This window comes from Phodopus roborovskii, unplaced genomic scaffold (assembly GCF_943737965.1).
Source record: "Phodopus roborovskii unplaced genomic scaffold, PHOROB, whole genome shotgun sequence".
NCBI classification, from domain to species: Eukaryota; Metazoa; Chordata; class Mammalia; order Rodentia; family Cricetidae; genus Phodopus; species Phodopus roborovskii.
Genome location: NW_026126639.1, coordinates 4,020,844 through 4,127,727, shown reverse-complemented (window position 1 = coordinate 4,127,727; position 106,884 = coordinate 4,020,844). Strand labels below are relative to the sequence as shown.

General features: G+C 48.8%; 2 protein-coding genes across 4 annotated transcripts; one reads left to right on the top strand and one right to left on the bottom strand.

Moving 5' to 3' along the window:
* The first annotated feature begins 10,222 nt into the window (after window positions 1-10,222).
* On the top strand, window positions 10,223-45,850 carry Dnai7 (dynein axonemal intermediate chain 7). The gene is made up of 14 exons (XM_051173339.1): window positions 10,223-10,300; window positions 11,286-11,377; window positions 13,601-13,702; window positions 21,686-21,823; window positions 23,915-24,061; window positions 26,522-26,625; window positions 27,841-28,180; window positions 34,387-34,468; window positions 36,530-36,690; window positions 39,145-39,301; window positions 41,507-41,721; window positions 43,381-43,548; window positions 44,555-44,668; window positions 45,402-45,850. Exons 4-14 carry the CDS (start codon window positions 21,740-21,742, stop codon window positions 45,672-45,674), a joined length of 1,845 nt encoding a protein of 614 aa, XP_051029296.1. The 5' UTR covers window positions 10,223-10,300; window positions 11,286-11,377; window positions 13,601-13,702; window positions 21,686-21,739; the 3' UTR covers window positions 45,675-45,850.
* On the bottom strand, window positions 45,790-88,990 carry Irag2 (inositol 1,4,5-triphosphate receptor associated 2). 3 transcript variants are annotated; one of them, XM_051173336.1, is made up of 22 exons: window positions 88,713-88,990; window positions 79,031-79,108; window positions 78,173-78,238; window positions 77,481-77,576; window positions 76,543-76,687; window positions 75,921-76,027; window positions 65,747-65,793; window positions 65,586-65,650; window positions 65,332-65,430; window positions 64,301-64,395; window positions 56,956-57,013; window positions 55,200-55,263; window positions 55,089-55,116; window positions 54,811-54,951; window positions 52,287-52,421; window positions 52,002-52,149; window positions 50,233-50,276; window positions 48,618-48,680; window positions 48,471-48,520; window positions 48,121-48,222; window positions 46,655-46,762; window positions 45,790-46,235 (listed from the first exon to the last, which is right to left on the bottom strand). In XM_051173336.1, the coding sequence occupies exons 6-22, from the start codon at window positions 75,948-75,950 to the stop codon at window positions 45,995-45,997; spliced, it is 1,518 nt and encodes a 505-aa protein (XP_051029293.1). In that variant the 5' UTR covers window positions 75,951-76,027; window positions 76,543-76,687; window positions 77,481-77,576; window positions 78,173-78,238; window positions 79,031-79,108; window positions 88,713-88,990; the 3' UTR covers window positions 45,790-45,994. The 3 variants fall into 3 exon arrangements, with proteins under 3 accessions (XP_051029293.1, XP_051029295.1, XP_051029294.1); XM_051173338.1 differs by having other exon boundaries at window positions 64,325-64,395; XM_051173337.1 differs by having other exon boundaries at window positions 77,506-77,576.
* Window positions 88,991-106,884: the final 17,894 nt, after the last annotated feature.

Sequence of the window (106,884 nt, the reverse complement as noted above, 5' to 3'; positions counted from 1 at the left end):
TAGGCTTCATTACTTGGGAGACACTAAGAGTACAAATCTGGAAAGGTGTTCTCAGAGGCAAGTTAAAAACTAAAAGAAACTGGTTTGGGAGATCAAAAGGGTTGGCATTTAACAAGAATGGATAGAGGGTAAACAAAGCATTTGGAAAGGGTTCCACAGGGAGCAGGTGCAGCATCTATGATGTGGGCCATGCTTCTTATGCTTAGGTGGCTCGAGCTGCCAAGGAGAGGAGCTTGGCAAAGGCCTCATTAGACCAAGCGTAAATATATTCCCATTTCTAACCCTTTACATTGCATCTTTATCAGCCAGGCACAATTCCATTGTGTTTGTTATGGCTGAGTAAGGTGCTTGCCAGTATTCTCCACTGCAAAATAATTTCTTCCAGGAACCTAGTTCATGTAGTGGCAAATGGACTTAGAAACCACCACATGGATGGGATAGTTTAGGAAGCAAATGAACTAACTACAGCAGTGGTTCTCAACCTTCCTAACGTTGTGACCCTTTAATACAGCTCCTCATGCCGTGGCGACCCCAACCATAAAATTGTTTTTGTTGCTACTTCACAACTAATTTTGACCCTCTTAGGAATTGTAATGTAGATTTCTGATAAGCAGATGGTTTTAGGCAACCCCTGTGAAAGGGTTGTTTGACTCCTGTTGCTGGAGTTTTCTATCCAGCCTGGTCCTGCTGCTGCTTTAGCCCCCCCTGATGGGAGATGTCATTCTGTATATGTTTCTCATACTGGTTAATGAATAAAGCACTGCTGGCCAATAGGAAAGCAAGTTAGGAGGGACTAGGAGACAAGGAGGAGAGAGGAAGTAGAGGAGGGGTCAAGATGGAGTGTCTGGAGAGAAAAGAACCGCCATTCCTCTGCTCTCGGTAAGACCACGTGGAAATACATAGAAATGGGTTAATAATTAAGATATAGCTAGCCGATAAGAAACTAGTATCAGGCCATCAGGATTATATCAAATACAGAGTCTCTGTGTGTTATTTGGGGCTGGCGCGGCGGCGGGATAAGACCAGCGGCAGCAGGCGGAAAAACCAAACTCCTTACACCCCCAATAACCACACAGACGCTGTATTAATTATAAAGCTTTTGGGTGATGTCTAGGGCTTCTTCCTGCCTAGCTCTGTCTTAATGATTAACCAGTAACTATTAATCTATGTATTTCTACTTGGGCTTATCTTAACAGAGAAAGCCTGGCACATCCTATCTTCCCAGTCTGTACATGACGTCACTACAATGGGGACTCTGTTTGGGCCTCTTATGTCCTGAGTAAGGGCGTGCACTTGTGCGATATGCGTGTGTATGGTTTTTATATTGATGTTTATATAACCTGGTAACATTTAATCCCCACAGTACAGGATTTACTTTCATTTTAGCTTACTGTCACTAATTCCAACACTTGCATCCAACAGTGAACAAGCTGGCCCCCATTATCCTCCTACTGTAACCAAATTCTCGCCGCTGTCACCGTCTGGCACACTCTTCCTGCCCCCTCCCTGGCCCTGGAAGCTCACTGTATCACCGTGTCCTGCCTCTGTCTGGGCTGTGTCCTCTACTGCTACTCTGCTCTTGTGCACAAGCCACTCTTCCCCGAGGCCTGCTCCCCTCCTTTTGAATTCTTAAGGGACCCCACTTAAGCATTAGTGTTCTGGTCCGGCAGCCCCAAATGAACACACGGATGCTATATTAATTATGAAACTGTTGGCCAGTGACTAGAGCTTCTTATTGGCTAGCTCTGTCATAGTTATTAACCCATTTCTATTCATCTAAGTATTTGTAGGTGGTCTTATCTTACCGGAGAACACCTGACCCCCATCCTCTCTTGGCTCACATGGCGACTCCACCTCTGCCTTCTCCTTGTCTCCTAGCCCTGCCTATCTTCCTGCCTGGCCAATCAGGGTTTTATTCATTAACCAGTAAGAGAAGCATATATACAGAAGGAACATCCCCATCAATTCCTTTTTTATGTCTAAATAAGGTTTTAACTTTAATATAGTCAAATTATATATAACAAAACAATTAAGCAAGAACTATAGTTACAATATTTAGTCCATTAATGTTTAGCAAGACTTAGGAAATATTCTATCATCTATCTTTGTGAGTCTAAAGTCGTATATGTAAATTATCTTTTATCATAAGTAATGAAACCATAACTGTCCTCAACTCCATCAAAGACCACAGAAGGATAACATGTAAACTCTAGAATTGACAGAGACATCTCACTGCCTGATCAGTCACCCAAAAGTTTCTTTGTAACGCTAGAGCATCCATCTTTGGCCCATAGGCCATAGTGTGTCTGGCAGACTTCTCATCAAAGCAGGAATTTTAAGCTATCTGCCTGTAGTGGCAGTTTGTGATTGTTTTGTGTGTCTTGCAGAATGTCAGGCAGACTTTTCCATGAAGCAGGAACCCATCGTGTTTTGGCAAATTCGGCAGTCACCTTGTTCTGGGTCCTGCACATCCAGTTTAGACAGCATACAAACAATCCAGGCAAGAGCATTTCATGTCAAAGGCAAACCCCATAACAAGTTCCTTCAATGTCCATCTTCCTCTCTGAAGTAATTGGTGTTGCCAGGAGCAGTTGTGTCTCACTGTCATGAAAAACCCTAAATCATTTTAAATGACATATTCTGTAGGTCTTTGAAAGGTCTGAAGAATATTTACCCATTTGAAATATATCTCTGCATATCTAGAAAACCTAACTAACCTAACTATAAGTTTTGACTCTTATAGGTGACTAGATATAATCTGTATTTAATTATACATTCATTTTTAAAAGAGCCAGTCATTTTGTCCTTTTTTTGGCTGCTGACTGCTTAGTGCCACCTAACAACCTTTGGACTGGATTATTCAGGAAAAATGAAAGAAAAAAAAAAAACAATTCAAAGTAGATTTTTTTTTTTTAAAGATTAATTAAGGACTCTTTTACAACTACCTTGCAGAAAATGGGAGATTCTTGAAATCAGAAGCATCATATTCAACCAAAATTGTGCTGAGCTGGGTGGAGGTAGAGGCAGGGAAAGACTCCAAGGAGAGCTATGAAGTTACGTGGGACACCCTGACTTAAAGAAATACAAATACCGTGCTGAATTGTTTAGTTTGGGTTTAGTGTTAAGGTGGGCAGACCCTAATTAATTCTACTTAGGTTTTCTAGGGTGCTAAACCATGCTCTCCAGCTTCTAAAGCCTGACTGCTATCATCATCTCCCCTTTTTTAAATTTATTTTTTCCTGAAGATTTAGTGGAATTCTGGAAGGCAATGAAACCAGTGTTTAACCCACAATATTAACAACTGGAGTGTTTGAAATTTTTTTGCAGGGGACGGGGTCATGGCCATTGATTTCTTGTTGAAGAATGACTATTAAAACTATGTGGTTTAAAATCAAATGTACATAGATATAATTTGACAGCAAATTATAGTTTGTTTAACACCATCATTCTCAAGGGAGGACAGTGGATGGTGAGTTTTTAATCTCATTACCAAGGTTCAGAGGGCAGTAAGGTCATACATAACAGTTCCTCAACCAGTAACTTTAACTTAGAAAACTAGCTGCCAGTACGACTTCTGAACAGAACTTTTAGTGAACGTGTAAGGAAGGGAGAGACATTAAATTGGAATTTAGGCTCGGGAAATTACTTCATCTTGTGTTTAACAGGTTAGACGGGTCTTAAGCTGGGGTTGGGATAAAGAACTGACTAGGCTGCCTCTACCTTCCTGTTGGTGCAAAATGCCACTTCTCCTCATGGAGAGGGGCTCAAAATCTGAAGACTGCTACAATAAATAGTACAACGGAATCGTTGACCTTGGGACAATAAGTGCTGGCTGGACCTTGGCCGACTCCGCTGGAACAGTTTGCCTGGGAGTTAATTCAAGTCACTTTCAACTCTCGTGTGGGCAGCCCTTTGGGAAAGGGGCGAATTTCTGCATGGAAACGGAACCACCACGATCAGTGAAGAGTCTGCACTCCTTCTAACCTCTAGGTAACGAGCCTCCTCTAGGAGCCCATCTGCCTGGCCTAAATGGCCAAGTGACCTCCTGGCGACCGCCCGGAGCCTAGGGCTTCACCCAGGCGCGGGCTCGCCGGGCGGGCGCGCAGAGGCGAGGGAGCAGCCCAGCTCTCGGGAGGAGGAGGATGCCCACGAGTTCCAGGGATCCGGCGTGACAACAAAGCGCTCCCCGCCCACAGCCCGCTCCTGAAGCATACTTCACCACCCGCGGCCCCGGATCCGGGACACGAACCGCTCAGGCCGCCGCGCTCAGCGCTCCGCCGCACCGCAGCCATAAATGCTGGCTGCAGCCTGGGAGGGGCGGGGCGCCAGGCGGAAGTGGGCGGGGCAGGGAGCCCTGCGGGGCTGAGGGCGGGGCGCCAGGCGGAAGTGGGCGGCCCTGCCCGTGACGAGGGGCGGGGCTTGCTGCGGAAGTGGTCTGGGGCTCGGACCACCAGTCCAGGACAAGGCCAGGACTCCCACCGGAAGGCTGCAGTGCGACTGCGCGGGCGCACCTTGCAGAGCGCTGGGGTTGGCGAGTGGGCGTGGCCTGTCGCCGTGACAACCGCGAGCGTCCAGGCGCCGCTGAGTTCAGACTTCTTCCCTCCCTGCGCGTAGGTCCTCGTCGTCTCATGGTAAGCCGGGCAGGCGAGGGAGACGGGAAGGAAGGAGGGCCGGCGCGGATTCCGCCGCACGCTTCCGCTGCAGGCGCCGGCTGACGGGGGGAGCAACTTCCCGGGCCCACGTCCTACCCTTAGGCTGGCTGCAACCCGTCAGAAATGGTCCCAACCCCGTGTGCACCAAGGACACGGACCACGCGGGACTGACGACGCCTATTGCTTCCCATTCTCCAGCAAGGGCCGTCTGTTATCTCGCTCCCTGGACTTGGAGAATGCAAAAACGAATTTTGTAACGGAAATTCAGAGTACATTCTTTATGGCGGCTGGCTGGATGTAAAAGACAATGCGTATGCCCGCCCTCCCGCTACAGGCAAATTAAACAGTAACTGCCCCGGCTTTACCATGGTAACAGCTGGTGTGCCTGAAGCAGTGGTACTTTTCAACATCTTTTAAAGTATAAATATGGAGTTTTCTGTAACTGGTGGGAAGAAATGGTAGTGGAGAACTCCCCTGGCAAGACCCCAATGGGTCTTAAGCCTCGTTTGTATTTTTTTTCCCAGGTTTTACTTCCAAGCCATGTGGGTGATTTGCTTAAAATGTAGTTTCCAGAAAGCCATGACTTCAAATCTACTGTCTCACGGGGTTCCCAGGGAACACGGTGCCATAAACACAGTGGCTTAAACAGAAGAAACTGTCTGCCTCACCGTTCAGGAGACTGAACATCTGAGGTTGGAGCGTCAGGCTGGAAGGGTTTATCCAGATCTTTCTACTTCTAACAGTTCCTTGGGGTGTAGCAATGTAACCTCATTTTTTTTTCATGTGATGATTGCTCTCTTTATGAGGGTCTGAATTCAAGATTTCTCCTTGTACATGGGTACCAGCCATATTGATCCAGAGGCCCACCCAATTCCAATATGGGGTCATCTTAATTGATCATCACTGACCCTTTTTCTACGTGGGTCAAATGCTGGCACACAAGAAGTTAAGATTTTTTAGTATGTGAATTTGAAAAGACATAATTCGACCCTGTTGTGGGATGCTTTACTCTTTGGACTTTTTAAGGGGCCCACTACCCGGGGTTCCCAAATAAATCACGCACAGAGGCTTATTCTCAGTTAATGCCCGGCCTTGGCTTGGCTTGTCGGGGCAGCTTTTCTTAAATTAACCCATCAGCCTTTTCTCCCTGGGCTTTATCGTTGTTACTTCTGTATACTCTTTGGCTGGCTGGGTGGCTGCCCCTGATGTCCGCCTCCCTTGTCCTCCTAGTTTCTGCTTCTATTTATCCTCTCTGCCCGCCAGCCCCGCCTATCCTTCCTCCCGCCTTGCTAATGACCATTCATCTCTTCATTAGGACCATCAGGTGTTTTAGACAGGCCAAGAATCACAGTTTTACTGAGTCAAACAAATGCAGCATAAACAAAAGTCACACACCTTAAAATAATATTCCACAACACAACTCCTTGATATAAGGAATTATAATACAGGAAGGAGAGCAACTACATCCACTGTAAGTCCAGGAGTACCGATTTCTCAAAAAAAAAAAAAAAAAAAAAAAAAAAAAAAAACCTCATCCTTCAAAAGGCAGTGGCAGCCTTCACTGCTCAAGTTTTGAGAACAGTTTTGCTACTTGATTGCTTTTGTGTCCACGTGAAGGACAAGGGCGGGAGTTTTCTCAAACCCGCTTCGTGTTAGAAGCACTAATGAAAGCTGAAAATGTGCCCAGCCCCTTTAAGAGTGGCTACTTGAGAGTAGCGCAGGGATGTTAATACAGTCTGCCGTAGGGTGTTTGTTTCTAATGGAAGCGTGTTAACCACTGTGATAGGAAATAGTATAACCAGGGGGGGGGTTGGAAAAATCACGAGAGCATAGCCTCCATTGCTCCTCTCTCTCGCTCTAGCTAGACTTTACTGTGCCTGGCCTGTAGATCACCCGGAAGTATGTACGGAGCTAATTCCTGAAGGGCGCGCACCTTTCGGGAAGATGTCGTTGAGTGTGTGCTGATTGCAGCATTTGCGTATCATAACGATGCTCTTCTGGCTGAACCAGTGCTACCTATACCTCTTCAGATGCGCAAAATGGGTAACCCAGACTCACACAGTCCCTTACAAATTCTTCACCAGGAGGCCGATGGACACACAGGACTGCTCAGGAGTTTACAAAAAGTATTACCGAGAAATACTTGCAATTGTAAATCAGTATTGAAATACTGTGCTTTTCACAATGAGCAGATGGACTTAAAACATGGCTGGACAGTCTTCATTTTACCATTTATTGGCAGGCTTTAAAAAAAAAAAAAAAAAAAAAACAAAACTGCTGGCCTCCCCAGAAAAGCCGTCAATCTTTTTACAGCATCTCTTTAGTTTAAAGTAACTGAAGAGTCACAGGAAACTTGCAAAGAAGGTACAAAGAGCCTTCCCTTGGGTCCTTGCCAGCTTCTCCTAATTTATGTTTTATGTGGTGCTTGTTGAAAGTATCTGAATTATTTTTAAAACTTGTCAATGTTTTTGTTTTCCAACTCTTTAGGGTCCCAAACCGAAAAAGGTACGTAGAAATCATGTTTTCAAAACAGTTTTATGGATGTGTTGTACAAATAAACTTCCTATGGAGTTTTTAAGTAATTGTCTAGTTATAGTTTATAGAATTTAGTAAGCTCACCTTTCAGATAATAGTGTTATTTAAATCATGGGATAATTCTCCACAATTACAGATGTGTCTCACATTTGATGATATTTCTAGTTTGAAAAGGACACACTTTAGTTTCTACCTGCACCTGGATCTGTGACTTCAGTTTGTACTTCCACTGTAGACTATGTTGGGTTAGACCTTCCTTTTATTTATTTCAGATAAAACTAGAATGTAGTTACAGACCTGCAAGGCAGCACAATGCTTGTGGTTTTCTGCTTTTGTTTGTACAGGGTAGAAATTGAAGTTGCCTAAGGGACACACTACGCCTATGTCTGGAATATTGAGGTTGGCTAAGGGACACGATACCTCCTATGTCTGGATGCCTTTTCCCTCTTTACTTTGTAGATCAATAGTTTAAAGCAGAAATTTTTATCTTTAGTTACAGGCCAGATTTAGCCTACCAGTAGACTTGGGTTTACTTGAAATTTTTTTTTCATTTTTTTAAAAATCACTTCTCAAGTGTGTCATGTTGTCTCACCCTGTAATCCCAGCTGCAGTGAAGGTTGAAACAGGAAGATCATGGGTTTGAGCACAGCCTAGGCCAAAAACAACCCCCTCAAAACAAACAAACAACAACAAAAAACCCTCTCCCCCCAAACAAAACAACCCTCCCTTTCAAAACAACCCTCCCCCCCAAAAAAAGACACACAAAAAAAAGCCCAAAGAACTATGTATAGTCAGACATTGTCCCCTGAAATAAGGTGTAATAAAACAATTAAGAAGCAGTTGCATTTGACCCAGTCATGAAATACTCAATCTGGCCACTCCTTCCTGAGGTCCTATAAAGCAGCAGTTTGTGGAACTCAGCAGTGGCCACCTCTGGTCATTGTCCTATCTGTGGTCAGAGCCCTCACTTTGTTTATCTCCCTGAACACAACAGGAGGCAGGGTTAATCGCCTGCCGTAAAGTCCGTCTCAATGCTCTGTTGTCCATAAAATTTCCTGCCATTCTCTCTTGAAAACTCAGTTACATCCGACCCTCCTGATCTGTGGGTTCTGCACTTGTGATTAAGAATCTTCCTCAGAAGTGTGACCAGAAGGTTGGGCGTGGTGGTGCTCTCTCCTGATCCCAGTGCCCAGAGGGCCGCAAGTTCTAATCCAGCCTCGGCTATGCAATGAGACCTTGTCTAAAAAAGGTGGGGGCTAATGGGGTTACAGAGAGGAGCACTGGCTGCTCTTGCACAGGACCTGAGTTTGGTCCCCCCATCCATATGGTGGCCCTCAATCATGTAGCTCTAGTTCTGGTCTAGAGCCCTCTTCTGGTCTCTGAGCACCAGGAATGCACATGGTACACAAACACACATGCAGGCAAACACTCATACACACGTGATCTTTTAATTAAATGTGGTAGTGGATAGCATACACCATGTGGCTCAGAAAACTAGAAGAAACCATTTGGAATGTTTTACTGATGAATAAATATTTCGGAAGTCCCATCTGCAGAGTCTTCCATGGACTTATTCCTGAACAGTACACACAGCAGCTGCCTAGACTAGGAGTGGTAGCATGTAGGAGGAGTGTAGGAGGAGGTACACGTGATTTGCATGCAAACACTGTCACTTTACATGTGACCTGTACAAATACTCAGCATATATTCACATACGCATTCCTTCTGAGTGTTTGTAGATTCAGTGGGCTTCCATGTGTTTATCCAACAGCTCAGATGTAGAGCATCTGTACACAGGGCCCCAGGAGACATACTCCTGGTCACAGACGGCTCACAGGCTGAAAGTAAACAAGGGGCCAGCAAGACGGGCTGGGAGGCGAAGGCACTTGCTGCCAGGCCTGTTGATCCTTTTGTGTCCAGTCTCTGGGATCCCCATGGTAGAGGATAGAGCACCCCCCTGTGAGTTGTCCTCTGACTACCACATGCCTGTCTTGACACCTCTGCATGCACTCAAACACACACACACACACACACACACACACACACACACACACGATCCAAGACTACAACTAAGGTACATTCTACCGCAGGTGTTGGGAACCCAGAGGATAGACGTCATTCCTCAGTGTTAGTTACAGGACTCCATGGAAGCCGAAGTTCACATACTCAGGTCACAACCCCGTGCCCCTCAGCTCTGTGTGTCTGTGTAACAGTTCCCGGGATGCACGGCCATGGCCCTCTGTAGCTCAGCTGGCTCTCCAGCCTTCTGACACTCAACTCCTCCTGAGCCCTCTGCGGAGTCTTGCAGAGCCTGCTGAGTTTGCTGGGGCCCCAGCTTCCTTCCTGGTGGCTGCATTGTCCTTTGGTCCTGTCACCTTCCCCAGAGCAGAAAGGTTCTTTGAGCACAGCAGAAGCACCACTCGCTTTGTAGACGGTTACTTGATCTGTGAGACTGAAAATGATCTCCCCCCCCCCACTCCAAACTAAAAGCCCGCTAGTTGTAGAAGTACCTTTGATGTTTACAGATGTGCAGTTTCAGATTCCATCATGGGTGTTTTACTTACACCTAGGAAGCTCGACAATTATTCCAATCACATATTCTTACCAGTGTTTTCCCTGCTGTGGAATGCTTTACACGATTATTTTTCTTTTTTCTTTTCAGAATAATCTCTGCAGTGCCCACAGTCTATGCTGGGCACTTATTGGCTCTCTTGCCTATTGAATTAATGTGCATGAAAATTGGTTTCCTAAAATCAGTAATTATTTTCATGATTGCTACTTTTAAGATTTGCTTTTTAAATGTATGTGTAAGTGTGTGGGCCTGTGTGATTTTGTGTGCACTGTAGGTGCCTAAGCGAGCATTAGGTCCCTGGGGCTGGAGTTACAGGGGCTTGAACTGCGTGACCTGGGTGCTGAGATGAGCAGTAAGTCCCTTGTCTGCTGAGCCATCACTCCAGCAGCCACACTTACTGTTTGAAGGGACATGTTCTTGCGTGACGTGTGTTGACTTTAATGTCGTGCTCTTCATTAGTCTGCCGGCAAGAAAAAGGTCACCAAAGCTGAGCGACTGCGGCTGCTGCAGGAGGAGGAGGAGAGACGCCTGAAGGAGGAAGGTACTGAGTGCCCTGCCGGGTCACGGGGTCACAGGGCACAGAGCACCAGCCAGAGGTAGCACTGGGCACTTCAGCAGGCTCTAATTTTAGAATGGACTCCCATGTAGCAAGCACTCAGAAAGACCAGTGAGTGCACACTCAGTGCACACGGTCAGGCCCGAGTGTGCACCCAAGTCACACTGCCAGACAGAGCTCAGGACTCAGGGAGGCCCTGGTGCTCGCTCTCTCTCTCTCTCTGTGTGTGTGTGTATGTGTGTGTGTATGTGTGTGTGTGTGTGTGAGGGGGGTCCACTGTGCCTTTGGAGGATCGCTCTCTCTCTCTCTCTCTCTGTGTGTGTGTGTGTGTGTGTGAGGGGGTCCACTGTGCCTTTGGAGGATAGGGGACACTTGCAGGGTTCTGGTGTCTCCTTCCGCGATGTGGGCTTCACGTACTGAGCTCGGGTTGGCTCAGCTGCAAGAACCTTCACCCAGCGAGCCACCTCACCACTTACATTTTGTATTTATTTATGTGTTTGAGTGTTTTGCTTGCACATACGTCCCTGCACCATGTGTGTGATGTGCCCTTGGAGGCAAGAGGAGGGATGCCCTGGAACTGGGGTGACCGTTGCGGGCCTCCTTGCTGTGAGGAACTGAACCATGGCCTCCTTTCTGCGTTGGTGGATATTCATTGTCCATAACGCTGGTTTCCAAAAGGCGTTTCCATGCACGGATATAACGTGTTTGACTCGGGCATGCCTTGGTGGCTGGGAAGTGAGCCCTTCTTGCATTTCCACCACAGAGCAGAGGCTGTGGCCACCGTATAAACATTCTGGGTTGGGAATTCTCAGAGGAGCCTTCAGTCCCAGAACTCAGGAGGCAGAGCCAGGTGGATCTCTGTGAGTTCAGGGCCAGCCTGGTCTACAAAACTACACAGAGAAACCCTGTCTTCTGAACATTGTGTTTGAATATCTGCAGTTAATTCTTGTTTCCTTTTTTGGCTCTTCAGAGGAGGCTCGACTGAAATTTGAAAAAGAAGAACAGGAAAGGCTAGAAATACAGAGGCTCGAGAAAGAGAAATGGCATCTACTGGAAAAGAAAGTAAGTATGCGTGGCGGTTCCTGCCATGCTGACACCCACCCCTGTATCTGTAGCTGCAGCCCTGGCTCTTCTGGAATTCTCTGTGTAGAGCAATCTAGCCTCCTGCAGAGATCTGTTTGCCTTTGCCTCTCAGGTGCTGGGGTTAAAGGCACATGCCCCTGCGCCTGGCTGCATTGTTCATGTTTTAAACATCTATGTAGCATCTAGCTCAACAGAAGATACCTGGGTTCTCATGACAATGTCAGCGTTTCATTAGATGTTTCAGTGGAAGTATATGAAGAAAACCTCACCTTGCACGGATAGATTACAGAATTGGGGGAGAGGATGCAACAGGGCTGGAGATGTCTCCTGTGGGAAAGTGCCTTCCTTGAACCCATCAAGTCTGAGCTGGACGTGACTGTCAGGGTACTGGCCGCCTGCAGCTCGCTGCCAGCTAGCCTAGCCAAGCTGAGCTTCAGTTCTAGTGAGGGACCCTGCCTCACAACATAAAGGTGGAGAGTAGCCAGGGAAGAGCACTGAGCGTCAGTGTCTGTCTGCACAGGCACGCACGCACGCACGCACACGCGCACACGCGCACGCACGCACGCACGCACAGGGAAAACACCCTCCTAACCTTTCAGATTTTGTGGCATTCTTGAACACTGCACCTCAACTAAACACATGGTGGATGCTGCTGCTTTCCCCTCTTTGTGACAGAGCTGTGCTGTGCTGCTGAAGCTAAAATCAAACTTCAATCTCAAGGGATCCTCCTGCTTCAGCTTCCCGAGTAGCTGTGACCACAGGCACATGCCACCTTCCCAGCTTTACAAGCGAGCTTCTTGGTGTGGGGTCTGAAGCTACACTAGCCGGCACACACCCCACCCCGTTAGCGGGCACACCCCACCCCGTTAGCGGGCACACCCCACCCCGTTAGCGGGCACACCCCACCCCGTTAGCGGGCACACCCCACCCCGTTAGCGGGCACACCCCACCCCGTTAGCGGGCACACCCCACCCCCGTAGCGGGCACACCCCACCCCGTTAGCGGGCACACACCCCACCCCGTTAGCGGGCACACCCCACCCCGTTAGCGGGCACACCCCACCCCGTTAGCGGGCACACCCCCACCCCGTTAGCGGGCACACCCCACCCCCGTTAGCGGGCACACCCCACCCCCGTAGCGGGCACACCCCACCCCGTTAGCGGGCACACCCCACCCCGTTAGCGGGCACCCCACCCCGTTAGCGGGCACACCCCACCCCGTTAGCGGGCACACACCCCACCCCGTTAGCGGGCACACACCCCACCCCGTTAGCGGGCACACACCCCCTTAACGGGCACATGTGCCGGTTCCTTAGACTGTGTTGTGTCAGTGAGCTAACTACTTCCAAGTGTTGACGTGTCTTATTCTGCATCACCAAACTATCACGTATGTATGGGGTGTGCTGTCACATGCCTTAACCCAGCACTTGGTAGCCTAGTTTCCACAGCAAGTTCCAGGCCAGCGAAGGCTACATAGTGAGACCCTGTGTCAAAGAAAAAAAGTCACCTATGTTAGTGTGACTGCCAGTCAAATCAGAACTTTTTCAAGATTTGCTGTTCACCAGGTGCAGCTTCTTAATCTAAATTTTTGCTTGAATGCTGAGCCTTGTTGGTTCTAAGCAAATGCTTAACTTATACCCTTGACCTGTTATGTGCAGTGCATATGTTTTTGAGAGCATATCCACGAAAACACTGGATTATAGGTTCTTTCTCAGGCCACGGCTGCCTTTGGTGTGTACAGGAGTGCTTAATTCCTTCTCTCCATCCCGTCACACAAACTGGAAAAGTTTTGAGTCTTAGGGTTAGGGTGTAGTAGAATTAATTACTGCCCCCTCCATCAGGTTAGTCCTGTGTGCAGCCTCCATTTCTCAGTCTCAGCCCCCTAGCTAGAGCAGTTTGAGACCATCGCCTTGATGCGGGCCAAGACACCCGAGAGAGACTCACTCTGCAGTGTCGGAATTGTACTGTGCACGGTGGGGACAATGGGTATTCTTGTAGACCGATTCGCAGATCCCAAAGCACCGTCTAACATCCAAAGATTCCACTGTGCAACTACTGTCCCAGACTGTCTCAGGACTAGCAGTTTTATTCAGGCTAACTTAACTGTTTATTTTGGAACTATATACTCAGCCATGTAGATTTTAAATGCTCCTTGTGAAAGCTCACAGGACAGGGTAGTCAATGTAGCCTCCTTCTGTGGCAGGACCTAGAGAGGAGAAACGAAGAACTTGAAGAACTTTCTTTGCTAGAGGGCTGTTTTCCTGAAGCAGAGAAGCTAAAACGGGAAACCAGAGCGCTGGCCCAGGTGAGGACCACGAGGGAACCGCAGTCCGGTACTAGTTTTTATCTTGGGAAGGGTTATTAAGAAGGACATCTGGGATGGTGGAATGACTCAGTGGTCAAACGCCTGAGTTGGGTTCCCAGCATCCTTTATCCTGTTGCTCCAGCTCCTGGGGATCAGATGGGGATCTTCTGCACTCTGCAGGCACGACACACACAGAAATGCATACATACAAACAAATCTTCTAAAAACCTCTCCCATTGTCCAGGCAAAAGAAGTTGATGCGGTTGTGGGGAGCTATTTGTCAATAAGGGGACACTAGGAACGTTTGCACTCCCTCACTTCTTGGGAATCTATCTGAGCTCATTTTATTGTGCATCAGTGTAGCCCGCTTCAGAGTTGCTTTGTCTGTCTTCAAGGTGCAAGGTGTCTTTCAGCACTGTTTCCGGAGGAGGTGCTTATGTCACGTCTGAATACATTGTTGCAATCATCAAACTATCTCAGCTGTTCATGGTTACATCTGGGTGCCCTGCCCTCAGCAGCCATGCTGGATATTTCTGCTGCCACTGTTTAGGATGCCCTCACCTGAGTCTCTGGCAGGTGGCACGCTTCAGTGATAGGGATTTGTGCGCTCGGCCCCACGGCCTGTCATCTCTGTCCCCTGTCCTCCCAGCCTCCCTATTCTCTGAGACACACAGGAACTGAAATCACCCTGGTGACCACCCCATAATGCCCTCCAAACACCCCAGTGACAGCACGGCCCTGCTTACAGTCACAGGTGGAGTGATTGAGCCTGGAGAGAAGGCCAGCTCTAAAGCTGGAATAGCTGAATGCTGGCCTTTCACCACACCGAAACGGCAGAGGAGGTTTCTGGAAGGAATTAAAGCTGCTCCAGTGATGTCAGGCATGATGTGGAGGCGAACAGGCCCTTATTACTGACATGGAAAAAAGACAAGGCTAGCTCACCACTCCTAAACCATGGCCTAACCCGGGCCAGGCCAGGCCAGCCCACCACCCTGCACCAAGGCCTACCCCAGAGTAAAGCCAGACTCTTCACTAGTGTGAAGGCCCGAGAGCAGGAATCCACAAGATGAAAGTTTGAAGCTGGCTCATTAAATTCTTGTAGTCACAAGATGCCTTGCATTAAAAATAAAAGTTGTGGGATGTAGTAGAATATTATTTTAAGGTGTGCAACTTTTGTTTATGCTGCGTTTGTTTAACTCGGTGAAGCTGTGATTCTTTGCCTGTCTAAAACACCTGGTGGTCCTAATGAAGAGCTGAATGGTCAATAGCAAGGCGGGAGAAGGGATAGGCGGGGCTGGAGGGCAGAGAGGATAAAGGAGAAGCGAGGGGGAGAGGGCGGGGAGGGAACAACAGAGAACAAGGGAGGAGAATGTCAGGGGCAGCCACCCCACCACCCAGCCACCCCGCCACCCAGACACCCCGCCACCCAGACACCCCGCCACCCAGACACCCCGCCACCCAGACACCCCGCCACCCAGACACCCCGCCACCCAGACACCCCGCCACCCAGACACCCCGCCACCCAGACACCCCGCCACCCAGACACCCCGCGGCACAGCCACACAGCCCCACAGACACCCAGTCACCCAACCACGACACCCAGACACCCAGTCATCCAGTCACCCAGCCACGACACCCCACCCAGCCCCACAGACACCCAGCCCCACAGCCACAAAACAGTCCATGGAGTAAGAGTAAGATTCACAGAAGTAAGAAAACCGGAAAAGCCAAGAGGCAAAAGGTAGGTGGGATAATTTGAGTTCAGAAAAGCTGGCTAGAAACATAGCCAAGCTAAGGCTCTGCTCCCTGTGTGATTTATTTGGGAGCTGAGTGGCGGCCCCTCAAAAAGCCAAAAGAATAAAACACATTTCTCACTACAGTGGGAGGCTGAGACCTGTGTCCATTTGCTGAGCAGAACAGACTGGAGGTTAACCCCAAGAGCAGCTGGGATCGGTCCCTGAGGCCAACAGCCAGTTAGCTGGTGAAGGCTGGGACCCTCTGCCTGGCGGTTTAAAGTTGTCCCCTGTGCTTCATGCCCATGGCCTGATAAATGGTGTCTAGTGATGTCACTGGCTTCGTTCTCTCTACTTGCGGGCTCTGGGACCATGCAGTTTGGTGAATCGTGGTTTGATATGTGTGACCTTACTAACCCAAGAGCTGTCTGCGTCCCCTGGTTCTGCTTGGGGGCAGTTTGCCAGGCCAGTGTCAGAGCTCCAGAGAGTATCCAGGCATAGGCTACCCCCAAGTCCATGTTCTTTCCTGTGTGCCTGCCCCGTCTGGGCATTGTGGGTAATTCCCTCTGGGTTAGGAGTCTGAGTTTCACTGTAGGTGCATTGGAAGTAATGGTTTGGTCCAGAAGGACAGCAGGGAGGTCTCCCATGTCTGAAGGCACCAGGCAGCAATGAAACTGGCTTCAGTGAGGACAAGGGTTCTCCTGTACAGATGTCACCAGCACCTGGGTGGCAGTCGTGGGGCCCTGTGCGCTCTCCAAGTCCGTCTCTCTGTCACGTCTCTTCTAGGGTTGTTCATGTTGATGGCACGACCTCAGGGTCTGGCCCCAGCTCTACGGAAGGTTCTAATGCTGGAAGGGTCTGGAGTCTGTGCTGGCTGCCTGAACTAGACAGAACTTGGGATGCGTCAACACGGTCCAAAACTCCATTCGAAACTCTAGCTAGTCACATGTGTCATATTTCCAGTAACATGCATTCATGGCTAAGGAAATGGGGGAGCCTTAGTGCGTAAAATAAATTGAGATTAGGGCAGCCACCCTGAGGTGAAGATGGGGAGACAAAGCGGATTTTGAATGCCATGGGAATGCTGGGATGCACTGTAAATCCGCATGCAGGCTTTGAAAGCCATCGAGTTTCTGGAGAGGTTGAGCCCTTGGGTCAGTGGTGCTGGCGTCACCTTGTGCCTCGGCTGAACTCAAACAGCAGTGTGTAGCTGTTGCTGTCTGTGGGTCCTGCCCTTATGTCAGCCTCCATTTAAAAGAACAGCTTTTGTTGTTGTTGTTGAGAAACTGCTTGTTCTGTTTTTTGAAAGCCAACTAGAGACGGTAATTTACAGCCTTGGAGAAAGCCTCGCTCCATGTGAATGCTTTTCTCTCTGCACCAGGAGGGAGACATAAGCCATTGGGGTTTAAACAAGGGAGAAGGCATACGTAATACGCCTCAGCTTTGACCATTTGGCCTTAGCCGGGCTTTGTGCTGAGATTCTCTTCCCTGGTAGATGATGGTAATCAGACATGGGATTGAATACAGGGGCAGCAGGGCTAACACCTGGGGCAGCCGTCTGGGCGCTCAGTCAAGAAAGGTGCAAGGTGGGTGGGTGACGGACGGACAGATGAGGGGTAGGGTACAGAGGAGAGAGTTTGGAGGGACGAGTTTGGGCACTTAAACAAAAGATGATTTGTAGCAAGGTAGTTATGGTATGTGTGTGCCCGTGCGTGTGCGCGTGTGCGCGTGTGCGTACCTGCATGCACGTGTGTGCCTGTCTGTCTCACTCAGACTCTGTTCCAAATTGTGATGTGTGATGTCTCTGCCCCCCCCCCCCCCGCCTCCCAGGCTCTGGTGTTTCACCGGCTCCGTTCAGTCTTTGTAGGAGCTCATTTGCAGAGGGTGCTGGCAGCTGAGCGCCTCTGTCTTCAGACAAAGAATCGGAAGCCTTGCCTGGATGCACTGCAGTGTTTGGTGTCTTTCTGAACTCCCTTTGTGACAGGCTGTGTTTAAAGAACAATTGTAGCCTAATGTTAATACACTAAATGATCATAGAACCGATGTGAAACCTGCCACTGTGTCTTCAGCCATCTCTTCGGGGGTGTGATGTATAGTGAAGTGAGTAGTGGAGATTCATGGGCATCCTGCTCCTGACCCTGACCTTGTGCATTGGCCCCAAGCCGGCTGACAGGGAAGGTGCAGGAAGTCGTTCTGAAGAGAGGAGCGTGGTCTCTGTTTGCATTGGTGAGTGAGTGTTTCGCCCTGGTTACAGTACTCTGAGAAGCAGCGACCAGCACCTGGGGTTGGTAACAGGTAGGCACTACCCCACCTCTGTGTAGAATGTTCCAGTATATTCAGGGGCACAGAACAATGTCCCGAGAGCCATGAAGGGACAAACCAGGCCCATGGTGGCCTGAGCAGAAAGGACAGAACACCCTGCCAGGTGCTGGGGACAGAGCCATGGCTCAGTTTGAGGAAGGCTGAGTGGGCTGCCTCAAAGCAGCTGTGTTCACAGAGTTCAGTAATTACAGTTGAGCCAGGCTCAAGGGTTGCTGGGTAATCGGTACTGCTGCTGAGCGCTTTGGCTCTGTGTGGGCAGGAAAGACAGCCACTGCGTCTGTGTATTGCTAGACACGGGAGGGACCACACAGTGCTGAGGAAATGTTTCCAAAGATCCTAAGGCTGCTCATGCACACAGTGATGGAAGAAAGCTGGCATGTTGCCGTTTCATGCATTTTATTAGAAAGTAAGGCTACAGCTGGGTGGTGGTGGCGCATGCCTTTAATCCCAGCAGAGGCAGAGGAGGATGGATGTCTGAGTTCCAGGTCACCCTAGTCTACAGAGTGAGTTCCAGGACAGCCAAGGTTACACATGTCTCAAAAAATACAAAAAAGAAAAAGAAAGAAAAGAGAAAGAGAGAGAGAGAGAGAGAGAGAGAGAGAGAGAGAGAGAGAAATTATGGTCACAGAATTAACCCTAATATAAGGTGATAAAGTTAGAAATGGTAATTCCTTGTACAAGGAAAGTGTATTTTGGGTGTATGAAGCTAGAGAGAAAGAAAGATTATTTTAAAGGAAAGGAATTGTTTCCTTGGTCCAAAGTTGAATAGTTCCAACTAAAAAAGTAAACGTATAGGATAGAAAACTAAAAGTTCCAGAGTCTGGCTCTGTGTTAACTGGCACACTCAGGATAGAAGACTAAAAGTTCCAGAGTCTGGCTCTGTGTTAACTGGGACACTTGGGATAGAAGACTAAAAGTTCCAGAGTCTGTCTCTGTGTTAACTGGCACACTCAGGATAGAAGACTAAAAGTTCCAGAGTCTGGCTCTGTGTTAACTGGCACACTCCAGAGAGAGTGCCTCAAGTCGGGCACTGAGGGTCTTGTGTTTCTGTTGTCCTGGCACAGGGGCTGACACAAGAGGACCTTGAGTTCCGGGCTACATGCTGAGGCTTTGTCTCAAAACAAACAACACAAACAAATCAGAAGAGCCAACCCCAACATCTAGGAATGGCATTCTAAGCTTAATGTGTTTTTTGTTATATTAAATTACATAGGAAGTATTGCCACATAAGTAAATACAAATCTTTGGGTTGTATGTTTATCATTCATATGTTCCAAAAATTACATGAAATTAGCTTAAATCTGAGCCCTGTGGAAATGCTATTAATACTACTCAATTCTAGTTCTCTTCATAGTGTACAGTGTAAAAGTAACTAAATTTTATCTACAGATAACTTGTAAGTCAAGCATTTGCCTAGCATGTATGAGCCCCAGGTTCTAACACCACAGAAAGGGGGGAGGGAAAGGGAGAGAATAAATATAAACGCAGCTTTCATGCAAGTGGGGGGATTGTTGTAAAGAATCCCCACCAGATCTTTAATGGGTTGGGTTGTGTTATCTCCGCAAACAGTTAATAACTATTCTAGATTGACATGCTCCATCTTGAAGCCTCAAAGGGCCCCGACCAGTGCAAAACCATCTGTAACTTGACACCACCATGTGTGTTGGTAGCAATTCCTGGGCCCAGTCATGGAGAATCTGGTGCTCGTGAGAAGGTTGGTCCAACATCAGGCAGAACAGGAATTGGCAGTGACCTAGGGATGCTGATTTGTTTTCACGGCAGATGGGCCAAGTGCAGAGGCTGCTGGATGTGTGGTTTGATGAACTTGGGATTGATCCCAACCACATTTCCTGTGCTGTCCTGTTAATGAGATGGAGAATCAAAACTACCCGAAAGAAAGTCATACAGTGTCCTGCGGCCTCGTGTGTGACGTGACCAGCGGCCCCATCTTAGGTCATACAGTGTCCTGCGGCCCCTGTAGGGCAGGAGCAGCTGTAGCCATCATTTTGGAGCCACTAATTCTGAAGTCTTCTGTTATTGAGAACTGTGTGTTGTGATCATCACGACTTAGATGAGGTGACACGGATTCTTGAAAGAAAAAAAAAAAAAAGATGTGGGGACAGCCCTAGGTTGCCGTGAGTTATGGCCAGTCTTTGGCTTGTCAGGTCCTCACCCTGAGGGGACAGTACTGCAGGGTTTCTTTGTTGCTGCCTTTGATGGGACGAGAGTCCCCTTGAGTGTTGTTCTCGTGCCGTTCCCATGCAGAGAGGCTGATGCTGTAGCGGTAATGAGAATGCTCTTCTGAAGTGTCTGCTTGGTGGGAGCATCCCTGGAGACACTCCTACTGGCGAGGGGTGTGTTTTACTGATGTGTGTATAATGAAAACAGTTGAAGGTGTTAGACACTGTGGCCTCCTCTGTCACCCTCAGTCTCCGGACAAAGATGAAGGACAGACAGGATTGTCAGTTGATTGCCTCGCCAAAGATGCTATCGGGGTTGAAAAGGGCTCACTTCAACTTTGAAAGTAGCTTGGCTGTGGATGGAATGCTCCCACAGAAGAACCATGCAGCCAGCAGGAGCCGTCAGTGTGGCAAAGATGGTTCTTTAAGATGGTGTGTGTGGTGTGTGTGTGTGGTGTGTGTGTGTGTGGTGTGTGTGTGGTGTGTGTGTGGTGTGTGTGTGGTGTGTGTGTGGTGTGTGGTGTGTGTGTGGTGTGTGTGTGTGGTGTGTGTGTGGTGTGTGTGTGTGGTGTGTGTGTGGTGTGTGTGTGTGGTGTGTGTGTGGTGTGTGTGTGGTGTGTGTGTGGTGTGTGTGTGTGGTGTGTGTGGTGTGTGTGTGTGGTGTGTGTGTGTGGTGTGTGTGTGTGGTGTGTATGGTGTGTGTGTGGTGTGTGTGGTGTGTGTGTGTGGTGTGTGTGGGTGTGTGGTGTGTGTGGTGTGTGGTGTGGTGTGTGTGGGTGTGTGTGTGTGTGTGGTGTGGGTGTGGTGTGGTGTGTGTGGTGTGTGGGGTGTGTGTGTGTGGGGGGGGTGTGTGTGTGTGTGGTGTGTGTGGTGTGTGTGGTGTGTGTGTGTGTGGTGTGAGTGTGGTGTGGACAAACATGCTTGCCACCGAGCCTGATGGCCTGGGTTCAGTCCCTAGGGCCCACATGGGGGAAGGAGTGACCTGGTCCCTGAAGGCCGTCCTCTGACCTTCTCACGCCCACGGTGGTGTATGACTTTCACACGCTCACCATGGTGGTGTATGACCTTCGTACGCTCAGGGTGGTGTATGACCTTCACACGCTCACCATGGTGGTGTATGACCTTCGTACGCTCAGGGTGGTGTATGACCTTCACACGCCCACGGTGGTGGTGTATGACCTTCACACGCTCACGGTGGTGTATGACCTTTGCACGCTCAGGGTGGTGTATGACCTTCACATGCTCACCACGGTGGTGTATGACCTTCACACGCTCATGGTGGTGGTGTATGACCTTCACACGCTCACCATGGTGGTGTATGACCTTCACATGCTCAGGGTGGTGTATGACCTTTACATGCTCACCATGGTGGTGTATGACCTTCACACGCTCACGGTGGTGGTGTATGACCTTCACACGCTCACAGTGGTGGTGTATGACCTTCACACGCTCACGGTGGTGTATGACCTTTGCACGCTCAGGGTGGTATATGACCTTTGCACGTTCATGGTGGTTTATATGTGCCCCCCTCCCCATAAAAACCAGGTTTGTTTGTTTTTCTGAGACAGGGTTTCTCTGTGTAGCCCTGGCTGTCCTGGAACTCGCTCTGTAGACCAGGCTGGCCTGGAACTCAGAGATCTGCCTGTGAGTGCTGGGGTTAAAGGCGTGTGCCTGCCCCACTCGCCCACACCACAGTTTTCAGAAGTTGGTTTCCTCATGAGAGTGACGTCACACGTTTGTATCCCCAGTGGAAACACTACATCCAGTGTGACGGAAGCCCCGACCCTTCGATTCCTCAGGAAATGAACACTTTCCTTAGCTTGTGGGAAGAGGAGACGAATGAGACCTTCGAGCAAGTGATTGAGAAGAGTAAGCTGGTGCTGACTGTAAGTGCTCTAGACCCCGTTAGCGCGGCTGCTGCCCGCCGAGCCCAGCACCCCCCACTGTCAGAACCCACCTCACAAAGCCACACGCAAACACTGAGCACTCACCACTCCGTCTCATGGAGGCCGGCCATGAGCTTGTTTTATTTATGTGGAGGGAGTGGGGACTTTTATTGCCACTGGACATCGGGTGCTGTGGTTTGGGTTGGAAGTTCTCCCCGGTAAATGCTGGTGCTCCCCGGTAGATGCTGGCACTGTCTCTGGTGAATGCCGGTGATCTCTCTCTCTCTCTCTCTGGTGAATGCTGGTGCTCTCTGTTAAGCTGCTAGGATTTTTAAGAGTGGTTTCTGTGGAAGGAAATGAGTGTGTTCTCGAAGGGATGTGGGGACCCTCCCAGGCTTGGCACTGCCTTCCTGGCCCCCCTCACCGACCATTACTTTGTTAATGTATGGCTAATGGCTCTCCTGTGATAATTTTATCCATGTCATTGTGCCTTGCTCAGATTTGCCTTCTTAATGAAGGCAAAAAAGGTAACAGTACCCTAACTTCTGTGACTGCAAATAAGATGCATAGACTTTTCCCAGAAAAACACTGAGAAAAATGAACAACTTTAACTATATTTTTCATAAATAAGTTAGATCCTTTAGGCCATAGGGAAACTCCGGAGCCACTGGAATCCCAGATGGATGTGATGCTGTTCATCTGTGAATCCCTAGTGCCTAGTGCCATAGCAGCCTAAAGCCGCGGTGAGAACGAAATGTGCCCGTGTGGCTGGGAACTCAGACTATGGATGACGGGAGCAAGTACTCCCCAGAAGGTCAGAAAATAGTCTTGGATCATTCTTGGCTTGCATATATACCTTGAGACTTCTTAATCACAAACAGATGGGAAATTACATGGAAAGTCTCACATACCGACCATGACAAAGGAGTCTGGTCTGGAATCTGGACAGGACACATCAGAAACAGTACAGAGTTAGGGTGACACGATGTTTAAAGAAGCAAGGTTGAGAGGATCACCCAGAACTGAAAGACAGGAACCCTCTAATCCACAGAGTCTAGTAAATTCCAAGAAGAGATACAGACTTAGAACACTTCTGGCAATCCACACACCTCTGTGTTTGAAAACCCCCTCACACATGGAACACACACACACACGCACACACACGTGCACACGCGCAAGCGCACACACACGTGCACACGCGCAAGCGCACACACACACGTACGCGCACACACACGCACACATGCATGCACACACGCATGCACGCACACACATGCACACGCACAACCTGCACACGCACACCTGCACACGCACACCTGCACATGCACGCACATGCACGCACACACACACACACACACACACACGCGCACACTGATTTTTCTATCTCTCAGCACTAACTGGGTGCCTGCGGTTTAATTCTGACCCTAAATACACAGAGTCAGTAGCATTGTCCCTGAGTGTTAAGGGTTTGATCCACTAGCTACTCATATCTTCTAACCATCCCCAAGGCTACATCTGCCTCTGAACAACCAACTCTAAATAGGGCTCCCCTAACTGTGTTGGATGAGATAACCTAACAGTTCCCTAAAGGTAGAAAACTGGCACCTCCACCCGGTATAAACAGCTAGATGAAAAACGCATAGGGCACAATGCGTGGGGAGGGTTGAAACGGTTTCCTGAGGTCCATGGGTGCTCTGTATGCTTAGCAGCAACTAGAAGGTTCTCTGGACCCCGGCACTGAGGGCATTTCAGGAAGCATGGTGCTGGCAGGACACCATCATCTCTCAAGGCTGGGCGGTACGGTGCACACCCCACCTTCCATCACCTGTGCACTCAGGGGCCCTCCTGTCCTCCAGAGTCACCACACTGGCATAAACGCAAACGCAGCTGAAGCTGGGTCACTATGAACGACAAACCCAGTCTCTGGTACCCCAGCCCTGGGGACTCTTCGGAAGGAATGTTTTCTTTCTCTGTGATCTTAAATGGCAGAAGGCAGGAAAGGGTTTCTCTTGATCTGAAAGTGATGTGCCATCCCCTTCCCACACCCCTTTGGCCATGTTCTAGGTGAGTGACACAATAATCTTTATGTTGCAGTTGATCGAGAAGCTGAAGCTAATTTTACTGGAAACTCCATCGTGTGACCTGGAAGCCAGAACTGTGGCACAGCACCAAGAGTCGATCCTGCGCCTGCAGGAGCTCCTCAGCCTCAAGGTGGACATGGCCACGGAACTGCTTCTCCGAGTACGGGTCACATTTCTCAGACAGCGCTAACTTTAAGGCTGTAGCATCTCAACTGTGTGCCATAGTCTGCTGATGTTCCTAAAGATCCTAAGATCTTCCAGGGCAGATCCGCGACATGAAGGACCTGTACTTATGTGATTTAACGTCCGTTAATAACTTATTTTCTAAAGAGACAAAACATTATCAGCCATAAGCTCACTTTCCTTATACTTGCCAAAGTTTACTGAATTCACTAAAGAACTTCACAAAATTACAAGATATATGCTATAGGCAAACCAGCTGATATAGATAGCAATTATGGATATCCCAATTTTTGTTTTGAAAGTACTCTATAAACATAAAAAGAGAACACTACCATGAGTCTCCTCATGTGCTGTTAACTATGAATTTTCAGTTCTATTTACCTAATTTATACAGAAAAAGCAAAACATTAAATGTTTGATAATATTTTCTTTGTGTCCCCTTTACCCCAGCGCCATTCAGAAGTTTGTGTATTTATTCACCAAATATCTCAGCAATAATTATAAGACCCAAATAAATGTAAGCTAGTATACTTCATAAAACTCATCATTTTATCATTCTACTATCTGGCTTATAGTCCAGATTTCCCATGGATGTCTTATAAGTTCTAATTCTGTTGCATTTTTGAAGAATCAGAGGAACACAGTCTATAGGCACAAATTGTTGAATCATAGAACAGTTTATAGGTATACGCAAAGCATGCATTGCTGAACAGACTACAGGCACACAGAGGACATACATTGCTTTCAGTCATTTTGTCTTAGTTCTCTTGGTTTAAAAGAGTCCTTGGACAGCCTTGCTGGGATGTGTCTAAGTTTAAACAGTCCTGCAGAGAGAGCTATGTAGCACAAAAAATAAAAGACCCAGAGACTGATGATTAGGGTTCAAGCTTCAAGCCACAAATCAGAAAAGCAAAGCAGCCGGCCACTAGCTCTCATCACTAGCTCAAGCTGAAAGGGCTGATCCTGTCTCCATGAACCTCAGGCTATTACATGTCCTCAGTGTGCCTGGAGAATGTATGCCTTCCTGTCCTCTATGTGGCTGTAGAATGAATGTCATTTCTGAGACCCTCTTCCTGTTAAATACCCCTTATGAGTCCTGGGATTGAAGACATGAGCTCTGTTTCTCTTTTAGATTGATTCAATCTCGTGTAGCCCTGAGTGGCCTTGAACTCAGAGTCCATCTGCCATTGTCTCCTAGGTCCTAGGAGTAAAGGTGTGTGCCACCACTGCCTAGCTTTTGTAGCTAACTAGTGTGGCTGCTCTGCTGTTTCGATCCTCCAGTGACTTTAATACACCATAAACAGCATATCGCCACAGAACTGAGCCTACCCTCGCTGGCTGTAGAATTCTCGTCATATTCCTGCATGCACTGTGTGTGTTGTGGGACAAATGGAGTAAGGGGTTGTGTAGGGTTATTAGTGGCTGAGATGTTTACTGTAAGGGAAAGCAGACTTGGTATCTTTTTCTCTTGTTTTATACACGTTAACCTTACATTTGGAAGAGAGATATTAGTACAAGCCAGATCTTGGTGCATCAGCGGGGCCCAGGGAAGCTGGTGATGCACTGCGGTGGTTGGAGCACTTGCTAGCAAGCTCAGCACCACGCAGGAATGAAATACAAGGACACAGAGGAGATGCGTGAGGACAGGGGAGATGCCCTGCTGCAGTCTGGCTGGGTTACCCTTTTGCACCGGCCTGTGTGCACGTGTGCGCTTGCTACATGCATGCCTGTACACATGGAGCCCCAAGGTGGGCATCGGGGTCCGCCTTGTGTGGTGAGGCAGGGTGTCTCAGCTGAACCCAGACCTTGCAATAGAACTGGCCTAGTTAGGAATTCCCGTCTCTGCCCTCCCTCCCAGGCTGAAGCCACCACACGTCAGCAGAGGTCCTGGGGACCTAAACTTTGGTTCACACATTGGCAGTTGCTGTAACCACGTAGCCATCCCCTTGGCTTCTGAAGTTTTTTTTTTTTTTTTTTCAGAAAAATTCTTGGCCATTTTGATTTAAACTTACTTTTATCCAGATTATTCTTGTAATAATAACAAGGAAACCAATATGTGATGTGCAATAATTCTCGTGTTCACTGTAGAGAGTTGTCTCTCCTACTGGTTTAATGTAGCCAGGCAGAGCGTATAGTCAGGGTTACCAGACGAGGAGAATTCCAGTCAGACAGATGAGAACGCTTTACTGAGAAAAGGCACCAAGGCACGTGGCTAAACATAGATGAGAATTTATGGTTGAATTTAAGTTGTAAGAGCTAGTTAGTAATAAGCCTGAACAGTAGGTCAAACAGTTTATAATTAATATTAGCCTCTGAGTGTTTATTTGGGACTGAATGGCTGCAGGATACAAACTTCCATCCACAGATATGCCAGTGACCATGTGATTTTCCTAAGCTGTGCGACTGTGAGAAGCTCTGATGCGTTTTTCTCTTACAGGAAGCTAGTACCTTAGCAGATTTGGACAGTGGGAACATGGAAAAAATCATCCAAGATGAGAATGTGTCCCTGTATGTGTGGGCAAACCTAAAGAAGAATCCCAGGTATCCCCACCACTTCCCCACAGACAGTGCTGTGCAGTAGGTTGGCTTAAAGTGTAAACATCAGATTCTGTAGAAGTGTATCCCAGTTTCTAGTGGGATATGCTACAGAGAATACCATGCCTCCATGCTGGTCACATGAGTGGTGTACATGTAGAAAAAACACTCGTGCGCATAAAAACAAACCATTTTTTTTAGAAGTTAGGAGCCCTCTCCCCACCCTCATCCTCTGCCAAAGCCAGCCTTGAACTGGTAAACCTCCTGCCTCAGCCTCCCCTGTGCTGGGATCATAGGTGTGTGACATCAGGCTGGGCTCCAAATTTCATTTTTATGTTCCATAAAGGAAGGGAACAAAATATTCCCCAAGTTGTATTTTGTATAAAATGCTGAGGTTCCTATCAACTTCAAGACAACATGTTAGCTTTTTTTTTTTTTTTTTTTTTTTTTTGCTGTTGAATACCACACACAGAATCGTGAAGGAAATTCATCTCTAGAAGAGGGGAAGATGGCATGCTCTCCTGCATGAGACTCATGCTTTCCTACAGTGAGGAGTAGTGGGAGCTATAAGGTTTGGTTTTTATTCTGATGATGATAGGAGAGGATTGCAAGGATTAATCCAGTGCAAGACTGGCGGAGTACCCAGATAGCAAAGTGTGGCAGACACTGAGAGAAGTCTGGATGGAATATATTTGCAGAGTCACTGGTGAAAAACCAGTGTTTTCAGTGCCACAGATTTTTCTGAGCAAGAAATATGTTCACACACATGCAAAGGTCAGCTGGAGCTTCTTAGCGTTCATTCAGGGGTCCTCTTCCTCCTCCTCACAGTGACACCCCTGGTAAGGTGAGCAGTAACTGAAACCATAGGTGATCAGGTTTAGAGAGGGTGCGGTGGAGCACCGAGAGATCCCGGGGAAGGAGGAGCACCGAGAGACGGGGTGGAGCACCGAGAGGCGGGGTGGAGCACCGAGAGGCGGGGTGGAGCACCGAGAGGGTCCAGGGAGGGAGGGTCACTGAGGCTCCCGGGAGACGGAAGCTGCTTGGGAAGAAGGTGCGTGGCTTGGAATCCGAGAGTGTTGTGAGATGATCTGGGCCCCAGTGCTGCAGGTAAAGGGCACAGGACACAAAAGGAGGAGAATTGAAACAGACCCCTGCACAGTGCGGTGTGGGACCCCGACCTTCCCCACGCTCATCCTCTCCCTGTCTATCAATTACTGACAGGTATCGAAGTGTGAAATTCTCTGAAACACAAATTGGATTTGAAATCCCGAGGGTACTGGCTACAAGTGACGTCGCCCTTCGGCTCCTACACACGCGCTATGACCATGTCACCCCCCTGTACCCCATGGCTGCCCCTGGAGAGGAGCCGGTCCCCATGGTAACGGAACAGGCCAAGAAGGAGGAGCCTGTAGAAAAGGCCGCCACTGAAGAAAAGGCCCTCCCCGAGGAAAAGCCGGCCATCCAAGAAGATGAGGCAGAGCCCACGCAAGAGAGAGAGTTTAGCTTGGCCCAAGAGGAGGAGACCAACGTGGAGGCCCTGGAGGACTTGGAAGTAGAAAGGGTAGGACACTGTCTGTCTGTCTGTCTGTCTGTCTGTCTGTCTGTCTGTGATGGTATCGCATAACACATTCCAGGCCAGGGAGCAATCCCCCTGCCTCAGCCTCTCAAGTGCTGAGATGCTGGCCCGAGACACTTAACTTGGGCTGGCATGCTCTAAACGTCTTGTGGACCGTTTATTCTGTGCAGTAGCATTTGCAAGTCCCCAGGGGTATTCTCCAGACCTTCCTGAGCAAACGGACTCTGGTCAGAAGCCCCTCTCTCGCCCATGCCTTGGGTCCCAGTGCCCCCCCCCGCCCCCCCTTCAGCAGGGTGTGTAGGAGCTTCGGCCCTCCCGGTCCTGCACTCCCACGCCTCACCCCATGGGCTGCTGCACAGCCCTCCGTGGGGTCAGAGCTCGGGGTGCTTGTACGTGACCTCTCCTCCTCCTCCTCCTCGGCAGTGTGCCTTGAGTAGAAACTTGCAGCAGATAAACGCCTGTACGCCCTGGAGGAGGCCCCGTCTCCTGCCATTCCCCAGCGTCTGGGTTTCTAAGACTTGGTGTTTTGGAAACATGGTCTCGCTGTGCAGCCATGGCTATCTTGGAGCTCACTCTGTAGACCCGCCTGTCTCTGCCCCCCTCCCCCCCCCAGGGCTGGCGTGAGGTGTGAGTTGCCAGGCATGGCCGATCACTACCTTGAGATGCAGCATGTAGAGAGGCTCTGTGTATTGTCTGAACAATTGAAGAGCCACAGGCTGGAGACTGGGGAAGGCTCAGCAGGGAAGGTATCCGCTATGTAAATACGGTGACCCGGACTCATATCACAGCACCCATGGAGACATAGAGCAGGGCCACAGCTGCACGTGTAACCCCAGCACTGTGGGAGAACAGAGCTGGGATCCACGGCCACTGAGACCCCGGCTCCAGGCAATGAGGCTGAGGTTGGTAAATCAGGACAGCCAGTGCCCCTCTCTGCCCTGAGTACCCGTGTGCACACGGACACACACGTGCACACGGACACACACGTGCACACACTGTTAAACACAACCCCACTCCTGCTGGTGACTTTGCTCACTTCCAGCTGCCAGGACTTTCGCAGCACACCTGTGTTAGAGCAGCTTTGCACTTGAACAATTCTTTCTCCACCCAAGGCCAATTTTGTCACCAGAGCCCACTCGTACCTTGATTTGAAAGGTTGTTTTCTTGAAGTATGGGAAGAGTTAAGGAGTAGACGGTGGGTGGATTTGAGGTAATAAACAGGTGTGTTCCTGAATGGCTCAGTGGATAAAGGAGCCTGTGGACATAAGTCCATCCGTGAGCTGTTCATGGTGGAAGGAGAGGTCAGACCCCTGAAAGCTGACCTCTGACCTCCACACGTGTGCCATGGAACAACACCTACACACACACACACACACACACGTGTCCATACTATCCATTCACAAATAAATGTAAAAGTTGTAAAACTCTGGATTATTTGATATTCTAAGAACATGCTGAAAACCCTGTTTGAAATTCAGCAGTTGCATCAAGCGGTTTGGAGACTCTAGAATCTAAAGCAACAGAGAAACTAGGAGGGAGCTGTAATTGTGTTCTGTGTGTGATTGTAACAGGAGCATTAAAAAGAACCAGAAAATGGAACAGGGCTGCTGTGGAAATGAGAAATGACCCATTTCCCCCATCTTTGGGAATCTGTCAGTTCTCAGGAGGCAGAGGCGGGCGGGCGGATGGTTGTGGGCTCACAGCCAGTCTCTGTCTAAAAATCAAACTGATAAGAGCATTTCTTTAAGAAATTATTTTGTTTTGTTTCATTTTAGCTCTTGGGTGGTAGCTTTCTTGGGGTTCAGCACTTCTGGTCATTTTTCCTTCCCAGGGTGAGGAAAGATTTTACCCCACTCCCCTTCAGGCCAGGTATAACAGCCTGATTTGCTTTAGCTGTAAGACATAAAGCAGTATGTTGTATGTTGTGTGTGTGTCGGGGGAATCATCTCTGAACCCAACATCATTTCAAAGAAAATGAAAATTTAAAATTAAAAGAAAGGAGGTTAACTTGCAGGGTGTTAACTGCAGTCGTGAAGTCATGAAAATAAGAGAATGAGAGACCTTTGAGTCTCTGGAGCAGGGGTTCTCAGCCTTCCTAAGGCTGCGGCCCTCTAACACAGTCCTCAGGTCGTGGTGACCCCAACCTTAAAGTTACTAGCATTGCTACTTTGTAGCTGTAATTTTGCTACTGCTATGAACCACACTGTAAATATGGAATATGCAGCCCCTTTGAAAGGGTGTTCCATCCCCAAAGGGATTGTGACCCATGGATTGAGAGGCACTGTTCAAGAAGCTTCCTGGACTGCCAGAGTTAGGCAATTTTCCACTGTGTCCAGTGGCTTGACCATAGTTACCACCTGATGTGACTCTACCAGTATCTTATGTAAGACTTACATTAACTTAGAAACTGCAAAACAATAATTAGAAACTACATGAGTCGAACCATGGCTTGAATTTGCACAACTAAAGCATCTGTCTTCTGTCCATGACTCAATTATGGTGGCCTCATGGGGTCATGCTTTGTCATTCTGTAAATTTAGGTAATTTAGGAAATACTTTTTCTAGAAGGATTTAGTTCTTGTTTTAGTTATATGTGTACATTTGTGTTCGTGCACTTGAGTGCAGTGCCAGGGGACGCCAGAGGAATATGTCACAATCCCCTGGGGCCGAAGTGATGTGAGCTGATCCATTCTGGCCCCTGGAAACAACTCAGGGCCCCTGGAGGAACAGCAAGTGCTTTTACTTACCCTGACCATCCCAAACCCTGGATGACTTTATATTACAAGCCTAAGCCTGTGCATTCATAAGAATACGGACAGGTCCTGTGTGTGTTAGGATCTCACTCCTGCTCCATAGCTGGCTGTTTCCTCTCTGAACTTAGCTTAGCTTCCTTAGTCTGCGTGGCTGCAGAGAAGCCTGTCTGCTCTTTGTTACTGTTTAATGCTGCCCTGGGCAGTGCGGTGTGAACACTGAAGAGACATGAAGATACCAGTGGCATCCCGTGACGTACTCTAGCCGACAGAACCTTGAAGCAAGCATTCCCACAGAGCCCTGGCACCCACGCCTGTGATGCGAGCTGTGAGTGGGGAGGGGTACGTTCTCATCTCCGTGAGATGAGAATAGCCCTGGTGAGAGGCACGTTCCCAGGAGGCATGTGTGCTGCCATCCCTCCAGCCCCTGACATTGTAAGGATGAAGTGTGTAGGATGTCCATAGGCCCAGGCAGGAAGGCAGTTGGAGCCTCGGTGGGTGGGGTCCTATTCCCCGGGTCCACTCCCTCTTGTCGCGGTGAAGGGGACCAGGTTTCCGTGAATGGCTCTAAGAGCTTTAGCAACAAGAGGGGCTCTGTGCCCTCCTCAGCGGCACCTTTAGACTTCTTCTCTGGCCTCACTGGCATTTTCCAAAGCCCTCTGCTCCCTCACTGAATCTACGTACCGAGCAATGGTCGCAGCGTGGATGTGGCTGTCCGCAAATGTCTTCCGTCGGACAGCTTAGTTCAGTGCTTCAGGTCAGCCTCTCTCTCTTTCTCAGGAAACGGGCAGTGTGAAGCCAGATGCTCTACCTGCATGTGACATAATCACCTGTCCCAAAGCTGTGGTGAGTCCACCTGGTTAAACCCTGCCCGCTGGGGAAGGTGGGGGAGGGGAGGCCCGGGTGAAACCCAGGTCCCGTGAAAATCCTACGATATCGCGGTTAAATAAGGATTCAACCCGATCCTCTCCTGTCCCAGTCCCGCCAGCAAGAGAGCTTCTCCCTTCTCTCCCTCCCACTTCCTTCCACAGGTCACTTCCGCCCATGGCTCCACCCCCAATGGGCGTGGTCAGTGCCACAGAAGGACTATCTCACTACAATCACCTTGCAGCCCAGTTCCCAGTGGGGTCTCCTCCCCTCTGGGGGAGCATATGGATACGCATACACTGTCTGAGAAGCTATGCGTGCTTCTCTGTTTTCTCAGTGTTCTGGTCAAGTTGATAGTGAAGATTAATGTAAATTTAAAATTAATTCTCTTACATTAAACAACAGTGTTTCTTTTTGATGAGCTTCTTAAGAAGTTGGCCACTAGAGGGCTCTTAATACCATCTCTTAATTGATTTAAATGGCTTTTATACATACTGTAGGTGTATCCTAAATTCGTATATAGCACAAAATATTTAGAAGGGCCTAATTTGACTATGGCATAATTATGAGAATTTTTCAAATAGTAATTAGTTTCAGAGATATTTTATTACTCTGAGGAACAAAAGTTACAAAGAGTCTCTTTAAGACACTCAGCTGGTCTCAACACCCAGGCCTCCAAAAAGGAAAACTGAGCAAGCGTGTATGGTGTCTGTGTCTGTGTGTGTGGTGTCTGTGTGTGTGTCTGGGTGTGTGTGTCTGGGTGTGTGTGGTGTCTCTGTGTGTGTTTGTGTGTGTCTGTGTGTGTTTGTGTGTGTCTGTGTGTGTTTGTGTGTGTCTGTGTGTGTGTGGTGTCTGTGTGTGTGTGTCTGTGTGTGTTTGTGTGTGTCTGTGTGTGTGTGGTGTCTGTGTGTGTGTGTCTGTGTGTGTGTCTGTGGGTGTCTGTGTGTGTGTGTGTATCTGGGTGTGTGTGTGTGTGTGTGGGTGTCTGTGGGTGTCTGTGTGTCTGGGTGTGTGTGTGTCTGGGCGTGTTGTTCTTTTGCTGCAGCTAATGCCTATAAAACACAAACAGGAGACTCAGTGCCCACGTGGAATGTATTGAGGGAGGGGAGAGAAAGGGGGTAGCTGGTGGCCAACCGAAAGCAGGAGACAGAGACAGGGAGAGAGAGAAGAGAGAGAGAGAGAGCACAAGGGGGCAGAGAGAGAGGCCGGAGAGAGAGAGAGTGAGGTGCGCTTGCTTTAAAAGGGGGCTTGTGCATGTGTAACTGAGTCCTCTGGCAGCCAGGTAAAAGCGATGACATGGCCATGAGCCGGACGCCCATCGTTGGGGGCGGGGTCAGCAGGCTGTTAGTTCCTAACAGTGTGTGTCTGTGTGTCTCTGTGTGTGTCTGTCTGTCTGTGTCTGTCTGGTACTGGTGACTGAACCTAAGGCTTCGTGAACGTTAGCTTATACTCTTCCACTGAATGATCTTAGGAGCTTTGCTTGTTTGTTTTGTTGTTGTAGTTTGTTTGGATTCAGTGGTTTTGAGACAGTATATCTGTTGTGAAATTTAAGTCCTTGTCCCTTACAGCTCTCTTCCTCCCCACCCAGCTGTAGAACTCCCGTGCTCTCAAGGTTGATCAGACAAGGTTGTTCTCAGAACTTTCCAGTGTGCAGTGCCCATGCCTTGACCCCAGGTGTGGGTGGTGCATGATTTCCTCCTATGCTTAGCTCATCCCCTGGCTTGGGTATATAAGCCCATTACTCTCTGTAATAAATGGAAGCTTCCTCTTCACTTCTCATGGTGGTCTGTTAAATGTTTCAATCCTGACACCCTCCACCAGCTTGGTACCGGGTCTCAAAGTCGCAACATAGGTCATGTAGCCGGGTCTGGCCTCAAATGGCTATATGGCTGAGGAAGACCTGGCACTTCTGAATCTCTGGCCTTCGACACTCAATGCTGGGATCACAGAAATAAGCCATCACCAGTGTTGCATGTGCTCCTGGGGGTCGAGCCCCCGTGCCCCTGCATACTGGGCAAGCACGCGACTGAGCTAGCCACCTCCCACTCCCAACCCCCTTACCCAGTCTAACTCTTTTCAGTGAGCTGTCTTGTGGAGGGGTGATGGCTAACTTTATGGATATATACTGGTATGTGTATTGAAGAGATTGCATTGAGGATTAAGAGACAAAATAAATAGCAAATCAAAACATGTAGAAATTTTCCCTGAAATGACAACATTTAGGCTAAGTGCTAGAAAGTGCTGGTGAAGACTAGTTTTGCTGTTGGTTTGGTTTTTTCGAAAGGGTCTTACTCTGGTCTAGCCCTAACTGCCCTGGAACCCTGTGGACCAGGCTGGCCTGGAACTCAGAGCTCCACCAGTCCCTGGCTCCCGAGTGCTGGGACTAAAGGCATGCGCCACCATGCCCAACTCTGATGCTAGAGTTTTAATGGTTAACTTCATAGGTTTCATGTTTACCAGATGTAATGCACAACATGCCCAGATCGCAGGCTGCTTTATGAACCAACATCTTCCTTTTCCACTCAGTAATTTCCATGGATGCTGACACTCACAGCTGCTTTTTCTTGGTTGCAGACTCCCGACCATGAGGATGAAAACTTGGAAGTCACCAAATGCGAACTGGAGATGCAGCTGCTAAGTGAAGCTGTCTCAGCAGGTATTCTCACCACCCCCCTTGGTGCAGTGCGCAGTGGGGGCACTCCCTTCAGAAAAGGACGCAAGGACCTCGTAGAAAGAATGTTCAAAGCAGAGCTCCTTGGCAGTCTCCCTCAGTCTTTGTCCATTGTCTCTCTACACAGCCCTCTAATTTTAATGAAACTGTAGGATCAAATCAGGTAAGACACTCTATGATGACCATCTACTCAATATCAAGTTACGTACTTAGGAAAACTATATGTCCTGGACAAATGATATTCAGCACTGATCCCAGGATACATTGGGAGCCTGCCTCATTTACTGAAGTGGCTGCACAATTCAACCCACACAAGGGGGCTTTGTGTAAATCCCTGCTGCTAGTGAAATGATGCCTGAGTTCTCCTCTGTACTAACAATGCACTCTCACACACCTGAGCCCTTCACCGTAGCTGTGTTGGACAGATGCACTTGGGAAGGTGAAGGGGATCCCACGCCTGGCTTCTGTCTGACGCCTGCCCTCTTAACTCACTGCTTTTTTTCTCAATGACGCCAAAGAGACCTGTGCTGTATCCTTCTGAGCATATTTGTCATAAGAACCTCTGTCTGCTTTCCTGCATTTCCAATCACACTTAAACCTCTGTGTTTTATTCAGTTATTTAATATTCTGAGGCAGGGTCTCATGTAGCCCAGGCTGGTTTAAAAACCCTATGTAGCTTAGTTTGTCCCTGAACTTCTGACCCACCTGCTTCCACCTTCCAAAGGCAGAGCTCTCGAGCCAAGGTTTGTGTGGTGCGGAGGTTAGAGCCCAAGGAAGGCCTGGTGCATTCTAGGCAAGCATACTGCCCGTTGACTTTTGACGAACCACAATTCCATGATGACCCCCAGCCAGAGATGTCATCACTTAAGCATAGAAGTATTTCTGGCTTCTTTTTATGCCAATAAATTATAAATTGAATACATTTGAAAGCTAGCTGGTTGGTGGCACACGCCTTCAACCCTAGTATTTGGGAGGCAGAGGCAGGCAGATGTCTGAGTTCAAGGCCAGCCTGGTCCACAGAGTCCATTCCAGGACAGCCAGGACTACACAGAAAAAAAAAAAACAAAAAAAAAAAAAAAACTCTTGTCTTAAAAAAAAGAAAAGAAAAAAAGTTAAGGAGTGAAGTTTGTTAACATTCATGAAAAATGCCAGTTGGACCCTGCTGTGGCTTTTTTACGGGAGCCATGCCACCACAGTCCCTGCGAGCTCTACAGGCACCTGCTCACTCTCCTGCCAGATTCGGTGACCCAGTACTACACCATGGATTTTATGGTTGAACAGACTCAGACTGGATACATCAGCTAGCTTTGCGGGGAGGGGCAGGGCCACGTCGGCCAGCCCTGGCTAGCTAGCCCAGCCCTCCCCATGTGGACCTGCCTGCCTGCACCTCCTGAGAGCTGGGGCTAGAGGTGCAAACCACCATGCCTGTGTCTGCTAAGGGTGATGTTTGCCAGTGGCTGTCTGTCTAGGGGTGAGAGGTGAGAATGTCCCGTGTCCTAGCGGCGGCAGGTGTCACATCTCACTGCTCACTCAGACTGCTAGGTCACAGGCTCCTAGTTCCCTGCATTTTCTATGAGCTGGGGGCCTATTGTTGTTAAAATGGCCGTTTTTTTCCATTTGATACATGGGCCAAAATGTACTTTTCCACAACGAACTTCCCACCCAGGTTGGCAGTTTTCGTCAGGTGGTATCCGATTTTAAGGACTTAGTTTAGTGTAATTATCAAGTTTTGATCACACTGCTTCTGTGTTTATGAAATCTGTTTGACCGGTAGCACCTGTTTATTCACCTGTTTATTATTTGTAGCCTCCTATAATGCTAGCGTGCACTGCTAACTGCCCTTCCTACCCCCACCGCTCAAGCGTGTGCAAACACATGCTCCCTTCGAGGCTGGCTACTGAGACTCTTTAAGAACCTTGTGTGACGTGTAGTGCTGGAAGACAAACCACCTGAGCTGAGAAGTACTGGGAATTTGTCATTTCCCTCCTGACAGGCAGAGCTCCAGCCTGTTTTGAAACTGCGCTCGCTAACTGTGGCCCTTTTTAGCACAGCTACACCTGGTGGAGAACTCTTTGGAGATCCCAGAAACCACTCAAGAGTACGAGGTGGACTTGTGCCATTTCTCCACGCTGGGCGGAGTGTACCACCTGGATACCCTAGAGCTGCCCCCCCAGTGCAAACCAGTGAAGGGCTGGATACTCGTAGAGGTAGGGAGATGCTTCGTTTCCCGTGATTTTGGTGTTTACTGTATGTTAATCCTAGTTTTTGGAGAAAGTCTTACCTGTTAACTTAATTGTAAACCTACAATACTAATGCCCCAAAGTGCTAGTTGATCCTTAATACTGCTAGTGTAACATCCCGGAGCTTGGCAAATGTTTTTTTCCCGTTAAATGGCCAGGTGGTAACCATTTTCACCTCGGTAGGTAGGCTGCCCTGACTCTGAGAACCCCACAGCCCTCCTCATCGGCACCAAGGCGGCTGTAGGAAAGGTTGGGCACACCTGTGTTCTAGTTCAGACGTGCTTAAGAGCAGCAGTGGTAGAGGATGTCCCAGAGGATGTCTAGGCAGCCTACGCTGCCCTAGCTTTACGCTTACAGAAGCTTCAGTGGCCTCTGTGACCACTGGAGAATGTTCTAGAAAGGCAAGTGCATAAGTCCCTTATGATACCCACTAAATCAGAAACTCCTAGGCCAGGGGCCCATCTCAGTGGAAGAGTATACTCCTGGCATGGATGGCACTTTGAGGCTGACCCTCAGAACCGATGAGAACCCAGCAGGAGGTTTTCACAGTGCACACCCTGACGGCCGGGCAGCACCCGTGTGACTGTGTAGAGAATGTCCATGAACGATTTTGTGGCGTAGCAGCCCCTGGGGTGTCTGCAAGTGTCATCGTGGTTGGTGGTCTCAGATTCACTGAGTCAGCATTCAGCAACACCCTCACTTTTGTATGAAACCCAGGACCCAGTGGCAGCTGGGTCTGCCAGCACCCGGGGACACTGGGTACACCACCGGGGCAGGGGTCTCCGCTGCCATGGAGTCACCCTGTGCTGGCTCTATCGGAGCTGCCCCATCTCGCACAGCCCCTCCTCGAAGGACCTGTGTTCCCCACGGAGAGCCTGGTGGCTTTGCTTTTGAGACGAGGTCTCACTATGACGCCCAGGCTGCCCTGTCCTATAGCCAGGGCTTTGTGGTGATCCCCCTGCCTCAGCCTCCCGAGTGCTGACTACAAGTGTGCATTGTTGTAATTTATTTATTGTGTGCACGTGCTAACTAACTCCGCCTATGGCCCCCTGAGCATAGATTGCCCTAAGCCGAGTAAATAGCTCCAAATAAAAAGTGTTTCTTATATCTAGGAAACAAAACTTAAACCAAAAATCGATACTGTTGTTTGTTTGCTTGCTTGCTTGTTTAATCCCACATTCCCATTGTCACTGGAGAAGGAAGACGCGTCCTTACACATGATTGGTCAGCTGATCACTTGTGCAGCCCTTCCCAGAACATTGCTTCAAAAAAATTATGCCAAAATCTCAATTCAAAGGCTTGGGTTTGAGCAAGATCCTGTATTAACTCCAGCCGCACAAAACAAGTCACCTTCCACTTGCCAGACAGAGAGAACTTCCAGGCCTGTACAGACACTTTTTTTTTTCTGCTCTCTCCCAGCAAGATTTTAACAGCACAGGTGTGCACGCACCCACCCGCTAAGGTGCTGGATGGACACGGGTTTTATCCGCAGGACTTTTTGCCCAGCTGATTTTAATCAGGCCTCTCCCATGCCCTCTTGTCCCATGAAACGAGAGCAGATCTAAGGGAGACAATGTGGCCTGCACATGCTTCAAAGAATCCAGACGGGAGCACACGAGAGAGGGCATTGCGGTGGCCGAAGAAGACATCGTCCCTTTGGGGCTGGTGATGTAGCTCGGTGGCAGAGTGCGCGCCTAGAAGAAGCCATCCCTCAATGAAGGCGTTAACTCTTTATCCACAGGAAGGCTCAGCCTGAGATGGGCTTTTCAAGAATTCACCCAAAACTCTGTTGTAGTTGAATTGTGTCCATGCCCTGCTGCACCTCTTGGTACCCAGTGTTGGGGTACACAGAGCTCTCCCGCCCACCTAGCTGTGGCTCCTGAGAGGACCGCGTGTGCTCACTTGACTGCCAGGTTCTTTTCATTTCTACCCATGCTGTGAGAGCATTCATCCCATGTTCTGACCCTTCCTCTTCCCCTGGCGCCCTCTGCCGCCTCCGGCCGCCCTTGATTCCAATGGCTCACAGCCCCTCCTTGCCTCAGGAATCTGCTGTCATTGGGAAGTCACCCAACGCTGCTCCGTGGTCACCCACACTTCGGTTCCGAGTGCTTGAGTGTTGGTATGAGCTTGTCTTCCACAGGTCTCCTGATTTCTCTTGTGCCTTGGTAATCGGTTCTATGGATGCGGGCTGGTCATGGGGCTTGAGGTGCTGATAGTGACAATACATCCTGGAGCCTGGCCTACAGGAAGCTCTGTGGTTATGGCTAAGTTTGGCAATGATTTCCCCTCAAACATTTACCTGAGCTTTGTCCCAATGTCTCCTACCCCTTCTGTAGATGCGCGTGACAGCGAGCTGAGCTGGTTAGTGCCTGGCTGTGGCCATCACCTTCTAATTTTCACTGTTCTGGTCACTTTCAAAAGATACGCCAAGAAGGATTACAGAGGTTTACATATCCTCCAGAAACCACAGAAGAACCTGATCCAGAAAATGCCTTTCCGCCCATAGAGGTCACCCTGGAGGTCAATGAGAACGTGATCTTCTTTGAGGACCCCAAGGTCATAAGGTGGGACGCTGAAGGTATGGCCATGCAGCAGGAAGGGCAATGCGCAGGTGGCGGTCACAGCAGGCGGCCCCTCCCCCTCCCCTCCCCCACCCCTTCCCTTCCCCTTCCCTCCCCCACCCCTTCCCTTCCCCTTCCCTTTTCCTCCCTCCCCTCCCCCACCTCTTCCCTTTCCCTTCCTCCCTCTCCCCTCCCCTCCCCTTTACCTTCCTCCTTCCCCTTCCTCCCTCCCTCTCTTTTTTCCTCCCTCCCCCTCCTCTCTCCCATGGTTTTGAGACAGGTCTAAAGCCTAACTGGTCTCCAACTCAAGGTATAGTCAAGGATGGCCCCAGACTTCTTACCTTCCTGCTTCTCCCCGCCAAGGACTGGGATGGAGCCCCTATCCCAAAGCTGGGAGGTGCCACGCCCTCTGAAATCCCAGCCCAGGACTTCTGCAGTTTGCACTAGTTACTGGCTTCTTGTGGTGGAGGGGGTGTTCATGCCACAACATTCATGGACATTACATCACAACTTAGAGGGTCAGTTCTCCCCTTCTGCTCCAGGGAGCCCAGAGATCCAAACTCACATTGCAAGGCTCCATCATGCCTGCCCAGGACAGTCCCTTTAGGAGTGACTAATTGTTTATGTCATCTAGGATTATCCACACCAGACTGGAGGGAAGGCTCAGTGGGCAATAGCATTGGCCACACTGGTGTGGGGACACGTGTCTGGGTCTCCAGAACCCGTGAAAGAGAGAGCCAGGCACTGTAGCAGGCTTCTCTAGCCCCTGGGCTGCTCCAGTGAGTTAGGAGAGATGAAGGCTCATCAGCCTGGCCTGCACAGCTGACACTGAGGGTCTCTGCCTCAAGTAAAGTGACAGCTGCAGCCAAGTGGCGAGTGACTATGGCCTCCAGAGGGCGTTACCTATTCCTCCACATGGCTGTGCTGTCTTCAAGTTCTGTTCCAGCCACACCCCCTTGCTGACACTTGTCACCTGTCTAGTGTGTGTGACGTGATCCTGAACAATGGCCAATTTATTAATGGCCAGTGCTGACCATCTTTTCACTGTTAGACTTGTGCCCACCCTGTTTGGTAAAATGTAAAATCATTTTTTCTATGTTTGTTGAGGCCCAGACTGGCCGAGCTAAGTGCATAGCCCAGGCTGAGGGCCAACTGAGCTGAGGGCCTCCCATCTCCACCTTCTAAGCGAGGGGGCGGTGGCGCTCCCGCCCGGTGCTAGCCCGTCTTCTAAGCTGGGTCTTCATTATTGACTTGTCAGAGCAAAGCATGCCACCTCCTGTGTGAGAGCATTTCTGTGGCATTCTTAGAGGCAAATCTGGAAGTGAGCATTAAAGGGGGTGCACATAAGGGGGTCTTGTTGGGAGGGCTTTAAAAACCTCATTGTACCAGGGACATGGCTGCACAGCTGCATAAGATTGTGCACAGCTGCATAAGATTGTGCGCTTACAAACAGGAGACTTTTACAGCTGCTTTAAAACAGAAGAGAAAGGGCTGGAGAGCTGGCTCAGTGGTTAAGAGCACTTGCTGCTCTGGCAGAGGACCTGGGTTCTGTTCTGAGCGCCTACGTGGCCACTCACAACCATCTGTAACTCCAGTTCCATGGGAGCTGGTGCCCTCTGCTGGCTTCTCTGGATATTGCATGGAGTTGGCACACACACACACACACACACACATAAATGAAGGCAAAATATATAAAAATGAATAACAAATTTGGAAATGACCCCTGAAAGTATAATCTTAAACAACAACAAAAACCTTAAAAATAAATATAAAACAGAGCCCAGTGGTCATAGCACGTGGCTTTAATTCTTGCACTTGGGAGGCAGAGGCAGGCCTGTCTCTATGCGTTCAGGACAGCCAGACATACACAGATAAACCCTGTCCCGAAAAACCAAATAAATAAATAAATGAGTAAAGAACCTCTGTATAGGACTAGGGAAGAAAGCAGGCATGCTCCTGGGCACAGGCAGGAGAAGGGACCCAAAAACAAGTGGGGGATATGGCAAGGGACAGAGACAGGGCAAGTACTGTCTCCACTTTGTCGTGCAGAATGTGCTGGGGTTTGGACTGCACCCTGGAGGCAGGGCTCTCCCAGCAGGGGGCGCTCTCCCTTGAGAGTCCTAACACAGAAGACAGCACACACTGCAAGCTTGTACTTAGATGTTTTTACTCATTTCTATAGGAGAGGCATGAAACTAACGTCAGCTTCTTCTGCCCTGAAGGTAAATTCTGGAAGACGGATGGCATCAGCAGCGTCTTTTACGATCGAGAAGACAGGCTCATAACCTTCAGTTTGGACACTTTGGGCCCTGTGACCCTGATTCAGGACGCCCATATCAACATGCCCTACCAGTCCTGGGAACTGCGGCCCCTCGATGTCAACAGGGCCATCCTGACTGTGACTACGCTGTTCACTGAGCTCCAGATACAAATCAGGGTAGGTGACTCCACAGCCGGCCTGTGGGTTGAGTAATGAGTCTGCCAGCAGTGAAGATCACGGAGTCAGAGAGCATCAGCGTGTAAGATGGAGGTCTCTGCTTGTCCCCCGGTGCTAGGGGTGGCCCAGCACCCAGCAGGCCATCTGGGTACGGCATCTTCATCCTTGTTTCTGGGGCTCCTCTGGGGCTTGTCTTGCTGAGTGAGACTGTTCCCCCTCAGGAAGTACACAGCCTCGGAAGCCCCAGAGGAGTGGATTCGTGCCGCAGGCTAAGGGCAGGGCAGAAGACCCACTGTACAGCAGCCTGAGGGACTTTCTTAGGTTGCATGGAGAAGTTTTAAAATACACATGGTGAGGGTATAACCCTCCAGTTTCTGAGAATCACTGGTGAGTCTGTGATACGCAAAATGGAGCTGTTTTAAGAAGAGCGGTAATCCGTCTGAATACAGCAGAGATACTAACGGGCCACCATATTTGAAGCCCCTGTGGGACAGGCATGGAGGTTACCCTAACCCTTTAATCCCAGTGCTTAGCACTCAGGTTCCAGCCAGAGAGAGTCACACTGTGAGCCTTGTCTCAAACAAGCCAGCAAACAAAACAAGTAAAGCCTCTGCGGGGTCATTGGTGACTTCTCGGGCCCTTAAAACACTGGCAGCCTGCCCTCAGTCTGTTAAAGTACACAAGGTATTGCTAGGCCAGCCTCTCTGCCCCACCCAGGCTCCCTGCCTGACTCCCAAGAATCCTGCCCCAGTGCAGGGAAGACACTGTACATGATTCTAGTCTGATGGGCAGAGTGTTGGTTTATGAACATGCGGGTCATAGATGAAGGGACTCTGGCCAGCTGGAGCTTGGCAGTGCTGAACACTGTGAGATAACAGTTCTAGCACTGCCCAGGTGCAGCTGTCCAAGTGCTGAAGTTCAGCACTCAAGAGCTTTTGCCTTGAGTCTCCTAATTAGCATCCTAGTGGAAAGGTTACCAGGGCATCCTAGCCCATCCTTAACAATTGCACCTGCAAGGTCAGAGTCAGAAAGCGGAGCCTTGAACTTGGATGGGGTTTGTGCCTAATCTGAGGTCTGGGAGGGAGCCACCCCCTCCCCCACTAGTGCGTGGAGTGTGTGTGAGTGGGGGGGGGCAGGGTCGTCTCTTTCAGTAGAGTGTAAGTCTTCAGGTCAAGGTTTCGGGTTCCCATCCCTGTGTCTTTACAATCAACTGACTTCACTTTTATATTGATAGACACTGAGATCTTTTAGATGAAGAATAAATACACAAACTCTGCGCCCTTCAAAACTGGATAGTTTACAGCATGTGAAATCTCACACGTGTTAAAAATTAAGAATAAGCCCTAACAACACAGTCGTGATTTTTAATGGCCACTTTAATTCAGAATGAGCATAGAGTGCTCTCACGTTTCCTAAACCTATCTGGGTCACCATTTCTAATCCCTCAAGTGCCCAGGGGGAGCCTAGGAAGTTAGTGACCTGAGACAAAGATGGGACCTTGAGGCGATGGAACCCCGTGGCCGAGCTTCAGGATCCCAGACCCAAGGCCCGCCAGCTGCATTGGGCAGCTGTAGAGAGCGTAGGGTTTCAGCACTAACACACACAGAGAAGGCTGGGCCGGGAAGACCACTGACTTGTCTTTCTCTTCCCGACACTTAGGAAAACCTCTGCATGTTAGCGTCAACCAAAGTGAGAGGCCAGGAGCACGTGTCTCACTTAGAGGGAAAATGGCTGACCCCCGTGCCCTTCATTCTGGCCTTGAAGGCGGCAGGGCTGAATATCTTCCCCGATGTATATTCCCACTTCTACGTGGTCATCAACAATAAGGCGCGTGTGTGAGTCTAATGCAGCGGGATGAAACTTGATGGGGCGGGGCCGGAAACCTAGAGTCCCCTCCCCCCGTTAATAATCTGAAGGCCTGAGGCGTGCTGGGGGTCCTGGGGCGGGGCCGGAAACCTCGAGTCCCCTCCCCCAGGTAATAATCTGAAGGCCTGAGGCGTGGTGGTCGCTTGTAGCCAAAGCAGCCCCAGCTACTGCTCATTCCGGTTTTTCTCCCCATCTCCACCAACCTGCAAGACATTTCCTTCCTAATGCCCAGCACAGTCCCGTGTCTGTGCTGGTCTGCCCTCCTCACAGGGGCTGCTGCTGCGAGAACAGGCCCTTATGCTGTTGTAGCAGCCAGCCCGGCCCCGGCTGCCAGTGATTGGTAACACCCTGTCATGAATGGAGCCGCGGGGGCTCTGAATCATGGGGTCCGTGTGTGTGCACCACATGTTCTGTAGTGGAGGACATGCCTGTGGCTTTCTGGTGTCTTCTCACCTGGCAATCGTGTACTGAAGGGTATGGACATAAATGCATAGGTAGGACAAGGTGGTTTTAGTGACTTAAGTGTCACAGCAGGTACTGCCCTGCTCCCGTCTGTAGAACAGTTCCTGCCCTTGTAGCCAAAAGTGCCATGGTCAAAGCAAAACAGGTGAAGAGGGAGGCGGTGTGGGGTCCTTGGCAGGCTGCTGAGGAGGGGCTGGGCTGCAGGGCAATCAAAGCTGGGGGCGTGCAGCCCCAGGGTGTCTGGGGGAGCTCTTTCTGGTAGAATCCCCCCCACACACACACTGCAGCCAGCCACGCCCTCCAGAGCAGCAGCCTGCCGTGTCTGCAGAACAGGAGGCCCGGGAGCCGGAACTCTCAGGAAGGGTGCAGTGATGGGGACAGCTCCCTGGGGCTTTGTGGCCACTGCTCACTTTAGGGAGTGTGGGAAATGGAAACCCTGACTTCAGATTGGGAGTGAGGATGCTCATGGGACACCCTCAGACTGACTGAACTTCGCCCTCTGCAGGTGCCCCTTCTGGAAGTGAAGGCCTACCGGCAAATGGCCCTGCTGAGCTCCGCTTTCGCCTTCGGCTGGAGCAAGTGGAACATGGTCTGCAATTCCACACGCGTTGTGTTCAGGGTACAGTATGCAAAACCCATAAGCTACCTGCCTTGTCCTCTAGAGAGGACACACTCCTGAAGAGGTGACAGGCATTCAGCATGTTGCTGGGAAACTGAGCTAGTTCTGGCTTCACCCGCTATGTACCATATGCTGTGACCTTATGTCTGTGTTGACCCCAGAACAGAGGTGGAAACCATGTTCATGGCCCTCTGTGGAGGTCAGGCCTGTATCGTAACTTCTGACACATGCTTGATGCATAGAAAAGACAGTTTGATGGACATTTTCTGTGAGGCAGGCTGAAAGCCAGAGCCTCAGACACACTGCGTGTATGCTCTGTCACGGACCTGTCATACATACATACATACTGTGCCTATGCTCCGTCACTGAGCTGCTACCCACCTGGACCCTCCCTCACCGCCACAAGGCTTGGCAATAGATGTCCGTACCAAGCAGCCACCATGTTCCTTTCTCCTCTGAGAGCCGGGTCTGGATGGTGCCCTCGGTCTCTGGGTGGGGCACCCCACTGTTCCCTCAGCTTCTAGAGCAGTTCGTGGGCAGCATCTGTCTCGTGGATACATGGCAGACGCTCCATAGATACCGAAGTGCATATAGCTTTGGATTTAAAACAGCTCGGCCATGGGGCGTGCAGTCAGGCATAGGCCTTTACTCTGGGACCAGGGAGGCCGAGCCAGCCTGGTCCAGCAGTGGCACCAAGCTGCCCCTTTTTCTGTGTGTTCTGGCATCTTTCCAGGTAAAGGAGGACCTGGAAGAGGGCGTGGAGAACCAGCCTTGGTCGCTCCTCATGTTCAGTGGGGACAGAGCACAGATGCTCAGGGTGTGGGAAGACAGTGACGTATTCTCTGAGGCCCTCAAGGAAGACACCGAGTTTCACACCACCTTGTACCACATGGTGAAGGACTTCGCCTCACCAGAGGCGATGGAGAGGGTGAGGCGTTCGGACTGCCAGTTCATCGACTCGGTGTGCCACATGCTGCTGTCCATCCGGGTCCTTAGCTACTCTTAGCCTTCACAGCCTGTGTGAGAGCTGGCGAGACCCTCAGGCCCTGCAGGAATCAGGTGCCCCTCCAGGTGACTGAAGTCAGTGACCTCAGAGCACTCTATTGTAGTCAAGCTGCATGGAGATTTGAACGGCTCTTTATTACGGTACATTTTAATAAAGTACTACGTCTCTCTCAGAAAGCTCATTAAAATACCCGAGGTAGGGTCCCTCCCTCCCTGTGCCATCGCTGGGGAAGTAAGGTATCCCAGCTGCTCTGAGAACCTGGTTTGCATTGTAATTACCAGAAAGTTACTACTGTAAGACTCTCAGAAGGAAATGTTCGGTCATGCTGGCGGGGGCCCGTTGTGTCTGAGTCTGGTAAGGGGCCATAAGATGTGTTCCAGAGACGCCCAGGAGGTCCCTTCCTGTGTGGGTGCAGCCTCCACCGCCATCTGGAAGAACTCGCCTGTCAGGAGACTCATCAGTGCTGCGAAGAGCAGGATGACCACAGAGAACCAGAGCACCCTGTTGGCCCTGCTGAAGGATGCCTGCAAGTGAGTGACCCAGGAAGCCACCGAGCTGCAGCTGTGGGGAGGGCACAAAGGGAAGGGCAGTGAGCGTGTGCAGCCCAGACACTCTCCTTCGCTGGTGGCACTGGTCACTGAGTACCCCACACACACACACACTGCCCTACCGCATGTTAGGATGGAGCCTTGGTTTAGGGTAACGTCTGCTCCCCACCATTAGTGGGAGAATGAGGGATAACCCTGCTGCCAAGCTGGGAACGTGACGTAGGCGCTAACTCTGAACACATTTATCTCAGCCCTCCAGTCACGTCCCATTAAACCCAGTGCCCTTCTTGCAGAGTCAAGTTCCTGCACGGTGGAAACCGGGCTTAGGGAGCTACCGTAGGGGACCATCCCCACCCACACCGCGTAGTCCTAACAGTGCGCGTGTGTGCGTGCCCTTCTATGCCCTCCCGCTCCAGTGAGTGAGCAGCCTACACCGCAGTGCGGTCCCAGGTGGACAGGCTGCTCCTCTTCTCAGAAACGCTGGCCTTCCTGGTCCTGTCCACCGCCTCTTCTCCCGCGGCTTCCGAGGCATCTCTGGTTCTGCAATTAAAGTTTTGAACATCACCGAGGTTTTACTACATAGTTCAACGTGGTCACAAATACCAAAGCCTAAGTGTTAGACCACCAAACTTAGAGGAGTTTTAAAAACTTCAGTGTAGTAGCTGGCCAGAAACATCCACAAGAGGGAATTCAAAATTACCAGCGAGTCTTAATGACGTCTATTCAATAGTGTGGATACATGTGCACACCTTTGCCCATACTTTAACGGCACGTAGATGACACGTTTCCTGAAACGGCCACTACGTGGTAGACAACGTTACTGTCTTACTTCCTACTTTTAGCATCTTCTGTGGCAGCGGATTGCATTTGTTCTCTGGTAACGCCTTCTTAGTTTTGAGATGGGGTCCACCCTGGCTGACCTCACCCTTGGAGTGATCCTGTCTCTGCCTCCTGAGAGCAGGGATCTCAGGCATGCTCTTCTGGCTTTTTCGGTAGTGTTCTGGATGTTTGGTATGAACTGTCATCCCTCTAAACATCTTAAACAAGCTAGTCCTCAGAGCCCGGGGAGGGGTCTAGACTGGGTGCTAATAACCTCAAGAGGGTGCACTCCACCTGAGCAAACGTACTTTCAAAGCTAATGGCTCCTGGCTGGATATGAATTTTAACTCGGGATGTTCAGCGAACTTCTTAATCTCTGTCTTCTGTTTACAAAGACCGAGTGAAGCCATAAGCAAACAGTCTTAGGAAGCACTTGGCATTTTCCCAGTAGCTGTCATCCATCCCCATAACTGCATCCTGTGGGAGCCCGGCCCACAGGATCCTGGGTTTGCTGGAGGAGCCCAGAGAGTGTGTTTAAATCACTTTAAATGAGAGGCCTGAGGGGGAGAGGCTTTAACGGGCGGGCGCCAAAACAGAGTAAGGGGGCGGGGCCGGGGGCGGGGGCGGCGCTGTGCCCCACCTTTTACCCCCGCTTCCACTGTGGAAGCTTACAGCAGACTTCAATTCATTAGGTTTGCTAAGCAGACTCAGGAGGCTAAGACGGGGGCTGCCGTGAGCTTGAGGCCAGCTAGGGAAACACAGCAGTCCCTGCTTGTCACAGACAAGCGCTGCCAAGCAGAGGATGGGATGGCTCTGCTTTGCATATGACGGAGGACTATGCCCGTCACCTCACAAAGGGCGTGTGTTATAGAAGCTAACATGTTCTGTATTCATGTCTGCGGTTAGTACTTTTGTGGCTCTGGCACTGGGCAGTCCTAGATCTGAGAAATTCCAGGGAGTTTTCTAACTTAAAACGTGGCCACACTATCCCCATATGACATTTACAAAGCGGTTCCCTTCAGGATGGCTTCCCAGTCTGCGGGCTGCAGCTCACAGCAGGTCAACAGGGGTGCACCTACTTGACAACACATTTCTCATCTTCCGCGTCTGCCCAGGAGTAGGTGCTGATGAACCGGTGCAGGGAGGGGCGGTGCTCACTCTGCTTTGTCCCCAGAATTCTCCTGCGCGAAGACGATGGCCATACTGTACATTAAACAGAGCTGTACCTGGCGTCGGTGTCCCCTTACTGCTTAAGTCAATGCAGGTAACACTCTCATTCCCCAATGCAACTGCCACGCCAGAGTGCCCGCTCCAGTGTCTGTGCAGCTCACACTCGGAACAAATCAAAGGTTATTATTCGTGTTCATGCGCTCGAGACCAACTCAAGCTTGCCGTCAGTTCCCAGAGTGTGGGCACAAGTCACACTCACCAGCTGCTCGACCGCCGGCTGAATCTGTCATCATCTTCTATCCCGTACACCTTTAATGATGAAATAGGAGTTCAGTGAGGGAATTACATTTCTGTCACTGAGACAGGTGACTTCACTTCTGAGGCAGGGACCTCCAAGTGCTCTTACCATCCCCATATTTCCAAGATTTCTGGGCAAAGAGGCAATCGTCACTCTTCGAAGAGACGAGGGCTACACAGGAGAGAGGGCACAATTGGAGAACCGTGGGATCGCATCCTTGCCATGGCCTGTGCTCAGCTGCCAGGTAGCTGCTGAGCATTCAAGGACCTTGCATGGAAAAATCAACTTTCGGAACTATCTACCAGTTTATATTCTGTCGCTCCCCTCCCCCCCCCCGACCTTGATTTTAGCTTTCACTAAGAACGTTTCTCATCTGGGTTTTCATTTACGTGGTCCCACTTATCCCGAACACCTTTGCTGTGGAATCGCAATTCATGTATTTGCGCTGAGAAACACGCTTATACTTATGTCCATCTCCCCCTATATTTTTCTAGAAGACGAACTGCATTAGAAAACCTGAGCTCAAGAGGAAGTCAAGATTCACCACACTTACAGCTTCTCTCGCAATTTTTCCAACAATACATTTAAAATCCATGGAACTTTTGCTAAATGCATTTTAACTAATACACAGAAAAAATTTACACACTAGTGGGGGATTAGTGGCTTCGTTACATACGTGTTCATGTGGTGTGATACCTACATCAGGTTAAACATCTCTCTCCTCATGTTGGGGTCAGTTTTTAAAAACTGGAACTCTTGAAGTGTTTCCCGAGCTGCTGTTGCTTCTAAGTCATCTACTAAGCAACAGGGCCAGGCTTGCCACTTACCCCAGACTCTGCCTCAGCTGGGGTAACTGCTATAATATCTATAAACTCACCACGCAGTGCACGCAGTTCCCAGGTCTCAGGCTCCGCATTGCTTGGCGAGACAAACTTTTTAGGCCCCATCATAAACGAGATGGTATATTTTTAACAAATAAATGGGTATATTGGCCTGAGATTTGCATGGGAGAGTATTATATAGTATTGTGCAGTGTAGATAAATGCCATTGAGAAGTTAAAAACTGTTTTAAATGCAGTAAATAAATTGTCACCTCAGCCGTATTAAATGAACTGGGGCATTAGTGAGGCACCTTCCTGTGTGTGTGTGTGTGTGTGTGTGTGTGTGCGTGTGCGTGTACAGGGCCCTCCCCTCACGGCCCCCTCCTGCTCTACCTTCAGCCTGCTTTGTTGCCCAGCAGATAGGCCTGGAGACACCCAGGAAAAAGGCTCTGTCCCCAAAGTGGGGGTGTGGGGTGTGGTGGAGACTTCCAGGGCCGCTCGCACAGGGCGGTGACGGGGCCCTCTGTCCCTCTCCCTCTCTGTGTGTGTGTGTGACTTGACTTTGCAGTAAGGATGCAGCCTGGCTCTGAAGCAGAGAGGGGTGGGGTGGGGTGGGGTGGGGTGGGGGGGCAGGGCGAATGTGTGTGGGGGGATCTTGAGAATCTAATCCATTGCTCTGCTCTTGTCTGCTTGCCTGGACCGGGCTTTCCTGGTGCTGCTGGGCCATTTTGTTTGACACACAAACACAACACGAGATAGAACGGTATGCCTCAAACAGATACATACATGTGTATATTCATGCATGAGAATTTAAATCAGTTCTGTGATTTTCAGTAAAACGCACGTACTTCAAATACTAGACATTTCATGAGCATTCTGTCAATGATGAAATCAGTAATTACCTTGGAGTTTAGAGAAGATGAACGTTTTTTAATCTGACAGTCATCTAAAAGGGAAACATTTTCACGTTAAAGTTTTCTGTGAATTCTTGTGTGTGTGTTGCATGTCTGTGCACCATGTGGGATCCCCTGGCACTGGCTTAGACAGTCGTGAGCCACTGTGTGGATGCCGAGACTCTGTAAGGGCAGCTTTAGACAGTCGTGAGCCACTGTGTGGGTGCCGAGACTCTGTAAGGACAGCTTTAGACAGTCGTGAGCCACTGTGTGGGTGCCGAGACCCTGTAAGGGCAGCTTTAGACAGTCGTGAGCCACTGTGTGGGTGCCGAGACTCTGTAAGGGCAGCTTTAGACAGTCGTGAGCCACTGTGTGGGTGCCGAGACCCTGTAAGGGCAGCTTAACCCCCGAGCCATCTCTCTGCCCCACATGGTTACATTTTAAAAACCACACGTGCATTTCTGTCAAGTGAAGGCCAAAAAGGTTTACTAAAGACTCTGCAGGAGACTAAGACAGGATTGCCGTGGGTTCAAGGCCAGCCTTGGCTACAGAGTGACACTGTCTCAAGAAACTAAAAACAAAAGACTCTAGGAACCACTGGGCAAGGTAAATGTTTATCCTACTTTTGTGGTGCTGAGGCTTGAGCGCAGGGCTTTCTACATGTTTGGAAAGCACCCCCCCACTGAGATACATCTCCAGCCCCAACAATCCCATATAAAGCACTAAGACCCAAGTCTTAAACCTTCTGCAGTTGTCCACGGTGCCTGTGAGCATGCAGAAGGACGTCAAATATTGCTGCTGCTCAAAAGAGGGAACACAGCTAAAGTAACCCTGTTCACAAAAACTCGTACTGTTTACTTGAAACCAGTGCGGGCTGGAGAGGCAGCTCAGTGGTTAGGCACAGCGGCTGCTCTTGCAAAGGATACCAGTGTAGGTCCCAACACGCACGTGACAGCTCACAGCCATCTAAGTCCAGATCAAGTATTCTCTCCTGGTCTCTGTGGGCACTGCATGCACATACATGCAAGCACCGATGCCCCACGAAACAAAAAGGAATAGGAACTAAGATTCTCTTGTCTGTTTTCAGCTCAGACAGCTGACTGTGCTAGGGTAAAGCCCTCCTTCCAGGATCCAAACTAAGGCTGGCTTGTGTCTCACACCATGGTGTGTGGAGGAAGAGCTCTAACACCCCGGCTAGACTAGCGTCTACTTAACATGTTCGACTAAGTTAGTGCCTTGTCTCTGTGATCTAAATTGACTTAATGAATTCTGAGAGCATTACCTAAGGGTTTGTCTGGGGGTCCCCCCCCCCCCCCGCCTATTTGTCTGGTTTTTCTCAATATTGTATATAAACCCCAAGAAAAAGATACTTTTCTAATATGACCTTAACATAAGGATCTTACTCCACAATGCAGTAAGGGACATGAAAGAGGACACTGTTAGGGAAGGAAGCATAACTATTATCTTTCCAAAAAAAAAAAAAAAAAAAAATCTATGTAAGCCAGGCACGGTGGTGCGCACCTTTAATCCCAGTACTTGAGAGACAGGGGCAGGTCTATCGCTAAGTTTGAGGCCGCCCGCATCCACATAGGGAATTCTAGGACAGCCAGAGTTACATAGAGAGATGCTATCTCAAAAACACAAAACAAAACTACACTGACGAAACTGAGCGTGTGACTTGCATGTGGGCGCAGGTGCCCATGGAGGCCACTAGAGGGCACCAGAGTTTCGGGCCTTTGTAAGCCCAGGGCCGCGGCTGTTCCCGTCAGTGTCATTACCTTGGCCTTCCAGGGGGCTGAAGGACCTCTCATTGTGCAGCAGAGCCTGCTTCAGCTCCTCCAGCTCGGCGTGCTCCTTGGCGTACATCCTCTTGAGGTTCTCCACGTGCTGAGTCATCAGCTCCACGGCTTTGCTTACCCGGCTCTCCTGTAAGAGCCGACTTCCGTCACTCCACCCTCAGCGCTCAATCAGAACGCACTCTTGGGAGTGGCAGGGCGCCTGACGCCCCCCCCCATCCCTACGACCCCCACACCGCTACCTGATTTGCCCTTACCTGCCCTTACCTGATTGATGGCCCCCAGCATCTCTGCCCTGCTGGCCACACGTGCAGTGCACTGGCTGAGAAACGATATACTCTTCTCCAGCTTCTTAATGATCTCCTGAGCCTGGTTGTCATCTTCACACAGAGGTGCTAATGACTGCATGGAAAGTGAAGCGTTAAAACGCCCAACAGTGTTCTCCACACCGGCTAAACCTTGCCTATCTAAGCATCCCGAGGGAGGGCGAAATGCGTCACCAAAACCCGGCACTGGGCATAAAAACCTTGTCGGTGACAGGGACACAATGCCCAGTCTCTCCCTTCCTGTTATGTCCCCACATGCACACTCACAGCTTTACCCCATGGTTCACAAGGCAGGATGCAGATAGACAGACAATGCCCGTAAGTGGGATGTGTCACACCAGGACAAATTGGCGTTTTGAGAGGGGTTTTGAGAACTATGTGGGAAGGGTTGAGAGGCATGGCCTTGCTGGAGGAGGTGTGTCACTGGGGGAGAGCCTTGAGGTATCAAAAGCCCACGCATTCCCAGGGAGCTCTGTCTTGTCCTTGAGGATGAGATGTGAGCCCTCAGCCACCGGGCCAGCACCCTGCCTGCCTCCTGCCTGCCTGATGCCATGATCGTCAGGGACTCACCCTCTGAAACAGTAAGCCACAATAACTCTTTCTATAAATTACCTCGGTCGGGGTGTCTTAGCACAGCAATGAAACAGTAACCAAGACACCAGCTGAGCAGAGGTATTCATCTTTGTCTACTTAACCGGATCCCACGTGACCAGCTGCCTCATGCACCTGACGTCATGGCTTGGGCTGTTCTCGTTAGAATGCCTCTGGCCATGATGAACTATGAACTTAAACTCTGAGCCCTAATAAATTATTTCTTCCCTAAATTGCTTTTGCCAGGTACTTTGTCACAATAACTGATGGATATCCAGTATCCTCTCGTGGCTAGGTGTGGCCGGGCTGGCTGGGTGCATGTGCTACTGTTCCTTACCCAAACTCACGCCCTCTACCTCCACAATATCTTTCAAAGCCACCCTTCCCAGCAGGAATGAAGAACAGACTTGAGAGCAAACAAGTGACTGTCTGTGTGACTGAGCCCATGTCTAAGGCTGTCCAAATCTAAAGTGCCATGAACTCTGCGGGAGGCACTATCACGTCTATTGTTCAGACGGCTATTGTTCAGAAGAAGTTCTGCCAGTCACACCACCAGGCACCAGGTAGACTGCTTAATAACCCTGAGAATGCAAAGCTTTGGCCTTTCCAGTTTGCTGTTAGGTACTTTAAAATAATACTACAACACGACAGGTAGCAGCAGCCTCCGGCCCTTGTTATCACGCAGGCACAGTAAATGGCAGCCAACAGAAATGGCCTTGTCAGATGCACAGTTTCCTACAGCGGATGCAATAACCAGTCGAGAAGGGACGAACAGATGTGAGTAGAAAGCAAAGCAGAATGTTCCTGACTACAGAAGAAGCATGAAGAGGTAACTTGTCAAAGGCCTGGGACAAATGACTTCCCTAAGGAATTCTACTGAACACTAAAGAAAAACTCACACAAACACTTTTAAAACCCTTCCCAAATGAAGCACGATTATTTGCAAGGTCATTCTATGAGAACTCATTACCTTGATATTAAGGTGGAACAGATGTTGCACGAACAGTTAACAAATAACCCTGAGGAATTCTAATGCTAACTCTTCAGGGAAATACTGAATTTAGTACATCATGGCCAGATGGAATTTATTGCTAGGATACAAGGTTAATTCAACACGTGAGACTCGTTTGAGATAATATACCACACTGGTAGAAAACAAAACCACACAATTATAGCTAGCAAGAAAGGAGCATAATGAGATTAGGCTGAGCATCCACAGCTAATACTACGCCCCCATGTCATGATCTGGGAGCTGGTTGGTGGCCCAGGAGAAAAAGCCTGGTACACAAACACACAACACAGCTGGCGAAGTGAGTTAGAGCACATGTGTCATGGCATGCTCCCCCCCACCCCCCCACCCCCGCAATAAACAAGTATAATTGTCCTCTTCCTTCATGTGTGCCCAGTGACATGTGCCCCCCCATACACACAAAATAAGGAAGCAGAGTAAAGTAATTTTTAAAGAGCATACTGCACACTCTCAGACTTACAGAACGCAACAGAAGGCTAAGAAAACAGCTCTTACGCCTATGATCAAATGATCTTTGAGAAGGAAACTCCCTTTAAGAAGGGATGTGTCTTCCAGAAATAGCATTTAGAAAAGTGCATATATACCACGTGCAAAAAAAAAAAAAAAAAAAAAAAAAGTTAACTAATGGCTGATGATGTGACTCGCAACTGTGGTCCTAGCACGTGAGAGGCGGAGGCAGGAGAATACCTATGAGTTCAAGCCAACCTGGTACAGATACTGAGTGGCAGTCCAGCCAGGACTATATAACTACAGCCAGAGTCTATCAAAAGCAAAGAACGGGAAGGAACAGGGCGGGGGAGGGGGAGACGGAGGGGTAAGCATGTGACTACCAGCACAGGCTCACCTCTAAAAGCTTTAAACAGTTGGTGATTTCTTTCTTCAAGTTCTCCTCTGCCAGGTCCCGCGACCTCTCTTCAAGCCTTACTCTCTTCTCCAGAGTAAACCAGTCACACTTCAGACCCAAAGATAACCTGAGAAATTCTGCCTGTGGCCACAACAGTGTGGCCACAAGGAGAGAAGTTAGAGGAGGTCCTGGGCACAGGAGAGGGGGCTGGGGAAGAGAGGCGGGAGGGGAGGGGAGGGTGGGAGAGGGTAGAAAGGCGGACATTTGCTTTCACTAACCTCCACCTCCTTCTCGCTAGCCCAAGTGCTGCAGAGGAGACAAAGAGCTTACTCAAAGATGACCCAAGAGAAAGACAGACTCCAAACAAAGTCCCTGGGAAGGGCACTCACTTCTCACTCTGCTGAAAGTTAACTGACTTCACGGGCGCTTTGGGAGGTTCTGAAACCTCGGATTCTGTGGAAAGACGGTTAAAGACATCAGGTTAAAGACAGTTAACGCCGCCCCAAAGCCTATTTCCATCGAGTGCTGCTACATCCTACCTTCGCTTTAAAAGCAAGACCTGTGTTTCATGTCAATGTCCTAATGGACAGGCAGCTAAGGCTCCTGCTTACACAGTAAGAGAATCCACACTGTTCCTCTGTGTGCCAATTGTGCATGGGAACCAAAGATGACCCAGAGTCAGAGGACCCTGCTGTGTTCGATCTCCTGGGATTTGAGTGAGCCCCCGCTGTCCTGGCTCAGCCTTGCATCAAGACTGTGAAAGCGGCAGAACTCCAGGCACGTCTGTGAGGGGACTCCTAGACTAGGTCAGATGATGTACCGTGCCACCACCTCTAAATGTGGGTGGCAGTGTCCTTGTCCCAGACAAGATGGACAGACAGTGGGCGGAGGACCAGCACAGCCTCTCTGACACTCCTGGCTGTGGATACAGGGTACCAGCTGCCTCTCGCTGCTATCTCCGTGACTTCTGCATCACGATGGACAGTGTCCGTCAAGTAACAACCTTCCGTCCTGTGGCTGGCTTTGTCAGGTATTTCTCTACAGCCCCAAGAAAAGCAACTGACTCAGGGAGTGTTGGTAGGCATGGCAACGGCCTTGCGGCTCCAGGACAGTTTCTCTATCACAACAGTTTTCTCTGTGGCAGCTTTGCAACATGAGCAACATCGGCTTTAAATTTGACAACACTTGGCTTAAAGCTCTGACTCTCAGACATGCGATGTGACCAAGTCAGGACCTTGTCAAGCCACCTACGTGATAGGATATGACTTTATCTAAGTATCGAGTCCCATGAGGGTATCACAGCAAACCCTTGGTGGTGAATGGTTGCACTATTTTTCTGAGGCTGTAGAACCACTGTTTACCTGCTGTGCCTTGCATTTGAGGGGCTGAAAATATACAGATAACATAGCATAATGCTCTAATTATGATTATGGTATGATTTCAATAAGATTTGGTTGGTTGGCTGGTTTGTTTTTGGGGGCTTGGTTTTTTTTTTGTTAGGGGGGAGTTGAAGACAGGGTTGCATGCAGCCCAGGTTGACTGTGAGCACACTTATACCTAAGACTGATCCTGAGTTTCTGGCCTTCCTACCATTAGAGGTGTTGCCATTAGAGGTGTGGGCCACCGGCAATCAGACGCAATGCCTCACGCATGCTAAGCAAGTACCCTATCAACTGAGCCACGTCCCCAGCCTGAGATAGTTATTTTTCCAGTCAACGTTCCCATTTTTCAAAAGAGAAAATGGAAGGTTAAGTACCTCACTGAGATCACAGAACCAGAGACAGACTCAGCCTGGACCGCCTGTGAGGAGGAGGCAGGTTACCCTGTTTTGTGAATCGTAGCAAATTTACTTTCATGTATGGTACTGAAACCTCAAAGTAGTCAACAGACTAGCTCGTCACACTGGCTTACTTTTGGCTACTCTTGGCACCAGCCAGGCAATGCAATGGCACCATGGCGTTTTGGAAATGAGACACAAGACTTGGTCCTCTTGGCTGACCCTATCCCAGGATTCGGAATGTGTTGTGGGTGGCAGACACAGCTTTACCTACAAAGCATCAAGGGTAACTAAGAGTCCTCTCTCTCTCTCTCTCTCTCTCTCTCTCTCTCTCTCTCTCTCTCTGGGGTTGCTTGAGCACGTCTTACCCCTTGCGATGTGGTCCTTCCCTCCATCTTCTACAGTTTTGAGTCCCTCTCCTGCTTCCTGAAATTGGAAGAACATTTTATTGTCATGTGTTGAACGGAAATCCTTCAGAAGCAACCCTCCATGCTTCCTGTCTTCCCCTGGCCCAGGTCTATCAAAGTCACCCTGCAGAACCCCCGTGGACTGGAATAGAGGTCAGCGCAGACAGGGCCAGCTCCGAGGACCTAGTTGAGGTCAAAGTGACATAAACGTAAGGAGCTGTGAAAGGGACAAAAGTTGTCACAAAGGACACTAAAGTGATGTGCATGAGGAGGAGAGAGCCACCAGGGGCTCCGGCGCAGGAGGGTCCCTCAGCCAAGGAGACACAGGGCCCTCTCAGGCCAGAGCAGGAGGTGCCCTGCATGGGGTTATGGGAACGTACCTGCTAAGATAGGTTCTGTTAGACTTCCATTCCACGTGAACACACACACATACACACTCACCCTACACACTACACACACACCTCATACACACACACACACAACACATACATACCATACACAACACACACACACAACACATACATACTACACACAACACATACATACCACACACAACACACACACACACACCCATACCCCAGACACATACCCCCCATACATACACACATACATACACACCCTACACACCACACACACCTCATACACACACACACACAACACATATATGCCATACACAACACACACACACAACACATACATACCACACACAACACACACACACCCATACCCCAGACACATACCCCCCCATACATACACACACCCTACACACACACACCCTACACACCACACACACACCTCATACACACACACCCTACACACCACACACACAAACACACACACAACACATACATACCACACACAACACACCCATACCCCAGACACAAACCCCCCATACACACACATACACACACACACACACACACACTCAGAATTGTTTAGTTGTTTTGCTGTTGAGACAAGATCTCAACATATAGAGCATAAGCCCATGCTAGATTGAAACGTGTGACCCTCCTGCCTCAGGCAGCCAAGTGCTAGGATTATTTGAAAAAAGCCTGTGCACGCAGATGAGCACCGGAGAAGCCAGGAAAGCTGAACACAGCTACCTCTTCAACGGAACGAGGTGCTCTTCCAGGAATGCCAGGAATGGCATTGTTTGCTGTCTGATGAGACAGGCTCTGCCTTATCTCTCAGAATTTATGTTTTTACTTACCCAAGACCTTCTCCCCTAAATCTTGAGCACTGCTTTTAGACCATAAAGCCATTCCTTTTTTCTTTTCTTTTCTTTTTTTTTTTTAGATTTATTTATTTATTTTCTGTATATGAGAGCTCTGTCTGCATGCCCACCTTTAACAGAAGAGGCTAAGAGACAGTGCTCTTAACCACGGAGCCATCCCTCCAGCGCCCACAAGTGACAAGTGACTTCTATACTACCTTAGGGCCAGGCCATTCCCGACACCTGCAGACATTATGTTTATCTCCAACTCCCTAGACCCTAAATCTTGGGCACTGTCTCTGAGTCAACAGTACCTATTCTTGTAAAAAGAAGCCCGATGTTCTTTGTAAGGCAACTCAGTGTAAACACGTGGTAAGCTGCTGTGCACCTGGGGCTGAATTAATTGTTCTCTGGATAGCTCTTTGAAAATTGTGCCGAGCTTAAATATGATCTGGGCTAGGCTCTAGAAGGACAGCACCGGTTACAACAAAATCTGGCTGATCTGTCTCTTCAGGGATCTGTTTTCTTTACCGCCTGCTGTGAACCCTGCAGGGGACCGACCCCCACCGCACAGTGTGACTGGGGACTGAGTAGGAGATGGCAGACACACAGTCATTTTCACGACGCTGCTGGACGCAATCAGGTGCGTGGGGACACTCAGAGAACCAAAGTCTCCATTAGACAGTAAGCTTGACGCACTCCCATTCCCAGGGGACTGTGCAGAACCCAGTGATACAACTTTCTTTCCTCCATCACATTGATCCCCCGCTTCCCCGACTTCCAGCTCAGCCCTATTCTTAAGTGTCAGCTCCCAAAACCTAGACACACATTCTACCTGGAACTCCCAGTGGCCACACCCAGCAGGGTCTCAAAAGCATTCCCTACCAGGCCACCACCAACAGCTACCACACCCTCCTGAGAACCAGAGAGGGCAAGAGAAATCAAACAACAGGACACCCACCCAACAAAAACAAGACCAACACCCAAAATTACAGTCATCTTAGACCCAGATTTCTAGATGCCAGCATTAAAAATGCAATTAATAACAGCCAGAACAATGTCTCCACTAGAGCCCAGACATCCTACCACAGTAGGCCCTGAGAAATGCATCATAGCTGAAGAGCAAGACAAGGACTTCAAACAGCTTTGTGAATACGCTAGCGGTCCTTATAGAGGACATGAATAAATCCATCAATGGCGTCTATGAAAACAGACAGTACAATGAAATGAAGAAAACATTCAAGACATAAAAGGGGGAAACAGAGTCAATAGAGAAAACCCAAACCGAGGGAAGGAAGGCTGGAAATGAAACACTTAGGGACTTGAACAAGAACCCCAGAGGCAAGTCTCGCCAACAGAATACAGGAGATGGAAGGGAGAATCTCAAACATGGAAAACAAGCTAGAAGAAATGGATATCTCAGCCAAAGAAGATGTCAAATCTAAAACGAAAACAAAAAAACAAAACAAAACAAAAACTCAAGGCACAAAACATCCAGGAAATTTTGGATACTCTGAAAAGACTAACTAGGAATAGAGGAAGGAGAAAAAATCAGATCAAAGGCACAAAATACTTTCAACACAATCACAGAAGACACCATCATCCAGACAAAGCGGCAGCCCACAGAATGGGAAAAGATTTTTAGCAACTCCACATCTGATAGAGGGCTGATTTATAACATATATAAAGAACTCAAAAAAACTAGACATAAGAAAACAAATAACCCACTTTAAAATGGGGTACAGGTCTTAACAGAGAATTCTCAAATAAAGAAACTCAAATGGCTGAGAAACAATGAAATATTCAACATCCTTAGCCATCAGGGAAATGCAAATCAGAACTACTTAGGGATTCCATCTTACCTGTCAGAATGGTCTAGATCAATAAAACAAAGGACAGCTCATGCTGGGGAGGGTATGAGTAACACTCATCCATTGCTGGAAAGACTGAAAACTTGTACGGCCATTATGAAGACCAGTGTGGCAGTTCCTCTGGAAGCTGGGAATTGATCTACCTCAAGAGTCCGCTCTACCCCTCTGGAACATACACCCAAAGGATGCCTAGTTATACCACAGAGACACTTTCCCAGCCATGTTCACTGCAGCTCTATTCACAGTAGCCAGAAATTGGAAGTAGCCCTATATGTTCTTCAACAGAAAAATCCACAAAGAAAATTTATATAACAGAATATTACTCATGTTAAAAAATGAAATTTGCAGATAAATGGAGAAAGCTAGAAAAAAAAAATCATCCTGAGTGAGGTAACCCAATCCAGAAAGACAAGTATGATATGATTCACTTAAATGTGGATATTAGCTGTTAAGTCATTGATAAGCAAGCTATAATCTATATAACCACAGAGGTTAGGTATATAGTAAAGGACTAGAGGTAAGGCATGGATCTCTGTTTAGATAAAGTTGGGGACTGGAATGGAAGGATCAAATGGGAAGAGAGAGGGAACATGAAGAGGGAAGTTAAAGCCAAGGGCCATTTGAGGGTGTCATAGAATCTTCCAAAAATACAGACATGTATGAAAGCAACCTAATGGGAGAGACAGAGCCCCAGCTGGACATCTCATTAACAAATGAAGCTTCCAGTACTGGGAATAGGTTAGAGCTAATTGAGTTGTTGGCCAGATGGGCCCATGGGAACCACCAAGCTATTATTACCAAAGCTACAAACTGATGGTGAGGCCTTATGGCTGAAGACAATACCTGCACAACTCATTGACCATGGAGAAGCTGAGCGGGTGCCTACCTAGATCCTTCACTCCTACAGACTAGTAATCACTGAACCGTAAGGCATTCCTCATACTGCCAAAGGAGGAAGGCAAACCCCAAACCCAGCTACAAAACTTTCAACCTACAATGGCGGCCTGCCCACAGCATGCACTGATACAACAGTCGCACACAAGTCTGTGGAAATAACCAACCAAGATCTGATTAGAGTTAAAGCCCTGTTGGCCAATAGGAAAACAAGATGGGTGGGGTTAGGAGACAAGGAGGATTCTGGGAGATGTAGGAGACAAGGAGGATTCTGGGAGATGTAGTAGAGGAGATTCAAGATGTAGAGGCTTGAAAGAAGAGGTCCCGACCCTCTCTCCAGGAAGATATGACTATGTGGAAACACTTAGATTAATAGAAACGAGTTAGTATTTAAGACAGAGCTAGCCAATAAGAAACACTAGTAACAGGCCAACAGCTTTATATCTAATACAGCATCTCTGTGTGTTATTTGGGGCTGATGTCACTCTGGGACCAGGCTGGTGGGAAACAGCTCATAACACCAGCCAATGAGATGGAATCCATTCTGACATCGCTTTGGTGGCCAAGAACCTGAGGTTAGGTAGGCGGCCAGGCACCTAGAGGAAAACCAAATGCTACTGTTCCGCTAAAATGACTCCTAATGACATTCTGCTGTACTTCCAGACCAGTGCCTTGCTCAGCCATTGTCAGAGAAGCTTCTTCCTGCAGCAGATGAGGTCAGAGACCCACAGACCCAATGCGGATAGAGTGAGAGAGAGAGCTTGGAGTACTCAACCTTAAAAGGGATGTCTCCATCGAATCCATCCCCTCAGGGTCAGGAAACCCTGCAGTAGAGGAGGCGGAAGAGTGTTAAGAGCCAGAGGAATGGAGGACACCAGGAAACAAGGCCTTCTAGATACTACGGGACTGACATCCATAAACATTCAGGATGCAGCAGCATGTACAGGACCTACAGGGGTCTGCACCAGATGAAGTCCCAGAGCTGAGTAGAAGTGGACCCACACACTCCGAAGCTATCTTCAGCTGACGTCACTTGCTAATGAAAATTTGCTTTTCTCTGACGTAGTCTTACTGGGGAAACTAACCGCTCTCAAGGGCGGGCCCCGGGCACAGCAGAGGATGGCCATCATGAAGTGGACTCAAGGGCACCTCTGAAGGTTCTTTGTTTCATAATCTTGCGTCAGAACTTTTATGTTTATATATTACAGCTTCCTTTTTGTGCTTTTGGGTGGTTCCTGTGTGTGTGTGAATGTGTATATCTATGCATCTTGTGCTTGGGAGGGGGGCTTTTTCTTGTGTTTATTTTGTCCTATTCTGACTTGTTTTTGTTTCATCTTATTTTGTTATTATTTATAACAAGAGACAGAAAGGATGGGTGGGGAGGAGCTGGGAGGAGTTGAGAAGGGGAACCTGTGATCAGAATATATTTCATGAAAAAAAAATCTAATTTCAATAAAAGAAAAAGAAAATAAGCCTAAAAGGACTAGTGTTTTCCACAAAAAAATGTCACCGACGCAGCAACACAGGCAAGCACCCGCTCATGCTCAGAATGGGTAAATAGTCCCCAGTTTTTCCATCCCTCCTCCTGCCTGCCTTAGCCACGGCATGCGGAAATGCGACGGGCATTTCCAATTCTTCATCTCACCTGTGACTAGGACTTCCCTCGGACCAGAGAGGCCTTCTCCCATCTGTACCAAAATGATGTACAAATCCCTGGAGATGGGTGCTGCCCTGGCTTCCCTCTTACAACAGTCTCTCCCACTGCTGGGTGACGATGGCCCTTCTCAGCTCTCCCGACACAGTCTTCCCTACGCAGAACCCCGTACTGCTCATCGAGGTCCTATTCTCCTTGAGTATGGCAGTGTATGTTCACCTGGAATCCCAGCACTCGGGAGGCTGGGACAGACCTCACAAGCTCTAGGCTAGCCTGGGCTACATAATGAGCTCTTACCGGAAAAATGGAAACAGCGATCATAGGTGGTAACGATACATCCCAGACCCCAGTACTTTCAGCCGCCTGCCAGTCCTCGAGAAACTCACGCACACTCGCTGTTCTCTCTCTGACGACACAATGCGTGCCTCCTTCTTGGGTGGGTTTATCAAGCTGTGAGATCTTATAGACTAACCTGAAGCTTAACAGTGCCGTACTGATTTTATTTTGTCTCCAGTTCGCCCCTCTCCCTCCCTCCCTTCCTCCTCTCGTCATTTACAGGCTAAACTCTGAACCTGGGCCTGCCTTTGTCTGCGTCCTTCCACGGCTTGTAGTAATTTACCTTTTAAATCCCATGCTTGTCACCTCCTCCCCACCCTGTACCATGACAACAGTATCGGAACGTGTCCTATTCCCTCCATCGCTTCTATAATCCATCATTCTTAAGGCATCTCCAGGACTACCTTGCTTTGAGATGAAAAGAATCTCTGTGCACACCGAGCAGAGTCTCCCACGACAACGAAAGGTCCTGGATTTATTTTCCTCTGCCCTTTTTAATAAGGGGAAGCAGAAGCATCTATAGAAGCCAACATTGCATTCAAGTTATAGTCCAATGACATCCCCATCGGTCATTAGACTTTGGCATTGTTATCTACCTCACGGCCCCCAAATCCTCATGCCATGGCTCTCCTGAGTCACCTGCACTGATCTTCGGTTCTTGATACTACATTGAGGTGGCTACAACAATGCCCACATATCCAGTAAGCACCCTCCCGGCCCCACATAAACAGCAGAGGGAGGAACATGTAAGAAACAGCCTTGGAGAATCAGGAAGCAAGTTACCCTTCAATCGTTCATGCAAGGGACCTTCACACATACAACAAAAGCAGTCAGACATGAGCAAGAGCCTTGGGGAATCATGAAGCTACCTACACACAAGTCTCCAGGCTACCCTCCTTCCTTTAGGAGGAGTTTCCATGTGTTCTGTGAATGTTTAGTGTTAACCTTACACATCTCATGATAATCATTGACTTCTATACCTGAAAAGCATCACACACACACACACACACACACACACACACACACACACGCATGCACGCACGCACACACACATTACTGATTGGTTAACTCATTTCTGATGAGTGAGTGAGTGAGTGAGTGAGTGAGTGAGTGAGTGAGTGAGTAAATGCCAATCAACACGAAGCAAGGCCATCCTTGCCTCCTCACTCAGGCCCGTTGTCAAGCTAACCCAAGCCAATAATGCCCTGGCCATATAATTAAATTCTAGTAACTCACATCTCTCTGCTAATATCTCCAAAGAGTAAAATAAGACTTTTAAAGAGCATTATGTAAATTCAAAGGGACAACTGGATCCTCACAGCTTGTCACTGCCTTTACCGATAACTGGGACTGCTCCCTCACCAGGTGCGACGCAGCCTTGTCCACGCCCTCGGAGGGGCAGAGTGCAGCGGTCTCGGGAGCTGGGCTGGCGCCTGTGAGAAGAGGAAACAGTGAAGGATGGTGGGTGGAGAGCTGTGACAAGCAAAAGAGGAAGAAACATTCAGGGTGGTAATGCGGGTAGGCCAGGGAACAAGAGAGGCTGACACGCCACAGCAGTCAGATCGCTCCAGAGCTCGTTCATGTCCCCCAGTGCTCAGCCAGGGACACAGCAGTGGGGGCTTCCCCAGTCTGTACCAGTGGCCTTTCACACAGAGGACTGGCTAGCTGTATCTTTAAGCTTTCCTAGGGCTAATGCTGCCCTTTCCTACTAGAGGTCTTCCTGGCCGAACACAGAGCTACGTGGAAGAGACGCAGTTGGAAGCTGACTTTCAAGCTGCTTGTAAATTGCATATGCGTGGACCCTTCCAAACATCGGGCTAGCGCACTGAAGGAAGGGACACTTTGGGGACAATCCGTCACGTTTGGTAATTTCTGTTCATTTTTGCACGCACTGCACAGAAGTTTGACTACACTACCCTAACACTCAGTACTTACAATAAACAATAACCCGTCGTGGTGTTACAAGAGACCATGAGAAATAAAAGCAAAGTAGATATCAATTTCTTTTGGAAAATAGGATTTCCCCCTATGGAAGTTTTCTCTTTTTCTTTAAATTTTAGAGCTGGGACTGGCGTGGTGAGACCTAACCGAGTCTAATCCATTTCTGTCAGACAGCAATATTTAAGACCCACCGTAATATATTGTAATTTTTCTTCCATCTTGAAAGAAACTGCTGGCACCCTCATACATCAGAACCACCTCTTAGACTCCTCCAGACTATATTTCCCAAGGTGTTTTATGAGAACTGTTTTCTGAAAAGGAATGCCCAGCAATATCAAGCTACCAAGGCCATCGACTTTGCTTGTTTGCAGGCACCGCTCAGGGGCTTGCTTGCTTAGGAGCTGCCCTTGGGTTCCTCGGCATCATACCTGACATGGCAGAGGCCGATCCTGCTTCCTCCTCCTTCTCGCAGAGGGACTTGCAGTCAAGGACACCAGACGTCGTGCGCAAACTGTCTGATCCAGATTCTGCAGCAGGAAGAGGCTGACGGTGTGAGGGAGCCATGCAAAAGCAGAATTTGCCTGGGCCTCTCTTATTTGCACACACGCCTTAGCAGGCCACCAAACACCAGGACTCAATTTGTAAGAAGAACTCCGATTCTCTCTCTCCTGCAGCTACTCACCACTTGACGTCACGGTACTCTCTGAGGACGAGGAGTGATCGGCTGATGGTTGCGGAAGATACTCCCTGAGGAAAGGATACAAGAAATATCTTCAACACGGAGGGCAAATAATTCCTTTAAAAACCAACGGAATAAACACCCAAGTCCAAAAGCGTGCAAACCTGAGCTGTGGTAGACTCTCAGAATACAAGTGGCCAACACCATTCTCCTGCAGGGAACAAGGAGACACACGCTCAGTGGTTTGACAGAGTCCATCCCAGAAGGGCAGCTTCAGGCAAACATCCCCAACTGTTTTAAATAAAGCCACTATTTACTGTGCTCTGGGGAGCAGTTTGGGAATGGAACCTTACAGGGAATCTTCATGTACACACTTCCCAACCGCTGTTCTCAGAGGCAATATCACACTTTAAAGAAAACCTGTTATGTCCTTCAGCAAAACAAATTCTAAGCCACAAGGGCAGATGGAGTTTATTCCACACATTCCCATCATGCTCTCTTCACAGGGGAGCACTACCTGAGTGTAACATTTTTACCTATGACACCATTACTCAGCATCAGGCTTTTGACCTGAAAAGGCTCTTGGGCTCCTTGCTAGGTAAGTGATAATTTTAGCCTTAGTCCATATCGCAAGGATCTGATTGAGAACGAGCATGTCAGCATCCACGGCTCCATCCAAAGGGAGAGCTGCTGAACAGACGTGTCTCATTTCAGCCTTTACATTCTTAGTCAGGGCTCTCCACTGGAGAAGAGCTGCCATGTGGCACTAGGATTTACGCACGCTTACGCCTTTTCAAAGAGCAAAGTTGGCCACTTGCCTGGTCTGGGGCCTCCTTCTAAGCTCTGGGCTTTTCCTGTGAGCTTGCTCTGGTTGTCATGTATTTAGGAACGGAGCTGAATTCTAAACTGCTATCATTCTAGCATGCCTGAAGTAGATGCAGGCCAGGTGAAAGGAAAACACACATGACTACATACAGGTGTGCATAAGCTACATATAAGTGTGCATAAACTACACACAGGTGTGCATAAACCAATCGATCGCAGAATCATCGATGGCTACAGTCAATGGCAGGCTTCTACAGAAGGCTGCTGCTTCTGAGCAAACACTGAGCAGGGTCACAGGAAGCCTTAGGGAGGGCTTAGTCTTTGTTGTTTTATCTCATTGTTGCTTTGGGGCAGTCCTGATGAACTAAGAGCCTTGGCCACACCGGGCAAGAACTCTGTCACTGGCCAACTCTCAGTCCAGCAGTTTACATCTCTTTAGTTTGTTAAAATCTACAAACGTGGGGGCAGCTAGAGGACCCGGAAGGTGGAGGTGCTGATGCCAACTCTGATGCCCCGAGTTCAATCCCTGGAAACCGGGAACAGAGGAAACAGAACAAACCCCTGCATGGAGAGCCTCTGACCTCTGCCCGTACACTGAGGCAGCGCGTACCTATCATCTCATCCATCTCGTTCCCCAAAACTGTTACACCGAAGGTTTTCACGGGGAAAGGCAAGAAATTAAGGCCAGGGGAGAGTACCAGGAGCCCAAGCAGCAGCCTGGCGTCTGAACAACATTGAAACATCCAACAGTGTCTTCTCCAGTGCAGACTAACTTGGAGTATGCGCTGACGCAGGGTTTTGGGAAAGAGAGAGCCTCAACTACTTAGACTCAGAAAGATTTAAAAATAAACTTGGGCTGGTGAGAGGGTAGGAGAGCTGGTAGCTCTTGCAGAGGACCTGAGCTCAGTTCCTGAAACCCAATAGTGGCTCACTCCAACCTCTAAGTCTACCTCCGGGGCATCTGATACCTGTTTTCCAGCCTCTGCTACACTCACATAATACATCTTTTAAAAATTAAATATTAATTTTAATGTATTTACCTCAAATTTAAAAAATGCTCAAATTTGAAAGGGGAAGAATCCCTATCACAGTTTAAGCTTCTGTTTCGTTCCTTCTGGCTTTTATCTATCTTTGTTTTTGCATTTTAAAATGTTTGACATCTGCAGCTATCTATACTGATTGAGATGCTCTGTTCCACGCAGAGCATGCAGCCAGCTGGGGCAGTAATTAAACTTTGAAGAATCGTACCGTGCCACGTACAGGAAGTTAAATAATGCTGGCCCTATCTGTTTAAATATATAGTAATTGCAGTTTTATTTACGTATAGGGTGCATATGAAATGAAGCTGTAATAACTGGAGAAGATGAAGATTGTTCCACTTCATTGGCTACCGTAGTTCATAAAAGAACTGATTTCTCTAAAGAATACGTACAATTCATTAACGGACAAGCCGCGCCATCGCTGATCAGCTGTAATACTAACGGTAGCCTTGTCCACGGGGGCCCTTGATGCTCATGATTAAACATAGGAAGAAATGAGTTCATATTCCATTATCTTAACTTTCCAAAAGTGGGGGAAGGGAGCAGACACTCTTATTTTTAACAAAACTTCTATTTTAAAAATCCTAATTGTCCTGTTTAAAACCAAAACACAACTATGATTTCTCCCTGTGGTGTCTCAGACAAGTCTCATCTGTAGGGTGCCCTACAGCGTCCCTTTACGTTCACCTGTAACCTTACACAGTACAGTCAGAGGGTCTCGTGTAACAGTAGAAAGCCTTCCTGATCATGCTCTGAGGCTTTCTCAGAAGTGTTTTGACAAATGTCAAGTATTTACTGAGTATACAGATGCCCTGTGTGATCTGGGAGAAACCCCACAAACTGAGTAGTTCTGAAAAGTTACTGTGGAAGCAGCTGGTTTTAACTTTCAAGTTATCCATCTTTATAAATCCCAATCATCAGGTAGCAACACACAGCAGACTCAATCCTACTTGTCCTAAGTGTAACCCAGCAAAGTGTTTGTCCATCACATGACAATAACCAGAACAAAGGGGTTGGCTTTCTGTTCTTCAAATTTCATTTCAAATTTGGGGTTGGAGCATTAAAGGGTTGGAGAGAAAGCCTTCCGGACAGTTGTGTTTGTGAGGTAGGATAGGAATAGTTTAAACCCCATTTAAACCATCATCCCATGCTCATACAAGACCTTCACCCCACCGATAACCTTAGGACCTGGAGAGACTGTGAGGGACAATCTCCTGAACATCTTTTAAAAGCAGAGAAAACCAAGAAATGAATAAACTGGGTGGGAGACGGACTTACTGTGGCAGCTCGGCTCACTCCATGAAGCGAACGCCCAGGAGCAAAGCTCTCCCTCTCAGGAAATCCATTCAAATAGAGGCCTCATCCCATTTACATGGAAACCCAGGCCCAGACCCTTGTACTCATGAGCAGGAGTTAACACAGGGCGGGGCTGGCTAGGAATGGAACCAGTGAGACGTCTCCTATGGGCTGGGTCAGCCTGTCCGTCCGTCCGTCCGTCCATCCGTCTGTCTGTCTCATACACACACGGGGGGGGGGGGGGTAAACAGTATCTCAGTGTGTACATAGAAAAATAGGTAGGAAGGACAGGGAGAGACAGGATTTTTAGGAATTCATTAGCCTAGATAATCTTCTAGGGCTGTTTGTTCTCAGTAAAATGCTGCTTTAACTACAGTCTTTATAAATGGAAATGTTCCCTCTCTCATGAACAGGTGTTGCCCATATAATTTTACTACTGGACTGGGTTTAGAAAAACTAATGCTAATCAAGTTAAACAAGACCAAAAAAAAAAAAAAAACCAAACCAAAACAAAACAAAAAACCCACCAACAAACAAACCCGTGGCCAGAGTTTATACAGACCTAGGACTGAACTGTGTCCATCCAGTGCTCAGGAGGGAGGAACAGACTGAAGTCCCTCATCCCTGCTTTCTAACCAAAAGCACGCCGCGCCCTCAGCCTGTGCGGCACACCCAGCACTGAAGGGTTCACTTAGAAGCAGTCTCGTCAGGCCCAACCCTGTAGCTGGCAATGTCATTTGTTCTCCAAGGTTATTACTGCTGCGCCTACACACAGCCTGAGAAAACAGGACAGACCACGGCCAGGAAATCCCCCAAATAGCATTACATTGATCCTGTCCTCTGCCTCGGTGACTCTGCACTCCCAATGACAGCCTGTCGCACACAAACAAGTCACAACATGAAGGATAATGGGAGGGAGGGAGACAGTTAAGGTCTTTTAAACTACGGACACAGATTTTCATCTCCGACGCCTTTGCTCTTTGAGGTGGGAGGTCGACTCTGAGTTTAATACCTTCGATCATTCTGGCTCTGGGTCAAAGCCATGGATACTATCAGGAAGCATTTACTGTGAAGCCAGGCCGGGGCTGGAGAGATGGCTCAGCAGCTGAGAGCAATAGCCGCTCTTCAGAGCACCTGAGTTCAGTTCCCAACTCTAGCTCCAGGGCTCCCTCTCCTGGCCTCTGCCAGTACCCACATATATGGTGGGTCACACACACACACACACACACACACACACACACACACACACACACACACGTGTAAATCTTGAGGTTGGAGAGACAGACAACTCAGTAATTAAGAGCACGGTACACTCTTGCAAAGGACCTGAGTTTGATTCCCAGGACCTAACATGGAGGCTCACAGCTGTCCGTAATTCCAGTTCCAGGGGCTCCAGTGTTCTCTTTGGGTACCACAGACATGTGGTACAGATACATACAAGCAGGCAAAATACCCATACACATACAACATTTTACATCTTTAATGTGGACTAGAAAATTCACACATGCTACCAAGTATCTCTGTAGGCTCAGATCAGGGACCGGAGGGAGAGGGGCCTCGGTTTTGTTTTGTGTTGTGGCAGGGTCTTACTATGTAGCCCAGGCTAGCCTCAGACCCAGCCCATCTTCCTGTTTCAGCCTCCCAGTTCCCCGTCATGGAACTCGTAATCCTTGGACATCCAGGGCAGGAACAAGGACATAGCATGCCTCCAGGTTTGCAAGGCACTCAGAGAACAGCTGCCTGCCGTTTAGCCCAGAGGACAAGGCAGTGCCTGAGAGGCAGACAGGCCGGCGCAGGAGGGCCCATCGCCAACAGAGAAATCACTGCCGCTCAGGAGGACCCTAAGGGAGGGGACACAGCCTGTGGAGGGGGCAGCGGCCCTGGGGCCTTGCTCCTGACCGCTGTTCCCAGAGCTGCAGGGCTGTCTGTGCACCTTGGAAATGCCACTCACTGCGCCCGCAGGGTATCCCCCCTCCCCCCCCCATAGCATGAAGCGTGAGGTACAATGGTCTACTGCTGACTTAGGAAGGGACCAGCAGAGGCACAGACAGGCCGTGTGCACTACGGCCAACGAGCAAGGGTTTCTAAGCTGTGTAGCTGAGTGGAAAAGCATCCTCCTCACTCAACAAGCCCCAGAGCTTCATGTCCACCCAGACCTGAAATGTCTGCACTCTGCTGAGGCCCCCAGGGATGCCAGCCAGAGGGTCCACACAAGGAAATGCTTCCCTTGCTTGTCAGCAAGCAGAAGAACAGGTCAGAGTGTCGCTCTGGGTGGGGGCTGCTTAGCTTGTTTCCGGGAGCCAGGAGGCAGGAACTTAGCTGTGTAGACACGTATGTGTACGTGTGTAATATACACAGAGGAGTGTGACTCAAAAGGCTTTGCAAAGTAACACCCCCTTCCCCAGGGACACCGATTCAGGCAGGTGCAACCACGGGCACAAGTTCCCACAGCTGACACGTGGCCTGCCTTCGCCCAGGACTGCTCAGTTCCAACCAGATTCCGTGTGGCTAAGAATCACACAATAGGAGCAGACGGTGGGTGAGCGTTTCTGTACTCGCCATGTGCCTTCAGGAGCTACCCATGCCCACCTAGCCTCCTTCGGTCTAGCGTCTCACACACTGACTACCACATCGCTGTGTGTACCCAGGGAGCACATTTCATGCGACGCTTCAGTAAAATCTCACTTTGCTTCTCTCGTGGGTCCCTAAGTGAGTTGCGTTCTCCTTAAGACTGCCCCACACCGGACGCCCACATGCTACAGGACGCCCACACGCTACAGGATTCCCATATCCTCGAGGCTCTCCTTGCCTGAGTCCTTCCCCACTCACAGACCCTCTCGCAAACCCTGGGGCTCAACTTCAAACTCTTGCATTATGCTGAAATTTGGTAATGGAAGAACAGAGCTTCCTCTGCGGATGTGGGGGAAACTGGGAAATAAATCTTGAAGCTATACTTGAGAGCCCCCAGCACAGCAACCTAGCTGAGCCCTCCCTGTTGGCGTTACCGCTTGCAGCAGTAACAGAGCGGACACTAGGTGAGGACAAGACTCAGGTTGCTGGGCTCACATTGCTTAGTGACCCAAGAAGGGTGTCCTCTATAGGGCTGGTGACCCCAAGCCACAGGTGAGCTGAGAACCCTAGACAGCGCTGACTACACTTTCTGCCAAAAGCTAGGACCTGGGGCCTCCGGGCAAGGGAGCCAACATAGAGATACCCCGCTGGTATCTACGACGGAGACTTCATGTTCTGATTGAAGGACACACTGCTCATGTCCCCATCTAATGCTCTCTCCCATGCCTATTGCCCGACACAGAATGAAAACAGGAACCCGAGGCCAGCAAGATGGCTCAGCAGGTAAAGGTGCGCTTGCTACCTACCCAGCCTGGAGACTTGGTTGCCATCCCAGGGACCACAGTGGAAGGAGGGAATGATGCTCCTTCGTATGCAAGCTGTGCTCACTTTAACCAGGACATGAGGGCCCGCAGCCACCCCACCCCACAACAGACGATAAATGAATAAGTGATACAGCGGGACCAAAACACAGCTGACAAGAAAGGGAGAGTCTGGTGAGGCGGGACGATCTAAATCTCTGGATAGTCTCGGCTACGCAGAGAATTCTAGGCAGGGCGAACTACAGGAGTCTTCTAGAAATTATCTAACCGGGACTAGCAAGATGGAGCAGTGAGGACTGGCTGCCTAGGCTCTGACCTGAGTTTGGTCTCCAGGACCTGCATGGTAGGAGGAGAGAACTGACCCCTGCAGATTGACCTTTGACCTCCACTCAGGCACTGTGACATTCTCTGCTTGGAGAAACACGTTTAAAAAAATCTAATTAAAATCTCCATTTTTAAATGAGTTACTGGGGACTCAAAAAGTGGGTGCAAGAGCCCAGGAAGGAAGGCCCTTTGGCCACGGGTTGGCTTTTCTGGAACCCTCCCTAGGTAGTCCAGGGAAACCTGACCTTGAACCCCCAATCCTTAGCAAGCTCTCCCTCAAGAAAGGGGGATTTGTGAGCACCAGCATTTTGTGATATCACAGAAAGGCTTGTGAAGCAGTTTGTTTTTGGAACTGGCCTTGGCAACCAAACAGGATTTTGGCAAACGGAGAAACAACCACGCCCCAGGGGAACGCCCCAGACAGGCCTGCGTGGTTTTCCGTGACAGTGCACCCTCCTGGGTTGGCTGAGGTACAGAGAGAACCACGAGGGCAATGCTAAGGGGACAAAGGTAGAAACAGGCATGTCGAGTGACAGAAGGTCCTGAGTATGAGGCCAGAAGTTCATTACAAGGTTGTAGCGATGGACAGAGAGTCATGGCTTACAGCCAGGGGTTAGGGAAAGGTCATCACCATTGCATTCTTGGACGATCACGGATTGTGGGTCCTGCTGTTTATTTTGTACTCCTTTCTAATCCCCGTGCTCATCATTCATGAGAACACTAAGACTCAAAGCTTACCTTTAATTGCTCCGAGGTAGGGTGGCAGGTCAAGTGTTCAGAGGACAAGGTGGGGGGAGGCGGAGCATGTGTGGAGAACAGAAACCTGGAGAGACAGTGTGGAGGGCCAATTGTCCCCACCCTTGGGGTCAGTCGACGGGGACACTGGGAGAGGGAGGATGAGGGGGCAAGAGACGGGAGAGATGGAGATAAGACAGTGCTCTGATCAAGTCTCGTTTAATGAATATGACCACAGCGTTTAAGTGGTGGAGAAATGAGGGAATGGGCCAGAGGGAGGATGTGAGGGATTACAGGCAGGATGCGGGAGTCCTGCTATAAGATGAGTTGCTATACGATAAGCCCGCAGCTGGGACTCTTTCAGGGTCAGGCTGTGTCATGTTTAACAAGAGAACAGCCATAGGGGAATGGAAAATAACCAGTGTGTTAGTGTCTAAGAGAGTAGTAGGAGAGATGGCTGTTAAGGTGGTAACTTTGCTCTGGGGTTCCCCACAGCCAATAGTTTAGGCCACTGTACAGTTCCCAGACTAAGACAGCTTCCTGGAGTTGTAAGTAGGTAGGGTGAGCCTCCACAGGGGCCCAGACATTTCCTCCAGCAACTGTGATTCTACGGACTCTGATTTCTCAATGGACATCAAGATCACAGAAGGAGCAACTTAGCCAGACACACCAAGCAATAATCTCTTAGCCCTCAGACCTGCCACGATGTGCTGAGGGGTATGCTGAACGCCCAGGCCCAGGGCCTTTGAAGCTACAGGAAGCTGAACTTGACCCCGAGTTTGCTACTTACTAGTTGAGTCATCTTCAGAAGTGATTTAACTCCCTCAACGCCAGGTGTGTCTCCTTTGCTAAAGCAGGGAGCATGGCACTCGGCAGGTGGAGGGGGTTACTGTGGCATGTGGAAATGCTTTCCTGCACCACCCCACGCATGCCTGCTGCTCAACTCATGATGCGTCTTCCTTCTTTGTTGTGAAATTAGTGCCCGGTAAAAGGGAAATTAGTAACAACCAAACATCCTGGAAGTGGCTAAGGTCAACTTCCTGTATTAAAACTTCAGAAGAATGCTAAGTAATAGCAAAGGGGACCCTTTTCCTCTCTTGTCCTTAGCTTCTCAGTGAGGTGGGCACCAATGAACGGACATCATGTATGCGTTATTAAACGTAAAAGTTTGCATCATTATAGATCAGAATCAGACTGTGTAAAATCTATAAAAGAAGATGCATGCGCTTAACAGGAGGAATAAAAACAACTCTCAAAAGTAAGCAGGGAAAGAAAGAACAGTTTTAAGAGCAGCCCTCTGACCTCAGGAGACACATTTACACTGAATATCGATAATGGCTAATAGGCTGCTGCAAAGATGCCGGGCGTCCTTGTTCCTTAGAGAAACGCAAATCAAAATCTGCTGGGGGTTGGTTGCACTTTGCATTCTCTGAGCTGGCTGCAGTCACGTGGTGTTGGTGACAATGTGGAGAGAAATCAGATGCTGATGGTGGTACAGGCCATGGGATGTGCTCTATAGATCATCAAGACGCTAAACACGAGGGTACCACCCGTGAGCATACACACAAAGGCTTTTTACAACAGCTACACAGAAACGTATGCACCGGTATCTGCAGATGCACCATTCCCATCAGGCCAGGAACTACTCAAATATCCCTGAGCCAGTGGCAAAGGAAGGTGACATCCAAAGTCAGGGGTGAGGTCCCGGGTATGGACTGAACTTTCCAATCTAAGATCATTAGAAGCAGTCAGGCCCAAGAGGCCAAACAGTGTTAGATCCCCTTTGTGAGGGACTTCTGTGAGAGGCAGCCTCCAGAGAGGGGGCTGCTGGTTGCCTAGGGACGGAATGTGGGGACAGAGGGCTAAATGCGTGTATGGGATATGGGTGGGGAAGAGTAATCAAAGTGTTCTCATGGAATGGCATTTCTCAAGTCTGTGACTACATCTGAAAAGTTAACTAACTGTTCTGTGTGAGAGCTGTAAGAATGATGGATGGCAGATCCTGAACGCCAAGGAAGGCACACCGAGTACATCCACTGACCTGCCATTAGCAGAGGGTACCATTCGTGCCTACCTTTGGCACTGTGTACTCTCTGGTAAGAGCCAGCCCTGATCTCAGTCCCTGGAAAGCCGCTGCCAACTGAGATGTATTAATGCATTAGCGAATTTAAATAACAACCAAAAAAAAAAAAAAAAGGCAAGATACAACACAAAGCTCAGCACCCTCCACCCAACTCTCCCTTTAGTCATTCAACCCGAAACTTGTTTTATTTTTGTTTTAGATTTGTTTATGTGTACGGGTGCTTTGCCTGTGTGTGTGTGTGTGTGTGTGTGTGTGTGTGTGTGTGTGTGTCTGTGTGTCTGTGTCTCACACGCTGCAGTTCCCACGGGGCTCAGAAGTGTATGTGTCATGTTTCCTGGAACTAGAGTTAGGGATGGTTGTAAGTCATCTTATGGGTGCTGGGAGTTGAACCCGGGTCTTCCATGACATTGATAGTGCTCTTAACCAGCAAACCATCTCTCCAGCCCATAACCCAGAGTTATACTACACAAGGGATAGAAGGCCCCCAAATGACTCATTTTAAACTCCCTGGCTTCGAAGCTGGAGATGGTGATTTCTTATGTGCATGAGTTCTAGGATGCCCCATAATATCTCTTATGAAGGAGGCGCCTCCAAAAGGGACCAGAGCATAGCAGTACCGAAAACAAAACAGGTCTGTACTCACACTTCCGTCTACACTGAGGTCCTCGCTCATCCTGGTGCAACTCAGCAGCTCTGTCCCGCGATGGCGCCTCCTGTGCCAGCAGACGGACGGACGGACGGACGGGGCTCCTGGTGGTAGATAGACCACTGCTCACTGCAGGTGAAAACTGCAGAGGAGCAGGGACTGACTGAGGGAGGACATAGTTCCCAGCACCCTCCCCCAGTCTTGCCAACTTCTAGTCAAGCAGGGGCCTCTGTCTCCCACAGAAGGAAGTTACTAAGGACAGAAAAGCCAACCACAAATGAAAGTATGACATTTGCAATTCAAAGCTGCTTCTCCCACCGAGGAGCAGAGAGCACCCTCACCCGGGAGTTAACCCTGCCCACCCCACAGATGCGCAGGCTCTTCTAGAGATCAGTCTTTTAACTTTAAACTGCAGATGGGAACCAGGGAGCCTTGAAACTGGGGTGCAGGACAAAAGATCTCAGTCAACTCAGCAGTGAAAATGTAAAGTGTCCCTCCAAGCAGACTAGTGAAACTCAAAAGCAGTGTCTGGATTCTAAACTGTGACTCCTCAGAGAGCTGGAGAAGCTCCATCACAACCCAGCAAGGAGCAAGGTGGGACAGCCCGGAGCTAACTTACTGGGGTCCTCTTGTCACATCCAAAGCTCCATCCACCTCCTGCCCCAGAGGCCTTTCACTCGGAGCATGGGCTGGTGCTTCGACACACGGGACGGATGTCGGTTCTAGCCTTGGAACTGCTGTAAGGCCATCAACATACCAGGCATCTATATGGCAGGAAGGAATGAGGGCAGAGGTTAAACTCCTTCTCACCCAAGAGACTGGTTGCACCATGTCTGAAAAAGTGACAATTTATTCTATTAGCATTTATCCTAGAACGCCGAAAGGCCTAGTCGAATGGAGGCAGAAATATCCAATGGTCACTAAAAGCAAACAACAAGGAGACAAACTGAGGGCTGGGTAAAGGCGGACAGAAATCCTGTGCCCACGGAGCCACTAGCGGGCCCACAATCCACCGCCAGCACACAGCCTTCAACCAGCAGCCTACCCCTCCCCCTCCCTCCCCTTACCCCTCCGTCCCCGTTACCCCTCCCCCGCCCTCCCCTTACCCCTCCGTCCCCATTACCCCTCCCCCGCCCTCCCCCTCCCTCCCGTTACCCCTCCCCGCCCTCCCCCTCCCTCCCCCTCCCTCCCCTTACCCCTCCCCCTGTAAGTTTTGGCTCCGGGCCCCTTCTCTTAGTTGTCCTGGTTTTGCTGTTCACATTCCAGCCATCAGAACCTTTCACTACATTTCCCAAAGCTGTCTCCCCCTCCCCCCTTCACCTCTTCTCTCCCACCGGCTGTGGAGCCTTCTCTGAACTCCGGTCTTGTTATTTTAGGAGTTGTTCCTAACTCTGTGTAATGGCACCTGCTGTAGAGTGGGTGTCCAGGCATATTTTGATTGAATCCATACACAAACAACCAATGTATCTCCCTGGACAGATATCACTGTTATCAATTACTGTCCTCTTTCAAGAAACCCCTCCCCCCCTACACGGGGACAGGCGTGTCCACACCCACCCAGCAGAGGCGTACGCGGGCACACCTCTTTCCAGATCAGGGGTCTCGGATAAGTGTCCCTTTGTGCCTCCTCTGTGGTCTGTGGCAGGACTGATTCTGAACAGAAAACCAGCATCGTTAAAGCCTGAAGGAAAGTTCCACCGCACAGTTCTCAAGATAATTCGTTCACTTTAACAAAAAAAAACAAAACACTAAGACCACTGGGTCAGGGTAGAACAAATGTGAACTTAGGGGGGCGGGGGTGGACCTCAGAGGGTTTGGAGGGTAGGGATATGGCCAAAACATATCGTACGATATTCTCGATTAATAAAAAAAGTTAAGAAATGCAGTAGACAGGCGCTAGAGCACAGTTCAGCTGGGTGCCGGCTGCCCTCACAGATGGCCCAGTTTTTGGTTCTGCAGTGCCTGGGGATCCAGAGCCCTCTTCTGTGGGTACCTGCACACATACGGCGCACAGACATACATGCAGGCAAAGCACCCACCCACATAAAGTAAATAGATAAAATGCCATAGACAAAGCAGACAGGGTACGACGGGTCCCAAGTTAGGACGTTAGGAAGCAAAGCTTTCAGGCCTCTATGCAGAGCCGCACGCAGCACAGGTGCAAATTCAGAAACAATTCAGGCCCGGCCCGCCTGCAGTTGCAGGCTTGGAGTCACAGCACCTGGGAGACAGAAGCAGGGGCATCTCACCTGCAAGGCTTCCCTGGGCCACAGAGAGGGTGCAGGGCTAGCCTGGGCAACGTAGTGTGACCCTGTCTTAAAACAGAAAGTGAAAAGACGGGAGATACGGCTCAAACATATCGCCTGTGGCAATGTGTGAGTTCCCAGAGTTCAGTGCCCGCCACTCCAAACAGAACCAGAGGGAATACCAGCGGTGGCAGCTGACAGAATGGTCACATCCACTTAGAACAAGGCTTTGGGGGATGGGGTGGCAGTGACAGGTAAGGCCAGCCACGTGGCTCCTCGAGGTTCTGTAACCAAAGACAGTACGTACGGCCACCTCTTATACTAGAAGGGAAAAGGAAGGAACCCATTACCCGTCTGGCAAGCCTGTGTAGATGAGGAGCACATTTAGATTTCTCACCTTTTCATACAAACATTTTTTTTTAAAAAATTCCTTTGTGTATGGGTGTTTGCCTGCATTTATGTCTACGCACCATGGAATTGCAGTACCCGAGGCAGCCAGAGGAGGGTGTGGGATCCCTTGGAAGTGGAGTTACAGTTGGTTGTGAGCTGCCATGTGGGTACTGGGCCTCAAACCCAGGTCTTCTGGAACAGCAGCCAGGGCCCTTAACCACCGAGCCATCTCTCCAGCCCCTAACTTCCTCCCTTTCTTTTCTGCATGGGTTAGGGTATTTTTGTTTGGAGACAGAGTCTATAAACCAGGCTGACCTTGAACTCACAGAGATTAACCTGCCTCTGCCTCCTGAACGCTGGGATTACAGAGGAGCAACCCCCATGCCTGGTGTAAATGACAATTCTGTTTTCATATAATAGCTGAGTCACAGTTGTTACCTAAGTAATTAAAACAAAAAATCTCATGCTTACCAGTGTCCTCTGTGCAGGACGATGTCTCCCTGTGCAGGACAGGGGGCCAGAGTGAGGTGACTCCTCACCTACAAAGACCTGTTGTGAGACAATGGTGGAGCGTATTAGAAGACAGAACATAACAAGCAGAAGCACATGGCGCACCGGGCGGGCCTAGGGAAGCGACCGGCTCCACCACTATTCTTTAAGGGAACATGTTTGTACTGGAGACCTCTCATTGCGTTTACCTCATTATTGAGTCTAGAATGAGATCCAAACTGTGAACAGAGAGCTGAATGGTTTCACAGGGGAAGAGAACTAAGGAGTTCACAGAGACTCAGAGGCCGTGATAGTGTCTCTTAAATTCTTAGGGAGCTGCTGAGCTGGATCAATGGTAAAGGCGCCTGCTGTCCCACACAGGTGAAGGAGAGAACTGACTCCCACAAGTTGTCCTCTCCGTGTACATGCATACACAGACATATAAATGCACGCTTCTGAAAGGTTAAAACATATATAGCCAGAAAATTGTGGCCTTAATTTAACAGGACGGCATCTGCCAACTACAACTGATGTTAGTTGCTCCCTGGAGGGTTAAACTAGCCTTGGATTCCTGATCCTGTAGCCACCTCCAGAGGGCTGGACCCCAGACAAGCACACCATGCCTGCCCACCCACACTTCTCTGTGTATGGAGAACTTTTAAGCTCGACATGCTACAGGGGTACTTTTAGGCGCTTCGCCTAATTTTTTAGGCACTTTGCCTAATTTAAGTTTTTTTTTCTTGAATGTGTCTGTATCTTCTTTATATTTATATTATGTGCCCTGAAAGAGCTATGTGTAAATATCACTCCGTTTATTTCTTCCTCTATCTCTGTCCTCCGGTGCCAACTTTGCTGTTCCCTTAGACTCTTACATGAACCGAGGAGGGGATCCCCTAAGCTTCATACTGGGAAGAAATAATTCCACTGCTTCAGGGTAGGGCCTAAGGGAGAGCTGAGAGACGGATTAGCCGTTAACAGCACTTGCTGTGTGAGCATGAGGATTGGAGTTCGGATCCCAGCACCCACAGACGAAGCTGGACATCCCACAAACCCCTTTAACAGCAGCTCTGAGGGACCCTATACCTCTCTGGCCTCCGTGTGTTCACACGTGAACACACATGCACACACAGGAATGCATGAATGAGTCTTGAACTCAGTGTTAAGTGTGTCCACTGCTCTCCTAGAGGACCTAGGTTCGGTTCCCAGAACCTACATAATAACTCACGACTGTAACTTCCGTTCCAAGAGACCCAGTGCCCGCTTCTGAAGTCCTCAAGCACAATGTACACATGTGGTGCATACACATACCTGTAAGCAAGACACACACACAGGATAACCCTCCAACTTAAAAATATTACACACTTACAGAAACGAACAGTTTGAAAGTTAAGCAGATCGAAGAAAAAGAGGTAAATAAGCACTGTAGCCTATTCAAGGCTGGAGAGGCGGCTCCATCAGCAAAATACTTGCCTCTCAGGCATGAAAACCTGAGTTCAGATCCCAGCATCCATAAAGGTGGTACACACAGTAATCTTTGTGCTGGCGGGGTGGGGGGGGAGCTAAGGGCTGGGGTGGGGGATGGGGAATTGGAGGTGGGGGATGGGGGATGGGGTGGAGTGGGGGGTAGGGGGGTTGGGGAGTGGGGGTGGGGACAGCACAGGAGAATCACAGGGAGTGGGGGGTGGGGGGGTGGTTTGCTGGCCCAGCTTGTCTGGCCAGATGGGAGCTCCTGGTTCCCTGGTTCAGCGAGAGGCTTGTCTCAAACAGTAAGGTAGAGAAGAGATGGAGGACAGCTCTCTCTCTCTCTCTCTCTCTCTCTCTCTCTCTCTCATATACACACACACCATACACACTCGTGCACACATGAACACACGCAATTATGTGCACACACACACACATATAAAGCCTGTTTGAAAGTACTTGACTCCAAATAGCTGCCCTCTGACCTCCACACGAGTACCACAACACTTGTGTGCACATGAGTGTATGTACATACACACACACACACACACACACACACACACTTTTTTTAAAATGTAAAAAGAAAATAGAGCATCAGGGAGAGACTGGGGTGGAGCTCGGTGGTAGGTCACTGCCTGCCACTGACAAGCATGTATGATGCTGGGATCCCATCTCATGCATGGAAAATACAAAACCAAGCAAAGCTGCTATGGGCTACTACTGTGGGAGTTTCCCTTTACGCCTCTGACGGAACCCTAGACGCTGGGGCTCTGGTAGAGCTGGACTGTGAGAACCCGGATCCCCAGAGGAGAGGCGATGACTCCTCAACCATGAAGCCCAGTTCAGACTTCAGGACAGCGCTCGTCAGCATACTACTCTCCGAAATCAGAGACGTCTTCCTGTGAGGCTGGAGGGGTGCTCAATGGTGAAGGGCACTGGCTGCTCTCACAAAGAAGCCAGGTTTGGTCCCGGTACCCACACGGCGGCTCACAACCACCTGTAACTCAGTTCTAGGGGAGCCAATGCTCTCTGCTCCATGCATCTCTCTCCCAGCTCGTGTCCTTCATTTTGGGCTCGTTCCCACCTCTGCCTGGATTGCAAATGTGTATGACCATACCCAGATTTTATATTGGGAGTTCTGGGACTTGAACTCCTGTCCTCATACTTGCAGAGCGAGCCCTTCACCAGCTGAGCCATCTCTAGCCCAGAACTCCTGTGGGGCAGGGTCTTGCTACTTAGCTCTGGCTGGCCTGGAACACACCGTGTAGTCCAGTGCAGCCTCAAACTGCAGAGTCTCTACCCTCAGCCTCCCAATGCTGGGGTTATGGGTGTGAGCCACCACGCCTTGGAGACCTCTTAGCTTTGTGAGTCCGTGCTCACTGGAGGGAGACACAGACTTCCCCTCCTAGCTTACAAACAGTAGCCAGTGCTTCCAGAAGCCTCCATAGGGTTTCTCAAGGCCACACAGCTCCAAATTACGAACCTAGAATTCCTCAGCACTACCAGCCCAGCACGTGCTGCAGACAGGACGTGAGCAAGGGTTGCATCGGTTACAAGACCCATCAGTGAGGAAGCATCCAAACTGCAAACTAATTCCCACAGGTGGGTCACACAATGAACAGCATCGATTTCCATATTTTCCATATGACAAAAACAAGCCAGACAAGGGCACCCTGTTTGCATCTGACTTTGCATTCTTCTCTGTGTGTGTGTGTGGGGGGGGGGGTGTGTGTGCAGGGGGCGCTGCAGAGGCGGGGACATTCATGCTTCAAGAAGAACCAGGTCAGACAAAGGCCGCTGTCCCTGCTGCCACCAACTACATTATGAGATGTGACCCAAAGTCTCAGATCCCCTACAATGAGGGGAGCGCACCCGGACAGCTTTCGGAATGATAGAATGCAGGGACTTCCAGGCAAAGGTTGCACACGCTTACAGTGAACTTACATGTTACTGGGGGAAAGAAAAACAGCTTCATGCTCTGGGTATTAAAAAATGACAGAGTTGGGTGGGGCTGGTGAGATGCCTCAGGGAGTAATAGGTACTCCTGTGACAGGGAGAGGGAGGGAGGGAGAGGGGGAGGGGAGAGAGGGGAGAGAGGGCGAGAACTCACTCCTGACCTCCACAGGCATGCTATGGCATCAGAGTCGGGCTGGGCATGTGACTCCAGAGTGGAGGAGTAACTCAGAAGGGCACCCTTGCCCACAGCATCCACAGCACCGCCAACGACACAAACAAGAAACAGGATGAGGGTTCAAGTCCCAGTACCAGAAATAATAAATAAAAATGTAAACCAAAATTCAGAAAAGCTACTCACCTAATGACGTGTACCTATTAATAAACATTTTGGGGGAGAACAAAAGAAAACCAATGACTAGTCTCAGAACAGGAGAAAAGCACTCGGCATTACAGGTACCTGTAAACACAAATGAAGATCAATGCCATCAGTGGTGTCCAAACTGCAAGCACTGGAGCTGGGGAGCACAGACCCTCACTCAGCAGCGGGGGTGTTTGAAACAGCCAGCAGGGGGAGTATTTATCACTTTTATGTGTGTGTTTTGCATCCCTGTATGTACATGCAGTACCTGACTATCCCAGAAGAGGGCACCCCGTCCCCCGGAACTGGAGTTACAGTTATGAGCCGGGAACTGAACTCAGGTCCTCTGAAAATCAGTAAGTACCCTTAACTGCTGAGCCACCTCTCCAGCTTCTCGGTAGACTTTTTTCCTAAAGTTAGAGTCAGGACTAAGTTATGACTTAATAATTCTACTCTTAGGTGAACATGTCTCCACAGAGCCCTGGGTGCAACTGTTCAGTGTCTTTATCCACAACTAAAAACAGCAAATATTTTAGATTTCTAATAACAGGATATTCAGAGGCAACATCATCTGTAGACACAGCACAGTCAGATCACTGCTCAGAGGTAGAGGACAGACGCAGGACGACACCCTCTGGCCCCCTGGTGGCTCTACACTTGCTGACTGTGGCGAGGCCAGAGACGGTCAGTCCTTCACTGGGAGGCAGCTAAAGGAACTTTCTGGCAGAAAATCTGTGTTCTCACATGTGCATTTTCAAAGCAGCCGAACAGTACATTTAAGGCCTTGCTTTCTGTGACTTTGCATGAAGGAGAGAGCTGAAAAATCCCATGAGTAAGGTATGAGAATGGTGGCACACCCCTTTGATACCAGCTCTCAGGAGCAGAGGCAGGCAGTCTGTGAGTTCAAGGCTAACCTGGTCTACATAGCGAGTTCTACGACTGGCAGAGCAAATAGTGAGACCTGTTTTAAAAACACAGAGAGATGGGTGGGGAGTGAGGCAGGGAGGAGGAAGAGGAGGAGGACGAAGAAGCAGAAGCAGCAGCAGATGATGATCCAATCACATAAGTGAAATAAAACTCACATATATCGAGCACGGCATGTTTGTTTGAGTTTGGTTCCAAGCACCCATGTCAAGTTGTACATGACTATAATTGTCGTTGCTCAAGGGGATCTAATGCCTTCCCCTGGACTCTGAGAGGGATTGAATACACACACACACACACACTCACACACACACACCACACACACACACTCACACACACTCACGTAACAACAATTAATGAAAAAAAGAGGCTGTGAATTTCAGAGAGGGAAGGGAGGTGGCGCATGGGAGGGCTTAGAGTGGTGTTCTCCAACCTTCCTAATGCTGCGGCCCTTATACCGTTCCTCAAGCTGTGATAACCCCCGGCCCTAGAATCATCTCATTGCTACTTCATAACTGCAATTTGCTACTGTTATGAGTCATGATGTAAACATCTGATATTTCAGATGGTCTTCGGCAACCCCAGTGAAAGGGGTCAAGACACACAGGCTGAAAACTGCTGGTTTAGAGATGGGAAGGGAAGGAGGAAATGATGCAGTTATAATTTCAAAACAAAAGGAAAATATCAGCAACAATAACAACAATAATGTTGCAACAATTGACAGTGCTTTCTGCTTTTGCAAGAGGCCTGAGTTGGGTTCCAGCCCACACGTCAGGAGGCTTTTAACTACCCATAACTTCAATTCCAGGAAGACCCAATCCCCCATGCCTTGAAGGATATCTGCACCCATGTGTACATATGCACACATACAGGTGAAAATAACAAATCTAATCAAGAATAAATAGAAAATAACTCAAGGTGTACATGATACACATGGTTAGGAAGAAACCACTTGAAAACCAGCACGCTAAGAAAACTGCTCAGTTGTTGGTAGCCAGGGAGAGCACAGAGACCACCGGACATGCCGTACAGCAGGCCCGGAAGGATGTCAGAGATGTACAAAAGTTAACGGTAGAAATAAACGTCGGTGTCATTGCCAGACAGAGCAGTGCTGGCCGGGCGCAGAGGAAGGACAGAGGTGGGGACTCTGGGGCACTGGGCTGTGAACACAGATGCTGTCCCCACTGGGGAGCTCTGTGAGGCTGGGGGAACCACCCAAGGCAGGGATGTGTCTGTGACTTTCTCAGAGGGGAGTTGAAAAGGCTCCCGCTTAGCAGCTACAGGCTTTGGGGACTTTCTACTGAAGGCCACAGCCGACCCTCGCAGCCCTGCCCCATCTGGAGGAGGACTTAGACATGCCATTCCACACACACCCGTTGTAAAGCAGGGAGGGGTAGTCCAGAAACCAATCTGCTCCAGCAGAGCCACAACACCAGCTCTGACCGTGCCACGCCGCTGTGGCCCACCGGTTCTGCTCCTTAAATTCCCCACAGCAGCCTTCCATGGAGGAACACATCAGCTCCAGGCAGTCAGAGCAGTCAGGTGACTTCCCAACGTTGTCAGCTGCTCTTGCAGAGTTACACCCCACGTCTTAACCACCACCATACACCTTCTGCGTTATCGGATCTGCAGCTGCATTATTCTTTAGTTTACTCATCGTGCTTGTGTGCATGCATGCGTGCGTGCGTGCGTGCGCGTGCGTGCGCGTGCGTGCATGTGTGTGCTTCTACTCCCTGAGCCATCTGTCTCGCGTCTGTATCTGCGTTTGAGAAAGCTTAGCCCTCTACCCACCCAGAACCCCTGAGCAAGCTCTTTGGCTGTGTTTCCTGTTCCACCATTATCCCAACAGTTTGCATCTTTTGTTTATTTTTGAAACAGGGTCCTTCAGGGTAGCCCAGGCTAGACAACACTCCACCTCATGATCTTCAGCACCGGGAAACCCACACTAAACTCCCAGGGCCTTTAATCTGGATGTCCCTCTAGCTTCTACTGACTCAGGACATGTGACTGTCATTCTCAGAGTTCTCAAGTGCTCTCCCCTCCCCCCCCCTCCACAGAGACAGCCATCAAGAAGAGTTTTCCATGAGATAGTGTAGGAAGAGCCTTCTCTAACCTGTGGCCTCCACACGCCGATGCTGTTACAGGACCAGAAGGGCCTTCTCAGGCTCTCCCCACCACAGAGGACCTTCGCTACCTACGCAGTGCTCTTGTGATCTGTCAAGGGACAGAATGAGAGCCAAGATCAGCTACGTAGTCTGTTTCCTACAGATAAGAAGCCCTACACACATTGTATGCATGGCCTCCATCTAAGAATATCTAAATTTCCTTTTCAAATACGTATCTGCTGGTGATTCGATATTGCCAAGGGGGCATGCACCTGAAATCCTAGGACTTATACCTTGGAAGACGGCATAGGCAGATCAGGAATTTGAAGTCATATTTGATTCCCAGAACCCACATGGTGATTCATAACAATACGTAAATCCAGTCCCAGGGGATCCAGCAGCGTCTTCTGACCTCCTGGGGTGCCAGATACACAAATGGGGCTCAGACACACATGAAGGAAAATACTACAACAAAGAAAGAGATAACCAACATTGCCTGTCAACACAGGATACTTACATATAATTAGAGGAGAAAGAAAACATGCAGATGGCCACAGACAGATATAATTGAAAAAGAAATTATTTAAGTAACCATTTGTGCAAGCTAACTAACTGCTCTTAGAGTTAACCCTTGGAGGCAAGAGTGCCCTTAATAACTTCATGGTCCAGCGAGCCTGACGCTGAATCAAACCTTAGCAAGAACCGCCTAATTTCACTGTGTGCGCATTGGTTGTCACTGAGTATTTGGAAAAAAGAATGACTCCGTCTTTCCACAGCTGGCAGATAAATTTGAGATGGGTCAGAAAACAGTTCCTAATTTATTCAACTGTCTGGGGAGTTTCAGGACAGCTGTGGACATTTGAATATTTTTCTTTCCGACCCAGAATTCAAGTGTCTGACGCACACGCCTCAAGCAGCACGGTGGCAGCGGGGGAGGTATGTGTGCGTGTGTATGTGTGTGTGTATGCATGTGTGTGCATGTGTGTGTGCGTGTGTGTATGTATGTGCATGTGTATGTACGTGTGTGTGGCACTACTGCTCTTCATGACAGTGGGGGATGTGTATGTGTGTGTGCTTGTATGTGTATATGTGTGCTTATGTGTGTGTGTGTGCCTGTGTGCCTGTGTGCCTGTGTGTATGTGTGTGTGTGTGTGTGTGTGTGTGTGTGTGGCTACTGTTCTTCATGGCAGTGGGGGATGTGTGTGCATGTATGTATGTGTGTGTGTGTGGTTGTGTGTGTGTGCATGAGTGCACGTGTGTGTGCGTGCGTGTGTGCATGCGTGTATGTGTGTGAAGTGTGCGTGTGTGTGGCTCCTTTGTGGCTGTTCCATGCCTACCTGCTGTGCAGAATATTTTGAAAACCTGAACTGCCCTCTTTGTCCAAAGTTTGATTTTAACAGTTTTTCGAGAAAGACCTTCACATAAGGAAGAGGTCTTAAGTAAAACCCCCCTAGGTGTGCCCTCTCTGGATTGAAAAAGTACAAACATCTATGGGTTTAGTGAATCCTAGCAGCTTAAGAGCATGTCAGCGGAGGAAGGAAGTGTCCACATGTCATCCAGACTTGAAAAAAATGCACTCAAACCAGGGCGCAGCTTTTCCTAAGGTTGGGATCAGCTGTCCCCGCAGGCTAGGCTGGAGGGTACTTACTGGTGGGGAACTCAACAGCCAGCGGCCACAGCAGCTGACTCCCAAGCTGACGCTAAAGGGAGCCATTGCAGAAGGGGGGGCACAAGTCTCGCTCGCTCATGAAACTGGGTTGTAATATTGATCTCCTCAAAAGGCAGCCGTGTCCAGTGGGTTAGTGCTCTGAGCGTGGGATCTAAGGCAGACACCACTTGTACCTGCCTAGCCTCACCTCAACACAACAGTCACAAGAGAACTTCCAAGTCCCCGGCAATAACAAATGTAGCCTTCGTGACTTAAAGCACAGCTGTTAGCGCTTTCGAAAACACTGGAACTGGTGAGCTCACAAAGTGTAAGGCAGCAGCACTAAACTACCCAGCAACACCGCTGTTGTAAAAGGAGGCAGTTCCTCACACCCACAGATGGAAAGTTCAGGAATTCACAGCAAACCCGGACGGGACACCTGCTTATCCCTCCACAGGACTCCCTGCAAAGGCAAGGTCCATGCCACTAAAATAAGAAGCTTGCAGGGCAAAAGCAGCTCTCTGCAGTGCTGAGGTAAATAAGCCTGACACTTCCGTCCCGTGTGTCTATAAATAAAAAGACAGGTTTATAAATAGCCTGACATTTGTAATTTGACAATTGTCTTCTCACATTATTTTTAGTAAACTCTCTCATGCCTCTGGCTGACACAAATGTTCTAAAAAGTAAAGTGGGTCTGAGCATGGTGGGACATGCCATTAATCCCAGCACTCGGGAGGCAGAGGCGGATGCTCTCTGAGCGTTTGAAGTCAGCCTGGTCTACACAGAATTTTAGGTCAGTCAGGGTTACAGAGTGAGACCTTGTTCCCAGAAACAAAACAAAACCAAGACTAAAGTGTGCATATAATATATCCATCCACACATATGCACACACACACGTACACATGTATGTTAGGCACACATTACAATTACATTTATATTGATACGCACTCTTGCACACAAGGCCAATGCTCAGCCATTGAGCTACCCCTCCCCCACACTTTATTTGAAAAAGAAACAGCCATAGATGCAGTCAGGGTAGCCCATGGTCCTATCACGTTCCTAGCAGAGGCAGATCCCGGGGAGTCCCTCCTCTGCACCCCGCCCTCCTCTGCTTCCCAAACTTTCTGCAGGATAACCCAGCAGCTGGGAAATGGCACAAGTCCTTCGGCCCCAGCCTGGGCGACAGGAACTGTGGTGAACCGTGATACTTACATGGCAGGCCACAGTCTTCTGGGCTGAGTCTGGGCAGAGCTGGGGTCCTCGGTGCTCTTAGTTTGCGGGTTCTGGAATTCCTCTAGGCTCTTCCGCGGGCCCTACCCTAACCCTTCACCTGGGTCCCTTATGCACAGGTCGGTCTGCGTCTGGGCAGCGTGCAGGGCACTGGGCACTCGCTCTTAGGCACAGGAAACTGGAAATGTGTTTTTCTTCTCAGGGAAGTGATAAGCCTGGGCTCCACTTCTGCAAATGTGTTTGCACGGGCACAGCCAGCTCCTTCCACCCTACAGGAGCAAGCTGGGGCCTCTGTCTCTCTTTCATCAGCGGGCTGGGCTGTTTGACACCGCCTCCTCCCTCCTCAGGACCCGGTACTTCCTCCACAGTCAGCCTCCTGGGGCGACTAAACAGTTCCTCTTTTCTTTTTTCTTTTTCTTTTTTGTTTCTCCATTTTTACTTCACATTTTAAGGACATCTGAGCAGTGTTCCCGAGTTTAATGTTCCAAGTCCTCCCCACCCTTGGTGGTGTCCCCCAGCCCTGGGCTGTCTCTGTGGAGCCTGTTCACGGCCACTTAATGATACCTAGTTGTTTCTGGCTGACGTCGTTTTTTTTTTTTTTTTTTTTTTAAAGGAGAGAGACAGACAGACAGACACCCCAAGACCCCAGCCACAGGCTTCCAGGGTCTCTTTAGCCAAGAGTCACTCTGGGAAACCGTGACAGGCCCAGGCTTCCTTCCTTAGCGCTCACAGGAAAAAGTGAAGGCTTGTAAGCGAGCGGCCAGCTCAGATGAGCATGTGCTTTCCTGCTTGACTCAGGCATGACCAGCTGCCCACAAGCTCCGCACGCTGGGAGCTGCTCCAGAGAGAGAGCCAGGCCGGTGTGTGCAGAGAGTGGGTGCCAGGGGAAACCTTAACCTTTCCCCTTTGGACTGTCACTCATCGAAGCGCAGGTAGCTTAGTTCAGGAAGTCCCTCCCCTCCACAACTGGAAACCCCCCCTCCTCCGGGAACTCCCTGATGTCAGTCCACAGCTCTTATCCCCCCCACAAAGCACCCATTCCATAGCCAGCAAGACTGAAACAGCTTGGCTTAGTACAAACCTTAAACCTGCCAGTGTGATCCCCTTGGGGGGAGAGAGTTCGAAGCTGGGGAAGCCAGCAGCAGTTCCAGGCGGGACCCTGCTGGCGTCTCCAAGGCTTACACACCCTTAAAACCCTACTGTGTGCCCTCATAAGCCAGCCCCACTTACAACATCATTCTGAGCAGGCAGTTCCTCGAAGCTGCCAGCATCGCCACCCCCAGTCACTGACAGTCAGTAGTCACGGCACTGAGCAAGGTCGGTGAATGACTCAGGTAGAAATCTGCGCTCCTAAATACTTATTAGAAGAGATGACACTCTTTTTTTACACAGGATCCCATATAGCCCGGGCTGGTCTCCAATTCCTCATGTATCTGGGACTTCTGACCCTCTACACCCCCAGAGCTGGGCTGGTAAGCACAAACCACATGCCTACTTTATTCAAGACTAGCAACTGAACTTGAACCCGGGGCCTTGAGCATGCTGCCGGGTGACCTCTGTGTTCATGGTATGGTTAACCACATGCATGGTATTGCTAACTACAGAGTGTACAGGCCTGTCCGGTACTGTGTGTGGTACTGTTAACTACGCTATATGGTATTGCTAACTTCAGGGGGTACGGTAGTGTTGGACGCCGTGAGCAACACTGTCAAATATGGTATATGGTATTGTTAACTACAGGTGCGACGTCACGCAGCAGTGACGGGAAGTTGCTTGTCACGTGTGATGGAAACTTCACACCTGTTGAGAAGTAGCTGTGCCTTTCTTCTTTCTTCTCCCCTCAGCCTGCAGACACCGCTGTTCTACTCTGTGCTTCTGTAGGCTTTAAATATTTCAGATACTTGACGTAAGTAGGATCCGGACGTCACCATCCTCCGTGGCTAATGGCTTCCTCAGCCTAACATCCTCTGGGATTGTCTACACTGGGTCCCTGTTTTAACTGTTTTATGATGCCGCATGCTGCCAGTTCGTCTGGGAATGGACCGCTAGGTTAGTTCCACCTCTCAGCATTGGACACAGCAGTGCCTTCATCATTCACACCTTGGCAGACATCTGGCCTGTTACCCGAACTGCAGCAGTGAACCTGTGTCAGTTACTTTTCTCAAACCTGTTGAAGGGAAACGAGGGAGGGAGGGTTTGTGTGGGCTCACATCTCAGAAGCCATGGTAGAGGGCGAGGTGGCCGGCACGTCTCGTCACGTCTCATCACGTCACTCACGTCACATCCAATCATGAGAGACAGAGAGAGCTAACTGGTCAGAGAAACAGCTCACAGACATGGCTAGAGGGTCCTCTCTGCTCATTATAATCCATGAGAACAGGGGGTGGGGGTTGTTGCAGATTCCTGCTACCTCTCCATTCCAGACCTTCTGGGTCCAACATCGCACAGTTTCAGGGTCACGTGGCAGTTCTACTTTGTACGACTTATGATGCCTCTGTATTACTTTTCATAGTGCTGGCCTCATTTTATAACCCCACTAATTACAGCTGATAGTCCCGATTTTTCTACCTCCACCTTCATACCTATTTTTCTTGATGGCCATCCCAAATGCATAGAACAATTTCCTGGATGACCTGCCATATGGTTCCGGTACACAGCTGTGGGCCACGTGTGTCTTCCTTGAAGAAATGTCTTTTCATTCTCCCCCACTTTATAAGAGATTGTCTTCATCTGACAGAACATAAAAAGAACTCAGGAAGCTAGTCACCAAAATACCAAATAACCCTATTAAAAAGTGGGGTACAGAACTGAATAGAGAACTCTCAATAGAGAAATCTAAAATGGCTGAAAGACACTTAAGAAAGTGCTCAGCATCCTTAGCCATCAGGGAAATGCAAGGTGCTAAGAGCCGGCACTGCGCTGGAGTCTGTGTGTTTCATCCCAGCTCAGGTGCATGAGACTCAGTCACCATTTGGATTTTTCACAGAGAGGTCATTTGCTCACAAATCACTATCGTTGAAAACATTTTCTCAGGGGAGGAGTCCCAGGACACGGCTGCCTTTGCTGTCTTGCACACATGGTTTGGTGTGTTGATCACTTGACTGTCTTTTTTAATTTTTGAGACCGGGCCCCCTTGTAGCCTACACTAGCCTTGAACTCATGATCTTCCTGCCTCCCTTTTGCCTATGGGATAATAGGCAAAAAAAAAAAAAAAAAAAAATTTTTTTTTGTCCCCTATGATATCAGTTTTAGAAATAGCCTCGAGCAAAAGGTCTTTAAATACCAACAGAGGTTCATATTTAATGATACTAAATATTTCCATCACTTATATGTATTCATCTAGAAGACAATGATGTTCATGGATTTTACGAATCATAAAATGCTTTGGAATAGCTCTTCCAAGAGGAATTACATGGTACTATCCATTAAAGATGAGAAACAGATGCTAAATCTTTGAAGATTTTTCTCCCACAGAAAATTCCACTAGCATGTTAATGTGTTAGCTGCGAGTTAGTGTTTCTTAGCTCAGCAACTCTTCTGGATGCTCTGATGCTAACCCATGGTTTCTAGCCTGTACCCAGCCACACCTGCATCTCTGAGCACTCCATCTGAATTATAACTGAATGGGTTCCAGTTTTCAGCTACCCAGATGTTATTGTATTATTCAATATCTCAACTCAATATTAAGTTGCATTGCATGCCTACCATGTCCAAAAATCAAATTTCATTTTCTTCCTACTTCTTCCTAAGTAAGACTCTTGCCATCTCAATCATTCAACTGCTCTAGAGCAATGTGGGTCCAAGTATCACAATAAAGCATTCACTGAGTATCGCCACACCCCAGAGCAACTTTTTGAAAAGCAGACTGGATGTGGAGATGGCTCGGCAATCAGTTAAGTGCACTGGCTGCTCATCTGAAGGACCAGGATGTGGTTTCCATCACTTACACCGTGCTGAGCAGCTACCTGTTAATGCCAGCTCCAGGGGACCTGACCCCTCTTCTGACCTCTGCATGTATGGGCACACATGTGGTGCACATATGTACAGATATAGTTGCTTTCTGAGATGACAAAGATGTCGTATGTACATGCTGTCTTTCTACACATACTAACGAATGTAGAATTATTTCCCCTTCTGATCCTACTTATTCTAATCCCCCTTTCAAATCTAAGAAAAGAGCATATCCAGTTTTAAAACTTTAAACATTTCACCTGTTTGTGTAAGTGTGTGTGGGGGGGGGCGGGTGTGCCTATGCACACATTCAGAGGGCAGGGGAGGGTGTCAGTGCCCTGTTCCGTTGCTGTCTGTGTGACTCTCTTAGACAGTGTCTCACTGTATGCTGGTGGCCAACGAGGTCCCTTGATGCTCCTGTCTCTGACCTCTTAGTCCTTTATGTTTCTTCAGCTGGTTTATCACCCTCTGAGTCATAAATTCTCTCCTACTTTGGCCTCTAATCCACCCAACTATATGCAGCTACCACAGGCTAGGCTCTGTTGAGAGAAAATAGAATTCCAAACATGAAGACAACAGATTTCTCTAACCATCTAGAATGTTCAAAAAAAAAAAAAAAAAAGTGTGACTATGTGTGTGTGAGAGAGAGAGAGAGAGAGAGAGAGAGAGAGACAGAGAGACAGAGACAGACAGGGCTAGAGAGACTGGCCATTACTGAGAAGCAAGCACGAGAGAAGGAAGTCATGCAGTCAGTATCATGATTGGAGTAGTCCTGCAATATGAAGATTATCGACCCACAGAAGACAACTCCAGCTGTCCTGTCTAAGCGCCCGTCTGTGAGTCAAGACTGACCCAGAACCAGGAGATCAGCTTCTGGAACGTTCTAGGAAAGCTGTCTCTTTTCACAGTAGGGTTTGCATGGGTCTCAATGGCACTCAGACCATTTGGATCCAGCCAGCAAACCCCAGGGAGTGATCTCCAGACACTCTGAGCAGACTGAAGTGTTATGATACACCTATGGGTGCCAACTTTGGATGTGTCACTGTGAATTCCGTTACGTACTCTTAACAAAAACCATATTCCTTTGTTTGTCACCGTGTCCTGAGACAGCAAAGCTGTTCAGTCTGTGTTGTGATTCTGTTCCCTTGCTTTGGAACAACCATCCTAATAAAGATCGTTGCTTTTAACTTTGAAAATCATTCAGTCTGGAATTGATGTCCCAGCCACACCAAACCGTCCTGAGCAAGCTGACAATGTCCCAGAAACACCTCTGAAGTGGCTTCATTCGAGTATACATTTTCTCTTGTGGCTCAATGGCTGCTCTTCCAGAGGACTGGGGTTCAATTCCCAGCACCCACATGGTGGTTCACAACCATCTCCAACTCCAGTTCCAGGGGATCTGGCACCCTCGCCCAGACAAATATGCAGGCAAAATGCCAATGTACGTGAAATTTAAAGAAATAAAGGGGGAATAAAAGGAAGGAAGGGGAAAAACTCACCTGTGAACAGTGACATTAGCACGTGGGTGCTAGGCACATGACTGACTCTGGTCCCTAGGAGGACAGGTGTGTGTGGATGCTCACCCACCACTGAGAGTGAGGGAGTGGGCTTGTCTCCCATGCACAGCCCGCCATGGCCAGTGTCCACTAACATTCCCCAACCTGCTCACAGTCCCTCTGTCTCCATCTACACTGATTATGACAAGACACAGTGCCGGCTACTGTAGACACTCAAGGACATTTCATCTTTCTGTCTTTCAGTTCGGCTGTTTCCCAAATGTGGTGAAATGACGATTGCCAGAACAGAAGTAACAGAAACACCGACCTCAGCAGAGCACCTAGACCACCGAGATAACCACAAAGGTAGCCTGTGTCATTCCCACAATCCTGACAGCACCATCTGCTCCCAAGACGGCCCCTCCGCATCCAAGGTCAGACAGAGCACAAGCACCTGCAGTTGGACATTTCCTCAGCTACAGGCTTCCCTAATGCATTGTGCACAAAGGCAGAAAACACAGGGAATACAAGTGAAGGGTCGCAATGTTTTCATCCCTTAGGGCCCTTCTATTTCTTACCCTGTGGAGAAGACTACGTCTATCAAAAATATAAAGCAAATTCAAATCGAAAAATTTTAAAAGGTCATTCATTCAGCCACTGCAGACTGACTATTGACATACTAAAAATTCTATGTCTGTTTAGGAGATTAAAAACAACAACAAAACAGTATCTCTAAAATCATGTGTTCTCTAAGCACCTTCATAAGAGCTACAGGAAATACCAGAGGACTCGAGCTGTTGCTCATCTGGCCAAGAGCGTGGCTCACATGCACAAAGTCCTGGATTTGGCACCCTCAGTGTCACAACCTGTAACCTCAGCACTCTGTGGGAGGCGGCACAAAGGGTCAGGAGTCCAGTATCACCCTCAGACACGTAAGTTTGAAGTGACCCTAAAATGCCCGAGACCCTGTCTCAGAACAAAACAAATCCCCACAACAAACATCCAGAACAACGAAAACTAAACGAGAACACAGCGCATGGACACCGCATCTGCCTCACAACAAAGCCACCAATCTGAGGATTTCCAAAGCCCCAGTTCACCGGACGCACAGGCAGGGAGGCTTCAGACTCGATGTAGCTTTGGGTGAAATTGAGAAGTGATTGATTTTTGCCCTCAAGCTATGCGAATTTAAACTTGAATTCCAAAGAAAACTATCAAGAAACACCTTCCAAATGCCCTGGGTGTTTTTCAGACAAGTTCAGACCCTCTGTGTAGACGCTATGTCTACACAGGGGTTATGTCGACATGGGTAGGGCATGGCTGCTCTCCCCCAATTATTAACCTTACCTCTACAGTCTGGGCAAGAGAGAGTTCCTGGTACAGAGACTTCTCCCCTTCAGAGGCCATGTCCTCGTCATGCATCTGGATCCCATTCCTGGAAAGAAACAAACACTGTAGTCAGATGTGACTCCTACATGGCTGAGGTCACCAGAATAGGTGTCACTTGTCACCAAAGCATCAATGCGTGTCCCCACAGATCATGCACTGAGTGCTTTGTCCCCAGCTGCTGAAGCTATTCTGGGGGGTTATGAGAGCTCTAGGCCAACCATGAGAAGCAGCTCTCTGCAGACAAGCCTTGAAGGTTATCGTTCTACTCCAGTCCCTCCTCCCCCTCCTCCCTCCCTGACTCTCCTCCTCCTTTCTCTCCTCCTTTTCCTTTTCCTTAACCCTCTGTTTCCAGTCCACCATGGAGCAAGAGTTACTTCAGCCACAATGTCAACCATAAAATCCCATCCCCATGACATTCTGCTTCTGCCAGACAAAGGATCATGGACTGAACTTGTCAATTATGAGACAAAATAAATCCTTCCCCCAACAACAAAAGAGTCACATGATTACGGCAATAAGAAACAATCTCTGTTCTACATGAGCTACTGACTAGTGACCATAGATAGCCACAATCAATCACATCACACTTGGGAAGGAGGAAAGGAAGGGGAAAAATTAGGAGCAACAGCTTTAAAAGACCCAAGAATGTCTCCTTTAAATGCAAATTCTACTGGAAATCTAGATCTGTTTTCTCCCCAGATCAGGAGCTATGGGTACTCGCGTGCAGCCTTGACATAACAGCCAGCTGGAGCGGCTGAGCAGCCTCTACTCACTCCTGCTGGGGTGCCTAGGCTGTGTGAGTGCATTTTATTACTTCACTAATTGAAAGGATTATGTACCCAGAACAGAGTGAATGGCAGTGCACCCTGCCCACACCCAGGGTATGTGCGGATAGAGACTCACTCCAGATGATGAGGTTCATGAGGGGTTTCTCTGCTCACACAATGAGTTTGTGCTGCAAGAGCTGTATCTCCTGGGCCAGGTTGTTCTTTCCTTCTCATAAATTCTGGAACCACACACACACACACACACACACACACACACAGGAGTCTGTATAGATTACAGTAGAAAATAGCAGGCCCACATCACACTGTGGGCTGTGAGGTTGCGCCATACCTCTATAATGCTTCTGCATTCCATGATGGTTGACTCAAGTTCTTCTATGCATAAATCCTTCTGACAGGATTTATGGATTAATAGCCGAGAGAGAGAGAGAGAGAGAGAGAGAGAGAGAGAGAGAGAGAGAGAGAGCAATGGGTACAACAAATCATATTTATTACAGTATAATGAGACCCACAGAAGAGCTATAGATATCCAACCATGGGATATTTTACCATTCTCAGAATTTGACAGCTGAACAAGTAATTGTGAGTAAAGCGACATCAGGAACTTGGGTACTGTGGTACACACTTTTAATCCCAGCACTTAGGAGGCAGAGGAGGGTGAAATCTGTGAGCTCCAGGCCAGCCAGGGCTGTATAGAGAAACCTCGTCTCAAGTAAGCAAGCAAGGGGTCTGATCCATCGGAATCAAACCCTAAAACGGATTATCTAAACAAAAAATATAATTATCATGATCTAGTCTTTGTTTTTTTAGATAGGGTCTCACTATGTAGCCTTGGCTGGCCCAGAACTCATGATGTGGACCAGGCTGACTGACTGCCTCTGCCTCCAGAGTGTTGTGGTTAAAGGCGTGTGCTATCACACCTGGTAAGGTCGTCTTTACTTTCAACCAACAACTTAGAAAGATCTCCAACTTTGTCCAAACAGTGCTTCTATTAAAATCATTGTGGGTGGATGGAGACAACTCTGGTCAAAAGCTCTTGCACCAGGGGTCCAGTACCCTCCTTCTGGCTTTATCATCATCATCATCATCATCATCATCATCATCATCATCATCATCATCATCATTACTGTTTTGCACGAGGCCAGCAGGTACGAGTGGCTGATCATAGCGTTATCCCACAACTGACAGCACCAGGTAGATGCCCTGTCACTACCTAATAAGAGAGTAAGGGTACAGAATAGTGCAAAGACCAGAGGCCTGGGGGGAGCCGAGGGGGCTCACAGCACCTCGAGAGCCAGGGACACTCTCAATGCAGACGCTGAGGTTGTGCAGTTCCCCAGTCACGAGTGATGAGCATCTCCTCTGAGGACTTGTCGCATGAGGAGAAAGTGGGGCATAGTTCTCTCTCTCTCCTTTGTCTTCCATTGCAAGTGCTCAATTCACCTACACAGCGTTCTCCCTGGGTCTCCGGAGTCCGAGCCATTTGTTACCAAGGTGGCTGTGGCCACAGGCTGTGAGGACAAGTTTCTGTCTTTATAACAAATAGCCAAACAGGGTAACAAATCATTGGGGACACGTTCTTCCTCACCCCTATGGTGAAGGGCTACACGTTGGTTTGCATTGCTGAAACCAAATTAGTGTCAGTGGTAGCTAACAGCTAACACTCCCAGAATTTAGGGGTTAGTCAGTCAGAGTTATTTCACACACAAGACACCCTGTTTTTCTACTCAAAAAATGCTCATGGAACTTTATGCTAATGGCGTAGCATCTTTGAATAGGGTCATTATGTAAGTTACCATTTCCTGGAGGATCCCCAGCCGTGGGTTGAGGACCTACCTTCTGCAAACTTGCATCTTTAGTAAGCATCATGTCCTCATACATCTGCAGCTGCTTCTGGAAAGACAACTGGGTGAAACCACTAGGATGTGGCTCTCAAAAACAAAACAAAACAAACCACACAGCCTCCTTAAGAGCCTCCCACCAGCAGGGGCAGCTTCCACAAAGCTTCTGACACTACAGGCTCTTTACTTTGCACAGACGCCCTCCTCCAGCCTCAGCGGGCACTGCACACACACACACACACACACACACACACACACACACACACACGAGAAAATAAAAATAGCTCTTTGGCCTCAGTGGCAGAAGCAAGAGGACAATGCAGATGTCACTGTCTGGAAAATGTTGCAATGAGACTTATTGCTCCAGTCTGTCACTTGCAGAAGTCCACCAATGGTAGTCAAGGCTACCCCACCAATGGCAGTCAGTCAAGGCTACCCCACCAACGGCAGTCAAGGCTACCCCACCAATGGCAGTCAAGGCTACCCCACCAATGGCAGTCAAGGCTACCCCACCAATGGCAGTCAGTCAAGACTACCCCACCAATGGCAGTCAAGGCTACCCCACCAATGGCAGTCAGTCAAGACTACCCCACCAATGGCAGTCAAGGCTACCCTGTCAGAGCAAGACCCAGTACAGCTGGAGCGCCAAGGCAGAGGGATGAACGCTACTGGGACTGGAGAAACAAGGCTCCTCAACACTGTCTCTCACAGATTCAACCATGGGTTCCATGAAGGAGCAAGGCCTCAACCCAAGAGGGCAGTGAGTGGCTGCCACATCTGGATCCTTTCAGGGTTCAGTCATTAAGTAAATGTTTTAGTCTCAAAAAATTAAAGATTAGCCCGGCAGGGGGGTGGTGGTGGTGGTGGTGGTGCACGCCTTTAATCCCAGCACTTGGGAGGCAGAGGCAGGTGTTCTCTGTGAGTTCAAGGTCAGCCTGGTTTACCAAGCAAATTCTAGAATAGCCAGGAGTATTATACAGAGAAAACCTGTCAGAAAAAACAAAAATAAACACATATTTAAGTATATGATCATCTTTTTTTTCAAAGAAAGGGAAAGGAATGACTATTATAAAAAATGATAAGTTACAAATATTGTCAAGGACATAGAAAAATCCAGGCCCTCCTGAAGTGCTGCTGGCGGTTATCCAGAAATACAGCCACTTTGGAAAAAGGGATGTTCTTCAAAATGTTAAACTCAGATTCACCGCATGAACCAGAGACTCTGCTCCCATGTTAGAACTGACAGAAGCAGAAACTTGTCCATGTGAAAGCCTGTCCCCAAAGGCTGTGAGCCGCATTACTCAGGAGCCAAGAAATGATACCAGCTCAGGTGGCCAGCAACTGAGAGGTAGAAAGGATGCCAAATTTGTATTCAGGGGAATGTTATTCATCAAAAGAGGACTAGGATGTGCTAGAACTTGTATGAATGTCCAGAACATCACAAAAGAAGCCAGTCGTAAAAGACCATGTACTTTACAATTCCAAGTACACATCACATATGTCAAGAATCCAGAATAGTAAGTATAGAAAGACAGGAAACTGACTAATGGTTGCCTGGAACTGTAGTAACAGTCCTGGAGAGAGTGTGTGAACAGAGCAAAGCCCGCTGATGTCTGCCATGTGAGAAGAACTTTGTGTCCCTTAAGTTGGTTCCAGAATACTGACTGAGAGAAATTCCCTTGTCTGTGACCCGGACATCTTGAAGCACTTAAATTTTAGAAGTGGGAGCTGTGGTTGTAGTGTTGTAAGTTGTGCATGCCTTCTAGAATATGGATTTGACGCAAGAAAATATCTGAGGGCACTGGGAGATGCTTACTCAACACTCTTTCTTGGTTTCAGATAATTCCTCAATCTTCTTTTCCAGAGAGCCTATGTCCATGGCATTCTTTATATTCTAGTGCAATGGAGTTTTTTAGATTTAATTCTCCAACAAAAACAAACCAACCCACAAAACCCCCAAATCCAGAAGTGAGCCTGGCAACACAAGTTCCATCCCCACAGCCCACATGGCTGAAGGAGAGAACCGTCTAAAATTTCATTCTTTTTTGCCACAGGTGCTTGAAGTAATAAGGTGTTTCTGTTCAGATAGGAAGGCCATGTCTGTCATTCATCACCTATAATGTGGAAAACCGTCCTGCGGTTCGATGTGGAAGGGCACAGAACCATGCCTTTCACTCAGAACCATGAGCACATGCGCCCCCCACTTGTCTCCTCCGGGGTTTACTGGTTTTCACTAACCTCTTCCTGGAGAGCCCGGATCTTTAGAATCAGAGCCCTGACTTCTGTCTCCTGGAAAATGTTAAAATTAGGAATTTTATTAAAATTATACAGAGCTAACCTCTGAGGCTATTGTGGTGGTGAGCTTTTTCTTTGCTAGCATTCTGGCATTCCAGCCACAACTGAGACACTCTGAAAGTATTTTCTATCCATCTATGCACACACCCTCCACCCACCTACCTACCCATTCATCTAACCATCCAATCACCCATCTACCCATCCAATCATCCATCTGTCCATCATCCATCCATCTACCCGACCAATCATCCATCTACCCATCCAATCATCCATCTACCCATGTACACATCCATCTATCTACCCACCCACCCACCCACGCATCCATCCATCCATCCATCCATCCACCCACCTACCCACCCATCCATCCATCTACCCATCTAATCATCCATTTACCCATCCAATCATCCATCTACCCATCCAATCATCCATCTACCCATCCAATCATCCATCTGTCCATCCATCCATCTACCCGACCAATCATCCATCTACCCAACCAATCATCCATCTACCCAACCAATCATCCATCTACTCAACCAATCATCCATCTACCCAACCAATCATCCATCTACCCCATCCAATCATCCATCTGTCCATCCATCCATCCATCTACCCAATCAATCATTCATCTACCCATGTACACATCCATCCATCTACCCACCCACCCACGCATCCATCCATCCATCTATCCATCCATCCATCCATCCACCCACCCACCCACCCATCCATCCATCTACCCATCCAATCATCCATCTACCCATCTAATCATCCATTTACCCATCCAATCATCCATCTACTCATCCAATCATCCATCTACCCATCCAATCATCCACTTACCCATCTACATATCCATCCATCTACCCACCCATCCATCCATCTACCCATCTAATCATCCATCTGCTCATCTAATCATCCATCCATCCACCCACCCACCCACCTATCCATCTACCCATCCAATCATCCATCTACCCATCCAATCATCCATTTACCCATCCAATCATCCATCTACCCATCCATCCTTCCATCCATCCATCCCCACTCACCCACACAGACACGTTGGCTACCTCTCAAAGAACTATAATCAACTTCCTAACTTGATTTTGAACAGAACTTGTTACAGATAACCCCAGAAGTCCATCTTAAAGATATTTTTCATGACTAAGTAAAAATAGCTATTTTAGATATCCGATCTCAACACGAATTTCTGTTCCCAGGGAAACTGGTTCTAACACAGAATGTGGAGAATTAAATATTTAAAGCCATCTATGGTAGTTCCCCCACAAAAAAACAGTAGTAAGTGATTAATAATACTGGCTGCGGAATAAACAGGAAAAGACAGGAATAAACAGGAGGAAGTACAGGAATCCACAAGGCAGACTCATAAGACTTGCTTAGACAGGTCCCCGGGATGGACCTCAAAACCATGCAGGGCATCTGGGAAGACACAAGAGAAACACTTAGGCAGAGCTCACTTCCTCCACGCCCTGCAGTCCTGGCCCATCTCTCGACTTAGCCCATATCGTCCCACATCTTCCTGTGGTTCAAACACAGAACCATCCCAGCTGCCACCACTCCTTGTTCCTTCCCTGAAGCCAAAAGGCAAGGCCAGTAAGTCCAGACTTTGTTGGACCTAAGCCAGTTTGGTTTTTCAGATGTGCTGTTCACCCCCATTTGAGTTTTAGAGCGGCGGTGGATTGAATGCTTGTTTGCCTCTCAAGCATAAAGACTCAAGTTAGGCAGAAGCCAGGTGATACGGTGGCTGCCTGACATCCCTGTGCTCAGGACACAGACGGGAAGATGCCCAGTGCAAGATGATGCCCAGGTAGATTACTCTAATCACTGAGGTCTGTACCAGGCTTTTCCTTCAGGCCACCAACCAGCTCCAAATCACAACACAGAGATTATTAGTTTTGAATGCTCGGCCTGACTTAGACACGTTTCTGGCTCGCTCTTTAAATTAAATTAACCTGTTTATCTTGTCTACCTTTTACCCTGGAGCTTTTTACCTTTTCTTACTTTCTTGCTGTCTCTATGTCTGGCTGGCTGACAGCTGCCTGGCTTCTGGCTCCTGGCTTCTCCCTCCTTCTCTCCTCCTCCTTCTCTCCTTTTTCTTCTTTTCTGGAACCTAGATTTCTCCCATTTATTTGCTCTGCCTACCAGCCTCTCACATCCCTTTCTGCCTAGCTACTGACCGTCCAGCTCTTTGTTAGACCAATCGGGTGCCTTAGGCAGGCAAGGGGAAACAGATGTAACACATCTTTACATAATTAAACACACATCCCTACGTCATTAAGCAAATGCAGTGTAAATAAAAGTAACCTGCCTTCACACAGTTAAGTATTCTACAGCATAAACAAATGTAACATATCTTTGTCCAGTTAAAATAATATTTCACAACAGAGGTTCAGGTTCAGAGAAAAGACCCTAACTCAACAAATGGAGAGTGGAGGAAGACATGTAATATCAACTGTGGACACGGACACACACACACACACACACACACACACACACACACGGACACACACACACGGACACACATGCACACATGCTTGCACACACATGAACAACCTTTAACGGAATGAAAGCATATGGTCGTTTATTTTCCTTCAGTATTTGTTATCTGCTTAGACATAGTGTTTGTTTTATTGTTCGATGGTTTTGCTTTGTATATTCCCGAAGCTTGCCAATTAACCACACAGGCCTCAAAACAGTCCTGTTCCTCCAGCTTCCGCACCCTGATGTTGTTACCGGGATCAGCCACCACACTTCAATGATATTACACATCTTAAGGGGTTTAACTGTGTGTTTACATTGCTCTTTAAAGAGCTGAACCACCTTGATTTTCTACCAGTCTGGATATTTGTCCATCCCTCAGTACTGGATGGCACCACTCTACTCTTAAATCTCTGGCATTAAGGGCCAGGGGGCTTGCCCAGTGGGTAAAGGTGCTTGCTATCAAGCCCGAGGACCTGAGTTTGATCCCAGGACCACGTGGTTTCTTCAAGCCACCCTCTGACCTCTGTAAGCAGGCACACACACGCCAACAATGCAATTTAAAGCTGTAAATATTTGCAAAACAAATGAAAAAATTTGGTATATCTGCTTCATTTCCATTTTTTCCATTTTTTTCAAAATGTAATTTGTCTCTGTGTGTGTGTGTGTGTGTGTGTGTGTGTGTGTGTGTGTGTGTTGAGGGCACATATGTACAGATGTGCAAGTGGGTGTGTGGAGACTAGTGGACACTAAGTGTCCAGATTTGTCGCCTGTACCTTGTTCATTTGAGACCGTGTCTCTCACTGACCCTGAAGCTAGGCTGGCGGCTGGCGGCTGGCTGGACGGGCGGCCCTCCTGGCTCCATCCCGTACAGAGGGAGGGTTAAGGCCTGTTCAGCCGCACCCTGCTTTTACATGAGCGGTAGGACTGGAGCGCAGGCGCCCATCTTGCACAGCAAGCACTGTCGGCCTTTGGGTATGTCCTCAGCCCTGTTACTGGTGTTTCTCGGTACTTGTAAGATTGTGTGTTTTGTGTATTTATAGTGCTCCCCACGGAGGGTGACCAACACTGTTATCTGTACATCCTTACCAGCCCCATTAGCACAGAATCTAAGTTCCTGCTGGAGTGAGCGCAGGCTGGAGATGTTCTAGTCAGTGTCAGGGTCAGGGTCCCACTTCCCAGAGATCCGTACTGTCCTGTAAGCCATGCCGCCCCAGACACCCAACATCTTGTCTGATCTTGGAAGCTAAGCAGGGTCAAGACCTGCGTGGATGGCAGAATAACATTCTTGCCCCCATCACAACACAAACACACCATCAGAACCAACTGGGGGAGTGGTCTCACAGGTGTCCGCCCCCAGAAACCACAACAGTACAGAATACACACCAGCAAGAGTCACCGCAGACCTGCTGGTGATGGGACTCACTACAAGGTAGCATCTTTCAGGAGGTCTTGGGAGGCTAGATGGGGAGGTACGGCAGCATTTCCAGGCGTACAAAGTGATGATGGGCTGTGTCCTGGAGTATGGACCTCTGCTCACCTCCAGTTCCTACAGTGTGCTATCCACACCTTCATGATGGCCTGGAAGGTGTCCAGGTCCACACGCAGGTTTGTATTCTCAGGGTCAAGCACGGCCCCCAGCACTTCACGGCCACTGTCTTCTGTGTCTTGCTCAATGGTTTGCCTCAGGAAAGCCATTATTTTGTTCACTCCCATGTACTTTAGGGGAAAGGATGGAAAATTACCTCTGAAACTTGTTGCTTTGAGACAGCTTCTCACGTATTCAAACTTTCTGCGTAAGCAGGGATGACCTTGAATTTCTGCTCCTTCTGCCTGCCCCTCTCGAGTGATGAGACTATAGGTGTGCTTATTTATGTGCTGCAGGGACTGAACCTAGGGCTTTGTGTGTCCTAGGCAACAGACTGCATCCTGGGTTTGGAAGACATTGTAAATTCAGTCTTATGTGCATTGCATGTGTAAGTTGGTGCACATAGGTGTGTGTAGAGGTCAAAGGACAGCTTGTAAGAGCCAGTTCTCTTCTTCTGTGAGTTCCAGGGATCGAACTCAGACTGTCATGCTTGGTAGTGAGTGCATTTGCCCTTTGAGCAATCTCACTGGCCCGAAACATGCATTTTTGATTAATGAACTGCTGATATTTTAGGTTCTAAAAATAATCCATATAACCCTTGCTGTCCTGTCAAGCTGGCTTGGGGCAGGGCTTAGGCTAGACCTCTACCTACATGGCAGAAGAAATGCATGGACTCTTGCAAATTATCCTTTAATTCCCACGTTCACATGCACACACACACACACACACACACACACACACACACACACGTGCGTGCGCAACACAGCTAAATGTAATAAAAATTAAAAAATAATAAAATCAATTAACCTGTAGACATGTGTGCTGAAATATTTCTGGGTGGTATGTGCTGTCTGAGAATTAGCCCACAAGAGAGAATGGAGAGAGTTAGAAATGAGGCCTAGTTGGTTATAACACATGCCACACCCGTGCAGTCAGAGTACTGAGCTAGCGGAGGGTGTCAGGACTGAAACACTTAACAGACCACCACGAGAAATAAAGAGGAAGCTGCTGCATTTATTACAGAGAGTAATGGGCTTATATACCCAGGCCAGAGAACCGGCTAAGCATAGGAGGAATCATGCACCACCCACACCTGGGGTCAAGGCATGGGCACTGCACACCGGAAAGTTCTGAGATCAGCCTTGTTTGATCAACCTTGAGAGCACGGGAGTTCTACAGCTGGGTGGGGAGGGAGAGTTGTAAGGGGCAAAGACTTAAGTACTTAAATTTCCCAACACACACAAAAATATCAAGGGTTTAAAAAATGATATGACTCTTATTTGGTTGTGTGAGAGAGCATGTATGCTGTCTTTTGGAGTTGGTTCCCTCTGCCACATGTGGGCACTAAGATGGGCGTTAGACATGGACAATGGGGCCTTTGTGTGTTGAGCCCACCTCCCTGGCCCCATGTAAGGTTTCTATATGTTTCCCTCTTCTGTATGTTACTGAAAACATTTCTGCAGTTAAAAAAAAAAAAAAATGCCAGAGTCACACTGACAGAAGGAACCATGAAAAGACACATAAATAATTAAGTTAGGAAACGGGACTGCTGATTTTCCGCTTCTAAAACGGTACTCTCTTACCATGGAGAGGAAGCATTTACGCACTAAAAATAACCCGTGGAAATTTTATAAAGAACTAGCCCCCTACACAAAAATAACCAGAAGTGAAAAGCTAAAATGAAAAGTGTTTGAGTTAAATCCGGAAAGCAGTCTCACATACTGGAAGTTTCTATTTCTTGAGACCAGCCCTAAGACATGCAAGTCACCCTGAATAGCGACTAGAAAGTCCCTGAAACATGGAAACAGCCGTGAGGTAACAGTTGGGCTCACTTTCAAACTAGGTTGTACTCACCATGCCTGAAGACATGAGACACGGCCCCACACCAGCCATTCCCCTTCTGGAAGGCGAGGTGGCCAGATCTCACTTAACTCACCTGTGCACTTAGTGTCCAGCTCTTGAAAAATTCCTGCCGGAAACTCTTCCCCGTGGGTTCCACTGGCCCTGTAGGCTTCATCTTCCTGGCTCCTCACCTTCAGTTTTCAACCCTATCAAAAGGAGAAGTTTGGGGACTGTAAGGAGGGAGGGGGGTGATCCGAAGAAATTTTACTTCAGTGACCATCAGCTCACAATACTGATATCTTCAACATGTCATTTTTTTAAAAGTGGTTTTGGGGGCTGGTAGCAGCTCAGAGGTGTAGCACCCGTCCACATGCATAGGTGGGCTTTGGGCTCAGTCCCTAGCAACACACACAAACACACACGCATAAACATTAAATTTAGTCATAGGCTAGACTAAAACACACATCTTTAATCCCA

Excerpts from the sequence above, each read along its gene's own strand:
- Dnai7 (XM_051173339.1), top strand. The coding sequence starts at position 21,740 with ATGAACACTTTCCTTAGCTTGTGGGAAGAGGAGACGAATGAGACCTTC. Across the intron at positions 21,824-23,914 it reads AGAGTAAGCTGGTGCTGACT|TTGATCGAGAAGCTGAAGCT; the intron begins GTAAGTGCTCTA and ends TTTATGTTGCAG. Across the intron at positions 24,062-26,521 it reads CCACGGAACTGCTTCTCCGA|GAAGCTAGTACCTTAGCAGA; the intron begins GTACGGGTCACA and ends TTTCTCTTACAG.
- Irag2 (XM_051173336.1), bottom strand. The coding sequence starts at position 75,950 with ATGAGCGAGGACCTCAGTGTAGACGGAAGT. Across the intron at positions 52,150-52,286 it reads TGCTGGGGGCCATCAATCAG|GAGAGCCGGGTAAGCAAAGC; the intron begins GTAAGGGCAGGT and ends CGGCTCTTACAG. Across the intron at positions 50,277-52,001 it reads CAGCCCCCTGGAAGGCCAAG|ATGACTGTCAGATTAAAAAA; the intron begins GTAATGACACTG and ends TTTCCCTTTTAG.